The 144,179-nt window shown below is 34.3% G+C and overlaps 5 protein-coding genes across 6 annotated transcripts; 3 read left to right on the top strand and 2 right to left on the bottom strand.

Moving 5' to 3' along the window:
• Positions 1 to 38,857: 38,857 nt before the first annotated feature.
• LOC128676349 (zwei Ig domain protein zig-8-like) lies at positions 38,858 to 92,070 on the bottom strand. The gene is made up of 7 exons (XM_053756413.1): positions 91,811 to 92,070; positions 57,788 to 57,869; positions 54,510 to 54,712; positions 52,716 to 52,926; positions 48,622 to 48,749; positions 42,351 to 42,519; positions 38,858 to 39,362 (listed from the first exon to the last, which is right to left on the bottom strand). Exons 2-7 carry the CDS (start codon positions 57,843 to 57,845, stop codon positions 39,211 to 39,213), a joined length of 921 nt encoding a protein of 306 aa, XP_053612388.1. The 5' UTR covers positions 57,846 to 57,869; positions 91,811 to 92,070; the 3' UTR covers positions 38,858 to 39,210.
• A 9,890-nt stretch (positions 92,071 to 101,960) lies between these two features.
• Positions 101,961 to 102,980, top strand: LOC128676348 (uncharacterized). The gene has a single exon (XM_053756412.2). It carries the CDS (start codon positions 101,961 to 101,963, stop codon positions 102,978 to 102,980), a length of 1,020 nt encoding a protein of 339 aa, XP_053612387.1.
• Positions 102,981 to 103,075: 95 nt separating this feature from the next.
• On the top strand, positions 103,076 to 106,732 carry LOC128676517 (uncharacterized). Its single transcript, XM_053756654.2, has one exon. It carries the CDS (start codon positions 103,076 to 103,078, stop codon positions 106,730 to 106,732), a length of 3,657 nt encoding a protein of 1,218 aa, XP_053612629.2.
• Positions 106,733 to 111,120: 4,388 nt separating this feature from the next.
• LOC128676343 (uncharacterized) lies at positions 111,121 to 114,091 on the top strand. Its single transcript, XM_053756404.2, has one exon. It carries the CDS (start codon positions 112,092 to 112,094, stop codon positions 113,865 to 113,867), a length of 1,776 nt encoding a protein of 591 aa, XP_053612379.1. The 5' UTR covers positions 111,121 to 112,091; the 3' UTR covers positions 113,868 to 114,091.
• An 8,534-nt stretch (positions 114,092 to 122,625) lies between these two features.
• Positions 122,626 to 129,040, bottom strand: Xport-A (exit protein of rhodopsin and TRP A). Of its 2 annotated transcripts, none has more exons than XM_064436490.1 (3): positions 128,970 to 129,040; positions 124,684 to 124,828; positions 122,626 to 123,641 (listed from the first exon to the last, which is right to left on the bottom strand). In XM_064436490.1, the coding sequence occupies exons 2-3, from the start codon at positions 124,824 to 124,826 to the stop codon at positions 123,500 to 123,502; spliced, it is 285 nt and encodes a 94-aa protein (XP_064292560.1). In that variant the 5' UTR covers positions 124,827 to 124,828; positions 128,970 to 129,040; the 3' UTR covers positions 122,626 to 123,499. The 2 variants fall into 2 exon arrangements, with proteins under 2 accessions (XP_064292560.1, XP_053612394.1); XM_053756419.2 differs by lacking the exon at positions 128,970 to 129,040 and adding an exon at positions 128,524 to 128,616.
• Positions 129,041 to 144,179: the final 15,139 nt, after the last annotated feature.

Below are 144,179 nucleotides of genomic sequence, written 5' to 3'. Positions count from 1 at the left end.
GGCATATTGGAACAACCACTGCCGAGAAGAAACATTTACATGTTGTATTTTAACATTGAACATAATATACCATTTATTAATGATATTCTGCTTGTTTGCGCCCAAATTACCAAATTTTTGGTAGCATAAAGCTGTTCATTAATTTTAATTGGAATTTGGACCCATCAAAACCGTATTCGTGTACTTACACTAATATTAAAATGTTCACTCATACTCTATTTTTATAACACTATTTGTATACAACTGTTTCATTTGTTTAATTTAGGAAGTGCACCGTCAACTTAGACGTTGACTGTAACGAGCCCGTCGCCGATGTTTAGACAAAATGGCGTACTTTGCGTTTTTCTGCGCACGTTAAAGTTAACGTCGGAGTTGACGGTGCAAACCTGCGCGCTGTTGAGGCTTTGACAAAATGGCGAACTTTGCGTTTTTCTGCACACGTTAAAGTTAACGTCGAAGTTGAGGGTGCAACCCACCCTAAATGTGTTGTTGTTAACGTCTAATGTCTTTAGACGACTTAATTAAAATCTTGTCAGCGATATTTGTTATTATTTATACTGTGGTGTGGTGTGTGTGGCGAAGTTCGTTATACGTGGCGCAAACCTGCAGCTTTACCATCAACTTTTACAGAACGATTCCAATGCAACACAGTTCAATTTAGGAACCTAAAATGAATCGCATTAATACAAAAAATTAAGTCGATGGTACGAATTTGCGATGCAGGTCAATTTAGGTCGTAAAGTGGATCGCGTTAAGAGACGATGGTAAGCCCACTGTGTCACTCTGGTGTAAAGGTTGTGGTTCGGCGGGCTGACTAAAAAGTGACCTGAAAAATTTTATTATTGAAATAAAATATTTAATATTTTTCGTATGTAAGTACACGTTGTATATTTAATTGTAGCGCCCACGGTTTTATATAATGAATGCATTTTCATAAACCGTGTTTAACTTGATCCCAAATGACCTGACAGTAAAAACAATATTTGTATATTGAATTTGGACCTACGTAATTATTTTTTTGTGCGTTTTACCGTCTTTTTCTCAGACTAAATGTTAGGAGATTTAAATGAAATCAAATTCTCAGATCAGCGAATCTTTGCTTTACCGGAAGCAATAGGCCGTTCCAAATTCAATACACAACACTACAATGCCATTACTAAATACATTTTACTACGATTACGGATATAAAAGGTGTGGCTAATTGACAAATTTTTGTTTTGAAGATTATTCGAAGCCTCTTATATTATTAGAAACACCAGTGAAAAAAATGCTATGATAATGACAATACTTACAAATATGTGACAAAAATAAAATCACACATATTTGGACTCGTCCAAACGTTCCTTACTAAATTACGAACGAACAAGGTGACGTTCCAACGTGCTAACATGTTAGCGAAGAATGCTTGTTCGACAGCTACATTAAATATGACGTTTATAGTGATGACTTCTTAATAAAAGTTGTTACAAAATTTTAGTTTTTTACGACGGTCGAATATGTTTTTATAATTTTATACTTTTAGAAAATGGACTTGCTAACCAACTGTAAATCTTCGCTTTAAACCAGCTGCATTGTTACAGTCTATGAATTGTCACAATGATCTTAAATATTTTACCTAGATTATACATATTTTGTACCATTCTCTGTCCTTGTCAACTACCCCATCATAAACTCAAAACAGACAGGAACATTATTATCACTACTTTGTACACAGAAGAAGAGGCTACTAATTTTCTATTACAGGTTATTTTATTGAAGTAAAAATAAAAGTCCCGTGTCGTGTTTAGTAAGTAGTTCAGTTTAGTCGACGACTGTAGTTCGACGGAGCGTGCCTCTTGTTTCGGGGCTATTTACTCAAGTGCCGAAAAACCCGGTTGCACGGTAGGGTGACCATATTTTATTATAAATTCACTCACTGCCCATGAGTTGCTCGTGGCGTGCAGTGTACCAGAAGTAAATAAATAATTCCGTACATTTTATAAACGCTCTTAAAAAATCGGCTTAAATCCCTACTAATAAAATGTGAAAGTCTTCTGCCTATCTGTCTGTTTCGCTTTCATCATTAAATCTCTGGACCAAAATCAAAATCAAATCATTTCTTCAGAAATTAGGCCTTCACAGGCACTTTTTCACGTCATATTCTAAATTAAATGATGTTTACCAAAGCTACAAACTACTAGCATTTCGGAACGACCACTGCTTAGAAGAAATGCCGAAAGAAACTCATTCAAACAGTGTTGGTCCCTATTATGCCAGAAGGGCTTACCATTTTTTAAATATAAATTTATGTATAATTTTTTATCAGTAATATAACAATGTAAGTACACAATAAAGTACATGGTCAAAAGGTATACTGAAACATATTATGATTGTGATCAAATGCTGATGAAAGGAATATATGTATAATTAACCAAACAAAAACAAACTTTTTAATAAAAGATCAAGCTGACCAGTTCCCCCCCCCCAGCACCCGTTCACGAGTTGACGCGTGAGTCAGCCATCGCGAAGCTCAACCACAATAGAGGGAACCTCCCGACCTAATCCACGACGCCGCTACCGGTTTGACCATTTGAGTGTGCATGACATACTCGATCTCCATAATCTAACATAATAGATACCTATGTTACTTTCAGACACTTGAAAATCACAAATCACGTATATGTTTTACAAATACATGTCAATATATGCAATAAACAGGTAGAACTTTGATCTTTTTTATAATTATTTATATATATTTTTGACATGTTTATTGCATGACCGATTTCAATGAAATTTGGTATGCATTTAGTTAAACACCTTTGTTCTTCTGAACGGTTGTTTTTAATTTTATTCAGTCTAATAATATACATACGAACTTTCACACCCCGTTATAATTATTTGGGGGTTAATTCTTGAAAAATAAAGTACCTAGCCTATGTCTATAAGCTACTTTTTGTAGTGATTTGTCAAATTGATGTTCAAATTGTAATTTTTAAAGGTAAATAAACACTTATAATTATATGAGATAAGTCTCATTATTGCGGGAACAGTATGGAATGGAAAATTCTAATTCATAAAAAAAATTGTAGCAGTCAATGTATTGTTTAAGACTTTTTTTCCAAAAAAATTCTTCACGAATTTTTTTGCACACCCTACCCGGTCCGAAAGTGCTGGTCGACACTTCTGGCTGTACTTTTTTCAAGTTAACTTCGCTACCCGCTCACCCCAGTAACAGTACAGGGATCAAAGCGTTTTTTAATTGTCCAGGGTTAAAAACTGTTAGACACATTAAAAAGACGGCGCAACCTTTTTTATTAATAATTTTATGAGTGAAAAAAGTGTTAATTTAATGAAAATTTTCACAGCGGATTTTGCACTGTTTTATTTATTTTTGTACTTATTACTTAAAATGTAACAAAAATAAATTAAAATATATTATTAAAATTATTCATACTTTATATCAAACGAAATTTCATACTATAGTGTTAACTAATAACTATAGTGTTAAATAATAGTATATTTAATTTTGCCTGAAGCTCAGATTCATTTTTATAATTGTCAATACTAAGGTTTAGTTACACCAATCAACTTTGACGTTAACTTTAACATGCGCAGAAAGCCGCAAATTAACGTCATTTTGTCTAAAAATCAGCGGCGCACTGTTTGAACTTAACGTCAATGTTAAACAACCCACGCATTCTCAATTTTGCATGTCTGGAAACTATTTCGTCTAAACATACAAGTTTATAATCATCACATAACCGTCGATAACCTTCATTGGCTATCAATTCTAACCTTATGAATTATTTAGAGATCATTTCTAAAGTAAATGTTTCAATAGGGTAGATGGTAAGGTCATAAAATTGAGGACCGACAGACAGACGCGACAGAGGACTTTGTTTTATAATATGTAAGGATAATAGATACATATTTCTCAAAAGCTACAAATTACTGGTATTTCAGAAGGATTACTGACGGGACTGAATCAAAAGAAACTTGGATAGTCTGAAATCGAAGTATTGTTACAATCTCAAAAAAATTAACGAATTAGATAATAACCCAAGAATCAATAAAAATAATGACAAATATTCATTGATAGTTCTTACTTTTTCTTTTGAAATGGAACAAAAGTTTATATATCATACTAACTACTTACTTTTTTATACTACTAATGCTGTGAAAAAATGTCGAAAGAAACTCATTCAAACATTGTTATCTATCATGCTATAAGGATTTACCAGAATCACGTGTTTATTCCTCGTGATGTTGACAGAGCCAACAGTTGTGAAACTCGAAGAACATGCTCAACACGTTAGTAGATATATATACGTATGTAGAATAGAGATTCTGAAAAAAGGACAGATTGCTAGTTGCCTCTCTCTCATTTGGGCGTTTTCCGGTTCCTTCCACAGCCGTAAAGTGCCGAAGCCCAGGTTCCATATTCCTACTTTTTCATAAATAAATTTGGTACCTAATAAATACAAGACCAATAAATAGCAGATTGTGTCAAAGTCGTAATAAAAGTTGTATGAATATATATATTATAATCAGCACTCGGATCACAATCATAACCTGTTTTGATATACCTTTTGACTATGTACATTATGTACTTTCATATATTATTAGAAAGAAAAAAAAAACATTGCCGATCTGGCATGATAGGGACCAACACTGTTCAAATGAGTTTCTTTCGGCATTTCCTCTCAGCAGTGGTCGTTCCGAAATGCCAGTAGTTTGTAGCTTGTGAGAAATAACTATAAATATTGACGAGAAAAAGTGCCTGTGAAGGTCTAATTTCTGAATAAATGATTTGAATTTGAATTTGAATTTGTGACTAACACTTATAATTTGTTCGAGAACTAAAATGTATGAAGCGACGTGATAGGAAAGGAACAAACGAGAATAAGAATTTACGGATTAAAGCTAAAATTGTAAAAAAAAATGTGTGAGCGAAATAAAAAAACCTGGCTTTTAAAAACTTGAATAGGTGTCTGACGAACCGAAACGGCCATTCGAACGCGCTCCAGTGGAAATACCAATAAAATATTTTAAAATTCGTGTATTTTCAATAGAATCGATGGTGGTCAAGTGATTTAAAACGTCCGCCTGTGATCGAAAGGTTTCCCAAGTTCGAGTACTCTTGCCACATGAGTTTGTACCAATATGACTCATGTATAGTAGTTTTCATAGATCACCTTGCTTCCGACGAAGGAGACCATATTTTTTCTCTATAATAAATTAATATCATTACAATTTTTCAAATTTTAACAAATGTAAGAATTATTATTACTCTCTAAACTTTAAAATCATTAATCTATATTAAGGTGATGTCAATTTTATGAATGATAGATTTTGGAAATTATTCCTTCCTCAAGAAAATTGACGGATCGTAATGACAGCGCGGCCGCAGCGGTCGAAAAGCTCTGAGAAATACCCTATTTTAATAATCGCTTCAAATACTAAATAACTGAACATTTATTTACCCAAAAAATGCAATTAGGTGCCACTCACCCGAGCAATCCTGCTTGGAATCGCCCTTCCGGGTAATCAACTGCCTCAGAGTGAGACAGCTGTCTACGAGACATGGGTACATACATAATTGAACTCCTACCGATATTCATTAATGGGTTAGTTACATGAGTTTTGTAATAATGATCAATAAGTTCATATTTTTATGGCAGAGATGGAGATGTTCAGATTTTAAGGAGAGAAAAAGTCTTCTAGTAACTTTCCCGTTTTGCGAAAATAAAGTATGTCTTAAGTGATAATTACTTACAAGTATTTTTACAAAATTTGCATTTTTGCCACAAGCTTTTGTTGTCGTCAGAGAGATCTTGTGATATTTAACGCCTGACAAAAAGCCAATGTCCTTGGCGTAAACCATTGAGGAGTTCCCTCGATGTGAGCTGATCCGGGGTGCACCATCGGATCATGTTTATCATAATAATGCATTGTCATGATATCAGAAGCGATTCGGGAAATTTCAATTGCAAAAAATTTTAGGACAACTGTATGGACAGACAAGCCTGTAAAAATATCTGTATATATTGAAACCTAATGAGAAGAAACTTAAGTAAAACTAGTTGTTCGAACTTAGACCTCGCGAACACAATACATTTTTGATGAGTTATTACAAAATTGTAAACATTTCAAAAACGACTTAACCGATTTTGTTGCCGTACGAACTTAAAAATTCTATTGACAGATTATCTAATACGTACCTTTTAAATTTCATCAAAATCTGACCAACGGTTCGAAAGTTATCGCGTTACAAACATACATACATTCTTATATACATATACACACATATTATATACATACATATATACAAAATGTATTTTTGTCCCAAGATGATTTGTATACCTTGATCGCTTCGCTCGCTTGGTCAAAGATTGTTATTTAAGACGCATTCTCAAGAAAATGCAATGTAATTATTACAAGCAAGCATTATTACAATCGTTAAATTAGAATTTATTTTTTGCTATATACTCTTACTTTCGTTGAACTAGAATCATGTGGCAAAAAGTAAGGAGCTTCATTCAATACATATAGTGGGAAAAATATATTTACGGAATCCTCGGTTAACGAGTGCAATTCGCATTTAACTGTTTTTTTAATTACTTTACCGAAACGGGCTCCAGGATACGGCTAACATCTAATAATGGTCGTACGTAATTACTTTTATAAATATAAATGTATAAGGACAAATCACACAGATTGAGCTAGCCCCAAAATAAGTTCGAGACTTGTTATGGGATATTAACTCAACGATACTATATTTTATAACAAATATTTATATAGATAAACATCTAAGACCCGGGCCAATCAGAAAAAGATCATTTTCGATCATGACCCGACCGGGGATATACTTACTTTATTATAGGTTCTTTATTATAGTACCATACATATTTACATACATCATTTAATTAGCCTGGCTTGCGTAAATAATATGGTAATATGGAACACGTGTAAATAACGAATGCGTGACTTACAAACGTAAGTGAAAACTAGAATTTGTAATATATAATACTGATAGAAGTGGCGCTAGTGCTTTCTTGAGGTGGAATTACAATTAAAATTCAAAATCTTTTATTCAACTATTGACGACGTCACTTGACGTAAAAAGTCAAATGTCTATCAGTTCTATCGTTCTGTAAATGATCTGTTTATCAGGTACGTTAATTTCGTCAACAACATAATCATCTGTAATTTACAAAAACATGTCACATAAATATTCTCTACTCAGCACTAACAATTGGTCTTTCGAGCCGGATAACCGTATATACACTTTCAGTATTATTAACGATGACACAAATGAATGTTGTATTCATGCTTCTCAACTCAGCGTATCCTAGGTGAAAGTTGAAACGCCGCACGACGGAACGTGATACTATGTTATGTGTGATTACAGTATGAGAATTGGATAAGACGTGCACCAATTTGATATAGATGAATCGCATTGGCTAAAATTTGAACGTCGCGAATACAGCGTAAGTATTTAAACTGATTTTCCCAGAGGTAACGATAATGATTATTTCACATACAAACTATGCATTGTAGGTTGATTATAGCCCGGCTTTTTCTGAGTTTGCCGATAATGGATTTCTAGTAAAATCTATCTATCTAGATACGAATAAGTGACTGAAATTCCGAGGTCGGCGCCGAAGTTAGTACGCTGCTTGGATTCTTTGACACTTCTATCGTGTTATTGGAAAATTTTGTGGTAGAAACCAACAGAGCGACAACACAAATGAGACAAATGAGAGATAACTAAACCAGAGTGAAATTACGAATGTTTACCCAATTAAGCAAGGATTTGGAATACGTAATTTTTTTATGTAGTTCTGTTGGGGGAGTGAGATGGCGAAACAATCGGATAGATCAGTAGAAATATATGTCCACTTTACTGACTTCCGTTTATTAAATAAATAAATAAATATATTAGGACAAATCACACAGATTGAGCTAGCCCTAAAGTAAGTTCGAGACTTGTGTTATGGGATACTAACTCAACGATACTATATTTTATAACAAATACATATATAGATTAAACATCCAAGACCCGGGACAATCAGAAAAAGATCATTTTCCATCATGACCCGACCGGGGATCGAACCCGAGACCTCTCGGTGCAGTGGCAAGAACTTTACCACTGCGCCACCGAGGTCGTCAAATTCTCTTCTCCGTCAAAATGCCGATATATTTTACTTTTTAAACTGGTATTAGTTTATTGACTGCCAGAATGTGATTGAGATTACCAACTATTTGTTTCTTCGAAAATAGAAATATGTGGCCTTATTTGAATACAGGGTAATTTTTTTATAATGCACAAAATTTGTTAGCAAAAACTGAGTCTGTATTATTAAAAAAATAAAACATAACAAACCAAACAAAATATTTTGGCCTCCCAATACAAATTCGAACTTGGTATTGAAAGTCGAAATTTTTTGTTCTTTTTGCACTCGTCATTTTTTATGGAAGTTATTGTAATGCATGTACTGAGTGTAAAAAAGAATGCATCGAATATATTATAATAGTGATACACTGTATTAATAATTAGCGCATTGATTAATATTTTTTAAAATATTGTTTATGAATTAGGCTCAAATAGGAATCTAGTTCCCTACCCTATCCTGACCACCCACCAGCTTCACCCACCGGTGGGTCCATGGGTAATTTCTGTTTACCCATGCAGCCACTATAGACAATCCGCCACAAATGTGACGGGAAAAATATTCATTATCTAACAGAAAAAGTGAACTGTATAATATGATTGGGACAAGTCTTATAATTATTTCTATCTATCTATCTATCTATCTAATAGTCTACTACTTGTATATCTAATTACGTGACTTTCCAAATGACTGAGAAACGTACTCCAATCCAGTGTTTGAACTTGATCTCAGCATCAAAGCGGGACGCAACAATAGAACAGGCGGATGACTGGACTTTTCCATTGTGACGACTAATGTCACTGTTGACATCCGTCCCTTTGAATTATTGAAACAAGACTTTTTTGCATGGCTGTTTTGTACTGTCCGACCAAGAAAAAAGGTCTTATCATGCTTATGAAGAATTTTCTTTTTTAAAAATGGCTTCGCGTTTTATTTTTCTACAGATATTTTTCTTTGTGGCCAGTGCTGGAAATACGTTAGTTTGTGTGCGACTAAATTAATATTCCATTATTGAAATTTTGCTAGAAGATTAAATGTAAACCTAAATATGTTATTTCAAAAATCATCTGTCATAATAAAAATAAAAACTCCAATCAATGTTTCGTAAAGAAATCCTCTTTCTCAACTTTCGGTTGCACAGTCGCAGAAACTGAGTATCTACTAAATTCTAAGGTCTACCATCAACAAACTGACAGAATGATGACAGCTGTCAGTGGAAATAATCGGTAATGTAATAATGTTTTAAGCAAACTAACAGTAGTATAAAAATAATCTTCGAAATAATAATTATTTTATTTAAATTGTACGAGAATTGCGGAAACAACTCGCGGGCAACCAAATCAAATTTATTTACTTCGTGAAACGGGAATACTATTAATGAAATTCATTCAAACGTGTTTTTAATTAACCCGCCTCGATCTCTGATAATGGCCTGTTATTTGGACCGAGATGAAGCCGATTTTTTAATTTTATTTTTAAATTAAACAATTTCAATATAACCTTTGTTCAATTTGTTTTTTAACCCCCGACAACAGAAAGAGCCGTTAGGGAGTTATAAGTTTAACGTGTCTGTAATGTCTATGTATGTCGGTTCATGGCAGCAGCAAAACTAGTATGTTTTTTTTTTATTTGATAGAGAATTTAATCGATAGGTGTTCTTAGCTATGTTTGAAAAAGTGTGTGCTCAGCCAGTTTGAAAACTGTCAGCAATTTTTTAGCAGATGAGAGGATGCCATCAATTGTGAAATCGGGAGTTTTTTAATTTTTTGTATGGTTTTTGGTGGTATTTTTTGTATGTGTTTATAGACAAAAATATTTAATTAGTACCAATCTATCATGCTTTTTAAATTATTGTAACCAGTATAACTCGCTTAAGTCAAAAACTACATACATGTTCAAGTTTCGTAACTCTTGACTCTGTCAACCCCGTAAGGGATAGACGTAATACTATATCTGTATCAAAAAATATCAAAAATGAAATTTAAAAAATAACTTCAAATGGACTTTAAATGGCCTTTGATATGGAATATCAACAACTGGCAAGGAACTGAAGTGGTTGGAATCAGAGAGGGGAGACTTTTGCCCAGCAGTGGGACCTGAGAGCTACATTAAAAAATATATATATTTAACATGTTTTCACATATTACAAATCACGTTCTATTTCCCTAGCATACACAGTTTGAAAACTGAAAAATAAAACAGTATTCCGTGTTTTAATTTCGTTGGGTCACGTGCATGTACTAGAGTTAGCTAGACCAACACAGCTGTGCAAGTAGCGTTACGTGTTCTAGAACAATCGAGAATTAAAATTAAAGTCACGACTAGTAGATTTTTTGAGTCAACTTTGTAACAAAATTGTCTGTTGACTGTTCTTGTTAGATATGTACTTAAAACATTTGTGCTCTTGCAAAATAGATATTACAAACAAATTTAATACACCCCATAATAGTTCATTCTTCATGATGTTTTACTTCATCTTCTTCTTTCAGTGCCATCTTCATTGAATCATCAATGCGATCTGTGTCTTTGAAACGGCTGCTCGGAATAAAGTTCGTGTACCTTTGTTGTACCATTGGCGTAGGTTCCTCAGCAGGCCTCCCTTCGCCTTGTATTTTGCCTTGTATGATAACTTGTAGCAGCTTGTTTTTTCGCCCTATGTTTTCCTTCACGGGATTCCTTCTATAAAAACTCCAATACATATGAGTCACATTTGTATACGAACTCATGTGGCTCGAGTAGGATTCAAGCTTGAGACTTTTCGATCACAGGCGGACGATCTTAACCACTGGGCCACAACCGCTTCCTCCAACTGACAAAAGGTAATGGAACGAACAAAAATTAATAGTGCTAGTATCAAATCCAATCATCGACCTAAAACATCCCACAGTGTCCGTATCAAAAATCTGTTTAAAATTGAACACGATCGATCTAGATTTTTACGACGTCCTGCAATTTTGATGAAGGGACGTAGCTGATGCAGACACCATTTTAATTTGCCTCGGACGATATGGAATTTAGGTTCCAGGAATTAACGATATGAAACCTGAAATTTCAAATATTAAGGCTGAAATTCTGACTTAATAAAATTTTAAGTTAAATAAATCAAAATATTTGATCTTGATGCAGGCGGGTTTTTTTCTCCATTGATATTAAGAAAGTAGGTACTAATCCACCTACTTTCTTATTCATACTGGCCACACATAAAAACATGGCATGAAAATAAAAAATAAACAAATTTCATATTATTGATTTTTATCCCTTTCGGCCGCCATGGTAACTGAGTTTATTCGTAGTATACCATGGATTTAATAAGTACTTACTAAGTCAGAGAATTTAAAAATTATTGTAAGCAACAACGTCCCTACTTATTACCGTATAGGACGAGTATGTAGTGACTGAGTGAGTGATTAGAGAAAAGTATCTCTTTAGGCATCAAGCCGCACGAAAACCATAGAGTACCGAAAGCCTGATTATATCTTTCGTTTCACTCATACAAGAACTCTTTCTTGTATGAGTGAAACGAAAGTATGTGCGTATAAAAGATTCATGAGCCCTCTCTGTCTATTGCGCAGTATATTATTAATTTTGTCCCTCCTTTGTTACCTTATCGCTTTACATGAGACAAGCTTAAAAGTTGTATTGAAATTTTCAATCTCATTTGGATACGCTAGCTAAGCTTGTTGTCAATAGCCTACTTTATTAATAATGTAATCAAGACGCGGTAGTTTCTTGTTTCATAATTTTAAATTAACCATCGACAGAATAAAATAATGTCGTTTATACTTTAATAACATTCAAATTGACTAGTCAAATATCTTCATTTACTAAGAAAATTCCGCATTAGACGGAGAAATTCTTATATGCCTCCAAAAAATCCCAACAGCAAATATCCATTGTCTGGGCTTTCCCTGAAAACTGTAACATTGTGTATTTCCACAAGTCACTGCTGTATTAGGACGCATTAAACTTGCTTACAATGGGATACAAGATGAATAGACTCGATGATTTATGCCTCTTGTGTCTAATGCATTAAGTCTTTGTATTACAATGAGGTTATTTATTTTTTACCAAAATGAGATTACTGACATGGACGCTAGAGAGAGGTCTTATTGCATTCAACTTGACGTGATAAAAAAATATGTTCGTGCTTGTATAAAGGTACCTAGACTTTAATATTAACTCGATAATTTTTCGTCTTTTTTCTGTTGGCTTGTAGTTGATGAGCTGATAAACAACAAAACAAAAATATAAAAGCATTGCAATCGTCTTATTATAAGTAATTGTTAGTATATTTTTTTTGTTTTTATCTATAGTAATCAGATAGTATATTTTTTGTTTTTTTTATATATGTGGAAATGGGTATGAAAAATATAAAATACAGCAACACAAATTAACAAGTCGTTAATATGTGTGGGTCAATTCTAAAAATAAATAAATAAAAAAAGAAATAAATAAAAATATATTAAGACAAATCACACAGATTGAGCTAGCCTCAAAGTAAGTTCGATACTTGTGTTATGGGATACAACGATACTATATTTTATAACAAATACATATATAGATAAACATCCAAGATCCGGGCCAATCAGAAAAAGATCATTTTCCATCACGACCCGACCGGGGATCGTACCCGGGACCTCTCGGTTCAATGGCAAGAACTTTACCACTGCGCCACCGAGGTCGTCAAAAAAAATCCTTACCATTAAATTTTATTTTCATCTCGACTGTTCGTTTAAGATTCTTACAAAGTAAATTTACCCAGAAATGTTGCCCGGATGAAATAGTTTTATAAAAAGTTATATAGCAACAAGAAGACTTAAATATAAAGTCTCGTAATACAAGAGCCATCTAACGACAAAATAGCTGAAACATCAATATAAGAAACTTTACTTTGTAGCGAGGTCAAGCTGTGTGATTTGTCTCTTAATACCGTTTCGTTAATTCTCTCATTGGTATAATGATACGAATCGATTGATCCTTGGGGAATAATTCTAACAATTACAAATACATAGTATTAGTGATATAGTATAAGTAATTAAGCAGATGCTTTACGCACAGATAAAAATCAAGTAACGAAAGTTCTCAATTTATCAATAACTAGCTTTTGCTCGTGACTTCGCCCGCATTAATTTCTCTGCGAAAGCGCAACAGACATGTTTTTCATCTTACGTTCATACCAAAGTTCAGTGGTTTAGCCGTGAATGTGAAACAGACAACAGACATACTTTCGCATTTATAATATTCGCACGGATCAATTAATTAAGAATGTAATTGATTTTATCTTATTTATTCAATATTACTATTTTATAACTTTATATAAATATGTTTTTTAACCCCAGTATACTGTTATTATTATTATTCATAATTTTATATAAATTCCAAAATTATAATTTGTAATTTTCCATGCTAGATTTAACTCGAGATCGACATTAGAATCCTCGACCTAAATAACCTAAAATTTCTTAAAAAGTCTGCAACGTATCAGCTAGTTATTGGGATGTTGGCAGAGATGAAAATATTCCCAGTTTATTCGTAAAAAGTCGCAGCCGTCTCCGATTTCTAGTGTCTTAGTCTATCATGGTATAAAAAATACCCTTCTCGTGGGCTAAGCGGTCAACGCACCCAAATTTTGAAGTCACGCCTTCTAGTCCAGGCTCTATTGAACGGTCTCAAGGGGAGCGTAACAACTTTAGGGCTCAGTAATGAGGCCTCTATGCAAGGAGTCATTTTAGAAATATATGTAGTCGTGGTATTAAGATGTTAAGCCCTAATGGCCTGTCAACCGGAGGAAAACTAGAAAGTTACTTTATGTTTTGTTCGGCTTATATATAGGGTCTTTATGAAATATGAAGTAGACACGCTTATTTATCGGAGGTCAAGACTCGCCTTGGGTCTCGATATATTACTCTATATAGTACTCGATATATTTTATAGTAAAATATTAAAAATACATAATTATTTAGAGATATCAAAATTGCGTTTCAAATATCTAATATCATTATAGTGAATTGTGAATGTCCTAAAATTGCATTATAGTGAATTCATACATTTTCTTGTAGACAAAATTATAGTTTACCGATTTAAAACTTAAGACTTAAACAAAATAAAAACTCTAACAATCTGATGACAAACAGACGAGAAAAACCGTTTTAATTTACACATTTTAAATGATAGCTAAAAACGAGTAGCATTCTAATTTCAAATCTTATATACGTAGATAGTCAATCCTTTAAACTAAATTAGAATAGAATAATAAAAAACGCTGACACTGGCCAGCAAAACCGCAAAATAGACGAGAAAAAGAGCTTGTTTTTTAAATTGAGACTTTATAAAAAATGTGTCGTCTTTAAAAATATGTTCAGGGTGGCGCGCTCCGCTGAGGCAAGGGAAATACGTGAGGCTTTTGCATAATTTGGGTGAACATTATCTAGCCTTTGCTTCGGAGCCACCGCTGAGTTGGAACCTTGCCATTTTAAGCTCTGGTACTGGCAAGATTTGAAATCCAGATTCGGAAGACTGACCACTGTTGTGGGTTGGCGGGTTGACGTGTGATTTTTGTAGATGCTGATATTTTAAACTTAACAAATTTAAAAATATATTTACCAAATAGATATATAATAATGTTTTTTGAAAGTCTGTTTATAATTTCTGACAAATATTTTAACATTAATATCTGGATAGTATTATAATGAATAATATTATTTTTTTACTTTTTCTCTCTCATCTGAATGAATATCGTGAACATAAAATTAAAATTAGTTATATTATGTATACTTTAATGCAACAGAGCGACGACCTTGACGACCTCGGTGGCGCAGTGGTAAAGTTCTTGCCACTGAACCGAGAGATCCCGGGTTCGATCCCCGGTCGGGTCATGATGGAAAATGATATTTTTCTGAATGGCCCGGGTCTTGGATGTTTATCTATATATGTATTTGTTATAAAATATAGTATCGTTGAGTTAGTATCCCATAACACAAGTCGAGAACTTACTTCGGGGCTAGCTCAATCTGTGTGATTTGTCCTAATATATTTATTTATAACCATAAGGACACGCGCACGTTACACACCTGTACTACTTCTAATACTTGTACTGTAACAATGCAACGAGATAGTTTAAAACTACACGTATTTTATGCCAAACTAAACATATTACATTCATTCCTGAGGAAGGTTTAGGTGCATAATTTATTATGTTTTAGCCCGAGCGAAGCTGGCGCGGGCCGCTAGTAAGATTTATAAAAGATTTAACACTACATTAAACTAATTAAAAAAAAAAACTAAACAACAATAATAACAATTAAAAATAAATAGTTAACATGTTTATTTGTTAGACAAATTAAAAAATCTCCGACTTTCAATATTAATTTCTCTACAACTTTTGAACGGCTGAGCCGATTTTGATGAAACAAACATTAGCTATCAAATAAAAAATACGGATTCAAATCGGTTCATACATTGATGAGCTACAGTGCCACGTATACAGACAGACAGACACACTTAGCGGTCAAACTTATAACACCCCTCTTTTTGCGTCGGGGGTTAAAAAATATATAATAATAGCATAAAATTATGTTTCTATTTAATGAAATCACAAAGTTGCTTTCTTTATACAATCCACATTGCTGTCTAACAAATGATGTGAATGTTAGGTACTTAAGGCGCATATTGCTAAGAAAGCTAACAAATTGGAAAGTGTTTCAGTACATGAGGAGCCTTATAAGTCTTAGTGATAGTCTCAGTCTAAACGTGGGTGTACTGAAGTGGTACAAAGAGAAACAAACTAGCTTTGTACGTGATTGGAGTGTTCAAAGCGATTGTGTGAACCTGAAGTGGTTGTAACGTCTTAGGTTCGATTCCTACTCGTGTCACATGAGTTTGTATGCAAGTATGACTCATGTATAGCAGTTTTAATAGTCAACTTTCTTTCTGTGACGAAATACATCGTGAGGAAAATCTAGTTGATGATTAATCGATTAGTGTGAAATGTAGAAGGTAATGGCAAACCAGTTTATTTATCATATTGCCTAGGAAGTCCAAGTGTGTGTTGTACATTCCACACAATGAACACTAGTCTCAGCGATGTGTATTGCAATTTTTTTGTGATATTTCCATGTGAAAGTGTTTTTTTCTATTTTATTAAAGTGCATATAAAATTAACTAGCTGCGCCACGGGGCTTCGCTCCCGTGAAAATTTCGGGATAAATAGCACCCTCTGTGTTATTCCAGGTTATTTTCTACCCGTGTACCAAATTTCATAACAATCGATCCAGTAGATAATGCGTGAAGAGGTAACAAACAAAAAACTTACTTTCGCATTTATAATATTAGTTGGGATTGGGATATAATTGTTTTATACCACATTATGATCTTTTTCTTCTTGTAATTTAACTCACCCTTCCAACTATCTCTACAAATAAAATGCTCCGTCATGACGTGATTTTGGCACAAACAAACACACTTTTAGATTTTATATATTCCTTTCGATTGATAGCAAGTATTATATGCTTAAACTAAGGAGCACGCAACTTCAAAGAGAATTATTTATGAGATTTTCACCCACGCTAACTCATATACTGATGAGTTGCACCAGTCAACTTTAATGTTAACTTTAACCAAAGCAAAGTACACATTTTATCTACTCGTAATCGACAGTCGGTGCACAGGATAAAATTAACATTAAAATTTACTGGTGCAACTGAGGCTAAAATATATATTTTTTTAATTTCCACCTCCTCGCGTTCCAATTCTTTGTGTTCTCTTGCATTCTTTGTCGAATTTTGTGATGTGATCCGACACCCTATTAGAGCAAGTTAAATAAAAGCTTATAAAAACGTAATAAGTAAAAACAAAATTATAAATCGGAACATCTAAACAGCCTTACGGCAATTTCTTGGGAATCATCTCTAACTAAAGACATTATATGGAAAATGTACTTCAAAACATGAGTTTTCATACTAGAGAACTAAACTGTCCATCTGAGTGTGCAGATTTCCTCACGATGTTCTCCTTCACCGGAAGCGAGTGGTCTATGAAAACTGCTATATAAGAGTCAGATTGGTATACAAACTCGTATGGCACGACTAGGATACGAGAACCTGAGACCTTTCGATCCACAGGCGAGCGTGTTAACCATTACACCACCACCGCTTCAATAAATAAATTTATTATAATAATGCTTGTAGAGCGCCCAGTGGGATATAAAGAAACAACATTTTATGCATGTGTCTGTAAAACTCTGGACAGAAAGGTGGTTTTGGTGTGAAAAATATACAACTTATTTTACGCGTCAAACTTTGTCTGTTTAGAGTGACCGTAAAATGTGATAAAGCAGGCCTTTTTAATAGGTATACCTGCCGAAAAGTCCTCAAGGCATGTGCCTTAATAGTTCAAACATTTGAATAATATCAGCTTAATATTTGAACTAACCAACAGCAAGTCTGTTTTGTTGTGATTTTACCATGTGAAACAGGTTTTATTCAATTTTATTAAAGTGTATGTATATATAATTATATATATAAAAACATAATAAGTAAAAAAATATATACATATGAACACGTAAATAGTCTTACGGCAATTTCTTGGAAACAATCTCAAACAAAAGACATTATACCGATAATATACCTCAAAACTCATGCCTTTAAAAATAGTTGAAACATTTTTGAATAATATCAGAAGAATGTTTGAACCAACCATCAGGGCAAGCCTGTTGGTTAGTGCTGTAGGCTATTGAACGGTTGCCAAAATTATGATTAGTTTTCAAAATTAAAATAGCAAGCCCAAAAGAGTGGAGCTAACCAACTTAGAAGTCAATTTTATGTTATAAAATTTATACTCTTTTAGTTGAAGAGCTCAGCGACTAAATTTTTTCAAAATACGAAATACTCGAAAGAAAAATAAGACTGTACTTTTGCATGTATTAAGTAGTCTTTATACATGCAAATGCATATAAAGAGGTAAGCGTTTGTGAGTTTGTATGTTTGAGGCGGCTAATCTCCAAAACTACCGAACCAATTTCAAAAATTCTTGCAGCATTATAAAGGTACATTATTCAAGATTGCTATAGGCTATATTTTATCTCGAAATTCCTACTGGAGCGAAGCCCCGGGTAACGTCTAGTTTTCAATATCTATGTTTGAGTTGTTGTGTAGTTTTATGGCCATGTAATGTGGATAGATTTTTCCCATATTTCTCTCATTTTTCTCCTGTCAGCTGTCAAGCGTTACAACAAATCAAACCCCGGTAACACATTAAGTTCTGTGCACTTAGGGATACAGGGCGACAAATGTCCTGTCTACGTTTCTGAACACCTATCACCAGAGTGCAAGGAGCTTTTCGCCTTGTCCAGAGTAGCAGCCCGAGGAAAATACAGATACGTATGGGTTAAATATGGAAACATTTATGTTAGGAAAGATGAGAACTCTCCGGCGATCCACATTAAAAACAAGGATTGTCTATCGATAATCAAATAGTTTTATATTTATAGTGATTATTTAATTATATTTATTTCTCATATTATTATATATATTTTTTTTTTTTTTTCTATATAACTTTGTAATTGAATTATTTGATTATGCTTATGTACTATCAAAATGTAAATCGTATGCGTTCTAAAACACATCAGCTATACTTAAACATACTTAACAGTGATTACGATGTAATTTGCTTGACTGAGACAAATTTGGATGTAGGTATTTTTAATGAGGAGATGTTTGATGAGCGTTACAATGTATTCAGGCGAGATAGAAATGAAAGTTCTTATAACGGGAGGAAGGACGAGGGAGGAGGGGTAATCGTGGCTATTAAAAAATGTTATACTGTTATTCGTAGATCGTCCTGGGACAGTAACTTTGAGGATGTCTGGATTTCTATACTGCCCAAGTCCTCAAACCATTCTCCATTAAATATATGCTTATGTTATCTTCCACCTTATCTCCTTTCCGATGATGTCAGTAAATTTATGACGCACTGTCAAAATATCATTCTTAATAACAACTCTTCAGGACATTTTATACTGGTAGGCGACTTTAACTTCCCTGAAATATACTGGAATAAATCTGATTTGGATTCGCGACTTACCCCTGGCTCTGCTGTTTCCTCCAAGGACCGCTTTCTTTTTGACACAATGGCGTTATGTGATCTCAAACAGTACAATAGCTTTAGAAATTGTAACGATCGCCTCTTAGACCTAGTATTATCTACTATAAATGACCTAGAAGTAAATGAAATTGACCCACTATTAAATCTTGACCGCCATCATCCGGCTTTACTGATAAATCTTGACTATTGTAATGGCAAACCTAATCTTATGAAGCCGAATCCTAATGTTTTAAAACCTAACTTTTATAAATGCAACTTCGATAATGTTAGAGATTATTTAGGTAAAATTAACTGGTATGATCTATTTGATGGTTTGGATATCGATAGCGCCGTAGAAGCTTTGTACGAGGAAATTAATTCTGCTATTCTATTGTACACACCGCTGAAAAAATGTAACCCTCATCTATATCCGTACTGGTTTAGTTATCCCCTTATTCAATGTCTTCGTGAAAAGGAAAAATATCATAAATTATTTAAAAAGTTTGCCAACCCAAGGGATTACGACACGTATAAAATGTTGAGAAGTCGCAGCAAACATCTAATGGACGCATGTTACAAATCTATGCAGAGGGAGGTTGAAAATAACTTAGATAAGGACGTTAGACAATTCTTTAAATTTGTTAATAATAAAAAGTCAGGTGCAACTAGGGGTGTTCCTGAATCTATGAGTCATGGTGATAAATTTGCTACAGACCCTCAAGGCATTTGTGAACTGTTTTCTACATACTTTTCTTCGGTCTATGAAATTTCTGACAATAATGATTCTACATTTGCACTACCTGACAGACTTAATCTAACACTAAATAATGTTTTCATAACCAGAGAAGATATAGTCAAAAAAATCCAATCATTGGACTCCCATAAGGGGCCTGGGCCAGATGGTATACCATCATTGTTTGTCAAGGAATGCTGTGATGAGCTAAGCGAACCATTGTTCATTGTTTTCAATAAATCACTCAATAGTGGTATATTTCCTAATGTTTGGAAGAATGCCTACGTTGTGCCGATACATAAATCAGGGGATAGAACTAAATGTGAAAATTATAGACCAATTAGCATCTTATCCTGTATAGCAAAAATCTTTGAGTCTCTTGTTTATGAACACGTCTACAGCCATGTTAAGCAAGCCATCTCTAATTTTCAACATGGTTTTGTTTCTGGGAGGTCAACTGTTAGCAATTTATTAGTATATAAAAATTACATATGTCAGGCATTTGCATCAAACAAGCAAGTTGATTCTATATATACTGATTTCTCTAAAGCCTTTGATAAAGTTGACCACAGAATACTCTCGGCTAAATTGGCTGCATATGGGATACATGGCAATTTGTTAAGATGGTTGATTTCATATCTTTCCAACCGCAGTCAGATCGTTGCAGTTAAAGGATTTTTATCAAAACCGGTCGAATTAACATCTGGAGTTCCACAAGGCTCCCATCTAGGTCCATTGTTATTTATAATATTCATTAATGACTTAGTTGAACATATTTCAAGTGAGGTTTTGTTGTATGCGGACGATCTTAAGTTGTTTCGAGTAGTTAATGGTGTTAATGACTGCCTGATGCTCCAACGTGATCTTGACAATATTCAAAATTGGTGTTTTCGCAATAAAATGTATTTAAACGTGGACAAGTGTTTTTACATAACTTTCACCACAAAAAAAAGTCAGATACAATATGAATATCATATAGGGAATCAATTATTAGCCCAAAAGTCTGTGGCAAAGGATTTGGGTGTCTACTTTGATTCTAAATTGAATTTTAAGGAACATTTCGAGTATATCTCTAATCGTGGTTATCAGTTGGTTGGTTTTATTATAAGGATTATGAAAGATTTTAAGAAGCCGTCTACTTTGATTTATCTGTTTAATGTATTAGTTCGTTCTGTTCTTGAATATGCTTCGGTAGTGTGGTCGCCATTTTATAATGTCCATTCTGCAAAAATTGAGGGCGTTCAAAGGCGCTTTTTACGATCTATATGTTTTAAATACGGTTTAATCCGCACACTCGCAACATACGATGATAGGGCAAAATATTTTAATGTGACTAGATTGGACAGACGAAGACAACTATGTGAGTTGGTGTACCTCCACAAGATTGTCCACTCCTCCATTGATTGTCCTGAACTTGTTAACTTAATTAATTTCAATGGCCGGTCTCGGTTGCGAGATCCGCGCATTTTCCGCCTGATTGCTTATAAAAACAATACATCGTTCTTTAACCCAATAGTTCGAATGTGTCGCGATTTCGACGAACTTAGGCGTCGTAACGCTGATCTAGACATTTTCAATCCTAACCTGTCTCATTATAAACGCATTGTTAAATCTATCTTGGATGAACATTGTTAAATCTACCTTGGATGAACTAAATTCTTTAAACATACTTGTATAACCTTAATTTTAATTCTATGTATAATTGTTTAGCTTTGCACTAGTATTTATTTTGCAAATCTGTGTACACTCCAGTGGATTTCAGATTGGTTTTTAATTACTGTTATTTATATTAAGTGTTTTTTTATCTGTAATCTGTTTGTGTACCTTATCAATAAAAATAAAAATAAAAATAAAATTTTCTCTAAACCTATTATATTTTGACAATAAACCCACAAAACTTATGCATTTAAACAATTTTTATCCTAGAAAGTGTATATTATCCGCCGTATTTCGTATCAGCATATAAATGCGACTGTGTCGCGAGACATCATCATATTCCAGCCTGTCTTGTTTCCATTCAAAGTTATTCATCAAATGCGCTTTACCATTCACACGTATAAACATAATGAATAAATCAGGCGTGCAGTCTTGCGATGTTTTAATATATTGTATTGCATTTTATTATCCTATATTTTGGTATTTTATATTTCCTCGTCTTCTTAGCGTGCCGATGCGGCTTATGAGGACCAATATAAAGACAGCTGATACAGCATTTTGACTTTAAAATGTAATTGTCACAAAAGTATATAAATAGGGTACAGAAGAATACTTTAACCGCCTTATTAATAAACATTTAATTCTCTGATTAGGCTTGGAGTAGTATGTCTTTGTTTTGTCCCTCTCTCTCTTTTCAGCGTTTGACATTGAAAGAACGAGACAATACAAAGAATAACTATTCCGAGGCTAAGAGAATAACGTTTTTATTAATAAGGGGGTTAAAGATATACCTAGTTAACACAAATGTCTGATTTTTCAAATGACCAAAGATATCTCACATTTTCTATGCCAAACTAATATTTATTATATCATTGGTTTATTTATTAGTTAGTTAAAACTAATCATTAGCAAATTTTTTTTGGTCGATAAAATTACTTGAAACTTATCGTCCATACTTTTGAATGCCCAAAAATTACAAGATAACTATCCAACTTTTTAGTATAATTATAAATATTAAAATTATATATTAAAAGTAAGTTTGTTACTTGTTAATAAAATTCTACTAGACAGGTTTTAATAAAATTTGAGACACGGGTATGATATAATCTAGAAGAGCACATTAGGTAATTTGATGACCTAAAATCCTCACGGAAACGAAGTCTCGAAATGCAGCCAGTACTGCTAATAAACACGATTATGAATGACATTTTATTGCGTCGAAAGTCGTATAATCGCAGACTAAAAATCGCAAAGCTGCAGTCGGTCTAATTTGCAAGAGTTGCCTGGGGTCATACGGTCTTCATTTGTTGGTGATGATTGTTCCCATTCTTTGTCCAGTCACCATCAGACTGCATCCGCCCATTGTGTCGCGTGCGTTTTATTTAGTCGAACCATTCGAATGGAGTGAAAATATTCTGTGATTATGCTGCACTGGGGAAATGTTGTGGTTTAAATTTTGTGTACTGAAACATTAAATACAAACCTACCTAGTTACATTAACTCATAAACTTTTCCATTTATGAGTTGGTAAGAAAAGCAATTTATGCATTTTATCGTGTACAGATTACCAAGAGTCAAGTTAACGGCATATTCATAGTCGTATTGCTCATGGCTGAGGGTCGTGGTCATTACGTGAAATGAAATACACACAACAACTTTCTTGGCACTAAATGTAGTGGTTTGCCATTGCCTTCTCCGTTTCACACACAAATTAATAATCAACCAGTGTGCAGGTTTCCTCATGATGTTTTCCTTCACCGTAAGCAAGTGGTGGTCTATGAAAACTACTATACCTGTCAGATTGGTATACAAACTCATGCGGCACAAGTAGGATTCGAACCTGGGCCCTTCCCACGTTCGTTCCACAGGCGAGCATCTTAACACATAAAAACATTAAATTCCAACCTAACCAACCTACCTAATACATATTAACTAATAAACTATTCAATTTATGTTCTGGTAATATAAGCAATTCATACATTTATATATCAAGTACAGTTAACCGAACATCAATATAACTTGGGTAATCGCGTGGAATTTGCAAAGTATTAGAGTATATTCATGTGTTTTCGACAGTACTTCATCGATATATAATCGAACATTGCTTTCGACAATATTATAGTATACATATCTACATTACACACCTAAAAAAATCCAATTAATACAAATTTATCAAAAAAAAAAATATGATTCAAATTGATCGAATATAATTAGTTAGTAGCTGTTATGATTTTAAAATTTCGTCTTCGAATTTCAATGCTTGCCACAATTGTTGAATATAATATGTTTTCAAGTTTTTTATGCATTTTAATATAACCTAATATTGCTTCAAATTATTATTCAACGAGCGCTCGGCCCATTCAGAATTTCATTTCGCGATCGTGAATGCATCGTGTATGCCGTCGCGGCGTCATGTGCATTTCAGTGCATCTTCAGCGCATAACAGATTCTGTTATTGCAAAAACGCTCGTTTAGAACTATCAAAAAGTGATTTTGATGCATAAGTTTGTCGATGTTTGATCGTGATAGTTTAGATTTAATACGTCTTTCTTTCTTAACGAATGTATTGCTATGTAGTACACATTGTGAATTTCGGGATAAAACAACCTAAGTGGGAATTTCGGGATAAAACAACCTATGTGTTATTCCAGGTTATACCAGGTTGTACCTTTCACAACAATCCGTTCAGTAGATTTCGTGATGGCTGAATGATATTGATGGTTCACTAAGGATGGCAACAGGCTGCGCTCGACAAAGATTTGTGGAAAAAGGGCCTTTGCCCAAGACAGGGGCAGGACGATAGGCTAAAAAAAATACTTAATATCTCAGTGAGCAGTTATTTTAATTATGAATTTAAGCAGCACCTAAAAATTGAAATAAAATGATAAAGACCCTAGTCTTTAAAACCATTATGACCTCTAAATGGGCCCCAAAAGGCACGTTATTTACTTTGACGACCATGTAGTAAATTAGCACGTCGTAAGGGTGAAATACGGACGTAAGGGCTGAGGGATGAAGCAGATAGGGCCGCAATAATGTTAATTCAAATTGAGTTTTAGTAGTAGTGGCCCGTCCCGGCTTCGCTCGGGTAACAACACAATAAATTATACCCCTAAACCTTCCTCAGGTATCACTCTATCTATTGATGAAAGCCGCGTGAAAAGCCGTGCAGTAGTTTTTGAGTTTATCGAGAACAGACAGTCAGACGCCGTAGAGGAGTTTGTTTTATAATAATGTAAGGATATTCTGTGAATCTGAATGTTTGGCCCAAGCATGGTGCAGTATCCTCATAACATATATAATTGATTTAAGACATGATTACGTAGGTACGTTTCGTACATTTAGTTTTATATATATATTATATACATTTTTTTGACAATTTTCAACAATTTTATTGAAAATATTATTAATTTTTATTTATTTATTTAAATTTTGTCATTTTTTAATAATTATGTGAATTCTTCTTCTTAATTTTTAATATCTATATGTATAAGACCTATATTTGTTAATTAACGTCTTTGAAAAAAGGCCGCGGTGAAGTTTGTTGCGCCGCTTCTTCTTCACCTGCACTTTGGAAGCCGGCAGTAGACTTTTTTGACGTCAATAAGTGATGGGTTCTTCAGACAATCCTATATTGAATAAAGAATTTTAAATTTGAATTGAAAAAAATTGAATTTGATTCTGCATTAGTACATACCTAATGGATTTAAAAATCTTGATTTGAATAAATGAATTGGATTATTTATTATATATTTTCGTAATATGTTTAAATGGCTATAGATGATGTTAATAAATAATATATTTATATCATAAATATTATTAATAATCCTATAATATTGTGTTTCAAACAATTTTGTCAATCATATTTGTAATTAGCCCCTTAATTTTATTCATATCCAATAATTTGTAATGAATTCCAAACAGCATAATTAATTAAGTTATCGATATTGATGCGGATTTGCTTTGTGAATACAGTAATTAACGTCTCGCTCTATTCATAGTCGTATTTCCTCATGGCTGAGGGTCGTGGTCATTAACATGGAATGAAACACACACAACATCTTTTTTGGCACTATTATTGGAGTGATTTGCCATTGCCTTCTCCATTTCACACACAAGTTAATATTTAATAAGTCAGGAAACCTGTACAGGTTTCCTCATGATATTTTTCTTCACCGGAAGCAGGCGATGGTCTATGAAACTACTTATATACTATACGTGAGTTTGATTGGTATACAAACTCATGTGGCACGAGTAGGATTCGAACCTGGGACCTTAACAAAATAAAGCATATTAAACAAACACTCGGGGTAAAAATCTACAACATTCATATATCTATATATATATAACTACTGGGATGTTAGGTGATATATCAGTGTCAGGTTTTGTATAGTTCGTATTGCGGCCAAAAAACCACTTTCCATTGAATATACTCAAAGGAAAAAGCTGAAAGATTCTATATATTCGTCTCTTGTACTTAGTATCTCATGTTCCTAAGATATATATCGCTGGGTAAGTAAAATATCACCCTATTTCTGAACAGTGGTGTCAATTAAGACAACTATAGAATAAATATTAATTTGAGTTTATTTGAGTGTGATATTAGTAGCCAATAGGTAAAAACGGAACCCTTATAGATTCATCATGTCTGTCTGTCTGTCCGTCCGTATGTCACAGCCATTATTTTCCGTGTAAAATGTGTGTAACTTCTAAAATAAAATAATTATAAAACTCCAAAATATATATGATGCACATTACCATGTAAACTTCCACCGAAAATTGGTTTGAACGATACCTAGCAAGTAGTTTTTTTTTATACGTCATAAATCGTAAACCGCAATACGGAACCCTTCACGCGTGAGTCCGACTCGCACTTGGCCGCTCTTTTTTCATATTCTGAGGGCGTGCCTGCTAGTGAATATGAAAATTTTCTTTTTGATCTTTATTTTTTTATTGATGAGTAAATTGTAAATTGTGATCTAATAGAATGAGGTATTGATAACTAAGTACCGTCAACAGCACATCAACCTACCCAAATTCCTTGCAAACTCGCCGCTATCGCCGCGCCATAGAGGATCATGCGTGGTAACTTGATGTGCTGTTGACTGTTCGAGACCACGCAGAGTTCACATCAAATGTAAAAATTTGAAAAAATTAGGTATATTGTATTCGAATAGGACGTACAGTCACGTCGACTTAAAAAAATCCAGATTCACCATTTGACCACACAACTGGAAAGAGGTTAAAAAATTTAATGAATATTACATTTTTTTATAGGATAATGTACTTTTAATAAATAATGGTTCTTTTTAAACGCTTTTATTTTGATAGCATAATTAGGTTGCTACCATCAGAAACATTATTAACTTATCTGTTGCCCGCGACTCTGTCCATGTGAAAAATAGCCTATGTCACTCTCCAGCTCACCAACTACCTCCATACCAAAAATCAAGGAACAAACAAACTTACTAAAAGTTTTGTTCGGGGAGTGAGGTGTTGTTGGATGTTGATGTTGAGAGTAAAGGCCGGTGTAAAGCACTTCACTTTATTTACACGAAACAATTAATTATAATAATCATGTTAAAGAATACACCCGCTCCGTGGAGTTGCAAATGTGCACTAAAAGTAAGTAAAATTGAGTAATAGAGCGTCGACCGATCGGCCGACGTCATAGGTGTTCGGTTACATCGAACAAGTTTAGATTATTAGAACATTAGGTATGGATTCCTATCCATACTTAATATGTCTATTCCTATGTCTACTTTGGTAGTAATTGTTCTACATTTTGTTACTAAAGTCTGTCTAGACTCAAACGGCATTTATGACGAAGACAAAGTGGCAAGCGACTTTGGCAACCTAAGTAAGTGATTGTTCAGCTCGTTGGAGAGGGTCCCGTGATCGTGCTGTGCCGAGGCCGCCGAGGTAGCGGCCGCCGAGCCGGTGCTGTGGAGCGAGATTAGCACATGGCCCCGGCACAAATGCGGTAGGCGTTGACACCGTGTGGTTTTAATGGGTTAAAGTCCCACACACCTACACGTCCGGCTTCCCTGAAGATATTGTGATCACTATTAATTGGTGTTTATTAACTTGCGGCCCGACTCGGCTTCACTCGGGTAACACCATAATAACTTTCGCATTTGTAATATCAGTAGGATATATAAAACTATATGAATATACCTTACAAAATGAATAAATAATTGTGCTTGTTCTTTGACTTGTACTTGCTCCAGACATACACTTAACTGAATTTCACTGACGACCTCGGTGGCGCTGTGGTAAAGTGCTTGCCTCTGAACCGAGAGGTCCCGGGTTCGATCCCCGGTCGGGTCATGATGGAAGATTATATTTTTCTGATTGGCCCGGGTCTTGGATGTTTATCTATGTATGTATTTGTTAAAATATATTATCGTTGAGTTAGTATTCCATAACACTACTTACTTTGGGGCTAGCTCAATCTGTGTGATTTGTCCTAATATATTTATTTATTTAATATATTTATTTATTTAATATATTTATTTATTTAATATATTTATTTACTTAATATTTTATTTCACATTTTTAGCTGCTAGCTTAATAGCTTGCTATTAAGTAATTAAAAAAATATTATGCATATTGTCCAATAATATCATTATAATAAACAAATTTTCGTTTCGATATTTTTTATCAATATACGTATGGCCATTACAGCTTCAAAATGAGTTCAAAGTTTGGTCCCTAAGATAAAAAGCTCTACTTAATTTGTACGAACTTTTTTTGCTGTTAAAAATCGAATTAAAACTTTTTCGATTCGTTTCTCGGAATCAAATTAACACGCGTTTTTGTACAAATTACTTCTGGTACTATAAGGCTTAGTATATACTACTTTCCAATAGGTTCGGTTTCACCAGTCCATTTTAATGTTGACATTAACCTGCGCACAACAACACAAAGTAGGCCATTTTATCTAATCAGTATCGACGCACAGGTTATATATAGCTAATTTCAAAATTGACCTGTTAATTTCGATTTTTTTTTTCCAAGAAAACAAAAATACTGGCCGGCTTTCTGTTGGATATAATTTCATTTGTATTATAGTCGAGAAAAAACATTACAAGACTTATAGATGTCGGAGAAACGCGGTCGCTAGGCTGAAATGGAACTGGGACGTGATCTAGGTGCGCCGTTTGTCGTGTTTTCCGAAAGATGCTCAAATTCTTACCACCTACCCACCACACCTATACCCACTGACGGCCACCGGAAAACGGGGCAGGCCTAGGACGAGATGGCCCAATGAACTTAGGAATTTCAATAAAAGATGAATGGAAAAGATGTAAAAAAAAGGGATACATGGAAGAGTAGCCCAGCAGTGGGACATTGTGGTAGCTACATAAAAAATATTATATAAAATCATTGTAATAGGCCTTACCGTACCATTGTTGTAAAAATAATGGGATGAAAATATACCTAATATTTCTAGACCTTTTAATTGGTGTACAAATTTTCGTAAAAGTCTGTACGGTAGGTAAAAAGGACAATTTTAAATTCACTCACAAAGAAAGAAACAATAATGGTAAGCCCTTCTGGCATGATAGGGACCAGCGCTGTTGAAATGAGTTTCTCAACAGTGGTCGTTGCGAAAAGCCAGTAGTTTGTAGCTTTTTGAGTAATTACTAATATAAAATTCGATGTGAAAAGGTGCATGTAAAGGTCTGTTTTCTGAATAAGTGCTTTGTTTTTAGAATTTACTTTTATTTTTACTTCTAATTTTAATATTTGTATTCTATCGAATTTTAGTATTTATACAATTGTAGCTCGATCGAATAAAAGTTTTTAATTAAATCAAATATCAAGTTAAAGTTTTCAGAATTAATTCGAACATTTGGTCTCAAGATTTCGTGGGTCGATTTCATAGAACCGTATTAAGTATTCAACAAGAGTCAACTAACATTTAAATCGAATTTTAATTAAAATATTGAAACGACTGTTTTGTTTGAGGAGTCTTTTATTTTCGTACAAAAAAAACATACGTAAATAAATAAAAATAATTTTTTAACCTGCCATAAGCAGGAATCGTGACCAAAACACTGGCAGCATTTTCCACATAAAGGTCAATTTAGGGTTCGACATACAGCAGACTGTACAAAGGGACTCTTATCTCAATACCGTAACTTACATGAATTACTTAAGGGATATCATATATAACAAGTCCAGCGTATGATATAATAAGTCTCTATTTTGATTTAGGTATAATTTTTTTCGTATCAATGTAAATGTTTACATTATTCCAGCTCCATTTCTTTGATTTTAGATCTTCTCTTCTCCTTATAACTACACAACCTTTTGTCTGCGGCTTCGCCCGCATGAGTTATTCTGCAAAAGCGGAAACAAATTTTCACCCCCCATTATAGTCAATTGGGGGGTGATTTTGAATAAAAATCTACCCTATGTTTGAACGGGAGACATTAACTATATGCATACCAGATTTCATTAAAATCGGTCCAGCGGTCTACTATACGTGAGTCAGATTTGTATACAAATTCATATGGCGTGAGAGGGATTCGAACTTGAGACCTTTCGATCATAGGCGGTCTTAACCACTGGGCCACCACAGTTTGATCTTACCTGTAATATTTCGATATTAACTTGGTCAAGATATTACTACAGTTTCCAACTATCGTAATCCTATTACAACTTGCAATTTGATTGTAATATTATTGTGCCTAGTAACGCAATAAAACACACAGTCCCTAAATTCAAATATTCATGTAAATTTACATATAGCTCTATCACATCTGAGTATTTACCCGGTTGCTTCTTCAGCCTAGAAGAATTTCGGGATAAAAGGTACCCTATGTATTATTCCAGGTTATATTCTACCCGTGTATCAAATTTCATAACAATCCGTCCAGTAGATTTTGCGTAAAAGAGTAATTAACGTCACGTACATCCTCACTAATTTGCACATTTATAATATCTGTCTAATTAGCTTTTTGCCCGCGGCTTCGCCCGCGTAAATTTTTCCGGAATGAAAGGTACTCTATGTCCTTCTCCATACTTCAAATTACATGTATGCAAAATTTCAACAAAATTGATTGAGTAAATAAAAAGGTAAGAAACAAACTTACTTTCACATTTATAATATTAATTAGGACTAGGCCCGGGGCTTTGCTCCGATTTCCCATGGGAATTTCGGGATAAAAAGTATTCTATGTGTTATTCTAGGTTATATTCTACCCGTATACCAAATTCCATAATAATCTGTCCAGTAGATTTTGCGTGAAAGAGCAACAAACAATGCACACACATCCTCACAAATTTTCGCATTTACAAAATTAGTAGGATGGTGTGTTCTATAAAATAAAAGTTACATTCCACAACACCCTAGTTGGTGACCTAAATGTTATGTCTGTCATCTGTTAGCAATAAAAGGTCTACTGTGCGGGACGTGAATGGGAGTAATTGCTTGTATTGCGGTCACAGTTTTTATTAGTACGACCACTGTAATACTATTACAGTCAGTTCGCATATTATGCGAAACACAAATGTTAGTAAATGTTTATGCAAAAATGGTTTTCGCACAAAAGGGACATGTTTATAAATAAATAAATAAATATATTAAGACAAATCACACAGATTGAGCTAGCCCCAAAGTAAGTTCGAGACTTGACCCGACCGGGGTTCGAACCCGGGTCCTCTCGGTTCAGTGGCAAGAACTTTACCACTGCGCCACCGAGGTCGTCGGTTTATAAGTATCAGCTGGCGCAGAAAAGTGCAAATTCAAATCATTTATTGAATCTGAATTTGCGCTATTCTACGCGCGACCGAACATAGCTGAGATGTACGCATTTAGAAATCGAATTGTAAAAAGTAAGTTTGTTCGTTTGTTATCTCTTCACGATCTATCTACGCAACCAATCTTCTTGAAATTTTGCATACATGTAGTTCGAAGTGTGGAGAATGACACAGGGGTACTTTCATACTGGAAAATTAACGCGGGCGAAGCCGCGGGCAATAGCTAGTGAAAATATAAATTAAGTAACGACTATATTCCTACTACATGAGGTTTTAAATAAGTTTTTTACAAAAATTACATTTTTGACACAATGTGACGTTGTACCGTCAGCGCCCTGCTCCCTTCACTTTACTGCGGTGCACCTAGGCTTAAACAGGGTTACTGGTATCTAACGCATAACCTTCCAAAGGCGCATAAATTATTAAACGTAATAAATACAAAAAAAAATCTTTTTTTTTAGTGTTAATGTCGTTTCTATAAAACGTTAACTCTATGTTCGATTCTGCTACATAACGCTATTGTATTGCCTCGTGTTGCTTGGATATTACAGAGTTATGATGTGCAGAATCGCAAATAAGATATTTTTTTAATATGATAAAAAAAAATACGAATCACGAATACTCGTAGAATAAAAGTTGCTTGTTTTGATGTACCCAAGTAGTCTTTAGGAGGTTTTGCGTTTGATACCAGTAACCCTGTATATAAGCAGTTATTCCTTCTGGGAGCAACGCTGGAACATTTTAAGTTATGTAACGGCGGTCTACTAGAATTTGTGCCTCAAAAACTTTGTATGTTACTTTTCGGCTTTCGAAAATCGTAAATCGAGCAGGTGAAAAAATATTTTTATTATTATAATCTGATTTAACTATTCTCCTCACAAAAAAAGTCTGAAAACACTATAACAAGCTTCCTTTGTCGTCAGTGACGAGAGACGCTCGTCTGAAGCCGTTTTTGGTTTTACCATCAGGTCATTATAATAATGAATTGTCATCAAAACTAAACGTGTGTACAATGTCTTTATGTTTGAAGTAAACATGTACCTATTTAAAATTTACAAACTGTTTTATTAATTCTTTGTTACGCGGTAAGCAGGGTAAATTTGTAAAAAGCAGAATCAATATTGTTTTTGTTAAATGTTTATGAAATTGTTGAAGTCCATCCAATATTTGTAAGAATAATATAAGGGTCCATTGGAATTGATTCAAGTGAATTAGCATCACTTAGTTTTAAGCCGTGAAAATCCAAGAGCAAATTTTGGCACGTTTCCATTACCCTCGCTCTTTTCTATGTTATTCATAATCAATACCTACTTATCTTTAAAGTAGAATTTTCAAATAAATTGGGACCCTATTACTAAGGTTTTATGTCCGTCCGCCTGTCACCAGGCTATATCTCATGAACAGTAAAACACTAATTGTACTACTGCTAAAAATCACATCCCTGTTGTTGCAAGCGCTGATAGACTGTGGTTATCACTTACAATCAGGTGGCCCGTTTGTGTGTATAATTTTTTATACTACCGAGTGATTAAAAAAATAATTAATTATTAGCAATACAAATGTGAGATGGTGATGAAATATACACAAATAATATGAATTCTATTATTTCGCTCCTGTGGGAATTTCGAGATAAAAAGTACCCTATGTGTTATTCCAGGTTATATTCCAACCGTGTACTAAATTTCATAACAATCTGTAAATAAATAAATAAAATAAATATATTAGAACAAATCACACAGATTGAGCTAGCCCCAAAGTAAGTTCGAGACTTGTGTTATGGGATACTAATTCAACGATACTATATTTTATAACAAATACATATATAGATAAACATCCAAGAGCCGGGCCAATCAGAAAAATATCATTTTCCATCATGACCCGACCGGGGATCGAACCCGGGACCTCTCGGTTCAGAGGCGAGCACCTTACCACTGCGCCACCGAGGTCGTCATCTGTCGTATAGATTTTTAAATTTTCGCATTTATAGTATTAGTAGAATAGTACGATTTTGTTACAATAGATCCAATGAGAGTTTGCCGTTCAATGTTCATTACCTAAACGTTTTATGTTAGAGATTAAATTTAATGATGTGATCCCAATTTAGGCTCCGTCCTTTAGTGAGTCAGTATATAGTGATATTCCGAAATAGCCTGACCCTTTGCACTAAGTAATTTAAATTTTTAGTTTCAATATGAGTATGATAGTTATATTTACTTAGGTATTTACAATTCTCTATCTATCTCTCCTTTAAGCGTTCTCCCTGTTTCATTCCCGGCTGTGATGTCAATTTTACGATAGAACCATATATATTTTTTAATTCGTGCGTGATTTTATGACCATCTGCCAGGATAATGTAATCAATCCTCTTTGGAAATGCCGTACAAACAAAATGCAATAGTGAAAAACATATAAAATTAATTTTAATTTCACCCAATAAAATTTACTAAAATTGTATTGTAAAATAACTTAGTGAACATATTGTAAAGTAACACAAACTTTTTACAAACTTATGTTTCCGCCGTTTAACGATGCCAAATATTTTTCCCTTTTTCACCTTTTCAATTTACACGGCCATTGAAAAGACCGCTTTCACCACATGTCTTTCAGCTATTTGAAGGTTTTAACTGAAATCTTTTCATCTGTATTGCGCTTGACACGTGCGCGGGGATGCTTGAAAGGAGCAAAATCGAAGCACGATTCAATGGCGTAGAAGTCGGAATAACATTCAACAAATATTTCATAAATTGAATTTGACTGAAATAAAACAAAAAATATGCTAAATTAGTAATTAGTAATATCAACAATTAAAATTAAAAACATATATAAGTAAATAAAAGTAATTTAATTAAAAAAAATAAGCCTAAAGCGGTATTACAATTAATACCTATATATGTGCGTAATTTCCGTAAGAATTTCTTGAATATATAATAATATATATATTACCTTATGTGCTATTCCAGGATTCATTCTACCTGTGCACCAAATTTGATTGAAATCCGTCTCTAGTATACCTAGATTTTGCGCGATTAAATACCTACCTAACAAAGGTTCTTACATACCGACATACAAACATCCATACTCTTTTATATACCTAAATATTCGTAGGGAAGCTAAAATTTTGATTGTACGAGTACCTTCAGCCACATTCGCTTAAAGTTTCAATTTCAGACCAACCGTTCAACTCCAATGTAACCGAAATATTAACTAAAAGCCGTTTGAAGCATGTAATTTGAAATATTATTTAAGTTCACTGAAAATATAACCTTTTCGGAGCAGTCGTGTAAGACACAAAAGAGAAACACCGTTGAAAATGAAGTCAAATGTCTTAAATTATCACCAGTTGTATTTCACAAGAAGGCGTTAGCAAAAGTAGAACGATGTTTAACAGTCAAAAGTAGGTTATAAATTATATTTAGCCGGGAATTTATTACTGTATGTACAGAGAAAGAATAATATCACAGAAAAAATAGTTGTATATTACTTTTTCGTATGTTACTTGTCATGAAAATAACAAAATGAAAAGATTTAAGTTTAATTCAAATACATTATCAAAGGTTTTGTCTTAGACGACTTTTCGTCATCATGCCGGACTGTTTGGACTGCTAGGGATGGCACTGGAGGTTCCAGATTCGATTCCAGGTCAGGTCAAGGGGAAAAAATGGCCTTCGGTTGAAAACTAACTCTTTCTCTCTCAAGCAAAAGAAATAGAGAGAGTGACAGAATTAATTGTCATCATCATCGATTAATTTAATAACTTTGTTCTTGTCGGTGGAGCATTTTCCATCTAATTCTGTCCTCAGCTATCGATTTCACCTCCGTATACGACACGATCTCTGCCTTCTCTTTTGTTTCATCTAGTAATACCCATCCTGGCTTTCCTTCCTCTTCTTGCTTCGATTTTTCCTTCAATCTAATATTTCATAAAGTTGTCGTGTCATTAATTATATTCTCCTCATTTATTCCGAATTCTGTGAGCTTATAATATATTGTATATTCTCCTAAAGAGCAACACGCTTGACCAAGCGATGCTGTTGCGTGCAATACAAAAGTTACCTATTCGACCCACAATATCCTTTAGAACTATCCTGAAGTTTCACTTCTGGTCATAACATGTTTAACACATTTTATATTAAATTTTAAAAAAAAGTATCTCGACCTCGGCGGCGCAGTGGTAAAGTGCTTGCCTCTGAACCGAGATGTCCCGGGTTCGATCCCCGGTCATGATGGAAAATTATCTTTTTCTGATCGGCTCGGGTCTTGATGTTTATTTATATTATGTCTTTGTTATAAAATTAAGTATCGTTGAGTTAGTATCCCATAACACAAGTTTCAAATTTACTTTGGAGCTAACTCAATCTGTGTGATTTGTCCGTATGTATTTATTTATAAACTAAAGGCCCGCCTCTGCTTTGCTAGGATAAAACTGAGGATATAAAATTACTCTATGTAACTCCTGAAGGGTTCGTCTATCTCTGTGTCAAATTTGAAGTTATTATATTTTTTAGTTTATTCATTACAAACAAAAATACAAACCTTTTCTCTTTATAATATTAGTCCTTCTTCTTGATCTTATCCCAATCATGTGGGGTCGGCACAGTATGTAAGTTCCTTCCATTTCGTTCTGTCATTTGCCATATCCATTGACACTCCTTTCCTGTTCATACTATCCTTGACACACTCCATCCATTTCTTCTTAGGTCTTCCTCTATTCCTGGAACCCTTTACTTCCATCTGTAATGCCCTTTGAGTGACGTGATTTTCATCTCTTCTTAAAATATGCCCATACCAGCCAGCTCTTTATAATATTAGTATACATAATACATTAAAAAAAATACAAACATTCACTTTATTGTTGTCAGAGTTTTCTATATAGTAGGTAAAAACTCAAATATGATAGGTATTAACTATTGCTCTATGGAACTCTATCACGTCTCTCCTTGTTTATAAAAGGGTCTTTTCACATCTACGTACCGAATAATCAGACCTACCGAGCGTCCATTTAAATGTAAAATTTTTAGATAAAAAAATACCCGAGTCACGTGAAAATCTTGGTCTAGTACCCAATGGATCTCCAGGATTCGATCCAACTTTTTTCTAGGAAATTCTATAGGCATAAGCCCGAATCCATATTAGTAACCCACCCTGCTCTCTGCACTCTGTCTGCTGTATTTGTTGTATGTACGTATATGTATGTTTATATGATCTTCTTATTTATTAAAATACATTCTACATATAATAGCTTCAGGTAGTTGGTACTTCATACTTTGTTTTTTTTTTTTTATCTTGCAATTAAACTATAATATTTTTGACATTATACAACTAAAAGAAAAGAAATTAAAACTAATAAAAACAAATTATTTAAAAAATAATTATTATTTATATATATTTACTGTATTAAATGTCAGTCCCTCCAATTCATTATCTTGAGGTAGCGTGCCCCGAAGGCTGACAGCATTGCCACATTATATGATCTATATTATACATTCATATTTATGTAGTTTGTTTAGTATATATAATTTTTTTCCGTTTGTCTTAATAATGGTAGCTGGGAGATGACGCTTTTAGCATTAAGTTCGCCGTTTGTTTATAAGTATGTTTTTACTTGGAACAATCAAGTATAATATAAAGTGGCTGATAATGATGTAGGTAATGCCAATTTATTTATTTATTAAGAAAACCAACAGCGTTACAATTCTATAGGTACTTATGTTATATATAACTAAAAGTAAGGCCAATAATAGGTTTCCCTGTACATATCAGAGGTACAGTTAGACAAAATACAATTAAGTATACCCAAATAGTCTCAAAGGATAAGAGTGAATGAGTAAATGAGCCAAGATCAAACTTGACTTCCCGAAAACTTGGTGACGAAAGTTTTTTAAGGAACGAATTGATCATAATAATTTCTACATCTGGTTACCATATTAGAATTGGACGAACACAACACATCCTCTCGTCGATGTCACCCAGGAATAACAACTAGATGTTGCCCGGGGCTTCGCTCCCGTGGGAATATTAAAATAAAATATAGCTTATAACAATCTTGGACAATATACCTTTCTAATGGTGAAATAATTTTGAAATCGGTTCGGTAGTTTCGGAGATTACCCACCTCAAACGCAAAAACTCACAAACATTTACCTCTGTAATAATAGTAGAAGTATATATAAGCTTGGTCACTTACTTCTGGGTCGAATCTAGAAGGTTCATTGAGTGTACGATCAAAATCTTGCTGCGTCACGGCGAAAGCAATCTACAAACTAAGTGGGCGCTTCTTGATTTATGTAATCGGTCGGTAATTTTTGTGAAACCTCAAATAATTTATAAGCACTTTTTCAGAGAATGTTTTATATAAAAAATATTTTAGGATGTCCGCCTTCACGCTGAGCCTTCACAACAGTGGGCAAAAAATAACCTAAACATTTTATTACGACTATTTAGTCTTAAGACAATCAGATATTTCTGTTTTCCTTCGATCTTTTCCTGTATTAAAAAGAAACTTCGTGTTAATATTTTTTTCATTTTACAACAACTCGAAATAAAACCTGGACCATGTGAAAACAGACTGGTGTATTTTCCGATAAACTTGGACAAAAATGAAAATTAAACGTCAGTGACATAGAAAACCATCGGCCATTGAGCCCTTAGGGCCGTAGATAAACAGCCAACCCTTTCACAGACCATAAATTACTTATCAAATGGGGTATCCCGACAGGTTTCCAAGTAAATGTGGCCATTAAATTAATAGTTGAAGGATAACAACAATATTATCTAATTACCATAAAGGTTTTAGCCGAAACGAGCCATCTCTCTAATATTACGATGAACCTTATATATTTTTTGATTATATTTTTGTTTGTTGTGTAATTTATATTCGTTCGAGGAGACTAAGGAACAGACGACCTCGGTGGGGCAGTGGTAAAGTGCTTGCCTCTGAACCGAGAGGTCACGGGTTCGAGCCCCGGTCGGGTCATGATGGAAAATGATCTTTTTCAGATTAGCCCGGGTCTTGGATGTTTATCTATATATGTATTTGTTATAAAATATAGTATCGTTGAGTTAACATCCCATAACACAAGTCTCGAACTTACTTTGGGGCTAGGTCAATCTGTGTGATTTGTCCTAATATATTTTAAAAAATATATATATTCAAAATAAATAGTTTCCAGACAATAAAACTATTTCAGATACTATTTGTAACTGTACTATCTACCTTCAAACACATTATTCTCTCTATCTCTCGCTCTCTTTTACTTGAGCGTTTTTTCTGTTGCTTCTCAGCCGTTGAGCGTCGGAGTCCAGGGTCCGCTTTCCTACTTTTTCGTCCATTTAGGATCCGTAGTTTGGACTCATGTTAAGTATACAAGGTAGATTTAATTGAAATTTAAGTAAACATTTAGCAAGTTACTTTCCATCAATAATTCTTATTGGACCGCTGTGATGTCAATCGAAAATAAAAACCATAGGAAAAAAATGATCGTTTTATTTAAATCAATTTCACATTTTAAAAACAATTCGTCTACTATTCAATATTTAGTCGTAATATTACGTTCATTGTCAACTGAATCGATATTTTAATTAATTTTAAAATGTTACACTTCAACAATGTTACCCTGATGATGAGCTGGATATTCACTGCTATTGGCACATTTGTGTCTCTGCACCCATGTCTTCCACAGTTCACTAATACACATATCACTTAAAACTGTTTTCATTACAACATAACGCGTCATATAAAGTTTAACAACGCTTTTGTCGTAGTCCTTCTCAAGAATCGTGGCGTAGTCGGTAGGACTTATTTCTGTTTAAATTTTAAACTTATGCCACAAACGTATGACAATATAAAGTGAAATGTATGTTGTCTAGGCAAGCAATATAGTTATGAACAAAGGAGGCTAAGAATAATAGAGAAGATAAACTGAAACAGCTCGCCCATTGCGCGCTGCCTTGCATTGCCGCCGGAGTCTCACCTGCAAATGAAATTATTAAATTAAACGTATATTTTATACTAGCTGTTGCCCGCGTCTTGATTTCCACGGGAGTAGTTATTACCGAGATGAAAAGTACCCTATGTCGTTCTCCGTACTTCCGACTATATGTATGCAAAATTTCAAAAAGATTGGTTGAGTAGATAGAGCGTGAGGATGTAACAAACTTTACTTTTGCATTTATAATATTAGTTAGGATGTGTGGTTCTACTCTAGAATTGCAGATAGACAACTCAAACTCCTCGTGGAATTCGTACGGGGAGACTAAGGGACACATTGACTTGGTGGCTGATGGGCAACAGCATTCTCGAAGAGGGTTGACGTCAGGCAGGTAAAGTCTTAGGCGAATCTTCAAAATTCTAGATTTAATTACATAGACAAGCTTCGACGAAGTGTTAATTAAACGGAAAAAAAAGAAAATTTGCTGGATAGGTACCGTTGCTAAATATAACACAATAATTACACAGTCACAGAAAAGAGGGGTCGTTATGTAAATGTTGTGCCAACATTCAAAAACACGTTAAGAATAATTAAGAAGGGGCAAAATAAACGGAGCCCGACCGTGAAAATTCATTTAAGAGAACGCACACTAGCGCCGCCGCCACATTTTATCCATTTACTTTATTATGTCACCTAAAACGTTACCTAGAAACTAAAAAAAATATAATCCATATACATTTTTCATTACATTAGACAATTATTAATTATTTTGTCACATATTATTAGATTGCATCAGCGTTCAAGTATATAAAATGTATTCACAAATATTAGACAAGGATTTTGCAGGCTACCGTTTTTTTTTTTTTTTTCAGTAAATTGTGGCCAGTGTCTTCAATAGAAAAATATCAATACTTCCTAATAAAATCAATGATAATATGAAGCATAATGTCCTTTGGTATTTTTTTGTTTTTCATCTAAATAAAAGCTATTAATAAATATGTCGTTGCGCCAGTGTGCGGGGTGGCCCAGTCTTAATTTTACAAGTCTTAGTCACGTCACATCGTTAAAATATAATTTCAAAGAACTGTTGATAAAACACCGGAGAGATTTACGTTAATTTTGATTGGAAATATTGTTGCGATTGAGATCTACCTTTACTGTTGTTTATTTTGGACTAATTATTTTAACTAAATTACAAAGAATTTCCGTAGACGTAACATTGCTGGTGGTTCTCAGAGCGGTTCGACTGTTGCGGCCAAGTTGACAGCGCCAACAATATTTCGAATTTAAACCAAAGAACAGAATTAGTTTTGCTGTCAGACTTTAAAATGATCAATCTTTACTGTTGTCATTACCGCGTAAAGATTAATCATGTTAAGGTTTTAAATTTTAAGCATGATTGATTTTGGAAATTATTTCTTAGTCAAGAAAATTGATGGATCGTAATGGCAGCGCGGCCGTAGCGGTCGAAACGAGAACTCTCTCTGCCCTACTGTTTGATTTCAATAAGGACTATGAAATATTGACGAAATTGAGAAAGGGTGGAGAAATATTGTTTTCGTCTATAACAGAATGATTGCTCATTTGTTTGTGTATATCTGATCTTAATTAGAAACCGTCTAGGCCCGTGGACCGTATATTTGTGCCCATTGGAAATATTTACAAAACAAATACTAATTGTAATGATGTAGCATATATCCAGTTTGGCTGAAAGTAGATCAGACCTGTTCAACCAATGTTAAATCCTCTTTCTTCTTTCAATACAAATAAAATTATTATAGGTAATATAAGTTAAATAAGTCTTTCAATATTCATTTCACTACAACTTTTGAAAGGCTGAACCGATTTTGATCATAGAGATAGACATGGAAAACGTGTATTTGTGTCGCCACAGACACTAAAAACAATAACATATAAAGCATTAAAACAATATTGATATTACACGTACATACAAGCATAATTCTAAAGGAATTAGTGTGCTGCAGCACGGCAAAAAGGCTATAACTCAGTGAACTTTCTGCACATTAGTACATAAACACTGATTTCAGTCATTGCCGTCAATGTAGGTGAGAGCGCTATGTTATAAAAAAAATAAAAATAGTATTGTGTAAACTTAAACGTTTTAAGAAATATCACACGAAGCATTAAAAGAAAAACAAATAAAGGGAAATATTAAGACAGTTTGCAAATCAGAAGACGAGCAAATAAGCAAACACACATGTCTCAAAGGGAAATCCACTACAGGTAACGTTTAGGAATACCAATTTTTTGTTTCTCCGATAGAAGCTTTCTAAAATGTTTTTTGTACGTTTGGATAGAACTGAGTTGTCTTATTGGCGGTGGGATGGTATCCCAGCATTTTGTTGCCTGATCAAATATATGTACTCGTAAGAACCAGCGCATAAAAATTAGCTATCATATACAAAAAACCGCTTCCAAATCGGTTCCCCCGTTGATGAGCTAAGGTGCCACGTACAGACAGACAGACACACTAAACAGACAGAAACCCCTCTTTTTGCGTCGGGGATTAAAAAGTACATGCTTTTTTTGACTTCTAAGAATCCCACAAATATTATAAAGGCGAAAGTTTGTGAGTATGTTTGTAACTTCTTCACGTTTAAACGGCTGAGCCAATTTCTATGAAATTTGACATTGGGGTAGTTGATACCATTACTGATAATACATAGGGATTAATACATAGGGTACTTTTTTATCCCGAAAGTACGAGATTCCCGGAGGATTTGGTGAGGAGTCTGATAATCAATGGCGCTTTATAAAGTGAACAACGCTACTGTGCAATAAAACGTAAGTATTTTTTTTTATAATCACAAGGGTAACGCCACGGGGTGCTGCTAGTAATATAAAAATCAAATAATCTTTATTTTGTACCTCAGTAAAATCAGATCTTATAATGCAGAAAATGAAAGATACAAAATATAAGATGAAGAAATAGCATATTATTGTATATTCTTTTTATATGCCCAACAGTGGGATACATTGTCTTCCAATGTTGGGGGAAAAGTACATTACCAGTAAGAACGTGGACTCTGGCGGTAGCAGATTGCGCGTTGTCAGGCACACACTGGTATGCGCCCGCGTCGGTTGTTCGTGCTGCTTGTACGAGGAGACGGCTGCTGCTATGTGTACCTTTCTCTGTCACTAGAGAAATACCACCTCGTGTCGAGTCGAAGTTTATGGTCTGTTGACAAAATAAACTTATTATATTCAGCCAAATGAACTACTTGACTTACACGTAAAATTATTGGCATACGCGTGTACATTCAAGTTACCTAAAACAGCACATCAAGTTACCTAAATTCGTTGAAAATTCGTCGCTATTACCAACGCATAGAGATTCATGCAAGGTGACTTGTACTTGTAGTGTACCAGATGAAGCGTGAACACGCTCAGATGAGACAGAGAGAGAGAGAGAGAGAGAAAATAACGATACTTTAAAGAACAATATTCAGGTTAAAGATCCAAAAGGGTTTTAACAAAAAACGAATTACTGTTTTTCGTTTTAATCAGTTCAAGTGAGAAGATTAATAGTTAATTTATGTTAAGAATAAACTATTGTTTAATCCATTAAACCGTCTTCCATTTTCACTTAAAATAACATGCATTAAAGTATTAAATAAAGGGTTTAAATGAAACCAAAATCTAGTAATGGACCTAAAATCTCACGTGCATTTATTATCATCCAAAATTATTGTATATATATATATATAATGTAAGTATGAAGCGGTGGTAGGTAATGGTTAAGACGCCCACCTGTGTGATCGAAAGGTCCCAGGTTCGAATCCTACTCGTGCCACATGAATTTGTATACTGACTCATGTAATTTTCATAGACCACCACTTGCTTCCGGTGAAACCTGCACACTAGTTGATTATTATTAAATTGTGTGTGAAATGGAGAAGGCAATGGCAAACCACTCCATTAATAATGCCAAGAAAGTTGTTGTGTGTGTTTCATTCCACGACCCTTAGCCATTCATTCCACGTAATTACCACGACCCTCAGACATGAGGAATACGACTATGAAGAAGATAATATAAGTGGAGTAATATTATACTTGTTTTATGAGAACTCTTAAATCAAGTACAATATTGGATAACTTTTGTTATTGTTTAATAATTCTTTCTTTACCTAAAATTAATAAGTTATATCGACTTTTATATTGCTAGCTGTGTTGCCCGCGTTATGTGTGTAAATATTTGCAAAATTGTTATATTATATTCTTGCATTAATTTTATTCGCAACTATTGGTCCGCCCCGGCTTAGCTCGGGTAAAACCATTTTTTAAAACGTTTAGCCTACGTCACTCCGGATGATTTCATCTATCTCTGTGCCAAATTTTATCAAAATAGCTAAAGTAGTTTTTGAGTTTATTCATTACAAACAAAAATACAAATCTCTTTATAATATTAGTATGGATTATATTTCAATATAATTGGCTATTCTCCAGGTAGTAACATCAAATATTTTTTTCAAATTAAAACACAATTTTATATGGTACTTGTACGATAGTAATGTATTGTGACGTCACGGATTTTGGAGTTAAAAAGAATTTATAATATACTTTAATACGACAGAAAAAATAGTAAATCGTACTTAATTGATTAAAGTGATTAATAAAGTGACAATTAATTATCGTGTTTGATTATTTAAATACCTTCATTCATTTTATTTTTAACCCAGCCGAATAGCCAATGCGGAATGAATATTAATGTGAATGAAATTGTAACTTCGTATCAAAGTTCAATATTAACCGTAAAGATACACACCATTGAATGCATTAATAATTAATAATCAATTTATATTGTGAATGTTTATGTAAATGTTTTAGTGCATGTAAATTAAAAAAATATAAATGTGTTGGAAATCCCAACACTAAATTATATTTTTATTTTTTACTATAGCAACATTTACGCTCACATTTAAAAATGTTTTCTCTTCCTCTTTGTCTTTTGTGCCAATAAATAATAATATAATAATAATATTCTTTATTTCGAGCATCAAGACTCATACAAAATTTTTGTTAGTAAACATATGAATAAATTTAAAAATCTAGGGTTAGTAGATAACATGTTTACAACTGAATAATTATGCACACAATTAATATAAAAAGTGCTCCCAAGTAATCTCCGCATATTTATTTAACCGGCTCCGAAAAAGTAGGTACAATAAATTACAGTCCACTGCACCGCGAGCCGTCATTTATACAAAATGTACAAGTAATGTTTTAGTGAATATTAAATATTAAGATTATTTATTGAGAATTTTGAGTAGCTATTGGAAAATATAGTTGTTGATTAAAATTTAATACAAAAGGGTACATAGATGAAATGTTTTTGTTATTTTGTTAACAATTGGAAGGCTTATATTATTAGAAACACAAGTGAAAATACATAACATTCGATTTTAAATTAAATTAACAATATTTATCGCTCTTCACATTACTTCATAACTAAAATCATATCAACTCAAAGCTTCAATTTGCGACAAGCGGCTAATAGACGCGCTTATTTGCACTGCGTCTTACGTACGAACACGTAGTTGTATTAAACATTTAGCCTCTGTTCCAATTCTCTACTCCTGTGTCGCAACTTTGTTAAGATATTAATGATTAATGTTAAGATATCCTTGTTAACTGTCTGTCATCTGTCGTGAACCACAAACTTTAATTGGCAGTATCAATTTGTTTATTCTCGATTGATCTCTGTTATGTTAAACTTGATAACACGTACCCCAGCTAGAGTGGGTTGCACCACTCGACTTTGACGTTAACTTTAACCTGTGCGCCGCCGATAAGACATATTGGAAAACTATAGATTAGGATATGTCTATACTATTATTATAAAGAGTTTGTATGTTTGAGGCGGGTAATCTCCGAAACTATCGAACCGATTTCAAAAATTCTGCCACCATTGGAATGGTACATTATCCTAAATTGATGTAGGTATATTTTATCTCAAAATTCCCACGACGAAGCCTCGGGCACCATCTAATATTGCATAATAGGAAGTTGAGAGGGATTTCCAATGTCTTACAATATTTAGATGAGTCTATAGTTATACCAATAAATATTCCTTATATAATTATGTTCTTATGTACCTACATATGCGATTATTTACTTAATTACTCAATTGGTCTATTTATTTTCATTTCCTTTGACGGTATTTGTATATTCATCAAATGAGCAATGCAATGGTTTATTGATAAATAAAATTACGCTGTCCCGAATTGTATTGAAATATATTTTCCAATGATAAATTATAAGCTAATAACATGATTTTCATTTCCTCATTCATTGTAAATACATTATACATTTTCATGGAAATTACAACAGTTACAATTACAGAAGATTTTCCGTATGATGCCCATATAAGATATAGGTAAGACTTAAGCCAGTACCTCCAATAAATGTTTGTATATATATATTATAATCAGCACTCGGATCACAATCATAACCTGTTTTGATATACTTTTTGACTATGTACTCGTACATTATGTACTTATATATTATTAGAAAGAAAAAAAAAACATTGTAAGAAACAATGGTAAGCCGATCTGGCATGATAGGGACCAACACTGTTCAAATGAGTTTCTTTCGGCATTTCTTCTCAGCAGTGGTCGTTCCGAAATGCCAGTAATAACTATAAATATAAAGATTGACGAGAAAAAGTGCCTGTGTCTAATTTCTGAATAAATGATTTGAATTTGAATTTGAAGCAAGATACATAAATTGATATATATTTTATCGGTAAGCCGACCTCATTTTCTTATGCATTGGGAAGTATAGAATAGAAATAGGTTTATTCCAAAAACTACAGACACACACATAATATAAAAAGAAAATTAATAAAAAAAATATGGGTGTATGTGCTGCAGTAAACTAAACAGGTCACAAATCAGTGATGTTATTACTCTAGGAGCAATACACTGATTTTCAGTTGGAGCCTTTACAGATATAGTATATAGAAAGACATAACGTAATCTCGCCGTAATTATATTTTCAATTATATCAAAATCCGTTGCGTGGTTTACAAGTTTAGTTTAATATATTAAAAGAATCCCGACTTTTAATATTAATTTCGCTACAACCTTTGAACGGCTGAACCGATTTTGATCAAACATAAAAAAACACATCCAAATCGGTTCATCCATTTACACACCTGCTACGGTGCCACGTACACAGACTGACCGACACACTTAGCGGTCAAACTTATAACACCCCTCTTTTTGCGTCGGGTATTAAAAAAGAAGAAAGCTTAGAAACAGACAGACTTGAAAGGTGACTTTGTGTGATATAGATAGATATTTATATTGAAGATGGATATATTCTGTGGCGCGCATTCGGACCCGCCCAATCCTAGTATTGCCAGTATTGCGACTGACAAACGGTATGCAGGCAAATAAATCCAATGTGATATTGCGCGCTTGTAAATATACATTTTCACTTCTCTTGCTCGAAAAGGCATTGATTTTGCATGCATTTAGACGATAAAACAATCGATTTTATACTATAGAGCGTAAAATAAAATTGTCATCTAACCAACCGCTATAATATAATGGCTTGTCTTGATATGCACTTGCAGCTGATATGTCGTTTTGTAGATCATAACTACCGACGAATTTGTAGGGGCAAATATTTCGTGGACGCTCGACGAGACACAAAAGTAGTTTAATTGTTACGACATTTCACACAGCAGCTAATAAATCATTAACTCTTAAAATTGATTATGTGCAAGTTTCCTCACGCTTATTTCAGAATAACTTTGTGAGAAAACGACGGACACAACGTAACTATAAAGGTTCCTGACGGCGAAGTGCTGGTTTGAATTGTCACTTCTCACCATCGAATCGATTCGAAGTGTGACGCAGCGAACCAATCACATTGCGTGTGGCTGTCGTTGCGTCACAATGGCGCAATGTGATTGGTTCGCTGGGTCTCATTTCGAATCGATTCGATGGTGAGAAGTGAAAGATTACCCGCACTTCGCCCACTGGTCTATAGAACTATAGAACAGTGCGGGTTTGCATTTCATTTCTCACCATCGAATCATTTCGAAGTAAGACTTCGATTCGTCGAGTCGACCACATCGAATCGACTCGATGGTAAATAGCAAGTCTGCAGTGCCAGCTTCAAAATTAAAAAAAAAACCCCATAGCATTCGTTTAAAAAGTCTAAAATAAAATCTATCACTGATTCATAAATCAAATCAAATCAAATCAATCATTTATTTGTCAGAATACAGAATTACAATGAGGTGGTCATGATATATATAGAACATGCATTCTGCCTTATAGGCATACAAATATTTAACTGTCAATTAAAAAAATTGTCAATAATACTAAAAAAATAATAATAATATAATAACAATATCAATAATACCTCAAATAAAATAAAATAAAATCAATTTAAAATTAAAGTGTCAGTAATAACAATGTCAATAAAATAATATCACAAAACAAATAAAGTCTAATTAAAATGTATATTGAGATTTGATTATACCATAAACTTTATCCAGACCTCACTGTTGCCTCCATTGCAGATACTCATCGACAGAATAGAAACATTTTTCTTTGAGCCACAACTGCAGTGTTTTCACTTTTTTATCGGAAGTGTTTTAATATTGTTCGGAAGCGCATTGAATAATTTACCACACATGGTGTAGCAGCTTTTGTGGTAAGAGAAAAGTTTCAGTAGCACCTAGATTTTTTTATATATTTAGGTATAGGAATTGATTGTTGTTAAATTATTTTCATTTCGTTTTTGCTTTAAAATTAGCGGCAGCTCTTTAGCTTGTAGGTTCTTTTTGCATCGGGGATTAAAAATGTCGGGTCGGGAGGTTCACTATATTGTGGTTGAGGTTCGCGATGGCTGACTCACGCGTCAACTCGTGAACTGGTGCTGCCGGGGGGAACTGGTCAGCTCGATCTTTTATTAAAAGTTTTTTTCGTTTGGTTCATTATAAATATAGGTATATATTTTTTTTTGTTTCATCAGCACTCGATCACAATCATAATACGTTTTATTATATTATTGATAAATTTGTTATATTACTGATAAAAAATGATACATATTTTATATTTAAAAAATGGTAAGCCCTTCTGGCATGATAGGGACCAACAGTGTTTGAATGAGCCTTTCAGCGTTTCTTCTCAGCTGCAGTGGTCGTTCCGAAATGCTAGTAGTTTGTAGCTTTGGTAAATATCGTTTAATTTAGAATGTAACGTGAAAAAGTGCCTGTTAAGGCCCAATTTCTGAATGAATGATTTGATTTTGAATATATTACCTTTCCTTTATGAGTCCAATTGATAGTATTGGGCGGTTCAGGCGTGTGTCTCACAATGCAGGTGAGATTTATGGTGGAGCCCGCGTAGATGAAGAGGTCAGCACCTCCCATTATTTCTGTTTCAGGTTCTGTCAACAAAATATGCCTTTTAATTATAATACTGAATAAGGTATAAGTTTGTCAAATTCAAATTCAAACTCAAAATTCTTTATTAAATTTGGGATAATATAAATACATCACTTATTGACGTCAAAAAATTACTTAAACTAAGTCTACTGCCGGCTTCCAATGCGCAGGTGAGAAAGAAGCGGCGCAACAAATTTCACCGCAGCCTTTTCTCCAAGGACGTCAATTAACAAACATAGGTATTATGTAAATTGTATACAATCCTAAATAATATTATAAGTGCGAAAGTAAGTTTGTTTGTTACCTCTTCACGCTTTACCTGCTCAACCAATGTTCTTGAAATTTTGCATACACATAGTTTGAAATATGGAGAAGGACATAGGGTAGGTAGAGTAGGGTTTTATCCTATAATTCCCATGGTAACGAAGCCCCAGGGCGTAGCTAGTTAATATTATATATACGAAAGTTTGTCTATCTGTCCGTCTGTATTTCTGCCTGTTACGTTTTCACTTTAGAAGAAATTTGGTATGCATATATATGGCCTCCGTTCAAACACAAGCTACTTTTTTTTTCAAAAATCACCCCCAATTGACTTTAACGTGTGAAAGTTTGTATGAAAATCGTATCTGTTTCGCTCTCGCAGAGAAATTAAAGAAAAAACCTGCTATTTATTTTAGTTGCTATTTCGTACATGACTGTTTGTTGCCTCAATAAATATAAATAAATAATTGCGACTATGTGTTGTACTCCATAACATAACACGCCACTATATGACGGAAAGCTATGCGATAGACTCGTAAAACAAGACAAGGAATTTAACCGACACAACACATCAACATCACAGCCATCCTTTAAACATAAACTTTGTAGATTCTCCAGCGGTACAGTAAACTTTGGTAGAGCGGGAATTGTTCAGCTATTGTTAACTTCGGCCCGCAGTGACCACGTTGACCGATAACAACTAAACGTGAGATGAGTTTTCGTAAAGTTTTATTTCAGCTACTTTTATGTGTGTGAAGTGAAGTTCTTGCCAGGCACAGATATTTTGGCTACTATTGAAGCAGCTCAATCTTCAACCGATTGAGCCATTAAAATGCATGCATACTAATGGTGCATCCAACATCGGCTCCAGACGAGGGAACTCTGTAACGGTATACTGCACGAATATTATTTTTTGTCACGCGTTAAATAAAATCACTACGGATCAATATGTTTCTGAAGATAATAAAAGCTTGGTGCAAAAAACAAACTTCAGCTGTGATTTTACAGCCGCCGCCTGTCGGATGTCGAACCCTCCACGAGAATGCTGTTGTAGCCTATCAGCTGCCAAGATTATATTTCCCGTAGTGTCTTCCTTCGACATCCACGATATGTAGTGGTCATATAGCGGAAACAGATGCCCTAATAAATAAATAAATAATAAATAAATAAATATATTAGGACAAATCACACAGATTGAGCTAGCCCCAAAGTAAGTTCGAGACTTGTGTTATGGGATACTAACTCAACGATACTATATTTTATAAATACATACATATATAAATAAACATCCAAGACCCGGGCCAATCAGAAAAAGATCATTTTCCATCATGACCCTAATAGTTATTACCAACAAAAAAAAAAAGTTGTAAATTGAATTCAACAAAAAATGCTGCAACTTTTTCCTTTTATTCTAAGACTGTTAAACAATTTGAGCGGAGAAAAAGTCCAGCATCCATCTGACAAATGGCGCAACGATCTTTCATCTCGCGGTACTAACTACAAAGTCCAAGTGAAACTGGGTCACCAATTTATTATACCAGATTCGTTATACGGAACACTTGAACCTCAGTTTTGCGACAAGTTGACTGCCTGCGAATTGTTACTTTGTGGCAATAACTAACAAAGTTATGGTTAGTTATATAAAGCTGGTTAAATAATACGCATTTGATCAATCGTTTTTGAATATAATAATGGTGACCGAACTCTTTGCAATAGCCTAGTTCTCAGTCCATCCAAATTTCATTCTATAGACCAGTACTTCTATCCATTATTCTGCAATAGTTCACACTCCCGCCGAGATCTGCTCATGGGCATATCATTTTATTGGTATATCCGCGAGCGGGTTTTGGCGGGAGACCATCAAAACTCTCCAAAGGGCCTCTACGTGTTGGATCCATATCCCCACGCAAGCCTCTCAAAGGACCGGATTTAGTGCCGTGAATTTTTAAAATGAGATAAAAAAATTCTGGAATCGAGAGGGAATTGAACCCGCGCGCCTGTCTATCCAGGACAGTGCTCTTGACCATTGAGCTATTGAGACCATGCTAGTTCGGCTGAATTAATTCATCTCTTTACGTCCTACGCCGATATACAATATTTTCATTAGAGAGTAGTAGGTATTCTTGACAAATCAACATACCCCACCTGTTAAAAGTAAAAAATTTCAACAATTCAAGCATGAATTTTAAAATCCTTATAAGTTTTTGATCTTGAACGATCGCACAGTTTTAGAAACGGTCATTTAATGAGGTTATTCATTCAAGCGCACCCGTTTTGAAGTGCACCAAATGAAGCTCGAAGCGTCTTCGAGCAATCATATTATGCGTTTTGAGTAATAGTTACGGCGCTTTGTCCCCCACACACTTGCGCCACAATCACAAAATTCTTTGTTAAAACAAATAAAAATGATAAGTGCCACTGCTGTGTAAACTGAGTGAGTTCCATCTCGCCACTTGGCCAGCGCTGGTGGATCTTTCAAAAAACTCAGTTTTTTGACGTATTTTATTACAGAATGCAAATTTGTACATCATCTCGTGCATCAAATTCCGGAGTGAGTTTAGTTCAACTCGCCGACGCACCCGCAAGTGTAGCGCTAGTGTGCTCGAGTGAGTTTTACAGAATGCAAATTAGCCATATCCGTGCGGAATCCGACGTGAGTTTTTTGACGTCTCATACAGAATCGAAACACTGCTGTGCTTGGGGTAGGGATTTTTACAAGATGGGCTAGATTTTTTTAATGGACTTCTCCAACCAATTTTATAATAAATAATAATAAATAAATAAATAAATATATTAGGACAAATCACACAGATTGAGCTAAAGTAAGTTCGAGACTTGTGTTATGGGATACTAACACAACGATACTATATTTTATAATAAATACATATATAGATAAACATCCAAGACCCGGGCCAATCAGAAAAAGATCATTTTCCATCATGACCCGACCGGGGATCGAACCCGAGACTTACCACTGCGCCACCGAGGTCGTCAATGTATATATAATTATATAATTGTAAAATTTTCTACGTAGCTGCAATGTATCATATTAGTAAAAAAAAATATATTAAATACACAAATGTTATCGGAATCACATATGAATTATTTTTGGCACAAAATTATTTATTTTATTATGTAAAACGAATTCAAAGAAAAATCAATTAATAAAACATGAAATTCGTAAAGAACTAACGAAGATATTCTCAAATTTTTATTTGTATAGGTAAATTGTTATATATTATTTGAATAGTTAATACGTGATTTGAAAAAAAAAAGATTGATATTTGAAAGTTATGTAAATAAAAATAGTAAAAATTTATTCAAAACACATCTCATAAAATGTAAAAAGAATGCGATTCCAATTCCCCTTTTATAGGGACTAGAATAAATATAACCTATTACATTATTATAAGCTGGAGGAGGATTAGATGGCGGTACCTACTTAAGTTGTCGTAAAAAGTCATGTCAGATGCCTTTAGGCGACTTCAATGAAATCTGATTCGTGTCCATCATCCTCCCCCTGTACTCGACATCATGATGATGATGAATATAAATCGAGGTCTGTGGTCGTCTCTCATAAAAAATATATATTTTAAAACCCTTGCTAATGAATGACCAATCAATTTTTAGACCCGTCAAGAATCTGTCAACTTCGAGTTAAGAATATGTGTCTTAAAACCAGCAAATAGTCTAAAGTAGGTACTTACCTACAATGTGAAGATAGACAGCGTGGCCAATAGGAGGGGTCGTGGAGATCTGGCACTCGTATTGTCCAGAGTCCCTCCGCTGTGGACTGCGGATCCGGAGCGCCCACTCCTCGGAGCGCGGCCGGTGCTGCGCCTCGAAGCGCTGGTCCGACGTGTACGTGTAGCGACCCACCGTCAGCAGGTGGATGTCGCGGTGCCGGACCCAGGACACCTGCCAACATTCAATAAACTAACCCATTAAATCCCTATACATCAGGCCCATTCCAGGCACGTGGCCAGGGATTTATGCCCGTTTTAGCAAGAATTCAGTTTTTCCATAAATCGATTGAATGAAAAATGGCCGGTTACAAAGTTTTAGTCGACCACGTGGGGTGGACTCGGATTTGGGCATAGGCGGCAGTCTCCATGTTCGCGACAAAGCTGGTAAACTCCAGGAGTGCCTTTCCCTTCGCTGGTATGGCCACTTCTTTTGTAAACCGAGAAATAAAGTAGTTTGGTTAAGCCATTTCCACTTGCTGATGGCAGAAGGAGAAAATCATAATAGCGTTTACTTAGTATCGTCAAGGAGGATTTGTGTTCCAATGGTCTGATATTTACTGATGCCGTGGAGAAGAAAATAGGACCCTGGGTTGCACGCATTATTAATAAGAAAGAAATCAGAAAATGCTTAGATGTGAGAGAGATTGTCTCCGGTTTCTTGTGTAAATAGTACACTACTTTCTATAATCATTTCGGAGCCATTATTGTTCGTTAGAGGAATGTTATTATCATTTCAACGCTTCTGCTATTAATTGAACCTACTAAATTCCACCACCTATATTCTGCCTGGCCATTTATAAGTGAGAATACTGACAACAGCTGCTTCCAATTAAAAGACACGCTCAAAACAAAGGTCAGTAACGGAATAGTGTTCGGATCATATTATAATTGACGATAAGTTTTCACGACATCCATGTCGTGTATAAATTATTCAGAGATTTTAACAAGATCTATTTGGCATAGAAACGACCAAAATCGATCAATTTGCAAGTCAGACATTTCTTGTGGTACCTACACCGAAAACTTTTCAGTCTCAAAAGTTATTGATTTTGTATGCCAAGTAATGGAGAAACACAGAGTTTGGCCCGCTATATACCCCGTCAAGCGACCTTGAGCTTTCTTGCCAGGCTTTAATCAATCTTAATTACCATACGGGAAGTTTCATCTACGCTTGAGTAGAAGCTATTTTGTGTTGGAATTTGTTACTTAGTTGAATAACCATTAAGTGACTGGCACGTGTTATAATGCCGACAGCAATATTCGTTTTGTTAGCTTCAGTTTATGTAGTTCAGTTCATGTGTCAGATATAAGCTTTTGGCTTAGCGAAATAGACATGGCTTCCAAACTCAAAGCCAATTCATTAAATTGGACAGACAGGTAGGGGCACTATTAGTTTGGATACATTGGCGATATACAATACACACACATTGCTTAGTAACATTAGGACGTAATAACCATTTGTAGTAGAGGAAGACTGACAAGACAATATACTAGTACAATCCGTAGATTGATTGGTGATTTAATTTAATTTATTATTACTAATGTATATGGATTTTTGTTGTCTGAAAATAAACGATTTTCATTATCACTTTATAACTTTATGTAGTAGAGGAAGACCAAAGAAGAGATGTGGCATTGCATTTATTTTAGGTTCCTATACTCATATGCGACCTGATTTTAAAGAGTTTCTTATAATTATGGATATTCTCTTCTCGTTTCCATTACCATCTTTAGGTAGATTGTAAATATGCTCACCGTCCTATTTTGCAGATTCTTCACTTTACAGTACAGCGTGACCGGGTGGCCCACCAGGCCCGTCACGTTCACAGGGGTGCTCGGGTCGAAGTACGGGGACCCTGGCGCTTGGGGCCAGTCCTCGAGGAACTCCTCGCGGAACCTTCTGGAAGACTCGGACACTGTGTTTTGGTCCCGCGCGCGCCCGCTGTCTTGACGGCAGACTGTGATCGATATGACAATGTTAGGAATTTGGTTAGTTTGTGATAAACGATGATAATCCTTACATTTTATAGAACAAAGTTCACTGCCGCGTCTGAATGTCTGTTCGCAAGAAACTCACAAACCGATGCATGGATTTTTATGCGGGTTTTAACCAATAGATAGTGTGATTCCTAAGGAAGGTTAAGGTGAATAAATTATTATGTTTTACACGTGCGAAGCCGGAACGGGTCGCTAGTTTAGAATATGGCATGTCAAAATATACTTGTTATGGCAAAGGGGGTTTATTCTTCTCCTAATGAGATCCAGTTCACGATTAAAAATGATCTATATCGCATATTCATTTTTAGTATGAATGCGATTAATTTTAGGTTTCTAAATTGAAATGCGCTTAATTTGAATCGTTCCGTAAAAGTTGATGGTAGGCCTGCTGGACCAAAGAAATTTTCACAATTTAGTACGGCCATGACAAAATACATTACAAAATTTTTAATCAATCATTCATCGATCATCAAATAAAAAAGGGGTTCGTGGTCCTGCTTTATAACGATCCCAGTCGCACAGAGACCTCATAGCAATTTTGGATACAACAACGACGTAACAAAAATTATTCACAATGAAACATAAAAAAGAGTAATTACTTAACTTCAAAGGAATGAAGGAAACACAGCAGAACAATAAACAAAAATTGATTTACGAGAACAACGTGTACAGTTTACAAGTTAATTTCCAACAGTTGTTTCGTGAATGACTCTGTTGTTGCTGCCAGTCGTCCAGAAGTTTTGATACTCATGATGTTATAATTATTAAAACCTGTTAAAATTGAACATTTCTATAGTAAATTTTATTTCGTAAATGCAAGGACGAAAAAAAAAACATATACGTAGGATGATTTATTATACATTCAAAATCAAAATCATTATTTTCTCTGAACATAAACGAACGAGCGAATGAAGAATTTAAGCCAAGCCGAACATTGCTAGTTTTTTTTTAATTCACAAATAATTAATTTTTTGTCCTATTGCTCTTTTGCATACCGGTTTTGACATAAAATATTTTGACATAATAAGAACAGACATATACATAACAAGACAGATAGACAGACAGATTTTTGCATTTCAGTATTAGCATGGAAACATGAATGATTTATCCATACGGATAAATCAAATACCCAGGTCAATCTGATAAAGACAAGCTTCCATCTTGATCTGACCGGGGTTCGAACCTGGGACTTCCAGTCCGGCGTAATGATAAAAGCCAGGTTGTCTTATTCGGTTATTTGTTACTAGCGGCCCGTCCCGGCTTCGCTCGCGTAAAAACATAATAAATTATACACCTAAACCTTTCTCAGGAACCACACTATCTATTGGTGAAAATCCGTGCAGACAAACGCGACCGAGGACTTTGTTTTATAATATGTAAGGATTACGATTATATAACCTTTTGTTGTTCAATCGTTTTTATTATCTCCAGGACCGAAAGGTCAGTCGTACAAATATCACTTTGTCCCTAGGACGGAGAAGCATGATATATTCTTCACAAAATGATGGACACCGTCTCTTTCCTAACCGAATTATAAGGGTCCTGATAGCTTATACTCGAAGAAAAGCTATTTTGCGCCTTGAAAGAAACAAAGAATTACTTTTTAGCAATATGAAGTGGTTTCCTGTTGCTTTCAGGTTTTTACATTGTTGTTTGTACAATGTTTTTACTTTTATAACAACCATTTAAATAATTCGCGAGATTACCAAAATATCAAAGGTCCATAATTAACGTTATAGTAAGACATAAACAGACAAACAGCTGCGAACATCCTGAAAATGTCTAAAACCAGGTTCGCTTTATATCTACAACCCCAATAGGGACTTAAACATCGTAAACCTGTGTCCTAGGTCAGCGACAAATGCGGTAAAGCTGCGTGACAATATGAGTCATTTATAAATATCTCACTTATAGTCACACACTGGTCGTGATCATTATATGGATGAAACACTCTCTTTCTGAATTCTTGGTAACATTAATAGAGTGATTTGCCATTGCTTCTCCATATCACACAGTAGATAATAAATTATCAACTGGAGTGCTGATCACGATGTTTTCCTTTACCCGAAGCATAGGTATAAATTTACTTGTGATCAATTTCGTCGCTGTAAGGGCAATGACTAGAAGAGTGTCGCATTACATCGCATCGTGAAGTATTCCTTCGATTACCCAGGAAATAACGTATACGTATTAGTTGTTATGACTGCTACATACCTATACTACAAAATAGGACACATATTTACTTTACTGATACCAAAAGAGTGAAAACAACGGTGTGTCAATAACGGATGTTGCCAGGAAAAAAATTGTTAGCTAGATCTCATAATAAAAGTATATTGTTTTATCTATTTTTTTCATTATCAAATGTATTATATATTTCCATTTTTCATTTTGACCATGTACTTTATTGTGTATTAACAATACGTCGCGTCGCGTTTGTCGCATTTGTCGCTCTCCTGGGACAAGTAAACCACAGGGTATTAAATGCAGCTGTAAAATATTACACCATTGACAGGACAACGTCGAGATGATAATTTAAAATTTAACGCTTAATCAAGCTTCGGCTGACAATCAAGATTTAAAACTCCTAAAGGACTCTCATTTTCCACTTCATTTGTTTTAGTCTTCAGTGTCGATTAATTTTTAATATTATCAACCAGTATTGTCAGTTCGAAGACTAATGATGGCGGACCTTTTTACGCGACTGAACAAAAATTGAGGGTTATGTTTTCAAGATATTTTTACGAAGCAATATAAATTTCTTAAATAGCACGCGGGAGGTATTTTGCGTTCGATTGCTTGCTGTCATAGTCCGAATAATATAACCGTCATACAATATTTTAAATGAGAAAATAATTCAATATGTATGTTTTATTCATAACATCACTATCAATAGAGACAATATTTTCAAGCAAAACTACCTAAGTTTTCAAAGTAAACAAATGTAATTATAATGATTTTGAGGCAAAATTTCGTACGTAATTTAATATGAGAGGCAGTCCTTTGATTAAAAATGAAATCTGACAAGTACTTACCAATAATACACGAGAGAAAATGTACTGTAAAGAGGTAGACCGCAGGACGGGCAGCCATTTTGAAATGTCTTGCGCGTCGCTCCTGTAACAAAAGATGCTATTAAAACCACTCCGAAGCACCCTTTACAGTCCATTCGCATAGATAGTACCATGAACCCTTGACACCGGAATAAAGTGTCCCAGCCCGTATTTTTTTTAAGGGTACACCGAAATTAAAAGAAAAACAATATGTCTCTTTCAGGCCAGTATTTTGTTTTATTGCGGCATGACGAAATTAAAAAGAAACATTTTGTTTTTTTTTATGGTTTCAGCCAGCTTTTGTCAGGACATTCAGTTAAATAAGCATTTTTTTTATTCAGCTCAAGAATTATATGAAAAAGTGGTTGAAATCAAAACTTTAAATAACACAAATTACTTTTGAAACACTTGCAGTTTTCAAATTGCTTTTTGTTTCACAACTATATTTTGACTAAATCTATGTATTGAAGTCCACATTATAATGTAAATTTTTCATCACAAATAAATGTTTTTTTCAAAAACTGTAAAAACACAGCTTCATTTCATTTCTAAATATTATTACTTAATAATGTGTGTATGTGTGATAAAACAGAATTATATATATTACGTTTTTGTGTCAAGAGTGAGAATTTATTTAACGATACAGAATACAGAATATGAATACTGGTCTAATGACAAATAAAAACTAAACATTTTAATTTAGACTAGTTTGTTTTGCTTATACAGTCAACAGCACATCAAATTATAACACATGACCCTCTATGGCGTGGTAATAGCGGCGAGTTTGCATTGAATTTGGGTAGATTGATGTGTTGTTGACTCCATCCAGTTACGCTACAAGTCGCTAGTCCAGTGCACAATGCACTCATGCCTGTGATTCATTAATGTAAGCGTGAAAACATGAAAAATATTCACCCATCGTTATGCCCTTGGAAAGCCCATGCCATAATATCGTTCCATGATGCGAGGCTCAGACAAAGATCAGTACGAGTTTTCTAGACTCGTCAGGACAAAATCATCAGCAAGCGTGTATCATTATAAAAATAATGCATTCCAAATTCAAATGTAATATTTTGTTTATTTTTAATTGTAACAGTATTTATGGCCAGACTAAGTAAAGTTTAGGTATATAAAACTCTGAGTGACACACAGCCAAAACTACTGGGCGTAGAAAGCTGAATTTTTATGTGTATGTTCCTAGGATAGTGTATGGGTAAGAAGGGATTTGGAATTCCGACGGGAAACGGATTTTTAGTCACATACGAAGTTGTGGGTATGTGTATTTTAAAACCCACTCCATTAAAATATTGCGAAGACATTGTTCATATATCAACATTATATAAGTATTCGACTTTGGAGAATAATTACATCACTGTAAAAAAAACTTAATACTAATTCTACTGCTAACTTACAAAGCGCAGAAGAAGTAAAAGATCGTGTAAGTATATTTCATTGGACAATGGACATAATGATCACGAAAATTGCACCTAAAATTTATAACAAAATTCCACAACAAGTTACAGATCAGAATTTAAATTTATTTAAAAAGCACCTCAGGTCTTTGCTGATTGATAAATGTTATTATAATTTGAACGATGTTTAATGATAGACTAAGGTAAAAACTAAATTAATTTAGTTACTTTTATTTATTCGATTTTGTTTCGTGTGATGATAGCATGCTCTCCGTTTAAATTTGCATACCCGTGGACGGTGAAACATGTAGGATTAAGTTTTTCTTTTAACACCACATTGGAAAAAAATGTAAACTCATGTTTTTGCAAATAAATAATCTTTATCTTTGTCTGCTTTAATACCAATAAAGTTAGAATTGATCAATAATCCCGACAACAGAATCACCCGAGTGCCCATAACCAAGTGTTTAAGCAGGTCATTGCTCCAGGAACAAAAGGCGTTAATAACCACCCGAAGAACCCTCTTTAAAGTAGAAATAATAGGGAATCTGTAGGAAAGGGTGACTATTTCTATAGCATTAATGAGTATAGGTATGTTTTTTATTGTTCTTTTTTTTAAATAAACAGGTCGTTGGCTGTGTTTTATTTGTTTCAAAATAATAGTTGTTGACGTGCTTATATATTTTTGTTACCAAATTGTGGCGCAAAAGTACGATCCTACGCCAAATAAATAGAAGTGTACGAGTAATGTATACATTACAAAAGCTAATAATTTTCGCTCTTTTTGTTGTGCATAAACAGGATAATGTCAACTACATAATATACATACAGTAGGACAAATTGCACAGATTGAGCTAGCCCTAAAGTAAGTTCGAGACTTGTGTTATGCGATACTAACTCAACGACACCATATTTTTTATCAATTACATATATAGATAAACATCCAAGACCCGGGCCAATCAGAAAAATATTATTTTCTATCATGACCCGACCGGATTGAACCCGGGACCTCTCGGTTCAGAGGCAAGCACTTTACCACTGCGCCACCGAAGTCGTCATATAGTTGATATAAATAAACGGTTACTGGTATCTAACGCATAACCTTCCAAAGAGGCATTAGGTACATAGAGAGATCTTTTGTTCTACGACTTTGGTCTAAACGTAATAAATTTAAAAAAAATCCATTTGTTTTTAGTTTTAATGTCGTTTGTATAAAACGTTAACTCTATGTTCGGTTCCGCTACAAAACGTCACTGTACTGTCTCGTGTTGCTTGGCTATTACATAGAGTTAAGATGTGTGTTAGAATTTTATTTCGCAAATTAGATTGAATTTTTTTTATATGAAAAAAAAACTACGAATCACGAAAAGTCGTAGAATAAAAGTTGCTCGTTTTGATGTACCCAAGTAGTGTTTAGGAGGTTTTGCGTTTGATACCAGTAACCCTGTATATATGATGAACATAATTCCCTTGCTCGCCTAGGATGCTGACAATCCCATTCGCGTTCATCCAGTTTTTCTAATAACAACGTCAAAAATAAGCTCCGTGAAATTAACAGAGATATAGACATCTTTTTGTATCAATGTAATATCGCATTATTACAAGCTGACACAAAAATTGGAATATATAAGCGTATAGAAATGGCGCTAAAGATAGCTGAATATGAGTCTTGACTATTTATGTAAACTGTATGATTTTGGATTTCGAACGATTCACATTTTGTTCCAAATTTAAGTAACACTGCGTGACATAACCCTAGCACGGTATACTCTCTCTTTCTCTCTCCCTCTCATCTGACCTACCAGGTTACTTCCTCAGCCTGAGAGTGTCGTAGCCCAGGGTACACTTTTCTACTTTTTCTTTTCTATTTCGCACGGTCTTCGGCATCCTTATTTGACGACATCAAACCGACACTTTTTACGTTTGCCTCATCCGCCAGGCTTGATCAATTTAAATTTGCAATATGGAAATATGACCTTTACTGTAACGAGCCTTAGAATATTATAGATGACACTTCAAATTTCCTTATTATTCAGATGTCTGTGCTAGTGGCAAACAACTTTCGAGATTAGCGAGCTCGTAAAAAAGTAATATATTACAACACTCAGTGAACTTGAGATATATTCAGCTTTAGATAAAACTACACAACATGAGACACTGATGAATGATAAAGTGAATGAATGAACGATATTTATTGCTTTTAATGTGTTTTGTAGAAATGGTGGAAATATTTTAAGTATTTTATGTTAAATACTAGTAGATACTGTAAAGAAAATAGATTTGTATTTTTGTTTGTCATAAACAAACTCAAGAAGTACTTTACCAATTTTGATGAACCAAAATCTTACACTTGAGAAACGTGTAATGAATATCCATAATACTACTTAGCGTGGGCCGGGTCGTGAGGTTCCCTCTATTATGGTTGAGCTACGCGATGGCTGTCCCATGCGTCAACTCGTGAACGGGTGCTGCCAGAGGGAACTGGTCATCTCGTTTCTCATATATTTTATGTAAGTTAATTGTGTTTCACATCGATATATATCACAATCATAACCTGTTTTGATATACCTTTTGACTATGTACATTATGTGCTTTTATATATTATTAGAAAAAAACTTTGTAAGAAATTTGCAATATTTAATGGTAAGCCGATCTGGCATGATAGGGACCAACACTGTTCAAATGCATTTCTTTTCAACAGCTGTCGTTCCGAAATGCCAGTAGTTTGTAGCTTGTGAGAAATAACTATAAATATAAAAATTGACGAGAAAAAGTGCCTGTGAAGAGGTCTATTTTCTGAATAAATGATTTGAATTTGAATTTGCGCTGATCAGCATACAAATTGATATAGTTTCGATTTATTTCAAATCCTCTTTACTATAGAGATAATATAATAAAACAGACATTTCGGAATAAAATTATAGTTTGATGAAATCTCACTCACATTAGTGAGATGCATTTAGGATAGTGTCGTGAAGTTCGGCTTCAGTTTAAAAAAAAAAAACAACTGTAGTTTGATTTTATTTGGGACCCAGCCATTGAGTTAAATGCTTGTCAATATACATAGAAGAACAGTGAGATAGGTATACTAAATATATATATAACATCACTTTTGATTACGTGTTAGAAAGTTCCTATAAAATAATTTTAAATATGTCGCCTCTAGCCATCATAAATTCTTTGTTGGAAACGTATTTCTCAGAAAACTTAAGCGCGCTGAAACTTAAACAAGCTTGGAGTTTTAGAACACTTTGTTCCAAAACAATGATGTCGATCGCGCTTTAAATAAATTGGCGCTTTTGAGCAAAACTTTCAGTGGTACTTACTTGAATTAAGTACGTACTTTTTCATTTCTATAATTAATTTCATTTTTTTTTTAATGTAAAATGTATGGTATGTACAAGGAATAGGTATTCAATGAAATTTTGAATTAAGTTGAATTTGCCATATATTAATGTTACATGGCTGAAAATACAATCTGTTGATTATTACTTGTACTTCAACTAAAACGTGTGTACACAAGTATTTCACTAAATACTTCCAATTTTGATTTTAGATTCCTAAATGATATTATACAAGTCATTTATTTTTTTTAATATTTATGATGTAAAAAACTTTGTCTGTGGATGGACAAGCCATTTCGGTTAAAAAGAAATATTACAAATTGAACCACCTAGTTTATCATATTGCCTCGACATTTTGAATATTGTCGTATGGCTTTTTGGTAATCAGTATTTACTTTTATTATAATAAGAAGTACCTACATTTATTTGGTTTTCAATTAACAGTTTCACTTGTTCATCATACTTTTTATGGTTTGAAACTTTGGGCCCTATTCTCATGCAATCTTGAAGGTCTAACACTGTTTCTGCATTTACCAAAACACCGTCAATAAGTTCAAACGAACGCATAGATCGATGGAAATATTTCGTTTAAAAATTTGCTTTTAACCATCGAAAAATATTGGAGAGAAAATTGATGATGCCTCGTGAGTCATCACGGTGCCAGATTTTCAAAATCAAAATCAAATCATTTATTCAGAAATTAGGCCTTCACAGGCACTTTTTCACGTCATATTCTAAATTAAATGAAGTTTACCAAAGCTACAAACTACTAGCGTTTCGGAACGACCACTGCTGAGAAGAAATGCCGAAAGAAACTCATTCAAACAGTGTTGGTCCCTAGGTGGTTGGTTCATGTAATCGAAGTTCACACCATCAATTTCCTCCCCAATTTTTTCGATGGTTAAAAGCAAATTTTTAAACGAAATAGTACGATCGACCCGTGTCTTAGAAGTTGAGATGGAAAGCCTACCATCTCAAATTTCAAGACACGGGACACGAAATAAGTATATTGTTACTTCTTTAAGCTTTAGTAAATGTTAATCAGTCAACCATTATCTGATGATAGTGGTCATCTGCGTAAGTGTTAATCAGTCAACCATCGTCATCAGCATCTGCAGCCTCCGTAACCCACTGCTGGGCAATAGGCCTCCTTCCGTCACGCCAACCATCTCTGTCCTGGGCCATCGTTATCCAGTTGTTGCCATCAATTTCCTTTACATCGTCGATCCATCTAGCTGCTGAATGTCCTTTTCCCAGTTCAATCAGTCAACCACCTCGCTCTACTTAAAGGTACGGAACCCACAGCAAGCAAATGTCGCTACCTATCGTTAGGGGAACATTACGACAAATTGTTTCATTTACGCTTTGCCCGCCTAATGGAGTTGTGTAGTGTACCTGAGTGACGATTCTGAGTGTACGGTTCATTCATTGGTGGTTATATGGGTGGATTATACGAAATATTATGTACTTGTGACATGTTTTGACCTACGACGCAAAAAGAGGGGTGTTATAAGTTTGACGACCTTGGTAGCGCGGTGGTAAAGTGCTTGCCTCTGAACCGAGAGGTCACGGGTTCTATCCCCGGTCGGGTCAAGATGGAAAATGATCTTTTTCTGATTGGCGGTCTTGGATGTTTATCTATTTATTAGTATTTGTTATAAAATATAGTATCGTTGAGTTAGTATCCCATAACACAAGTTTCGAACTTACTTTGGGGCTAACTCAATCTGTGTGATTTGTCCTAATATATTTAATATATTTATATTTATTTATATTTGATACGTGACACCGTAGCTTATCAACGAGTTAACCGATTTAGATGCATTTTTTTTTTATTTAATAATTTATTTTTATGCGGTAGTTTTTAAATATGTTTGATCAAAACCGATTCAGCCGTTCAAAAGTTGTAGCGAATGTCTAACAAATAAACTTTCTATCATTAAATATTTCTTCATAGTCGTATTCGTGATTGTTACGTGGAATGAAACACATAACTTTGTACATGCCGTATACGTGATCGTTACGTGGAATGAAACACATAACTTTATACATAGGTTATATTCTACCGTGTACCTACCAAATGTCATAACAATCGGTCCAGTATATTTTTTGCCTGAAAGAGTAACAAACATACACATTACACACATACATAAACACATAGATCCTCACCAACCTTGCATTTACAATATTATGTTCACAGAAATCAGTAAATTACCGATATGCCCAATAAAAGGCTATAAAAACAAGCCAACAGCTATCCATTACGTCGGGGGGAATAAAACAATTTGTCGGCACCGCCATCGGTCGCAAACGATGGCTTCCACCGCTATCCATCTTTCGTACACTCAACACCACATCTTTATCCCTTTCTCATTGGAATATTCTATTTGCATTGTGGGTTGTGACGCTCTGAAGCCTGGACTCTGCGAGTAATATGGACTTGCACTTGACAGATAGCCTAAATGTAAAATATCATCACCATCATATTGGCGACCTCGGTGGCTTAGTGCTTGCCTCTGAACTGAGAGGTCCCGGGTTCGATCCCGGTCGGGTCATGATGACTATGCCATGGGACTGATTATTTTTCCGGAATAATAGATACCCTGTCTGCTTACTTCAAATTACATGTATGTAACATTACAGGAAGACTAGATGTTGCCCGGGCTTCACTCCCGTGGGAATTTTAGATTTCTTTCTCATCTTTACGTGCTCCCGTTTAGATTCGGGGAGCTATGATGCGTAAAAAAATAATATTAAAATTTTGAAAAATTCGCTACGGTTTTGGATCGCCATTGTTGCCTATCAACTGTTAAGTCATAATCTCCCTTAGTCGCCTCGTACGACATCCACGGGAAGACATGGAGTAGTCCTATTTTAGGGCGAGATCACACGCCTGACTACTACAAATGAAACGCATAACGATTCAAATCGCGAATAATTACGTGAATGAAATTCTTGATTGTTTAATTAAGCCTTTGAAAAATATAATTTTCCTGGAACACAATCTGCGTAGTGACGGAAATCAAACGGTCATTTTAAAATGAACTGGCACTATATTGTGTTAAACTTGAGAGGAAATCTTAACTTTGTAAGGTTACCTACCTTCTGAAATTAATTAAAGATTACTATACAGAGTTACTGGTATCAAACGCAAAACCTCCGGGTCTTTAGTCGTTTCGCACCACAAGCGATTCGCACCGTGGTGCGAATCGACCAAGAGCCGTTTTTGAATGGGTTCTTCAGTACCGCAGTCGTTGGAGCGGTGCGAATGGCCCAAGGTATATATTGGAATGTGTCGATTCAGACCGTGGGACGAATCGATTCAATACTCCATGGGTCCGATTTAGACTCATATTAAAGATTAAAGTATTCGAATTATTTATTTGTACAGATAAGAAGAAAAATGGGTAGGTAACGAAAAAAAAACGTGCAATATATTATGTTATGATTATATTTCAAAAAAGTATAAAAAAAGTATGAAATTTAACTATGTCATAATCACAGAATGAATCACTAACAGTCTAATAATAACATCACGTACAGCCACCCTTCATCCAACAAGTCTGGAGGTAGATGCGACAATACTGTACATAATTTGACATGGATTTTACCCAATTTTAATTTTACTACTCCTATTTGCTTAGCTTTTCGCCATAAACTCCGACTGTAGTGAAAATAACACCCAACTATTTTCACTTCTGGAAAGAAATCTTTTATGGCCGAAATCGCAGTCACTTCAAAGTCCATTGAAATTTGCGTAGGCTGCCAGTCTTTGACTTGACTTTTAATCATTTCAAATAAAATTTCATATGTTGCCCTTGTTTTGTCAGGGAGCAAAGCATAAAGCACAGGAACCACATTTACATATTCTTTATTACTGCCAATATCTGCATGGATTGTGTACACTTGACAGAAACACTTCGGGCAAATTTTGAATGTACCGTCGACAAGAAATCTTGTCGATTCTTTCAAATACTTCATCATTTCTTTTTTGCAAAAACAAGGATTCGCTTATTTTTGTCGTTATATTCTGCAAACAATAATTTATCATACATTTTTGGTACTTTAAGATCACAGGCTTCATGAAAAATAAGTTTTTTAGCACCTTGCGACTTGTTTCTGATTTTGTAAAGTTTTTTCTTGATATTATCAAATTTAGGTAATGGAGTCAATAAATCTATTCCCTTATTGACAAGATTTTCTTCTGCATGCCGGAAAATTTGCGTAACTGGCTTCTTTAAGTCTTTTTGCAGTGCTTCAGTACATAAATGCAGATGTTGGTCTATTTCTATCTCTGCATCTCCTCTAGGTGGATGGTAATGGGCAGTCTCGTGCAGTATTAAAAATTAAAATTTTTAATACTTAAATTCTTGGAATGTATGTGTGTTTATAGGCGTGTACCTTTTTGCGTCTATTTGAGGCGGCGGCGTTGTTCTAATAGAAAAAAAAATACTTGTTATTTTGTGACTGGCTGTACAACCTACGTAAGATGTTTAATGAAACTACAGTATTTTTGTCCGAATTCACCAATCCAACAAGAAAACTGTTTTGTTTCACTACGGTCCGAATTGACTCATTCAAATAAATATTTGGGCGATTCGCACCGCGGTGCGAAAGATCCTATTCAAAAAGGGCTTTGGGGCAATTCGCACCGCGGTTCGAATCGCTTGTGGTGCGAAACGACTAAAGACCCAAACCTCCTAAAGACTACTTGGGTACATAAAAACAAGCAACTTTTATTCTACGACTTTTCGTAATTCGTAGTTTATTTCTTTCATATAAAAAAAATACAATCTAATTTGCGATTCTACAGATTTGAACTTAGTAGCTGTACAACGTCGTTACTTAATTTATATTTTCACTAGCTATTGCCCGCGGCTTCGCCCGCGTTAATTTTCCAGTATAAAAGTAAACTACATGTATGCAAAATTTCAAGAAGATTGGTTGCATAGATAGAGCGTGAAGAGGTAACAAACGAACAAACTTACATTTTACGATTCGATTTCTAAATGCATATCATCTCAGCTATGTTCGGTGGCACGGAAAAGCGCAAATTCAAATTAAATAAATGATTTGAATATAAATATTAGTTAGGTTTACGGTAAAATTTGAACTAAATCCAGTCTCCAAGCGTCATCGAAATAAAATGTCTTCCACAATCATGGCCGCCGGTCTCCCAAAGGAGATGTTTGTTCGACCCGGACGCAATAACATTATTATGATACGGAAACACTGATGTGCTTTATCATTCCACGGAAAAATGGACTTTTATTTTGAAACAGTGACTCGCAACAGATAGTATCATTCGAATTACGCATTTGTGTACGCATTTACGCATATATATATATATATATATATATATATATATATATATATATACATATATATATACATATATATATATATATATATATATATATATATATATATATATATATATATATATATATATATATATATATATATATATATATATATATATGTATATATATATTACTTTACTTGCGCGTTTCGAATTACGCGTTTATGGTGTCAAGACTGATACCACAAATGCGTAATTCGAATGATACTATCTATATATATATATATATTTTCCGGTCATACTAAAAGTATAAAGGGACCAAAAGTATTTTGTGCGAAGGGAAAAAATAAACGTGCCGAAGATAGCCGATCGACCACTGCAGGTCAGCTATAAATACAAAATTACCGGTCCCTTAACAATATAAAGTTTCACACACAAACATTCGTGTGGTCCCAAAACTACACAGGCCAACTTACACTGCTCTTTTAGTGTCGTGTCAACGTGAATTTGACATAAAAAGTAAGCAATGTACTAGCAACAATCCATCAAGCTAGCTACCAGCTTATTGCACATTCGTCACTATTACCACCGCAAAGGTATCAAATAAATCAAGTAAATTGATTCGGCCCTAAAATTGGACCATTCTGTATACTCCCACGGATGTCGTGCGAAGTGACTATAGGATGAGACACACAAGGTCGGCAGTTGTTAGGCAATAGGATTTCCAAGGAGGGTTAACGTCATGCAGGTGGCTCATAGGCGAATCACAAAAAAAAAAGGTATTTTTTATTACGCTGACTCCACGCTTCGCAACACCGAATGCAATCGGGTAAACGCGAAAATGGGAGAGATAAATCCGTGCAATATAGTGCGTTTAACTGTACATCTATAGCATCCCGCAACTCTAGCCAATGTGTACCTACATGCTAAATAACAAATGCGGTGTTGTTACTAGTCTCAGAGCAATTTTATTTGCAAAGAACTCGGAATAATCGGTACGCATGATGAGAAATTGCATTCTATTTCTTTCAGTTGCCGAGTCTTCTTCATGGTCGAATCAACCAACCTAATAAGTTTGCCACGCGTTCCGTTGAGTAGATCTAAAATGCAGCCTACCAAATTCTTTTTTGCATAAATGTCTCTTTACCGGTGAGTTGCATCGTTCAACTTTGACGGTAACTTTACCCTGCCCAGATCAAAACGTAGTGTACGCAGTTTATTGAAGCGACGCGAGGTTGGCGCGAAACTTAAACGTCAAAGTTAACTAGTGCAGGCCACCCAAATAATAGTTAGGATTTTATGTCAATGACCGTTTACTTTTACGCTCACTAAACAACAAGTGTACCTACACGTATAGGTGATGATTACGACGCGAATGCGCGAACATTTTGTAGTTTGCATGAGTGCTTTCATTTACCGCTAAACCAGCAATGTACCTATGCCGAATCCGTCAAAGTTTGGCGAACTGATTCGCGATTGTGTGTTGCCGGCATAAGAGTTATTATTGTGGAATTGATTGCAATTTAAATTTGAGCGGAATTCCAAACAAAACAAACATCTAAGCTAAATATATTTCTCTTGCTTGCCATTATTTTAAATTACTCCAGTAAACCCTCTGTGCAGCTAAACGTACCTTTCAAGCGACTCTTAGCTTTATTCAAGTAAGCCTATTTAAGGATATAAACGTAATATTGTTTCTGTAGAATCGATTTGTTCGAGTAAAGTAAGGCTTTGCCAACATGACGATATGCGACGCAATACGAAAATATCAAATACTATATGTTGCCCGGGGCTTTGTTTCCGTGGCAATTTTGAGACAAAATATAGCCTATAGCAATCTTGGATAATGTACCATTCTAATGGTGAAAGAATTTTTGAAATCGGTTCGGTACTTTCGGAGATTACCCGCCTCAAACATACTCACAAAGTCACAAACTCACAAACGCTTATCTCTTTATAATAATAGTATAGACATGCATATATTAGTAAGTGTCGCTTTAATAATCTACAATGCGACTATTGTCATATCGTGTCGCATCGCCACGCGTTGTATCGCATCGCATCGCAAACTTTATCTCAATCAATACGCAAGGTTAGAGCCCGGCCCCATTGCTACGTTGCGCTACATCGTGCAGAACATCGTCGCAATGTCCCAACGGAGGCAAGAAACAACGAGACGCGCTTTATGTAGGCGGTAAATAACACTTCTACAGTCTTCTGAATCATTCACATTTCTGTGATTATTTGGGTCGAGGGAACGTTGAAATCACACGTAGTCTCTGGATAGTGCTAAATGAAACGCAAGCCAGTATCCAGGCAATCAGGAAAGGTCATGCAACCAAATCAAAGGGATTCTTATTAGGGAATACAGTGGACTCGTGTTGGGTGCATTCATTTTGTTCAAATAATACCTATAACAACTTTAACATTGATTATTGGAATTTATTTTCTGCTTTTCGGTTAAATTTGAGTTATGTGTGAAGTAGTTAAAAAAAATATACGTTTTTCTGCCAGTTTTGTAAATAAAATATAGATTTTTTTAAAATAATTCTTTAATTATAAATCATAAATAATTTATTTGCTTAAATACAGTACATTTTAGGCATTATTAGTTATTATAAGGATCTTGTATTTCACCTCAAAGCTAAGGCATGCAAATATTAATAGAATACATTAAAATTAAATATCAAAATTACTTTACATTACAATTTAAATATTAATTTAATACACACACACACACTGTAGTTCAATTTATATAACATTCAATTATTATAATTGCATTAAAACTCAAATTTATAATAAAAAAATAATATAGTGTGGCGAGTAGGCAGAGGGTGGCTGTCATGCAAGTAAATTCCATCGCTATAACGAGGTACTCGTATCATATCACGCCACCACTACGTCATCGATCATACGATACCCCCGTCGCCTGCGCCTACGCGTCTACGAGAAGCTCCGCGCACACATCGATGCTACGCAAGCTCCGCCCTCTCTGTGATAGTCGGCCAATGACCCGCGGGCCGTGCTACGAGCTACGATGTGCTGGAGGCATCGTCTATTGTCTACGCGAGGGCCACTGCTGGCAAAAAAAAAGTGTCAAGCGAGAGTCGGCATAGTCGTGTATATAATAAGAAATTTTTGTATTTTTTTGGGAGTCAAAGAAATACACCACTGGTCGCATACAAGTTTTTATTTATACTTCCTTTGTCCAGTGTGTTAGGATACCTAGGACACCCTTAGCACTACAATAGTATATAGTATAAAATGTCAACATTCAAATTATAAAATTATACTAAGTACCTATATCCTTTGTCTTACAGAAGTCAACATATTCATTTATAAAGTAAAAGCAATGTATTAAAAATAATTTTGTCAATTCAGTTTTGATTAATTTACCTTTTAATGATTTAATATCCGCTGGTAAAATATTGAATAACGATATGCATATGTTGAATATATAAGCAAGGCAACAGCAATATACTTTTTTTTTTAAATTTTCCAAAATTTATCCAAGCATTATTATAGCACTTTTCCTGTACGTTGAAAGCACGGTCCATATCAACAGAATTACCCCATATCATGAGACCGTAGCTAAGAAGAGACGACTCATAACCATGATAAGCAGTGATTAAAGCTTCACTGGAGACTGTTTGCCTGAGTCGTCTCAGAGCAAAAACAAGACGATTTAATTTATTACACAATTGCTCGATATGTGCCCTCCAGTTTGAATTTTCGTCTATTAGTATACCCAAAAATATTTACAAACTGATTTCCAAGATCATCAAGGACACATTCGGATTTCAGTAAAATTATAAAACGTCATCTCGTATTTATATAGCTGCGCCCCGGGACTTCACTCACGTGGAATAAAAAGTACCCTATGTGTTATTTCAGGTTATATTCTACCCGTGCACCAAAATCATAACAGCCATCCACTAGATTTTGCGTGAAAGAGTAACAAACACACGCACATACACACACACACACATATATCCTCACAAACTTTTGCATATATAATATTAGTACGATATCAATTGGACCTTTTAGATTCGACCAGATCTCAAGAAGTGATAAAATTTTATAAATATTTCACAAGGAGCTGTGGCGCAACCAAGTTCGGACCTCCTGTCTTAAGCTATTTCGTAAGTCATAATTCATAATCATATCAATATTAAAAAAATTACGTTTTAAATAAATAGATCGATTTGACCGTCGCATGAAAACACTATGTATCTTACAGGTAATACATATTAGTATATTAGATTATTTAGTTTTTGCCGCCTTACGCGATTGACATTCGCGTCTCTAAAACGACGTATCAACCACTTTGGGAATGCTATTGGTGCCTATCTGTTGCCATGGTTGTGAGTCTACGGGAAGGTACAGAGAGGTTCTATTCTAGGAAGGGACCATAAGATGGTGACTTTAATAAATAAATAATTATACTAGGACAAATCACACAGATTGAGCTAGCCCCAAAGTAAGTTCGAGACTTATGTTATGGGATACTAACTCAACGATACTATATTTTTATAACAGATACATATATAGATAAACATCCAAGACCCGGGCCAATCAATCAATGATTTTCCATCATGACCCGACCGGGGATCGAACCCGGGACCTCTCGGTTCAGAGGCAAGCACTATATATATATATTATAAAAGAATGCGGGACACGAAAGAAAAAATCTCTAATAATTTAGAGGAGATGGCAGGACCATGTGTGGTAGATAAGCCGGTAGGTGTCCGGTACCTGGGCTTCCTTTCCCAGGTGTCCATGACGGGTTTCCCCAGGTCCACACGTGGGAATTATAAAAAATCATTGCAGCCAATGGAGGCCTGCAACACCAGCATATCTAGAATCCAGACCATTCACAAACTTACGAGTTAATTTAGGATTATTGTAGGACAAGCTGACGACGCAACTCCCCGCCAACTCGCAAGGTCATACGTCACTTGTTTCGGGTCAAATTGGGTCAAAGTAAGGGAAGAACAATAAATCATAACCACAAGTTATTCTTGATTGTATATGTACAGTCAACAGCACATCAAACTATACAAATTGATTAAATATATTTGTTAATAGGGACAAATCACACAGATTGAGTTAGGCCCAATGTAATTTCGAGACTTGTGTTATGGGATACTAATAACTCAACGATACTATATTTTATAACAAATACATATATAGATAAACATTTAAGACCCGGGCCAATCAGATAAAGATCATTTTCCATCATGACCCGACCGGGGATCGAACCCGGGACCTCATGGTTCATTGGAAATACGACCTGATGAATTACGTCATAAAGATCTATCCGTGTCGATCATACAATCAGTTATTGTATGTCTTATGCTACGTCGCGGTATTAACTGCGATTTTACAATGAATTAGACTTGGTTTATATGCTTTCGACTGTACTTGACGTGACTATAATAACCTTTCAGATATGAATCTCTATTTGATTGATATATATGTATTTTTGATTTCAATTGAATTGCTTTAAATTAAAAATTAGATTATAGAATAAGAATTTCGACAACCGTGCGAAGTGGAGATATGAAAGTAGGAAAGCGGATCCTGGGCTCCGATGCTCAATGGCTAACGGCGAAGGAACAGAGAATACGCTCAGATAAAAGAGAGAGATATGAAATAAGAATTTCATGAAAATACATTTATTTATTTAAATAAAACCACTAACCCCGATATAGTATGCAATATACCAAAAAAAAAAAACTCGAATAAAACTTCATTAAAAACCTATTTTAATCAACACTGGTAGACAAGAAAAAAAAAAAACGAATTGGGAACAAAATATAATATCATGGGGAAAAAAATTGACAATAATCGTATTTCTTCAGTGAAATGATAGTCCAGAATCGAATTTATCTTTGGAGACCTATCCGAGAACCCACAAATGTCCAATAAAACGGTTAGAACGTTTCGTCGCATTAAACTTATCTATTGATAGTGTTGTCTATATTTTTATACACATCGATCGATTTCGATATTTATTTGTTTGTTAAGTATAAAACGCACATCACTAGTTGCCCAACACATGCTGTGAGCCAAGGAACATCCTTACTCACTACATAATATTATTTTTCACAAAAATGAAATTTTTGACACAAGTTTTTATTGTTGTCAGATAGATCATATGGCATTAAACGCAATACAAAATTCGTGCTGTTGAGGAGTTTGTTTGGAGCAGATCCGGGCTGACCTTTAGGTCGTGCTTATCATAATAATACATTGTCATGGAAACTGAAGCGACGTGGGTAATTTCAACTCTGCAGGTCAACTGGAAGTGGGAGTAATCTAACTTGCAAGATTTGATTACAGACAACGAGACAGTGGAAACAAAATAAAAAACTTGTATTTAATTAACAAAACAGTTGATCATTCACTTTCATCGTACTGAACATGACAAAAGCGATTCAATGTGTAGAAGACATAAAACGAACGAGATAAAAGCAGAAATAAAACCTTTTATGTCACTTCTAGTTTATGTGACCGCAATTGAGTTCCAAAACGAAACTTTTTTATTTCTTTCACATGTTCTTCGGTCACGGAGCTTTGTTCTTAATGTTCTTTATTTTAATGTTGAAAAAGTTACTGAATGCCAGCTTTCCCTTTCATTTTTAACCTGGTGAGAATTTGAATATAGAGTATTTTCATTTTTTGGCATATAATTTTTTAATCGAAATTTCAGACGGTCGAAAGTGACTTGTCGTCTAAATTCGCATGTATTTACGACGTAGGTACACGAGTGTACTTATATCTTATATCAATGTCCATATGAAAGTTATTTGTATATTTAGAGATTTTTAAATACGATTGGAATTATTATGGCTAAATCTAGATCTACATATAGCTAGCTGCCTGGGTCTAGCGTAGATAATTAGGGACACATAGGTGCAACCAACTGAGCTAGCTATATCTAGGTCAAGCCGGTTAAACTTAAATCTAGCTGCACTTCGGGGTTTAGCCGTAACATACACATACATACATTTTTATTATCGGCCGTCGAATATATGAAAACACACTCGTACAAATAATCATATTTCAGTCATAGCTGCAGTGTATCAACGAGGTACAGCCATTAAACTGTCCAAATTCATGTTAAGTCGTCGCTATTGCCACCGTATAAGCTTGCACATACAGGCTTTACGTGTGGATGACTGTACAGAACCAGATTAACTGCGGTATGTTGCCGCGATTTTCAGTGAAACCAACCGATGTATTGTATGAAACATTTTCAGAACCTAATTGTCCTCTGTCATCGGCATTGCAGCGAAAAATATAGCAGTGATTCACGTGTGTTAGAGAATTTTAGATGAAACTTTTGGTATGAAATTGATAAGATAAATAAATAAATGTATAGGGACAAATCACACAGATTGAGTTAGCCTTTATCATCGTATCAGGTGTGTTATTGCTAGCACTGGTGTAAGATCTTATTCAAGTAGCCTAAAGGCATCTGACATTACTTTTGAACTAAAGTAAGTCGAGTAAGAGTTAGTCCTAAAGTAAATTCTCTCGAACTTAATTGTTGTGTACACAGTAATTGTATAGCGGATGATATACAGACAGATAGATTTTATTAGAAGACCAACCGCTAATTTTAAAATTGCGGTATAGGTTTTATCGCTCTACGTCGCTTAGAACCCTGACATATTGACAATAATAAGCCATAAATTTACGCGAGCGAAGCAGCGGGTTTAGTTTAGTAATAATAATATTCCATTATACTTAGTGAAGTATGTGAATTATTGTCATATGCATGTTATTTGTTACGTGCAACTATTTTATGTATGCAAGCTTTTCTACGTATTATGGAATTCATTATAGGAATCGCTATTCCAGTTAATGTACTGGCTTCCATTACTTTAGAGGTAATTAGTTCTATTGTAAAAATATGAATAGAGTTTATATTTGAAAATGGTAGAAGCATTAACATCTATAGATATAATAAAACTGTAAGTAAGCCAATGTTCGTACATAGGAGGTAACAAGAAAAATATTTATGGGGAGTTTTATGAGACTAATAGAAGCAATTTTTTTTTGTATTTTTGTCGTACAAAACATTATAAATAACTCGAAATATAGTACTCATGCATCGCGGCCCTCGACTGCGTCTCGCGCCTCAACATGTATGACTTTCATTTCTCGGTGTACAATGTACTATAGTGTTGTAGACACAACTACGAGTATGTAATAAGCCTGGAATATTTCCCGGTACAATAAGAGTCTTTGCCAACATTTTACAAAGCGCGCTCAGATTTCCGACCATCCACTCAGAACTTGGCACGGACAATAGGTACGTTACACTCTTTTGTTACAGAATACATAATATATTTCAAGTCTCAAGTTACATAAAGAAGATGGACTAAATAAATCTTAGTTCCTGAAAGAAAATTGCATAAAAAAATATTTTAATTTTATTCTGCGTATTGGGGCTTTGCTCCTACGAGCGTGTTCCCGCTTAGCTTATTCTAGAATAAGACAACCCTAGAATAAGACCAGATTTTGCGTGACACACACTCTAAATGATCCGCACTTTCGCAACAAACTTTCGCGATGTTATTTTATCCTGAAGGTTGGACTGGAAACCACCTTGTCGATTATATCTACGCCAACAATTTTTTTTTTGGCAGTTTGTCAGTCGCACGATCTCTATACTGAGGTTCCTTCTTCATAGTCGTGTTCCTCATGGCTTAGGGTCGTGGCCATTACATGGAATAAAACACACACAACATATATTCCAGTTCAGTTCCATATACAGTACACCGGTAGCAAGTGAACCGGTAACATACATGAGTCTGATTGGTATACAAACTCATGTGGCAAGTAGGATTCGAACCTGGCACCATTCGATCCACAGGCGGCCATCTTAATCATTACACCACCACCGCTTCTGTGGTAATCTTTGACGACCTCGGTGGCGCAGTGGTAAAGTTCTTGCCACTGAACCGAGAGGTCCCGGGTTCGATCCCCGGTCGGGTCATGATGGAAAATGATCTTTTTTCTGATTGACCCGAGTCTTGGATGTTTATCTATATATGTATTTGTTATAAAATATAATATCGTTGAGTTAGTATCCCATAACAAGTCTCGAACTTACTTTGGGGCTAGCTCAATCTGTGTGATTTGTACTAATATTTATTTATTTAATAGTAGCGAATTAGTTATCAGTACATAGATTTGATGTTATTACAATTCCACCACTGAAGTTACATGTAAGTACAGTAGTACATAGCTATCGTTTCATTCATCATAACCTACGTTATGCGTATAGGCGTTAGGAATACCAGCGAACAAATATTTTGGTAGGATTATTGTTCTGTTGACCGTACAGATACAGGACATATAATAGACCTTTTCATGTATAGGTTAGGCTGGTACGGGCATATTATACGAAGAGATGAAAATCACGTCACTCAAAGGGCATTACAGATGGAAGTAAAGGGTTCCAGTAATAGAGGAAGATCTAAGAAGATATGGATGGAGTGTGTCAAGGATAGTATGAACAGGAAAGGAGTATCAATGGATATGGCAAATGACAGAACGAAATGGAAGGAACTTACATACTGTGCCGACCCCGCATGAGTGGGATAAGGTCGAGAAGAAGAAGAATTGACCTTTTTCATGTAATAAGATGCACCAAAGGGGTCCATGAAGGTATTATAGCCGCGATATTTTTAAGATCTCGCCAAGCCCTATTCGCGTATATGCCGGCCGGGATTTAAATAAATCGGGTTCCTTCTTAAAATAATCTGATTTCTATTCAGGTCGGACCACAGTATTTTTTTTTAGATAAAAGGGATAAATTGATTTTTTGAAACCAAAAATTAAAAACTATTGTTGGGTAGTACAACAAATTGCATTGATTGGACTGTTTTTTGTCGATTATATGATAACGTAGCTAATATTACAACTAATAAATCAATGCCTTGATAGGTTAAACTTAATTTCCACTCTGTTTTGTCATAGCACTAACCCGGTGACATCCATAGGACAATCAAAGAAGAAGAGTGACAACCATAGATAAAAGAAATATTTTTATCTATGGTGACAACATTTTAATATATTTTTAAAATCTGTGCCTAAAACAACAGGGAATCATTATTGTATCGTCATTGTTGTCTAATTTTAAATTGCATTAATAAAAAGCAAAATTTGGTAGCTTTGTTTTGTATATAAAATATTTTATATACGGACCTTGCGCGTAATATTCTGAAGTTAATAATGTTGGTGTAATCTACATTATCGCTAGTGCCTAATATTATAAGGAATAGACATGCGTTTGCATGATCCTTAACTATTCAATTTATTACTAAGTATTTCTAGTAAATTATATTTACACACGCTACATATTAATACGAGTAAAGTATGCATACTACAGTCGATGATTAACTCTTTTAAAAAATAAATACATGTGATTGCTAAAAAAAATTACATTCTTGACACAAGCTTTTATTGTTGTCAGATAAATCTCAATGCATTCAGTGGGTTATCGAAAAAAAACATGTCCGGTTCGTGCAGTTAATAGTTTAGAAATTCCCTCGTCGTGAACCGTTCCTGGGCACACCATCAAATTATGCTTACCGTTATAATGCATTGGTATTCAAACTAAACTTGTGTACAAAATTCTCAGCTCAATAGGTTGAATATAATATTTTTCTTTACCTTGTACCGATAATAGCCTAATTACAGTTCTATTATATGTATAGATACATATAATAGAATTTTGTACACATTATAGTTTACAAAGTATATTATCATATCTATATATGTATATAGATAAGCCCTGACATTTCTTTTAATATTATTCGTATTTCGTGTGTATTGCTTTGACACAATGTCGTGTACCTCTTGTCTCAGGTGTGACTTCAGCTGCACTATCCTTTATGTAAATCACAGTTGCTCGTTCCTTATTCCCGTAGGGTATTTGTAGGAGCGATGTTTTGTATTGGATGGTATTTCTTTCTTTTATATACTACACGCGCACGGCGCTTCGCTTTCGTCTTCTAAATAACAAAATTGTAAATCTTTACATATTATAAAAACAAGTCCCATGTCGCGTCTGTTTCTCTGTCTATTCGTGTTAAACTCAAAAACTACCAGTTTTTGTACGGTTTTTCACCAGTAAATAGTGTGATTTCTGAGGATAGATAAATGTATAAATTCATAATAGTTTTTACCTAAGCGAAGCCGGAACGGGTAGCTAGTTTACTTATAATTCCTCTCAATCTATCCTTTGACTTTATTTTTATAATTTCTAGTAATAATGCTATAGATATATACGCTATTAAAAGCCTATATTTACGGTGTGCTTATTGATGTAATATTTGTATAGTTTAATAAACACACTGTTGTCCACTCTGTTCGTGAAAAGCTTATGCTTTCAAAGTATTAACACTGTGTAAACATTAATCATAATCTATTATGTAAAAGTCCAATCGCGGTAAAAAATGTTGAGTCATCAATTCCAGTATATTATTAATGCATTTGTATTAATCATGAGGGATAACGTACGGACGAACATAATTTGTGATGTCACAATAGTCGTCGCCTCCGTGGATAAAAGACTAGCTTCCATTTATTAGTATAAGGGCTGAACTCTACTAATGCTCTGCTATGCTATGCTGTGCTGAACGAAGTTTTGACAAATAGAGCTAGTCTCTTTAAAATTATGAAACTGTATTGGTTTCGGTCGCCCCGCCTAAACCCATAAAAGAATTTTGTAACTTCAACGAAATTCTGATGCTTGTTCGAAACTTAGCTTGAACCATAGCACAACTTCTGTCTAGTTCAGCCCTGAGGGTCGTATGTATATCGATGATGTGAGCGGACTCACTCTAGTGCGGACACGTAAGGCTCACTTCACACATATACTTTAGCGGTAAAGTGGAGAATGGATAAGACGGTTCGTCCACAGCCGGAGAAATTCTAATTCCATTATCTTGTATGAGTGGCGCTTGACCACATTTTTCAGCAGTTAAAATAAATTATACTAGTTGTTCGCCGCCAACTTAGACTATAACTTAAAAATTCTATTGGCATATTCTACATACCTTTTAAATTTCATCAAAATCGGACCAACGGTTCGAAAGTTATCGCGTTGCAAACATATATACGTACTAAAAATGTGATTTTGCACCAAGTAGAATGGTAGACCTCGCTCGTTCGCTCGCTCGGTAAATGATTAAAACTAACGCGTGAAATAGACAACATTAAAAAAAAATACGAGTCACTCACCTCACCTGGTCGTGGCGCGATCTGAGTCGCACTTTTCTTGCAAAAGGACTAGGTACAACTAGACTGAAACTCGATAATCCACTTTGTCATCGACAATCATACGAGAATGACCCGTAAAAATTAAAAAGTTAAAATAAATTATGGTATAAATAAAAAAAAAAACTTGCAACATCCACGATAAAACCATCAAGCGTTCAATTATTTCGGCTTATTGATGTTAAAATGGCGGGGATTATTCAAATCAGACCCAAAATTATTGACAGGTCCGTGCTGTCAATAAATTGGAGTAGGATTTCGCACATTCAGATATATACTGTACGCACGGCGGTGTGTGAATTCAAATTCAAAATTCTTTAGTAATTATATATTACTTACTGACGTCAAAAAAAAAATACTTAAACTAAGTCTACTGCCGACTTCCAAAGCGCAGGTGAAGAAGAAGCGGCTCAACAAACTTCACCGCGGCCTTTTCTCCAAAGACTTCAATTAACAAATGTAGGTAAATCCACATCATTATTATATATAGGGATTCTAAGGTATTTTTGATTCATAATTAGTTTTTAAATTATCCTACGGGAACCTGACCATTTACCGGGATGAAATGTATCTAAGATGTTATATAAGGTATACTTAATATGGTATTTATTTATTGCCGAAATAAGCAATTATTATTATTATAAGGTACCCGGTATATAAGGTATCTACATACCAAAAATATATTTTCGTCATCTATATCAGTTACTAAGTATATTCCATGAAGGATTTAAAAAAAATATCCAATGTACAAATTTGACCTTTCTTCAATTTTATTATATGTATTGATATTATCAATTTTTATTCATTTATTTAAATTTTGTCATTCATATAAATTTTACTACAAATTCCGACATCGAGAAAATAAATAGTAAACCTTCGACTCCGATGCCTTATTGGGGAAGTTATATATATATAGTAGTTACTATTTTGAATTGTTCAAACAATTTAGGCCATTTTGATGTTGTACATATAAGGTACATTTATTTTAAATATTAATTAAACTGCTATATAGGTAAAGGCATAAACACATTCTCTTTTCAGAAACCGCTTATCGAAACCTTATCGAAACTTCCTAAATAACATTTTTAATACTCATGATACTAAAAAAAAGACTCACTTTTTGTAATTTACCGCTGTCGTATTAATTATATAATATTTTTCCACGAATATACGCCATGTTAAAAAAGATGCATGTCGGTGCATCGGTGGTAATGTGGTCTTCTTGGAACCCTTGCTCCTTAAAATATCAAGTAATTTTTTTATCGCAGATATGAGTATATCAGACTAATTTTAATAAATAATACATTTATGGTTTCAAATATAAAATAAAGATCTTATCTCATGATGGCACATAATTTGTGGGAAACGGTACGGGATATCTACATTACATAGCAGGAAGCTGGATAGGACAAGTTTACGGGACGAGACACGCAGCGGGAAACGGGAAATTGAACTAAAGATGAGAAAAAATGCGAATTTGAATCATATACGTTTACCAGTCTTACAGAGTACGCGATAAAATTACTGAGATCTTGCTATGAAATTCACGCGGGCGAAGCCGCGGGGAAAAGCTAGTATAAAATAAAGATCTTATCTGCTTATAATGAAAAACGTTTTTCAACTATAAATGGTATCATACTTGTGAAAAGTACATAATTATCCTTACATATTATAAAGCAAAGTCCTCCGTCGCGTCTGTCTGTCTGTTCGCGATAAACTCAAAAACAAAAACTGCATGGATTTTCATGCGGTTTTCACCAAAAAATAGTGTGATTTCTAAGGAAGGTTTAGGTGTTTAATTTATTCTGTTTTTCACCGAGGGAAGCCGGGACGGGCTGCTTGTATAATATAATGAATGAATATTACCTAGCATAAATATTATTTGGTTACAAAAAATTCGTGCGCGAAATAAATAATTTTTAGAAAAACCTCTACCAATTTTTTATATATAAAAAAGTGACAAATTGTAATAAATTGTTATTATAAAAATCAACCTAATAGCCATTCAAATTTGATGTTAGAGTCAACATCGTTCTTTACTTCAAAATATTGCCGACATCTGGAACCATCCATCATAAAGCTGTGACTACATTATCCTGCGCCATTGTTATCGCGAGTCAGGGTATAAATCATAATAACCGTTGAAATACTAGTTCACTGATCCACATACTGAATTCATACGACTTGGCTAACTTGACACACTGAATATTTTATGAAAAAGCATATGTTATAATATTATGATTTTTATTTGTCATCATTATATAGTTTGTGTTATTGCTAACACTGGTGTCAGATCTAATTCAAGTCGCCTAAAGGCATCTGACATGACTTTTACGACTACTTACCGCCATCTAGTGGCAGGTAGTCGCATAGAAAAGGGATACTAAACTGTCAACCTAACGATGTTTTCCTTCACCGGAAGCAAGTGGTGGTCTATGAAAACTACTATAGTCAGATTGGTATACAAACAGTAGGATACGAACCTGAGACCTTTAGATCCACAGGCGGGCGTCTCAACCATTACACCACCACCGCTTAATTTTTTTAGTTTACTTATCAATTGAGTGATGCTGCAAGACACTTAACAGACGTTTTAACAGTTAATCATATTTATCTCCTTTAATATCCGTGAAGGGGTTTAAAACAGAATATGGTTCGTGACTTTAATTTACATATTCAAGTTACATACCTACCACTTGTTTACAACGAAAGGCAGGCAAAATTAATCGCATTTCAAAATAATCGGCGAAAATTGTAATAAAAAATATTAATATTCCGTAAATTAAAAATTTAACTCAATCAAACTCAATGTAGGGCGTGTCTTGATTTACACTGTCTCTCCTATACGAGATCGTCAGTGAAGGACAAAACAAACACTGCAAGGGATATTGTCTCACAACACAAGCTGTACCTATCTATCTACCTTATATCACGATATAACCAGCGCACTGCGGCAGAGCGTCACCAAAATTGGGATATAGAGGATCTTAGTCGGAGATAAATTATTTGGTGCATAGACTGTTCGGTCTTGACGTAAATTTACTTGAGAATTCAATTTTGTAATAATAGTTGAATATATTGCTCTCTCTCTCTCTCTCTCTCTTATATAAGCTTTTTCTCGTTTCTACCCCAATAAGGCATCGGAGTCGAAGGTTTACTGTTTATTTTCTCGATGTCGGAATTTATAGTAAAATTTATAAGCATCATTATACAAACGTTTTATTTTATGGACGAAAAAATCTAAATATTAAATTCGTCAAATTTTTGCGTTTCAAAATAAACAAGGAATCCGTCAGAGACTAGAAAACTGTAATTTACACTATAACTATAGATCATACCAATCAAGCGGAGTTCAATGTAGAAAAAGAAACGTACAATTTACAATTCTATAATTAAAAAGGAAACAAACACCGCTTTTTGCTCCGAAAAATGAATGGGAATGATAATTTTTTTGTGATATTATCAGCCATTTCTATGGGTAATGGGAATAGTGAGATCCATCCGTCAGACTATTTAAAATCTATTTACTTTATACTTTTTCTCACTAACAAAAAAGCATATTAAAATATATTTCAATGTTCTAGCAATTATTCTGCCATCTTGGAACACAAAATGAGCGGAAAAAAAAAGCTGGAAGCGACAATTTGAAATATCACGTCGTCGCGAACAACTTTTACTCAGAGTTACGTAATCAAAGTTTAAAGTTACAGATCAAAGTGTTTGCCATTAACTTTAAGAGCACAACTTGCAAACAAACAAGTTATTTGCATTCCAAGACAAATAGACACGTACTAGATTAGTATATATATAGACGCCGCTTCGGGAAATCTGAGATGTACATTGTACATTGTATACTTACTGTGGGAGTTAGAATGGAGTTTTAGATTAGCTTGGAAAGATCTGGTATCATTCTATTTTTAGATGGTGTAAATCAGGATAGAAGAATATTCAAATCAAATTGTATCTCATTTTTAACCCCCGACAAAAAGGATGGGTGTTATAAGTTTGAACGGTAAGTGTGTATCTCTGTGTACGTTTCACCGTAGCTTATTAACGGGTGAAACGATTTACATGCGGTTATGTGATAGCTAATTTTGGTGCGGTGGTTTTTAGATATGTTCGATCAAAATCGGTTTAGCCGATCAAAAATTGTAGCGAAAAGAATATTGAATGTCGAAGTTTTTAAAATTTTTCTAACAAATTAACTTGTTCTGAAAACCATCTCTATTATTGTTCAGATAGACCAATCACTGTCTGTTTGTAATATTATTACTAGATAAATGTGGGATACAACATACAAATTAATGTAGGTGATGATAATTCTAGTATGTCAAGTATGGAATTTAATATCGATTTTGCTGTAGATTTTTCAAGATTTAGATCATTTAACCATTCATTCTAAATGACAAAAATACGTATTCGTAAATGTCAATCAAGGGTAAAGTGTAGCTTTGGTAATACAGTAAAAGAACCTGCTAAATTATGGTATTTTTTTCAATAGACTTAACACGCACAATGCGCTTAATATAGCCTTTGTTAACAATTTCTGTGAACTTCGATACTTATTTAGAAACTTCTAAAAATACAACAAAAATTGATTTTTCCTATGGGAAAAATGATCAAAATCCCTTCCAAAAATTCCTCTCTACGCCTCAGACTTATCATTTTTTCATGGCTTAAAGAATGCGTCCGCGCTAGGGATGGGATAGGATTAATATCAAAAAGTTAATAATTAAAATAGAATGATGGCAAAAGAAAAACTGCCATTTCTTCTCAGTAGTAGTTGTCGTTCCGAAATGCTAGTAGTTTGTAGCTTTGGTAAATATTATTTAATTTGGTATACGACGTGAAAAAGTGCTTGTGAAGGCCTAATTTCTGAATAAATGATTAGATTTTGATTTTTGATCTCGATTTAAATAACCAGGTATCACTTAAATGTAAATAATATTTGACGCATTATAAAACCTTTATATTTATATTTAATGTTTTTAACACCAAATCCACGTTGTTAACAATGCGTTGATACCACAAATTCGTTATAGTTACAGTCATCACAAATTTTAACTTGAAATTTTTGAATCAAAATAATAATTTAACCTTTTTCAGGTTACACATATAGTATACACATAGTGGAAAGAACATTTAAATTTCCTAATTGACGAGGGGCCAGATCAGGATGGTTAAGGAAAATTTTTCAGTAATAACTGAAGTTAAATATAAAGATTTTTAATATAAAAATGAATCAACTAAACATATATACCTACCTACCTACTTTTAAATACAGTGTCATTCCTTATGAAATTCATATTTTTTTAAAAGGGTGGGTATAAAATGGGTAACTGATTACCCATTCAAGGCACGGGTTTATACCGAGTAACTGCCCATCACTAACCTGCCCCACTTTAGAAGTTGCCTAGAGGAATTTCCCTTTTTATCAAAGACAAGCGAACCAGAGACAGTTTCATGCGAAAATGCTCAAAGAATTTTCTCAACATGTTTTTTATTTAGCTAAATATTTGGCTCATTATATCTTGCTACAAAGGCTTGTTTTTATTTTTTGTCATAATACAATTAAATAATTTGATATATTTTCAGTTAAAACTTTATATTTGTTAAAAATGCTTTTGTTATTTTAATTAATTGCTGTGAAGTGTTAAGGCGACACATTAGCAAGCAGACTTATTAAACTTCCTTTTCGAATGTTCAGTGTTATGAATTTTAGCTGGCTGGCTGGGTCTATGTTAAGACTGTGGATTTATACAATATGGTAATATTCTTTTTAAAGGTTTTAAATATATATAATACTAAATATGTTAAAAATAAGCAATTCTTTTAGGTAATTATATTCTTTATTTCATTCTTTTAAAAATTATAATGACGACCTCGGTCCCGGGTCTTGGATGTCTATCTATATATGTATTTGTTATAAAATATAGTAGTAATTACAGTATCGAACTTACTTTGGGGCTAGCTCAATATGTGTGGTTTGTCCTCATTTATTTATTTATTTATTTAATACTATTGTCGTCGTTTAAATTACGGTGATTTTCCCCGGCAAAGAGCATTTTATATCTTGTCTTACATATTAATTTTATTTGTAACAAGGGTTAATTTTCAAAAAAATCTGTAACACGTATTTACTAATTTATTGTAAACAACTAATATCCTATTTTTCAAGTAAATAACTTCAACTGTGTAGAACTTTCATATAAAAGTTTTTCACCCCTTTCACCCCCTTCGGGGTAGAATTTTCATAAATCCTCTCTTAGCTAAATCTTACCTAAACTCCCCAGGGAACTTACATACCAAAATTTCAGCTTCCTACGCCCAGTAGTTTCGGCTGTACGTTGTCTGTCAGTCAGTCAATCAGTAACTCAGTAACGGAAGAGTTGTATTTATATAGATTTAATATATGGTACATATATACAATAAATTCAGATGATGAATTATGAGAAAGAATAAAGATAGTATTAGGCAGAGAGAGTGACCAATTGATGGGCGTGAACAGTTTTAGTTAAAATTCATTTACGTCAAAGTAGAATGAAATAAGTTATTTACAAAAATGTCATATTTGGCACAAGCTTTTGCTGTTGTCGGAGAGATCTTATTGCATTCAATGTGTGACAAAAAAATACATGTCCGTGCATTAAACCTTTGAGGAGTTCCAATGTCGGGAGCCGTTCCTGGGTAGCGGGTGCACCATCAGGTCATGCTAATCAATATAAACTGGAAATAACTTGGAAAATTTCAACTCTGTAGGAGAAGCGGAAGTAGATGAAATTTAGAGCAAGATTTGATTACAGACAGACAAACATCGGGACAGGTGAATCAGAATGAAGCTTGTAAAAAGTAATCTTATTTTTTTTACTGTTTTTCCCCAGTAATTGACGAAGTAATGTCTATATTTAGAAGATTAAAAAGTATTTGCCAAAACATTAGTGAGACATTACGAAGTTATTGCCTCACAATGTAGTCTAATTAAACCTGATAGAGCAGTCAGATAAAACACAACTACTTTGAGGCTATCTGTGGGATAAAGAGGCTATCTGCTGGATAAAGAGGGCTGTAAGCGGAAGCTGCGGATTAAGTGAGCTCATTAGAAGACTTTAATGAAGGGGAAATGGTTGGTTTTATTGAAATATAATGCTATTTGTGTGCAGAGAATATACTTTGTTATCATTCTCTCTCTTCCATTGCCTTTTCTTGGTGTCTTCCTTAGCCATACAGCGTTTGAGCCCAAGTTCCGTATTTCGTATTTGTCGTTATTAGCAGTTGGACCATTATAATTAGCATACATAATAAAATCATTTTTGAGAAGAGTGTTTTTCAGCCATTTCCATCTCAATTTACTTGAGGAAGGAGTCGTTTCCAAAAACATCATTCATAAAACTGACATCACACCATTATAGAATAATTTTATTTTTAGGCGTTTTGTTTAATGAGTTTTTATGTTAAATCTAATGATAGCGCGTGTCGGCATTCGAAATGCAATAAGAATGAGCCGATATCAAGCACTTTTTGGCTTTGTGTCTTTTTTCCAGGACCAGGTGGAAACGGGATGACAAGAATTTGTTTCCTACATAATTTCTAGGTATACTTCATTCTTTTAATCATTATAGAGAAATTATAGTGTCTTATGTTTAACGCCCACGCCGGTACGCACATCCATTAATCCTATTAATTGCATCTATCTAAACTAAATGGTTTGATTTATTATTAGACAATTCCTGTCGATTTGATATAATTTACTAGCTGTATGTGTGTACGAAGTAGCTGGCTACTTCGTAAATTAAAAAAAAGACTAAACAAACTTTAATATTCATTACTATAGCAAATACATTTTCTTATGTCAAAAACAAAATCTTATGTGAGGCTTGTATGACAGTAATGTATTGTGACGTCACGGATGTTAAAGTCAAAACGCATTTCTAATAGACCAAAGCAATAGTAAATCTTGTAGTGAATAAAACTGATCAAGGTATTTATTGTTCAAACACGATAATTAAATGTCACTTACAATTAATTACCAGTGTTTGAACAATAATACCTTCATACATTTCATTTTTAACCCCCGACGCAAAAAGAGGGGTGTTATAAGTTTTGCCGCTCTCAATGTGTCTGTCTGTGTACGTGGCAACGTAGCTTATCAAAAGGTAAACCGATTTGAATGTAGTTTTTTTTTTATTTTTGATAGTAAATTTTTATGCGGTAGTTCTTAGAAATGTATATAAATCGATTCAGCCGAAAGTTGTAGCGAAATGAATATTGAAAGCCGGGGTTTTTTTTTTTATTTTTCTAACAAATAAACTTGTTACCCGGTCGAATCGTCAATTATTAGTTTACGAACTAAGACAAATTTAAATTTCCAAGAAAGTTGACCATCGAGTTTGTGTCACAGGAATTCATTTGTAGTTGCTTGAACATCGGAGTTCAGTTTGTTACTTTGATTTAACTTGCAGATTCTGCATCTTTGAGATTGACTTGGAGAATGAGACTTACTTCTTTAAACTTTCAGAAAGAGTTGCGTCTGAAAAATACTTGAGTACTATTTAAATTGAGGATGTTCCATTGTCTCGAGGCAATTACAATCGGCGGCGGCCATTACATCTAGCTCGCACACGGGCGCCACTTCACATTTTTATTTGTTTCTTTAATTTCTTAGCGAAAATAAAAAAAATATATAGATTATGCTACAGTACATAAAGAATTTTAGGAGATAATGTTACAGTCAACCGAAGGAAGGCCTAAAAGGAATTTATTAGCCACGCTGTGTTCGATTTTCGGCTGTGGAGGCGTTTCGTGTGGATGTCCTAGCTATTATACACAACCAACGCTTCAACGAACCTCTATATAACAACAACTAGATATATCGAAGAAAAGCTTTTGTTTTATCTTATTTCAAAAAGAAAAAGGTTTTTTTTTTATTTAGTTCAGTTGACTTTTGTAACCGACTAATTTTGAGCTTAGATTTCCTACTGATTTTTTTTTTGTTTAAAAATCATTCGAAACGATGTCGACACGCAACATTGTTACAAATGAATCAGCTATACAAATTTTAAACCATTATTAAATAAAATAATTTGAGATGAAATGCAAATAGGTATAATGCCATTGGTTGATTGATTTCAATTAAAACGGCACAACATAAGCTAATATCTATATTCAAACCCAGTTAATTTCCTAATCGGCTATTATGCTGAAAATTAATTACCCCACACAATTATTGGAGAATGGTTAACTTCTGTTGACGCAAACGAGGTTAGTATTTATCAAATAATAAGTTTTTCCTACAAATTTTTTTCCTACAAATCTGGTTGAAATTTCATTAAGTTGGTTTCTGTTTTTTTTTTAGCATACCATAACAAATTGAAGGAAAACATCGTGAGGAAACCTGCACACTGGTTGATTATTAACTTGTGTGTGAAATGGAGAAGGCAATGGTAAACCACTCCATTCATAGTGCCAAGAAAGTTGTTGTGTGTGTTTCATTCCACGACTATGAAGAGAGATATCAAAGTGACATTTTATAACCTTATTCTTGATTTTAATAACTGTAGTTTGTGTATGCAGAAACATGATTATTTAACTGTTATGATGAAAACAATTTTTCTAAATAATACTAAAATGGAGACTCGTGCTTTATTGGGAAATCAGACCGATTTAAACCTAATAATTTTCTTCGTCGATTAACTTAAACATGCACAATAAAGTGTCTGATGGATTTGTAAAAACAAATTGTAGTTTTTTATTAAAATCAGTAAGAATTTCTTGCGTCGTGTGGGAGGGTTGCGTGGGGCGAAGGTCATGTACGATACGTATTCTGTTATATTATTGAAATATATATCAAACTATACAAACATCATCACCAACCCTAAATAAATAAATATATTAGGACAAATCACACAGATTGAGCTAGCCCCAAAGTAAGTTCGAGACTTGGGTTATGGGATACTAACTCAACGATACTATATTTTATAACAAATACATATATAGACAAACATCCAAGACCCGGATCAATCAGAAAAAGATCATTTTCCATCATGACCCGACCGGGGATCGAACCCAGGACCTCTCGGTTCAGTGGCAAGAACCTTACCACTGGGCCACCGAGGTCGTCAATATATAGCACTAGAATCACTAATATTGAATGAGTTTCTTTCGGCATTTCTTCTCAACATTGGTCGTAGTTCAATGCCAGTAGATTGTATCTTTTTGAGAAATTATTATACATACTAAACAATCCAATCATGCGATGGCCAAGTCGATCCTATTTATTTAAAACCTAAAAGATTTTTAATATTGATTTGATAATAACTTCCGTAATAATTTAAGACAGAAGGTCCCTTAAGTAGGGACTAAATAAATTAATCGACTTGGCAACACGGATCTCACAACTTTCAAAAACTGAGCTGCGAGACTTGGCTTTTTTACAGCATGTTTTGATGGCATCTCACTGATTTTTGTAGTCATAGGTCGAATTTGTATGGAAAGTAGTTTTTTTTTTCATATTTCAACATATTTTCTTATGGGAATGTTGTTCAATTTCATGGGCTGATCATACTCTTTCCATTATACAGGTACAATGATCCATTAACTGCAAATGTAACTTTGTAATTTTCTATATTTATATGGAATTACAAAGTTATTAATGCAGTTGGTGTATCTAGAAAACGGGACCGAAATTCCAAAATATTGAATGAAATTTGAAATTTACAGTGTTTATACGATACCTGCTTAATTTTTTGAAAATGCAGGCTTCCTGTTTTATCCACAACGAAGTTATTGGGGTTCGAAATTGGTCTGAATTGTTTCGACAAAAGGATGATACGGCCGTGCCTTTTTTTTAGTCGACTTGCGAGGGCACTGCCACGGCAGTGCCAAATGTTATATCTGAGGGCGTGCCCTCAGATGAAGAAGTACCTGTGGATTTCTGATAAATTCCACTTTGATAATGGAATTTATTTGTACCATAATTAAGTTTGTCGTGTATGAATGCAGCCGTCACATACATCGCGCCCGCCCAGTGTGACAGTTTGCTAACAATCGTGAACAGTACAAAAACAAATAATTTTGCAAGGGGATTTTTGATAATAAATAAATTGAAAATACAAGTTATGTGGTGGCTGTTATAAAAATTGATCAGTTTATGCCAAATAACACCAGAAATTCGAAAATGAGTTTGTTTATTCGAAATATGTACTAAACTATTCTTCTTGAATTTTTTTTTGAAAAAGGACTTCGAGTACTTTTCATAGTGGAGCGCATAAACAAACAAAAATTTACAAGTTCGAAAATTTACAAGATTTCGTTTAACGAAATCTTTTGCCGAGTTCCTAAGAAAAGTGAAAAAAAAGGCACAACAAACTTCAACGTAGCTTTTTCTAAAAAAACCAAAAACTTACGTAGATCAAGCTAAATGACAACAAAATCTACTAATCAATAGTATAGTTGCACGTTATAAATTTGCCTTAATTTTTTTTTTTCTTGTTATAATATAAGGAAAACAAGTTTGGTAAGCATTTATGGTAAGCTTTTAGTACCAAATTGAATAATTTTTTTTTATTTACCATGATGAAAAACGCAATTTTCGCAACTAAATGTATACATTTAGTTAACAGTTAACTTTAATAGAAGTTGCGAAACTCACCTCATGAAAATAATCCTCTTGTCAACATTTTAAAATTCGCAAAAAAAATAAATATTTCCACTCACAATTTACGATTTCAACTATTTAAAAATACTGGCCATTTTATTCCATAAAAAAGAATACAAGCAAAATACAAAACCACTTCTACCAAATCAAGTTCAACAATCGAACGTCGAGCTCGAATCGCGCGCCAAAACGTTCGGAAAAAATACTTTTTGAAACGTGTTCGAAAATTGGTACAGCCTGAAGCGCCCTCGCCGCCCGTGGGTTTCTATGACACTGCGAAACTTGGTTTGCAACGCGCCTGCGTAACACCGCGCCACCGGTTTTGCACTTCTGATACATTTCTGCTTCAATTAATCCAACGTACTCAATTACCGTAGGTGTTCTACCCCTAGCAAGTTTAAACCGGCGCCTGATAAGAATCGAGAAATCGTTAGCACCTATTGTGCTTTCGGCCCTTCGACTACAAAAAGAGCATTGTTAGCTCAAGCACTGGAGGAAATTGTTTTGTTAAAGATACTTTTAAGTGAACAATTTAAATTAACGTATTTATTTTCATCGTTTCTTTTTTTCTTAACGATTATGTTCTTTACGCGTGTTGCTAACATTGGTGTCAGATTTTCTTCTAGTCGCCTAAAGGCATCTGGCATGACCTTTTACGACTACTTGCACGTCATCTAATGGCAAATAGTGGCAAGTAGTCGAATACACTAGTAATAATCATACCGCCACCACTCCATCTTGCTACGACCACGGCAATTGCAATCGATGAAACGTCAACCATATTAAGTTTTAATTTAAAAAAAGTAATTTAAATATATTTATGATTTTTTGGTTCAAAATATTAAATGTTATATATGTTTGTTGTGCAAACCTTTAACAGACGACATAGGTCGATTTTGCCTCTGAACCGAGAGGTCCCGGGTTCGATCCCCGGTCGAGTCATGATGGAAAATGATCTTTTTCTGATTGGCCCGGGTCTTGGATGTTTATCTATAAATGTATTTGTTATAAAATATAGCATCATTGAGTTAGTATTCCATAACACAAGTCTCGAACTTATTTTGGGGCTAGCTCAATCTGTGTGATTTGACCTAATATATTTATTTCTTTATAAGTTTTAATAGAAAAAAGTAATTTAAATGTATTTATGATTGGGTTTAAAATATTAAATGTTATACATAGGTACTTCTCGACATTAGACATATACTGAACCATTTCTTTCTTTGAACGATATTTGAAAGTTAACCGGACAGTCGTATTTCTATGGCTGGAAATCGTGGTTGTCAAAGTGTGACGAAACACATACAATTTCTTAAATGGCATTATTGTTGGAGTGGTTTGGTATTGCCTTCTCAATTTCACACACAAGTTCATAATCAACAAGTGTGCAGGTTTCCTCACGATGTTTTTCCATCAACGGAAGCAAGTGGTGGTCGATGAAAACTATTATACATGAGTCAGATTGGTATACAAACTCATGTGGCACGAGTAGGATTCGAACCTGGGACCTTTCGATCCGCAGGCGGGCGTCTTAACCATTACACCACCACCGTTTCAACAACGTTCTATTTGGTGCTAAATATATTCATGCCAGAAGCGAGCCTCTTCGGTGGCTTCGTCAGTCAGATTGATATAAAAAAATTAAGTGGCACGAGTAGGATTCGAACCTGGGATCTTCGATCCTCAGACGGAGGTCTTAACCATTACACCACCATCGCATTCGCACCGCTTCGCCCAATATCTACAACGATTAATAAGGCTTGAGATTTATAATGACAATGCAAAAGATATTTAACTTCTCTCCCAGATGAATGGACATTCTGGTTCAGTATAAAAATTGTGGATTAATACAACGTTCAGAAATCATGGTCGAGTAGACACGAGCAGTATTCGCGCTCGACTTATTATTTATTTTTAGGGATTCGCACGTCAAAGGTAAAATAAAGTTGAAAACCTTTTCTCATATGGTCTTCAGTTTATCTCCATGTAAATACGATTTTCCCGTAGTTTTCAGTATCAGATAAAAATATATATCTATTACCAACACATTTTAAATGAGATTCTATCGGCATTTCCTCTCTGCTGTGGTCGTTTCATATTGCTAGTTAATAGTAAACTTGTGAGTTTTTAAGAAATACTAGGACATTTTTTTTTTCATTACAAAAAAAAGCAATACTTCTAAAAAAAATATAACCGCAACACGCTTCGTCAATAAATGTACAGACACAAATCCGTCACTTGCTTCATCAATATTGAAATACAGGAAAATATTTGCCATTATACTAAATCATTTAAGAATTGACATTGCATATACCATATCATTTCAAAATTGTCGTGAAAAAGTGCATGTAAATATGTAATTTCTGATTAAGTGACTGTAAATTTTTGGCACATATTATAGATAATTTATGAAATAACAAAACACATATAATTGTTTTCATCACGTCGTTTAGGATATCTAGAAAATAATTTTCGTTGAAATTTTAAACGTGGGTTGATAAATAACTTCGTAGAATATTAAAAGTTACATAACCTGAATAAACACTTTCTGTTTTATTTTCTCAAAATTCAAACGTGCGTGATGCTTTTATGTAGCTATTCTGATATGAATTTTAACTAAATAACTTGAATAAATTAAAAAAAATACTTTAAAATACATGTTGTAAACTATTGTGTATATCAAAATAAATAAATAAATAAATAAATAAATAAATAAATAAATAAATAAATAAATAAATAAAAACTTGTGGGAATAGACATGTGACACACACAAATAATATGAGACCTAGCTTGCTCTGAAGACGACTCTCGAAGCTGAGTCGGGAACGCTAGGGTAGCCGATTTAGATAATATATGAGTATTCAACAAGATCTTCAATGCGATTCTGAGTAAAGCCTCTTTACTTGGCCGGAGAAATCACGTGTCTAAAGAACGTTTAAACGGAACCCAGCCTTCGAGAGTTCGACTCCAACTAGGTCGGGTTTTTCTGTAAGATTTCTCATTTCTATTAAGAGATACTTCATTCTGCCGCCCTCTTTATGGTTACTTGAAGCTGTGCTGTGATGATGAATCGTGGCCAATATTTTTGTAGTTTAAATCGGAATATTTTTTGTAATAATAATAAAGGAAAATTAACACTGAAGATTGGTTAATTACGTGAGCTATGTTTTTGAGCATGTGTGTTAAAAAAATAGGTTTTGGTATTCAAAATATAGTTCGTTAGTTCAGTAGTAACGGAAGGCATATTATGGCTATTAATCTTTCGCTAAGAAAGGATTTTTGGAAAATCCTTAGAGTGTAGTGTAGTAGAAGCATGTACGATTATATATAATATAATTGAGAGTTGAAAGAAGAGTCCACAACGAACAGTCGTCCATTACATGGCGACCCTGCCAGTGGGGGAAGCTGCAAAGTCTAGTTTCTAAATCATTAACAGCTATTTAAACGTCCCCACTGCCGGGGCACTGGCCTTCCTTACGAATGTATAAGGAGTTTAGGCTAAGACCCTCCACGCGGGTCCATTGCGGATTGGCGCGTTTTAACGTCTGCAAATACAACAACGGCTTTACGTGCCTTCCGAAACACGGAGGATCTCAAGATAAGTTTGGTCACCCATCCAATGACCGACCATTACGAGAGTGTCTTAACCGCCGAACGCGCTAACCACTGTGCCATAGAGCTCCACTTAAGTTTCTAAATAATAATGGAAATACAATTGAACGAGAAAACATAAAATGATGATAAATTGTACGACAAAAGACTTTCAATACGTGTGGGGACCGCCGTCGACAAGTTATATCTGAGAAGTTCAATCGATGCTCGTTCGTGTACCTTTCCCACGGGAACTGTATCGTCGACAGAATTTTCCTTATGTATTAGCTAACGTTGGGGAATGGGAAAAAGTTACGGTTTATTTGTAAGCCTTATTACTAATATTGACATAGGTATTAATATATAAGTCTGTGTAGATATTACTGGAAATAATACTGCGAAGCACTATTTTCCGGTGTAGACTAATTCCGCGAAGTGCGGTTTTGCAATTCACTTCTCACTATCGAATCGATTCGAAGTGATACGCAGCGAACCAATCACATTGCGGCGTGGTTATCGTTGCGTCACAATGGCAAATATTAACTGGCGTTTCACAGCGTGTCGACTCGATGTTGAGATGTAAATAACAAAGTCGCTATATGTTTGTGCTGCATATGGATTTTATGCGCACGGGATCGATGTGGTTGATAGATTTATCTATAACTATCATTTCCTGGTGTTGGTGAGTATACTGCAGTAGTATGAAACTCGAACTGTAGTAGAAAATCAGACTATATTTTGACAGATTTGCACGGCTATTTATTACCAAAATTAACATTTTAATCTTATAAGAAATGATGATAACCAATCACAAATTGCGATTTATTTTACGCCGATTGCCGCCAGGGGTCTGTCACTGCATAAATATGTTCGATATGTCTCAGAAATGCAGTGACGTATTTCCTCAAGTATTCCTTATGTCGCTACACTGGATTCGCTCGGTTAAAACCAAAATCAATTATACCTAAACCTTAGTCTTAAATCACTAATTTAAAAATCTGCATCAAAAACCGTCGATAATTTTAAAGATACAAAAAGCCTATAAGTCTCTAACCTATAGACAGCGGAAAGCGATATCGATCTGCAATATAATGGGGTGCAAAATATTAAAAAATACAATTTATAATAATTTTATCACGGACATATACCCAATGCAAAGATTTATCGATACGATACATCGATACATACGATATATGTATTTTCTATGACAAAAAAAAAAAACAAGATTACTTTTTTTGCCAACTATACAAACAACAAAAGTTTGTGCGAAGACATTCCCGTGTGTGAAATAAAATTCAAGACGTTTGCTTATGATGTGAACGCTTGTAAACTATGGAATATATTTTCATAGCGAAAATTTTTGCGATCGTCAGTTAATTTATACATTCCGAAATACCAGTAGTTTGTAGCTTTGTGAAACACATAGCTACAAACTACATAGTTTAAAACTTGACGTGAAAAAGAGAAGGGTCCGATTTCTGAATTCTTTGATTTCTTCAACTTCAGTAACGGTGTGCTTAATATGCATTGCATGAAAACGTTCGCCATTTTGATTTGTTACACAAGCCATACACGATCACATAAACTAATAAAATGATTGTGGTTGTCGCTAAGATCGGAGTCGATCTGACATCATCAATAAATCAATTGCGTTCGTCAGTTTTTAACAGACAGATGGACAAGAAAGCGACGCCATAAATGGTACATTTCTATTTAGATTTCATGTACGGAACCCTATAAGTGTAACTATGAAGCCTCAATTAGAAAATAAGTACCCAATGCAAATACAAACGTGACAATGAATTCAATTTTTCTTATTTTTATGGCAAATAAAGTAGCAAATAAGGATAATATAACAGTGAATGAAATTTGTGAAACACATCAATACGTAATTCAACGATTGTGTAAACAGATTTAATTTCCCATTGAGTCGTATCGACAGTGAGTGCTCAAATATAAATTTAAACATTTTGTTATCGCGGTGATAATTCACCACACGCAATAAAATTTGCAGAATGATACATTAAAATAGCTTTTCGTTTGTTTTACACCGGGTAACATTTTGATTTATACATAAACATAAAAACATAACCTCAAAATATTATAGATACTCCATGGGAATGCCATTATTGTTTACTATTTCATCTGAGCGATTTTACGGTTAAATCCGTCCGTTGAGCGTCGGAGCTCATAATTTTATTGCAATAAATAATTTGATTTGAATTTTATAAACTGTATTTCAAAACAAATTAACCGACCAAAATTAAGCAATACATTTTTTTTTTAAATAACATAAAATTTTAAGCTCAAAACATTTTTCATTTTCAAATCTTTTAATTAAAAGGCAGAAATGTTGAGTGAACATTGTAAATTATAGTGTAAATAAAATGCCACATCGACCATCTAAATTCTTTCACTGATTGTGCAATCCGTAGTGTAAACTTGAGCGCCTGGACTCCACTAGATGATTTTATCTGAAAATATAATATATATTTACATTTTTATACAAAAATTAGCTTTTGTCCGCGCCTTCGCTCACGTTTATTCCGCTTTTAAGTTATAATTCTCAATATCTCGGGTTCTAAGCAACGTATCGCGCTGAAACCTATACCAGATTTTAAGTTGACTATCAGCTGTTATATACTAAAAAACTGCATCAAATTCCATTCAGTAGTTTTTGCGTGATGCGCGAACAAACAAACAGACAAAAAATAAAAGAAAATTGTTTTGATATTATTGTAATGAAAGATTTGGAAATGATGATTTGGCTTCTATTAGTCCCATAAAGACCCCCATAATTATTTATTTTTTTATATCTCCTATACAGACAGACATAGCTCATAAAGTACAGTTTTATATGTATGTAGTTATAGATATTAAGATATATATATATATATATAATCTCAGGTAGGGTTGGAGTAGAAAGGCAGACAGTTGTATAATAATATAATTAATAAGTAAAATACAGACCTGTGAACAATAAAAAAATATATAAACTATAGCACTAAATCACTGTAAAATTTAGAACACTCTTCCGAAACATTAAAACACTTATCCTTCAAGGGTCTATAAATAATTTAAGATATTTTATTATATATATATATATATATATATATATATATATTATTATTTCACCGTACTGTGGTACGTGCCGATATCGTTATGGTAATGAATGAGTCAAAATGTGATTTCAAAATATCAAGTGGAACAATAATGTAAAATTTTGAATTTAGAATGAAAGAAATAAAAATCATGCCAGCGCGCACGCGATATGACTAAAGAGGTCATAATGCGTGGCGTTACAGATTAATATTTAAAAATAGGTAGATATTCGTCCATTAACTGAAAATAGCGGCCCAAAGCCCCAAAGGGTTTCCGTATGCTGACCTCCAAACTTCAATTCGAATATGGCACCTGATGATGATGATTTGTCCATTAATTCAGTAGGTATACGAATGAGCCAGCGTACCGTCGCTGGTATGTAAATTTGTTTAAGCAACGTGCCCCCAAGCCTGTACATATGAGTTATGTCTCCGTAGAAATTTAATTTGGCGGGAAAAAGATCAAGATGGCTCGGATATTTCTCGATCCTAATTCTTTTTGCGTTATATTTACGAGTATAAGATGAATATCTCCAGTAATATTATTATGGATAAGTTTTAAATTTCAAAAATGGCAATACCAAAAATATGCAGTGTTAGTATTTATTGACTATTAAAATATTTAATCCATTAATTGTCCAAAAATTTTTGTTTATATTTTAGCATAGTTTTTTGTACAAATATTATTTTATCAAAATTACTAATTATGGATATATATATATATATATGTATATTCTTCGTCATCAGAAATTAAGAACTAGATATGCTCTTTTCAATGGAGATTCTTCTATTTCTTTCCATTTCATAGGTACTCCTAACATACGTACTCCTAACATACGTACTCCTAACATACGTACCTACGTACCTATAATTATTTATAGTCATTATTATTGTGTAATATATATATATATATATATATATATTAATCGATCAATGTATAGTTTTTACAAAGTATGAATTCGAATAATTATTATTTGCTTATATGTATATTATGTGCGTCTCATTAAGATAGCAGTATGAGTTCGAATCAATTAAAAAGAAAAATCTTTTGAACAAATATATACGGACAAATCACACAGATTGAGCTAGCCCCAAAGTAAGTTCTAGACTTGTGTTATGGGATACTAACTCAAAGATACTATATTTTATAACAAATACATATATAGATAAACATCCAAGACCAGGGCCAATCAGAAAAAGATCATTTTCCATCATGACCCGACCGGGGATCGAACCCGGGACCTCTCGGTTCAGAGGAAAGCACTTTACCAATGCGCCACCAAGGTCGTCAAACAAAGAACATATATTTCCCAATGGCAGAACAGCAATATCCCATAAAGTACTAGGAATCGAAAGCCGAGTGCGTCCGAGCACACACTACGCTGGCAAAATTGCTTTTAACAACTTTAATTGGACTTCTGAAAGAAAAAACTTTGCCAATCTGCCTTTTGTAAGTGGTGGTTTTAAAGCCGAGATTAAAACGGTTATTAGGCTGTTGTTTATGAAAGATACATCGTTTATTCATATCCCTTGTGCATCTTTTGATCCGTATTTTAAGTTCCGTTGTAATCTACGTACTCTGCCCACATTCACTGGAATTGCTCAAAGGTAAATACTTGGTAAGTGCTAGGTTTGTTATTAGTATTTTAACACTCGGTATTCACGTACTCAGTATTCAGCAAGACGTGGTCTCCAGAGTCGCGACATTAAAATAAAATTGGGCTGGGCACCTGGCTAGAAGGAATGATGGAAGGTGGACTAAAGCTGTAACTGAGTGGTACCCCAGAACTGGAAAACGGAGCGTAGGACATCCGGCGGCTGGATGGTCGACGATGTAAAGGAAATTGCTGGCAACAACTGGATGGGGATGGCCCAGGACAGAGATGGTTGGCGGAGACGGAAGGAGGCCTATGCCCAGCAGTGGGTCACGAAGGGCTGCAGATAATTATGACGATGATGACTCAGTATTCAGTTAATTTTAATCGCTAGATATCCGTCGTTTGTTTAGATTCTATTTTTTAGGTAACTGTGACGCCAAGTTCAAATTCATATCAAATATTCGGATTAAAATGAAAACAAAATTTTATGTCAACGTGATCATTTATGTCGTTAGTTTATGTCGTATAGTTTGCGATTACACGATTTGAAATAATGATTGATTATTATTCCAATGAAAACTTATACTGACATTTCCGTTTCCTAAAAATGCAACAAATTAATATAAACATGTATTTAATTTTGCTGATGATAAAAAAATAAAACTACAAGTATAGAAGTTTTCAATGATGATCAAATATTAATACTATAACTAAACCAAACGTAGAGCACTCTCGGACATAATTCATGCGGACCTCTCTCTTTCTAATCTGAGTGTTTCCCCGGTTCTACCGGCGCCATTGAGCGTCGCAGCTCAGGGTCCACATTCCTACAGCTTTTCTTCCACTTCGCACGTCATGCGGTGTCTTCTCTTCATAGGTTTTTCTTGGCACTATTAATGGAGTGATTTACCATTTCACGCATAAATTAATAATCAACCAGTGTGCAGGTTTCCTCACGATGTTTAACTTCACCGGAAGCAAGTGGTGGTCGATGAAATAAATGGGTCAGATTGGTATACAAACATGTGACATGAGTAAGACTCGAACCTGGGACCTTTCGATCTGTTATACTATACATATGCACCCTTTAGTGCTTACATCACTCACAGACTGCTGCATCAGCAGATTCGGTTGCGACGTTAGTCGCTAGTCCATTCCTTTCAGTCAGTCGAAATCGAGCTCCTTTCCATGCTAGACGGTTGCCTCAAATCAATTAATTCTTTTTTTTAAAAACCTATTTCCTCAACGCCGTATAACATTTGGTGGCAACGGTAAAGGGATTTAGAAAAATAAAATCCCCGGTTCGCCTCTTTCACGTAAAATTCAAGTATATAAATTCACGCGTGTGTGTGTTTGTGTTCAACTTCGAGTTCTGCTTCGGCCCTCATAGTCGTCGTCTTCAAGAAAGCAGTCCACCTGGGGCCCATTGTTGGGCATCGCCGATATTCAACGTGCTCCAACCGGCCTCAAACCACCTGCCAGGTTACCCACTGTCACGCGATATTGACGCTGTGACCGGTATACCATTGAAGCGACAACTAGTGATTCATTATCACATACACGGTATCCTCATCACTGTATCCAGATCTAAGCGCACCTCCTATCGACATCGAGATTTCACCGTATCGACGACGTCACGCCGTGTCTGTATTTTGTTGTGTCTACGCGACCAGCGACATGCTCGCCCTTATCACGTTTCCTGCATTCCTGTGAGTGACTTTTTATTCATACTTATTCTATTGGTCATTGCTACTCTGTACTCGTGTTTTTTTTAACAAACGAATTCTTGTCATAATTGTATAATTTTATTATTATTATTTTTCTTTTATATTCACATTTTGTTACTCATTTAAAATGGCCGAAGGTCGTTCAACCAGCCCGAAACCCGAAATCTCTGTCACAGACACAGAGGAAGATACCCAGGGCCAATTACATCCAGGCCCCTCCACTAGATCTAGTAAAAAGAAAGCGGCTGTAATTCCCAAATCCGAAATTGAATTATCCACTTTGCTTAAATTTATAAAGCCATTTGATGGTTGTAGAGAAAAGTTAAATTCATTTTTAGTAAATTGTAATAATGCTTATGAAATAGCCTCGGACACACAAAAAGATATTCTCTTTAAATACATACTCTGTCAGTTACCAGGCAAAGCAGAGACCGCCTGTTCCATTAAAGAATTTACTAATTGGCATCAGCTTAAAGAGTTCCTCAAAACGCAGTTCAGCGAGAGGAAACATTACGCTCATCTCCTCACCGAATTACAGGAATGCAAACAACAAGTCACTGAAACTGTCAGTCAGTATGCTTTAAGAATAGAGACTTGCTTATCTCACTTACTTACCGAAATTTCCATCTCACACGGCCATAAAAGTAGAGAAATGATTGGACGTAGTGCCGCGATGGAGGAATTAGCCCTCCATCATTTCCAAATGGGGCTAACGCCCCGAATATCTAATTTTGTTAGGAGTAAATCCGTTAAAACCTTAAACGAAGCAATTAATATCGCAATTTCTGAAGAAAGAATCCAACAATCTTTATCTAAACACTCAGCCCCGTCTAGCAATCAACAATCTCGTCAGTTTATACGTCGTAACCAAAATCCATCTTCATTCAAAAACAATCCTATTACTCCTCGTCCTAATAATAATAATTCCATCCTTGTCTGCCGATATTGCAAAAATCCAGGTCATACTATAGAACAATGCCGAAAAAGGGAATTTAATAATAATCGCTTCAAAAATCCTGATCAAAACTATACAAGGCAACCCCGTGTTCATTTCATCTCCGATGAAACTTCGGAAACTAACGATGATTTTCTTACCAATCCTGAGGGCGGTTATGACACCGTAGACTCTAATCAAAAAAACGAGTAGACATCTCGTCCCAGTGTCGTGCGGGATTATATAATTTTAAAACCGGCACTATCAATTATAATTCATCTACTAAATCCTCTGTATCCACTGTATCTATGCAGCAACCCAAGGTTGATCTGCCCAAATCTACTAAATCCTCTGTATCCACTGTATCTATGCAGCAGCCCAAGGTTGATCTGCCCAAATCTACTAAATCCTCTGTATCCACTGTATCTATGCAGCAACCCAAGGTTGATCTGCCCAAATCTACTAAATCCTCTGTATCCACTGTATCTATGCAGCAGCCCAAGGTTGATCTGCCCAAATCTACTAAATCCTCTGTATCCACTGTATCTATGCAGCAACCCAAGGTTGATCTGCCCAAATCTACTAAATCCTCTGTATCCACTGTATCTATGCAGCAGCCCAAGGTTGATCTGCCCAAATCTACTAAATCCTCTGTATCCACTGTATCTATGCAGCAACCCAAGGTTGATCTGCTTAAATCTACTAAATCCTCTGTATCCACTGTATCCATGCAACAACTCAAGGTTGATTTGCCCAAGCCTACTAGATCCTCTGTATCCACTGTATCCATGCAACAACCCAAGGTTGATCTGCTTAAATCTACTAAATCCTCTGTATCCACTGTATTCATGCAACAACTCAAGGTTGATTTGACCAAGCCTACTAGATCCTCTGTATCCACTGTATCCATGCAACAACCCAAGGTTGATCTGCCTAAATCTACTAGATCCTCTGTATCCACTGTATCCATGCAACAACTCAAGGTTGATTTGCCCAAGCCTACTAGATCCTCTGTATCCACTGTATCCATGCAACAACCCAAGGTTGATCTGCCTAAATCTACTAGATCCTCTGTATCCACTGTATCCATGCAACAACCCAAGGTTAATTTACCCAAGCCTACTAGATCCTCTGTATCCACCGCATCCATGCAACAATCCAAAGTTGACTTATCCAAATCTACTAAATCCTCTGAATCCGCTGCATCCGTACAACTTAAAACTACTAGTTCTCTAGATCCTTCAAAACCCAAAGTTTATAATATTTCAAATATTCCATCTAAAACCTTATTACCTCATGTTCTAATAAAGTCCTCTGTCTCTGATATCCCATTATCTCTGCTAGTAGACTCAGGATCATCTGTAAGTCTATTGAAACATTCTTGCATTATGAAACATCCCAAACTCACAAAAGACATAATTCAGTTAAAGGGTATAGACCCAACTGATAACCCTATCTGCACTCAAGGTCACTTTTTGCTAAAACTGCAACTTCCTAAATTCGACATATCCCATAAATTCCATGTAACTGATATACCTGACTTACCCTACGATGGAATAATGGGCTCAGATTTCCTTAATGCACACAATTGTAACATAAATTATAATAACAATATCCTTTACATTAGAAACACATCCATTAGACTACACTTTCATGAGCCTGCCTATATAATACCTCCTAGAACGGAAACTATTATCGAATGCTCTGTATCAAATCCTGAGGTAAAAGAAGGATTAGTCCTCGATCAGAAACTTTCTGAAACTTTACTAGTAGCTAATTGTATAGTCCATGTAAAAGAAAATAATAGAATAAATATATCCATTGCTAATACATCCGAAGAACCCGTAACTGTCGAATCCAACCTAAACTTACAACTCGATCCCTTTAATCCCAAAGTCCTGCCAGAACATTCAAATGAATGCATAAATCATATAAATCTTACTACTAATAGTTTCAAAAGAACACAAGAAGTGTTAAAACAAGTCCGCACTTTTCATCTTAATAAAGAAGAAAAGGACAATCTTCTACAATTATGTTCCGACTTTTCTGATATATTTCATCTCCCAGGAGAGATCCTAACTCATACCAACGCTCTCAAGCACGAAATCAAAACAACTACCGACAATCCCATACACACAAAATCCTACAGATTCCCCGAAGTCCATAAAGCCGTAACTTCTTTTCCAATTCCAAATAATCCCAAGGACGTGAAATCGTTTCTTGGCCTAGTTTCCTACTATCGTCGTTTCATCCCCGATTTCTCTAAAAAGGCAAAAGCTCTTACTAATCTTTTAAAGAAGGATGTACCCTTTAAGTGGGAAAATCAGCAACAACGTGCTTTTGACACACTCAAGGAAGAACTTACCTCTGCACCTCTCCTGATATACCCAGATTTTACCAAACCTTTTATTCTTGCCTTACTTACCTGTGACGCATCTAATCATGCCGTCGGCGCTGTACTCTCTCAAGGACCTGTGGGAAAGGACCAACCTATAGCTTTTGCCTCACGCACACTCAATAAGAGTGAATCCAACTACAGCACAACCGAAAAAGAGCTGTTAGCCATAATATATGGATGTAAGACATTCCGCCCTTATATATATGGGTATAAATTTATCATCGTCACAGACCACAGACCCTTGAAATGGCTATTTAATCATAAAGATCCAAGTAGTAAACTCCAAAGATGGAGATTAAAATTAGAGGAATATGACTACGACATAATATATCGCAAAGGTAAACTAAATTCAGCTGCTGATGCCCTCTCTCGATATCCTGTCAATCCTATCTATCCAAAAAATCATACCAACCTGAACCCTAATAATGATGAAATTCCTGACGATGACCTACAAAACCTTCTAATATCTCCTTCCAGCCTAGAAGCCGATCTAGCTGATCCTGAAATAAATAACGAATTACTAGATTATTTGAATGATATATTAGACAATGAATCTCCTGGAAAACAACCAGAACCACAACTTTCATCAAATCAAGAAAACCCCGAAATCTTACCTTCTTCTGTCCAGTCTGCACCTGAAAGTCCTCCTCTAGTACCTGAAAACTTACTTTCTGATCGAACTGCACCTGAAACTCCACCTTTAATACCCGAAGATTCACCTTCTTCTAACCAGACTACACCTGAAACTTCATCTATACAGTTCGGATCAGATGAAACCTATAATACTTTCCTAAAAGCATCCAAAAATGTACACGACACTCTTATTATAGAACATAATGAAAATCTACTTAAAACCACACAAAACCTTATTATTATACCTACCTCCATAGACTTGGATGAGTCTATGCCTTACATTCAGGAAATCATTAATAGTTGTTCAGAACCCGATCGGAGTAATTTCTTAAAACATGAAAGGTCATTATTTACCTCTCTACCTCTCACTATTAGAAATAAGACTTACCTTTTCTCATTCACAAAAGTTCACCATTTTGACGACTTGTCCTACCCGGATATATTTAAATCCATAAAATATGTGCGGGACGAGATTATAATGACATACCCTACTATAAACGAAGTTAGCATAGCAGATTTTAGGAATCCCTTCGATAGACACTCCTTCGTAAAAATCTATAATATTCTCAGCTATCTTTTTGACGGAACCAATATTAAAATCCATATATATCATAATGATATCATATACCCTTCTTTAAATGAAATTCCTAAAATTCTAAAAGAGAACCATGACATCCCTATCGCCGGACACTTAGGATCTTCTAGAATGCTAAACCGTATAAATGATAGATATTATTGGAAAAACATGCGAAGTGACATAGAAAACTACGTAAAAAACTGTACATCCTGTCAAATAAACAAAGCCTTACGCAAAACAAACAGAGCTCCCATGATAATAACTTCCACTTCTACGTCACCATTCGAAAGATTGTCCATTGATAAATTCAAATTCAAATTCAAATTTCAAATTCAAAAACTTTATTGTAAAACATAGGTAGGTGTTACAGATATAAGTCACATGTTTTTAGTATCACTATGTTTTATCCGAGAGCGGATGTACAATAATTAATTAATTATAAAAATATTATTTCCTTGTGTGGCATGCATCAAGATTATATGTTTAATTATATTTCACGAGTCATCATTATTAAATTATTAGAGTCAAAAAACCTTTTAATTGTAAATAAAATTAAACTATAAGTACTGTAAGTTTGTCAATCGCCATGCAAAATAAAAACAAAATAACAAGAAAGTAATTAAAATTAAAATAATTATTTATACTTGTCATATTAGGTAGGTATATATCATAAATTGTCATTTAAAAATTCATTTATTGTATAATAGCATTTATCTAATAAAAAAAGTTTCAATGTTTTCTTAAACTTCAAAAAATTAAGATCTTTAAAACTCTCTGGCAATTTATTATATATAACAGGGGCCATGCCAAATACACTGTTTCTTAATAACGCCGTATTGTGACCACCAACTACCAGTTTGTGTACATATTGTGGCCTAACACGGTCCTTTCTTTTTCTCGTGTCCCTTATTTTCTTAAATAAGTGCGGATTTAATTTTACAAATATACATATTTCAAATATATAAATACAAGGAAATGTTAGTAATTTAAGGGATTTGAAATATGGCACACAGCTATCTTGAGTTTTTAAAGCGCACATTGATCGCACACATCTTTTTTGTGCTTTAAAAATGATGTCTTTATCCCTTGAATTACCCCAAAATATTATCCCATATCGCAATATCGGCATGACTAAGCCGTGATAAGCTACAACACACGCCTCTAATTTTATTTTTTTCTGAAGCTGAAAAAGAGCGTACGCACATTTATTTAATTTGTTGCAAACATTATCGGTATGACCATTCCATGTTAGTTTGTTGTCAATTGTTAGCCCTAGAAATTTGGTTGTCATGACTTCATCAACCTGTTCTCCATTATAATGAATAGTTAAGTTTTGTACTGTCTTTCTTTGAGCGAATTGCATCAATTTAGATTTTTTCATATTAATTTTCAAATTATTTATCTCAAGCCATTCTACTATATCACGTAATACATTAGTTATATCGGTTTCATATTCCTTTGGGTCATTACATTTTATTACAGCTGTACTGTCATCAGCGAACAATACCATGTGTTGTCTAACATGTTTGGGCAGATCGTTAATGTATATTAAAAATAACAGTGGCCCTAACACACTGCCCTGCGGAACTCCAAATTTATTGATACGATGGTCCGATAAATAAGTTTGTTCTTGATTAGTTACAGTGCAGATACGGTTTATCTCAACGTGCTGACCACGGCTATCTAAATAAGATGATATAAGATTCAGTACATTCCCTCTTATTCCATATGCGTGCAGCTTATTTATTAATCGCTTATGGTTAACAAAATCAAACGCCTGAGTCATGTCTGTATACAGTGCACATACCGCGGTTCTATTATCTACATTATGCATTACAATGTCAAGTATAAATATTCAATTTTATTGATGAAGTGTGAGTTAAAAGCATCTGCAATTTTTTTAGGGTCCGTAATAATACTACCATCTTTTTCAACTCTTGTAATATAGTTTCTAGTATATTCTCTTTTATTTATTATTTGCCATGTTGCTTTGGACTTATTTTCGGCTTGATGAATATAATGTGAGTTTTGCGCCTTTTGAGTTAAGTTTACGATTTTCTTTAATTTTTTACTGTAATTTTTAAAGTTAATTTTATTTTCATATGATGCATTTTTTCTATATTTCCAAAGAAGAGCTCTTTTGCTTTTACAGCATTTTTTTATTCCTTTTGAGACCCATTTATTTTTATTAATGTTTCTTACAGTTACTATTTTTACCGGAAAACAAAGATTATACAACATTTGGAAATTTTCTAGAAAATATTTAGTAGCCAAATTTGGATCCTCTGTGTCGTAAACACCCGAAAAGCCAAATTCCTTTACATATTTTTTAAAAATACTTAAATTGTCTGAACCTAAATCACGTTTTTTTACCCGCCAATACTTTACAACATTTACTTTCTTGACCGGGATTTCTATTATTTGAGCCGTGTGGTCAGACAAACCGAATTCTAGCACATAAGTTTTGCTTATACCTTCCATATTGTGAGCAAAATTGTCTATACATGTTTTACTGCTCAATCTAGTCGGTATTCTGATTTGTAATGTCAAATTATAACCCCTAAGGAAGTACTCAAAATCCAAAGCTAAAGTACATCGTTTTAAGATATTAATGTTAAAGTCTCCGCATATTACAACTTTCTTGTTTGAATGTGCACATAATATTTTTAAGATAATATCCAATTTATCATAAAAAGTATCGTAATCCTTAGAAGTGGATGGTCTATAGACGCACAATATTATTAATTTAAATTCTGTCAACTCTACTGCACAACATTCTATAACTCCATTAACACAATGTTTTGATATACGAATTTCTTTATATTTATATATTTTTTTTCACTAAGATACATGCACCTCCACGACTTTCACTAGACCTCGAATAACATGCTGCAAGACAAAAATTTTGGATATACAAATTGTCTTCATTTCCCGATTTAATAAAATGTTCAGATACACAAATAATGTCAATGTCAATTCTATTACATAATAATTCTTCCATGTGTATAACAAGTAAGTCAGACTTATTCACTAAACCTGCAATGTTTTGATGTATTATAACTAATTTCGAATCACAGAAAAAACTGATCGTTTGTGTTTAAATTATTGATTGACAAGAATTTATCACATTCCCTATTATTATACTCGATGTCTTGAATTAGATTTTCCAAGTCTTTAAATATCCTCTTCATCCCGTAGTAATTTATAGTCCCGTACTGTCTTGAGAACATGTCATATTCAAATGATAAATTCAAATTTGTGTCTAGTAGATATACATAATTATGTGTATGGTTATCCAAATATAGTAAATTATTGAAGCATTCCAGTCTCCAATTAAAAATGTCTGTATTGTCAGCACATTTAAATATTGGCAGACATAATATTATATTTGTATGAGTAATTGCTGATAATGTTTCCCTCAGCATTAAAACTAAATCAAAATAGTTGTTTGTTTTTTTAAAGTCTTCTTGACCAATAAAAATAATGCAACAATCACCCTTTGTAAAATCTTTAAGTTTCACATCTATGTTTTTTATGAGCTGGCCTATCCCGCACTTAGGGTACAAGTAATGACATATTTCTGAGTTACTAAAAGAATTTTTTGCTATCTCTAGCATTTTAATATCATTATTACTGCTTATCATGCATAATTTCATCTTCTTTTCTGATTCACTCTGTATTGATATATTTTGAACTATATTTTGGGGCTTCATAGTAACTTTTCCTGCTTTCTTAATATCATTTATTTGAGGACTTGAGACTTTTTTAGTTTTTGGTGCTGATTTTTTTGTTTTAGTCTTTTTATTGTCTTTGTGGGGCTTTAATTCTGAAATAGTTTTTTTCAGAACTTCATTTTCTGCTGTTAATTCTATTATTTTATTCGAAGCACGATCCAATTCATTCGTGAGCTGCGATATTTTATGTTTAAGAGAAGTGATTTGATCATCTTCTTCGCTGTCTGATAACTGAGGTATACTGCTAGTGGTGACACTCAATGCAGCATTACAGGCAGTGGACGTTGACGGCTGCATCAAATTACTGTTTTCAAATATAGATAAATCTAGGTAGACCGGACTACTTTTGTCCGCCCCTCGCTGTACTGTCACGCCGTCAAAAGAAGCGCGTACTGGTGTATTTGTATTATCGATTTTGGGCTGTTTGCTTTTACATACAACGCACTGCCAAGTATTTTTGAGTTCTTTAGTCATTATTTTGTAAAATCGAACTTCCGGAACATTGGCACAAATAAGGTCGTAATATTCCATGCAAATGCTGCATTGTAAATACCGTTCATCAACAATAACGCCTTTACAGCCACTACAATTCTTTGTATCAGACATTTTTTATTACCTTAGTACAGAGGTAGCGATAGTTAACGTCGCTAAAATCTGCGTCTCGTGGTACACGGGCGGTCGTGGCTCAGCTGAGCGATGCGATGCAATGATTCATCAAGCGGCGACTCTGCGGGTTGTCGTAGGTCAGGGATTCCAACAGTTATTTTGTAAAATTTAAACTGTTTTGTTGATTTCTTCTTTAACTGTTCACTTTTCCATTAAAGTTACATTAAAATATTGATGATCTTATTCTTATATTCACGTATTTCACATAAAAAACTAGAAATGTATGCAAATTACACACTTAAACAATTAAATTCTACGCAGCGGTTAGCTTATTATGCTTGCCTCTTGCCTGGCAACGAACGTTGCCATTGCGATATTGTAGGTCCTTTACCTGAATCCGGAACAGCCAAACTTAAATTCATTCTAACTATGCAAGATTCTAACTATGCAAGATCTTACGAAATTCTCGCTAGCATATCCTCTTCGTAGTACTACTGCAGAAGAATCCTGCGAATGCCTGCTCCATTTTATTTCATTATTCGGAATTCCTAAACATATACTCACTGACCAAGGCACCAACTTCACCGCAGACTTATTCAAGAAAACCTGCGAATTTCTAAAAATAAAACAGTTGTGGTCCAGCCCTTATCATCCCCAAACACAAGGCGCCTTGGAAAGGTCACATTCTACTCTCAAAGAGTATTTAAAGTCATATGCCAATGAAAATCAAGACAACTGGCCCCGTTATGTCTACACAGCCATGTTAGCATATAATACCGCCGTACACTCTACCACACACTATTCACCTTACGAACTATTATTCGGGCACAAACCTCGCATTCCAGACTCCGTTTATGGTGACGCCTCTAGTGTTACTTACCCCGAATACGTAAAAATGTTGCAACATCGCCTAAGGCATTCTCGAAATAAAGCCTTAGCGCTCATACAAAAATCTAAAATTAGTTCTAAGACTCATTATGACAATCGTACTCGCCCAATAGAATACAAGGTTGGCGACTATGTATTACTTAAAAATCATCTTAGATTACGTAAAGCCTTATCACCTCTCTGGAAAGGCCCATATAAAATCGTCAAAGTCCATGGTAACCACACTTTATCACTGTTAATAAATAAAAGGCATGTAAAACATCACTTTGATGAGGTGAAACCTGTGGAAACTCACGAAGTTTAAATTAGGTTTAGGTATAAGTTTATATTTTAGTTACTAATATAGATAGGCACTAGGTCATACAGGTAAAACTAAGTAAAGTCTCTTTCCTTACAGCATACTGGCCCAAGGTCATCCGGAATTTATTCATCAAATCAACGTGAGCTCCGGAATTTACTTTGACCCTATCGGTGAACTTAAAATCCGTATGAGTCATTTAGACGTGGTCACCCCACTCGATATCTCGCACATTGAACCCCACTTGCAAAATATAAACTCAGTATTAGGTACAACACGCTACATATGTAACCAAATTAGATTAGAAAAATCATATAATTTACAATGTAATAACCTGTTAGAACCCTTAACAATAAGATATCATGACATTGTCTCTGAATATTCCACTATTTCGCACTTAGTAAATAGAAGATCTAGAAGAGGAGCCTGGATAGGTGCCGTTGGTTCTCTCTCCAAAATCGTGTTTGGGACCCTTGATGAAAATGACGCCATAAAATATGACAATGCCATTCGAAATGTTCAAGATAACGAAAAAAGACTGAGCTCATTAATAAAAGATAATATCCTAATAACATCTGAAGTTTTGACAAATTTTAATAAAACATTACAAAGTATACAACTTAATGAGGTCAGCCTTAATCTAGTTATCGATAATTTCTCTTCAACATTAAAAAATATTACTTTAATTTCAAACGAATTAGTTGTAAAGACGAATATAGATTTTATACTCAATAGTTTAGAAGCATCTATACTCACCTTATCATTCCACCTCGAAGACATAACAAACGCTATTATTTTTAGTAGTCAAAACATCCTGCACCCGGCCGTATTACCGCCCACGCACTTATACCAAGAAATTGTCAATAATTACAGATACTTACCTGTAGACCTTAAGTTACCTGTAAGCTTAACATTAAGTAACATACATATTATTACAAATGTATCCAGTGTAGTGTGTTATAGTATAGGCAACAAGATTATTTTTGTTCTGAAAATACCTCTAGTGTCCCCTAAAGATTATAGTTTGTATCATAACATAGCATTGCCAACTCCTCATATTAAAGATAAACCTAATACTTTTAGTTTCATAAGACCTAGTAGTAAATATATAGCAATGACCATAGACAAATCCGAATATTGTAACCTTGATTCGTTAAAGGAATGCATAACGATAAGCCCGCGCGAGTACATCTGTGACGTTATGACAGTGTTCCCGTCCAGTGTTAACCCCTGTTGTGAAAGTGAGTTATTGTCCAATACAATAAGTGTTCTCCCCGTGCAGTGTAAAACAGACTTCTTTTATGGATACGTAGATTTATGGCAACCACTCGATAATAATAATTGGCTATATGTACAATCTAAAAGCAGTAAACTTTACATTGAATGTCCTAAAGAAAAACTTGTTGATATTAACATTATCGGAACAGGAATTTTAACTATCCCTAATAACTGTATGGCCCACTGTAAAAGTACAAAATTGATACCTAAATTTGATAATGTAAAAATAAATGTTAATATTGTTCACTCTAACTTCAACTTAATTAATGATTCTTGTTGCACTTTAGATAAGTTTAATAAAATAATAAGTAATGAGCCTCCCCTTAAGTTGCATAATATAAATCTAGATTCATTCACATTAGAAACAAAATCTAAACTAAGTTCCATTGCTAAAGAAACAGATAAAATTCTAAATGAACATCAAATTATTAAATACGAGACTCATTACTCAATTATTACTATAGTTATAATTTGTGTAATCTTAATCTTTTGTATAACCAAACTTATTATGTATATTAAATCGCGCAACTGTCTATCCCGTCGCCTTCCCGATACTATTCCTCCAATCCCTGCAGTTTCTCCAACTGATCAGATTCCAATTGCAGAGAATATTACTCCCGCTAAATTCAGTAAACCTTGTTCCGTTAAGGAAAATATACCATCTCCCAGTATAAGAATTAATGTTTAACCCTAAGTGGTTTTCCTCTTTACAATTCTTCCTAAACATAGTTTCAACCCTATGTTTAGTCTACCCCAAGGAGGTGTTATACTATACATATGCACCCTTTAGTGCTTACATCACTCACAGACTGCTGCATCAGCAGATTCGGTTGCGACGTTAGTCGCTAGTCCATTCCTTTCAGTCAGTCGAAATCGAGCTCCTTTCCATGCTAGACGGTTGCCTCAAATCAATTAATTCTTTTTTTTAAAAACCTATTTCCTCAACGCCGTATAACAGATCCACAGGCGAGCATCTTAGCCATTGCGGTATCTAGTACAATTTATATTTGTGGTGAAATTGCCTTGTTCCAGAGTTGAGAATAACGCAGGTTAATGTAATTAAGTTTATTATGTTAGGTCCAACAATCACGAAGCTGTGTTGATTTTAATATTATTATTATTATATCTTGAGAAAATATCGTGAATATGCTATTTAAGTGCTATAATCAATTTTTTAAGGTGTTCCTTAAAATATTTTTATTATTTATTCAAAAAGCACCTGAAATCGTTACTTATACTTATACTGACGACCTCGATGGCGAAGTGGTAAAGTGCTTGCCTCTGATCCGAGAGGTCCCGTTTTCGATCCCCGGTCGGGTCATGATGGAAAATGGTCTTTTCCTGATTGGCCCGAGTCTTGGATGTTTATTTATATATGTATATGTTATAAAATATAGTATCATTGAGTTAGTATCCCATAACACAAGTATAGAACTTACTTTGGGGCTAGCACAATCTGTGTGATTTGTAATATATTTATTTATTTATAAATGTTACATACTAAACGACGAAGATATAAAAATTAAACGACTTTTTAAAATGAAAAACTCAGATAAAATATTACAACAATGTACCTAAGTAGTACCCATATAACACTTTTATTTATTCGTTTTTGTTTTGTGTTATATAATTAACGCAGAAAAAGCCTAATGCAAAAGCTAGTTTTGCCTAAAATATGCGGTTCTGTTTTCCCCAATTTGTCGGGTTCGATATAACACCAAAGCAAACGGCCGTTACGTCAAAACTGAGCACGCAAAACTGCGATTCATAACGTTGAGCGATACCCGAGTTATGAAGACGGATTCACTTTTTGTTACCGAAAAGTTTGAACAACAATTCTGACGTAGTAATTTATATATTCATCAATTGCTTGCTATAATTTTAATTATGATATTTACAATAATAATTCATTTACACCATACAAGATGAAGAATAGGTTCAAAATAAAAACTAAAACGAAGTTATAAATACTAAATTAATTTAAATAAAAAATGCATGGTGCAGTATCCTCATAACATATGTAATTGAATTGTACACAGAATGCATAATTTAAGATTTTAACACCATCAACTAATACATATGATATATAATATAAAAAATCATGAAATTGTAGAAAAAAATATACATTGAATATATAATTGACATAAAAACAAAATTAGGCGACAGAGTCATAGTAATATAGTAAAAAAAACGAAGATCTCACACAATAAAGATTTACTTATATTTATTACGTACGTTTTGTACATTTAGCTTTATATATACATATATATCAATTTTCTAATGGCACAAGAATTGCTATACTTAAAAGTAGACTCCAACAACTAACCATGTAAATTGTACCCACTTAGCGAATAAATATTATTTTATTTTTATTATTTTTTTATCAATAAAAAGCTAAATGTACAAAACGTACGTAATAATGTCATATATCAATTACATATGTTATGAGGATACTGCACCATGCATTTATATTATTTATTCATTCAAATTTTGACATTTTTAATAATGATTTAAATTCGTCCTCCTAATTTTTAATATATGTATTAGACCTATATTTATATTTGTTAATTGACATCCTTGGAGAAAAGGCTGCGGTGAACTTCACCTACGCTTTGAAAGCCGGCAGTAGACTTAGTTTAAGTAATTTTTTTACGTCAATAAGTGTCATATATTATTCTAAATTGAATAAAGAATTTTGAATTTGAATTTAAATTTGAAACTAAATCGCCGTCGTCGTGCGGCGTCCTATTTGTATGGCCAAACTCAAACGTTGGCCAAAATAGTCCACCAGCCCCTGGGTCCCCGCAGACATTATTTACATTGGATGCTTATAAAATAGGTATCAAAATCAAAAATATTTCATAAAGAATCTAGTCCCTAAACACAGAATGCATATTTTAAGATTTTTAACACCATCAACTAATACATATGATATATAATATAATAAATCATGAAATTGTAGAAAAAAATATACATTGAATATATATTGACATAAAAACAAAATTAGGCGACAGAGTCATGGTAATATAGTAAAAAAAACGAAGATCTCACACAATAAAGATTTCCTTATATTTATAATTTATCATAATAACTTGGCGTAAATAAATAAATATATTAGGACAAATCACACAGATTGAGCTAGCCCCAAAGTAAGTTCGAGACTTGTGTTATGGGATACTAACTCAACGATACTATATTTTATAACAAATACATATATAGATAAACATACAAGACTCGGGCCAATCAGAAAAAGATCATTTTCCATCATGACCCGACCGGGGATCGCACCCGGGACCTCTCGGTTCAGAGGCAAGCACTTCACCACTGCGCCACCAAGCTCATCGAATACAGTATAATATAAAGATTTTTTTAATCTCTCTAGTTTTGACTGCTTACCAAAAATTATTCAGCCACGCGAACGAAGTCGCGCGCATCAGCTAGTCTTGAAATAGTACTTAGATTTGGTTTGCTCCATTGAACTTGACGTCCTTTAAACTTATATTGTGAGTGACGTCATATATCACGCACGATATTTCAGTTTATCATCGGATACGAAGTCGAGGAAGTTCATAAAATGTTCATTTTAACTTCGCCATATCTCTGAAAGTTTTCGAGTTACTAGAATGATACTTTCATTGATGTTTCTATTATAATAACCTCTGTGAGTCACTTTGAAAAAAATGTGCCAGATGTCGCCGGTACGTTTAGCTCCAAAGATTTTTGGGATATCATTTACTTTGTTATCAAAATCAAAATCAAAATCAAATCATTTATTTAGAAATGAGGCCTTCACAGGCACTTTTTCACGTCATATTCTAAATTAAATGATGTTTACCACAGCTACAAACTACTAGCATTTCGGAACGACCATTGCTGAGAAGAAATGCCGAAAGAAACTCATTCAAACACTGTTGGTCCCTATTATGCCAGAAGGGCTTACCATTTTTGAAATATAAATTTATGTATAATTTTTCATCAGTAATATAACAATGTAAGTACACAATAAAGTACATGGTCAAAAGGTATACTGAAACATATTATGATTGTAAGTTACAAGCCAGTAGGTCAAACCCTTAGGTTGAAAAATAGAGATTTGGCCATCACATGATTATATTGTTTACGTATCACACCATACAACACTACGGGCCACCGTAGTGTTGCATACAACAACCTTAATAACAACCTTAACAACAACCTTAACAACAACCTTAACAACAACCTTAACAACAACCTTAACAACAACCTTAACAACAACCTTAACAACAACCTTAACAACAACCTTAACAACAACCTTAACAACAACCTTAACAACAACCTTAACAACAACCTTAACAACAACCTTAACAACAACCTTAACAACAACCTTAACAACAACCTTAACAACAACCTTAACAACAACCTTAACAACAACCTTAACAACAACCTTAACAACAACCTTAACAACAACCTTAACAACAACCTTAACAACAACCTTAACAACAACCTTAACAACAACCTTAACAACAACCTTAACAACAACCTTAACAACAACCTTAACAACAACCTTAACAACAACCTTAACAACAACCTTAACAACAACCTTAACAACAACCTTAACAACAACCTTAACAACAACCTTAACAACAACCTTAACAACAACCTTAACAACAACCTTAACAACAACCTTAACAACAACCTTAACAACAACCATAACAACAACCTTAACAACAACCTTAACAACAACCTTAATAACAACCTTAATAACAACCTTAACAACAACCTTAACAACAACCTTAACAACAACCTTAACAACAACCTTAACAACAACCTTAACAACAACCTTAACAACAACCTTAACAACAACCTTAACAACAACCTTAACAACAACCTTAACAACAACCTTAACAACAACCTTAACAACAACCTTAACAACAACCTTAACAACAACCTTAACAACAACCTTAACAACAACCTTAACAACAACCATAACAACAACCTTAACAACAACCTTAATAACAACCTTAATAACAACCTTAATAACAACCTTAACAACAACCTTAATAACAACCTTAATAACAACCTTAACAACAACCTTAACAACAACCTTAACAACAACCTTAACAACAACCTTAACAACAACCATAACAACAACCTTAACAACAACCTTAATAACAACCTTAATAACAACCTTAATAACAACCTTAACAACAACCTTAATAACAACCTTAATAACAACCTTAACAACAACCTTAACAACAACCTTAACAACAACCTTAATAACAACCTTAACAACAACCTTAACAACAACCTTAACAACAACCTTAACAACAACCTTAACAACAACCTTAACAACAACCTTAACAACAACCTTAACAACAACCTTAACAACAACCTTAACAACAACCTTAACAACAACCTTAACAACAACCTTAACAACAACCTTAACAACAACCTTAACAACAACCTTAACAACAACCTTAATAACAACCTTAACAACAACCTTAACAACAACCTTAACAACAACCTTAACAACAACCTTAACAACAACCTTAACAACAACCTTAATAACAACCTTAACAACAACCTTAACAACAACCTTAACAACAACCTTAATAACAACCTTAACAACAACCTTAACAACAACCTTAACAACAACCTTAACAACAACCTTAACAACAACCTTAACAACAACCTTAATAACAACCTTAACAACAACCTTAACAACAACCTTAACAACAACCTTAATAACAACCTTAACAACAACCTTAACAACAACCTTAACAACAACCTTAACAACAACCTTAACAACAACCTTAACAACAACCTTAATAACAACCTTAACAACAACCTTAACAACAACCTTAACAACAACCTTAACAACAACCTTAACAACAACCTTAATAACAACCTTAACAACAACCTTAACAACAACCTTAACAACAACCTTAACAACAACCTTAACAACAACCTTAACAACAACCTTAATAACAACCTTAACAACAACCTTAACAACAACCTTAACAACAACCTTAACAACAACCTTAACAACAACCTTAATAACAACCTTAACAACAACCTTAACAACAACCTTAACAACAACCTTAACAACAACCTTAACAACAACCTTAACAACAACCTTAATAACAACCTTAACAACAACCTTAACAACAACCTTAACAACAACCTTAATAACAACCTTAACAACAACCTTAACAACAACCTTAACAACAACCTTAACAACAACCTTAACAACAACCTTAACAACAACCTTAACAACAACCTTAACAACAACCTTAACAACAACCTTAACAACAACCTTAACAACAACCTTAATAACAACCTTAATAACAACCTTAACAACAACCTTAACAACAACCTTAACAACAACCTTAACAACAACCTTAACAACAACCTTAACAACAACCTTAACAACAACCTTAACAACAACCTTAACAACAACCTTAACAACAACCTTAACAACAACCTTAACAACAACCTTAACAACAACCTTAACAACAACCTTAACAACAACCTTAACAACAACCTTAACAACAACCTTAACAACAACCTTAATAAAAAAATAATTCTTTGATGGCCAAGTCGATCTATTTATTAACATAAAAGATTTTTCATATTGATATGATAATAACTTACGTAATAACTTAAGACAGTACGTCCCTTATGTAGGGACTAAATACAATTGATCGACTTGGCTGCGCTGCGAGAACTGAGCTGCGAGACTTGGGTTTTTTACAGAATGTTTTTGATGGCATTCAATATTTAGTTCTTACGCTTTCGAGCTCCTATACTTTCCTTAAACACCTACCGCTTTAATAATAAACATTTAATTCATTCTTTAGGATTGGAGTAGCTTTTCTATACTTTGTCCCTCTCTCTCCTTTCAGTATTTGACATTGAAAGAACGATACAATACAAAGAATAACTATTCCGACGCTTATTAGAGAATAACGTTTTTATTAATAAGGGGGCTAGAACGAAGGCCCTATTGGTTAAGTTATATTTTTGGAAAGTAATTAAAATTTATAGTAAAAGTATAATATTTTCTAATAATCGTTTGTGTTTTTTATGTTAGATATATTATTTACCCCGAGTCTCATGTTACAAGATTAAAGTTCCGAGCGTAGTTAGGACATTACGAAAAGTGCAACAAAATGGCGTACAGTTAGCAACCAATGTTTAGTCACGTCACACGAATCGATACGCAGGCTTTTTGTCAACGCTGGCTCTGTGCCAAATGCAGTCGACAGTACAGTCGGACTGGAGTGGTGATTGAGTTTTATAGTTGTTATATGGGCTTGGTCGGATAGAGATCCATTATATTACAAGTAAAGAAACGTTGAATGAAAACAAATTAAATAAAAACTTTAAAATAATGTTACTTCATTAAAAAATTAGACGTTTTATAAAAAATATCATTTTTGTCACAAACTTTTATTGTCGTCACAGAGATCTTTTGCATTCTACTTTTATATTATTTAGGGTGGGTTGTAACTATTTTTTTTATCTATGGTTGCAATAGTCATCTTTAACTTTAACCTGCGCAGATTACAGCAAAGTACGCCATTTTGTCTAAGCGACGGCGGACGGCTAAAGTTAAAGTGTAAGTTGAGGATTGCAACTCACCTTTAGACCTTTTAAGTCAAATGTTATTATTATTCAAAGATGAAAACGTTTACAGTATTTTACCGCACCAACTGTATCACCAATTCCATTCACTGCACAGCGATTTATTTGAACTCCCGACAGTTAACTGTTAACTAATTATTTAACTAATTTCACTAAAAGGCTAACTAAACGCCGGCATTTACTTTGTACCGTACATAAGTAGTGATTTACGGTTGTAACAAACAAAAATAATCGTTGTGTCTACTTTTAATTCAATTTCGTGCTCTGATTCAACAGTAGACAATTTCTTGTGTGTGTTTCTTTCCACGTAATGAATACGACTATGAAGAGAGTATAAGAAGAATATAGGAAAAAGTATCTTACAAAAACCGTAATCTTATCCTGAATAGTATTAAATATATAGCGACGAATTATACAGATTGAAGTTAAACTTCTGCGTATTGTGTGAACTTGAAATTTTGTATACATGTGGAGAAGGACATAGGGTACCTTTTATGTCGGGAGAATAAGCTGTAAAATTTACGCTGGCGAAGCCGCGGGCAATAACTAGTAAAATATAATTTAAACCACATAATCATCCGTATTTTTCCTTCCCCTTTTGCCAAGTCATAAATAACATCACCGGTAGCAACAGAATCAATACGCACAGGAACCTCATTCATTGGCAATATTCCAGCACCATTCATTTTGTATCTAAAACACTGACTGTGGAATATGCATTAAACTAGTACAGTATGTTAGACGAGTCCATGTGTCTCGCCCTAGAACGGTACCAGTCATGAAGCTAAAATAAAAGGGAGACGCCTTAGTGCAAAAATTGTATGACCATACGCGAGGCTGAGGCAGACGAGTGGGGTAAGAGGTTCAACCATGAGTTAACTGAATGTAATAGGCTCCGCTTCTTTACGTGACAGCTGTGCGCCTTTCATAGTAGCTGTGTACAAAGTTGCAGGTATTTTTTTATGTAGTTTTGTTTTGTATAGTTTCAGTTTGTTCTTTTTCGTTTTTGCCACATAATTCTTTGAAAGACACAATAAGACGCGGCCATTTTGAAATTATTTCAAAATAAATAAATAATAAATATATTAGGACAAATCACACAGATTGAGCTAGCCCCAAAGTAAGTTCTAGACTTGTGTTATGGGATACTAACTCAACGATACTATATTTTATAACCAATACTAATAAATAGATAAACATCCAAGACCCGGGCCAATCAGAAAAAGATCATTTTCCATCATGACCCGACCGGGGATCGAACTCGGGACCTCTAAGTTCAGTGGCAAGAACTTTACCACTGCGCCACCGCGATCGTCAAAAAACGGTCACGTTATTGACAAAAAATATGTTAAACATTTTTTATTTGTTTATATACTTGTACACATATGACGAGTTTTCGAGTTTTGACCGATTCATTCCCCTTAGTGTGAACAATACAAACTTGTGAATTAATATGATACCGCTAAGAGCAACTAACGGGAAACCTACACTCCGTCACGTCACGCTCTGCGACCGACAGCCCTCGAGGGCTCTGCTTTGGACGTTTGAATAATCACACACTTGATTATACTACGCAGTGTCACAGATTATATAGTTGAGCCGTTTGTTGTTTGGTACTATGCCTTATCTTGACGATGTGAGACCTAAGCTTTATACGAATATTTGTAACAAAACCGTGAGCTTTGCATTCAGTTTTTGCTCACGGCTTTGTACGCTCGTAGAAAATATACGATAAATATATATTCGATCTCAAAATGGTGGAATAATCTGAAAATATCAAACCCCAAAGTCATTATTAAGTCAATAAAAATTGAAACATATTTTTGTTATAAATTATTTAATTACATTTCATCTTCAAAAATATGAGTGTCATTAAATAAAAATCTATGAAACTCCTTATTAAAATAATCGGATATCATATTCCAAACACATACAGAATACCATACTATCACACTTAAAGAAAACAATAAGCGAAATATGAAACCAAACATGTTGTCATACAAGTTTATTTGTTAGACAAATTAAAAAGAAAACTTTCAATATTAATTTCGCTACAACTTTTGAAGGGCCGAACAGATTTTCACGGCGCAAGAACACACGGGATAAAATTATCTATGACACAAAAAAAAACAAAAATAAAATCGGTTCATCCGTATCGAAGCTACGATGCCACAGACAGATACACAAGTACACAGATACACAGATAAACTCCTCTTTTTGCGTGGGGAGTTAAAAATAGAACACTTAATGAGAAATAGCTGCTAATTTTTTATATTTAATTGGAAATGCAGTGATTTATAAAACTAACGGCCGGTCCCGTCTTAGGATAAAACCAGTATAAATTATAAACCAAAATGTTCCTCAAGAATTGTACTATGTATAAAAAAACCGTTGCATATTTTTTCAGATAGTGGAAAGAGACTAAATTTTCACACTATGCAGCGGAGAGGAATTTTACAAAATTTGTTCTAAATAAAAAAATAATCTAAACGTCCTAAAATTGACTACGGTGTTTTAAATGGAGTAACTTCTGATGTAACTAATAATTCCAATTGCAGCTAAATGGAGAAGAAACAGCAGGAAAGCGGATCCTGTACTCAAATGCTTTATGGCTGAGGATTTAACCATAAAATGATTAAAAGAAAGACGTACAAAAAGCTTATTTTTAAATATACAATCGCTCCAAATATAGTTTTAATACAAAGCGTCAGTGCCATAAATCATGTCAGCTAATATTTCGAAAATTGTCTGCACGTGGGGATATGCCAAAGTGGTCACAATAACTATACTGTTAGCTATAACAAACAACTTCATTGTTTCCATGCCATCAGCTGATCTGAAAAATAAATTATGAAATAATTATGAAATGTTAGTATGCCATAAGTTTATCCGTTTTTCTTTTTTTTGCTGTTATTTTGGCAAATTTATTTAATCTATCAAAAATCAGAATGAAATCATCTTTATTGTGGACCACAGGTAAAAATTTAGATCTTACTATTGATCAATGTTGTCAGTAATTTTATATGACACAATAATTACTACACCCTAACTCATATTGTCATTTAAAAGTCATTTGTTGAGTAAGACATTTATCCGTCAAAAATAATTTTAATTTAATTAATTGATTAATTTTTCTATTCCTTCCCAATGCTGGGCAAAAGTCTGCCTCAACTCCTTCCAACTTTGCCCGTAGATCGACAAAACATAAAACAAATTATCCAACTTTGACCGCTTGAAAATATCTAACAATATAACTGATAATCTTATAAAATACTGCAACTATAAAAAAATACAATAACAATTGTTACTTTTGCATGAGATTTTATTTTACGTTCCTCTGCAAAAAAATCATAGACGAAGATTTTTAGTTTCAGCTCTGGAGCGTTAAATTTAATTTACATCTATAAATCTAAACAAGTTTTTTACAAAAATGTCATTTTTGCTGCAGCTTATATTGTTGTCAGAGAGATCTTATGGCATTTAACGCCTGACAAAAAAACCATGTCGAGGTTGAGGAATTCCCTCGTTTGGAGCCGATCCGGGCTGCATTATCAGCTTTGGTTTCGATGACAATGTATTATATCTCATAATAATACATTGTCATGGAAACTAAAAGCGACACGGGAAATTTTCACCCTGTGTAGGTCAACAAACTGGAAGTAGGAGAAATCTGATTTGCAAGATTTGATTACAGACAAGACAACGGGACAGGTGAAACTAAACAAAAGCTTATAATATAGCGACTTACATCCAGTCATAATGTCTATGGCCTGATTCAGTGCGACGCGGATGATTTTACCGTCCATCGCCGACATCCGCGTCGCACTGAATCGGGCCTAACTTTGAACACGAGAAATTAAAATGAAATAATTTTATACCGGAGCCATCCCCCAAATCCGTGATCCTCGTCATCTATAGAGTCGACGTTTGCGATGTTTTTGTCATCATCTGGATTAGCTTCAGGTGTGTCCTGTACCGCCTTTTTCTTTGCCGATCCGTTAGTATGTCTGTTTTTCTTCATTACTGTAATTAAAATATTTTAATGGCTTCAATATGTTTCATCTGACAATTTGGATTATAGTGATTTCCGCAAACTGAAGATTTTCAGATGAAAATCTATTACGATTTATCAGTTAACCTTAAATTTAATTTAATTAAATAAATAAATATATTAGATACTATATTTTATAACAAATACATGTATAGATAAACATCCAAGACCCGGGTCAATCAGAAAAATAGGTGTATCCTGTACCGCCTTTTGCCGACTTTAAATTGGGTTTAATTAAATAAATATGTTAGGACAAATCACACAGATTGAGTTAGCCTCAAAGTAAGTTCGAGACTTGTGTTATGGGATGCTAACTCAACGATACTATATTTTTAACAAATACATATATAGATAAACATCCAAGACCCGGGCCAATCAGAAAAAGATCATTTTCCATCATGACCCAACCGGGGATCGAACCCGGGACCTTTTGGTTCAGAGACAAACACTTTACCACTGCGACACCGAGGTCGTCAAATTAATATCGGCTGTAAAGGAAGTAGAAAAAGTATTTGATTCATAATTATAATTAATAATAGTCTTGCGCTTTGTGAAAAAAATGTCGTAAGTATAGTTAAATTTCCACGCTGCGCTTGCGGCTATGCTTTGGATTGTGCCCCATCAAATTTTAGACCAAAGATCCTAAGATAAGGTCTCTTCATGTTGGACCCATGTCCATGGGGACATGGCAAGCCTCACATGGCCGAGTCATCACCCGTGATTGAATCCCAAAGACATTTAAACTTATACATTAAAATTGTGAGTGGGCTATATCTGTACTATACTGTATAGAAGATATAATTAAAGTACCTACAAATAATTATGGGAGGTCTTTATTAACAGAGGTCACAACAATTTTTTATTTAATTTATGTCTGTACATCTTCCTGTCTGTCTGTATGTTTGTCGGCGCATTACGTAAAATCTACTAAATGTAATTAGGTGTTGTTTTCCCAGATTAATGTTGGACGGTCCAACTTAAACTCTAATATAAGTTTCATCGCGATACGTTGCTTAAGACTTTACCGAGATATTAATTATAAGTTATGAACGGACGCACAATGTAAACGCGGACGAAGCCACGGATAAAAGCTAGTATATATATACACATATATACTTATATACTTATATACTCATATACTCATATACTCATATACTCATATACTCATATACTCATATACTCATATACTCATATACTCATATACTCATATACTCATATACTCATATACTCATATACTCATATACTCATATACTCATATACTCATATACTCATATACTCATATACTCATATACTCATATACTCATATACTCATATACTCATATACTCATATACTCATATACTCATATACTCATATACTCATATACTCATATACTCATATACTCATATACTCATATACTCATATACTCATATACTCATATACTCATATACTCATATACTCATATACTCATATACTCATATACTCATATACTCATATACTCATATACTCATATACTCATATACTCATATACTCATATACTCATATACTCATATACTCATATACTCATATACTCATATACTCATATACTCATATACTCATATACTCATATACTCATATACTCATATACTCATATACTCATATACTCATATACTCATATACTCATATACTCATATACTCATATACTCATATACTCATATACTCATATACTCATATACTCATATACTCATATACTCATATACTCATATACTCATATACTCATATACTCATATACTCATATACTTATATACTTATATACTTATATATACTTATATACTTATATACTTATGTACTTATATACTTATATATTATATACTTATAAATTAAACACTTAATTTATTCAACTTTTTCAGACAGAAAAACATTTAGGCTTCGTAAAGTTAAAGAGATTTGTTTTAATTTTACGTATCACGTTTTGGTGTTTCTCACTTCTTTTATAATTAAATTGTTGAGTCATCCTTCATTGGTGCTATAATGTGATAATGTGATTATTATTAGCCAAAGACATCGTAAGGTTTCTTACTACCAACCTAAATGGAAGGACTTTTTTATTTTTTATATACTGTTTACAAATTCTATGGACAGAAATACAGATATCACGTCTTCATCCCTTACGGGGTAGACAGAACCAAAAGTTGAAAAAGTGTTGAACTTGAAGGCCAAATGGATTTTTTTACATCGCATTGGAATTTATGATTTTTCATTCATTTTATTGAAAGTTTAAAATGTAAATTTATCGAATTAAAGTATTATATGATAATTGGTTATATCTGTGTGTGTGGAATGTGTTAACACATCAGGACCACTCCAAAACATCTCGAAAAATGGATGTCGTACGAGGCAAGACTGAGGGATATAAACTTTATTTAGCTGCGCCCCGGGGCTTCGCTTCTGTGGAAATTTCGAGATAAAACGTACCCTATGTGTTATTCAAGTAGTGTAGCAAATAACATAACAATTCGTTCAGTAGATTTTGCGTTAAATGTTAACAAAGGATATACATCATTAACATTCGCGTTTATAATATTAGGAAGTAGGTTTTTTTTGCCACAATCGCACACGTGTGCAAAACAATTAAAAAAAAAAAACAACAACAAAAAGATGGTAGAAAGACAAAACAAAAACTTTGTATTGTACAGTATATATACAATACACGTGCAGCCTGTGGGCCAACTATACTTATAGAGCTTATAACGCCTTACGTGTGCAATTCAACAATGCACACATGCAGGCAGGGGTTACCTCGCTCTAGTGCATCAGGGATGTTCGCTGAACCACGCATAGACTGTTTCTTTGCGACATTGCGTAAGAGATGCGCGTCCCTGGTGCGCAGGGTGCGCGGGGGCAACAACAGCATCCTGATCATGTTCGGGAGAGGACTGGACAGCGCTTATGTAAATCGTTGCTGTGCCATATCTAGCGGGTTGACGCGGTTATGACACGGCAATCGATTTATTTTATTTATTAATATGTAATTTAATTAAGTAATTTACTGACTAACATAGCTTCTAAGTGTTTTACTAAATTAATTGTATGAATCTGAGTTGTATGATTACTTGAAATAAAAAATATATATATATAGCTTACTAAGTACCATAAAAATTACAACATATACTTACTTATACAACAACGGAACACTACAGAACTAAAACAAAACCCTCCCACATCTCAAACAAGAGATTCTCACATTGTTTGAGTTGAACAAACAGAACTAACTCGTCCACCTGGCGCTGAACCAAATATTATTTCATCTAATATTGACTCGGAGATGTGAACGGAGGGGTTACGTCTACCCCGCAAGGAATAAAGACGTGACATTAACACTATATGTACTTGCTCAGCCGTTAAGCGTCGGAAACCAGGACCCGCTTTCCTACTTTTTGCCTTCACATAATATGTGTACACTGCTGCACTTTTAACTTAGGTATTAGTTATTCTTTTGCCACCGTTAAAAAAACCGCTATATCGAAATATGCTATTTTGCACACCAATTTTAATGACACCGATTCGTAGAGCGCCTAAAAGTTCCTCTTGAGCCTCTGGTCAATTTACAGATGCATTCGTCGAAAAAAATATTGTGAAAGGAAAAGTTACTTATATACTATTTATAATTACCATCAGGTGCTATTCAAATTAGTGCGCAAAACGGTTTACCTGTATTAATTTTCTGTACTGAGTCTTTTTTTATATTTTAAATTGCTGTGTTTTTTCAATTCTGATCAGTACTTCTAGGGTTAGCGCCAACGATCAAAGTATACGCTAATAATAATTTGATGAGGCATAGTTTGCTGCAACCAAGCTGCAGCAGCTCCTAATTATTATAGTAAATTCCAACCAATCTTCTTGAAATTTTGCACTAATATATTTTGAAGTATGGAGAATGACATAGGCTATAATTAATCCCGGAGAAAATAACTGTTCCCGTGGGGAATTTATGCGGGCGAAGCCGTGGGAAAAAGCTAGTTAAAAATAAATGGCACATAAAACGGCAAACAACAAAACGTAGAAACTACCGCTCAACTTTCAACAAGCTAATATAGCTTATATAGCTAATATAAAGAGCAAAACATAAACTTCAAATCAAATCCATCTGATGTTACCTTAGAAGTGTGGAACAAACAACGAGCACGCACGCTCTCTGACTAACGAACCGCATTCAGCGCGAAGCCGAACAAATTCTGGTCGATACTATACGGGTGCGCGCTTAGAGTAGTTGAGTTAGAAGCGGAGCGATTAGCGGATTTTAAAAAATTGTGAATGATATATTAAAAACTATCTCATCGCCGCATTATTTACGTGTGCGAGCGAGCGAAGCGAGCGAGATCTAACATGTTTGTAACGCGATAACTTTCGAACCGTTGCTCTGATTTTGATGAAATTAAAAAGATATGTAGAATATGTCAATAAATTATATTGACATATTCTACATAAGATCGTGCGGCATCAAAATCGGTTCAGTCGTTTTTGAAATATTCACAAGTTTGTAAAAAAAAAATTTGTGTTCGCAAGGTCCTAAGTTCGCGGCGAACAACTAGTTTATTCAAATTTTGACATTTTAAATAATAATGTAGATTCGTCCTCTTAGTTTTGATATATCTACATTTGTTAATTGCATCTTTGGTGAAAAGGCTGCAGTGAAGTTTGTGACGCCTTTTCTTCTTCAACTGCGTTTTGGAAGTCGGCGTTAAGCAATTTTTTGATATCAACAAGCGATGTATGTTAATCCTAAATTAAATAAAGAGTTTTGAATCTTTGAATCATTGAAATAAAATGAGACTTTTTATAAGTATGTATATTTAAGGAATAAAAAATCGTATTTCTGGTTCATATTCCTGGTTGCGTTCGGCGCTGTGACGCCGCGCCCAGGGCCAGCTTAAAAACACTGAGTAATTTTTATGATGATGTCTGTGATTTTACAACCGGTACGCTTAACGTCAATCCTCCATGGGAATACATGTACACTCTCTCACCGGAGAATCGCATTCAGCGGGAAGCCGAACTAATGCTAGTCGATATTATACTATACTGGTGCGGGCTTAGAGTAGCGGAGATGGAAGCGGAGCGATCAGCGGGTTACCATAACTACTTGTGAATTAAATATTGAAAATTCTCTCTTTCATCGTCGCATGTTCCTGTATGCGAGCAGGGCTGTGACGCCATGAAGCCCGAGGTCAATGTAGAAAATACTGAATTTTGATGATGGTGTCTATGATTCTACAACTTCGAAAATCTCCGAAATTTCTACGTCAAAATATTTCCGAGAAAAGGAAATGGATCAATTCTTGCAAAAATCATAAAACTATAAAACATAATATACGTAGGTGGTATCGACAAAGACGTGTACGTGTGGATCCGCCCTAGAATAAGACCAATATCTTCCCGTGGATATCGTAGGTGACTAAAGCACACACAGCCTAGGCAACAATAACATTTCCGAAGAGTGTTGACTCCAAGCCTGTAAGGTCAGGCTTGTAAAATCACAGCCGAATCTTCAGAATTAGATTATTTTTACGTCGAACGGGGCTTTGCGGCGTCACAACCCCGAACGGAACGGAAAGACACATATATACACATATCGACGACGTTTCGACAAATAGAATAATCAATACAGAAAATCTATGCATAATTGCATAATTATATTGTTGGAGCTCGTGGAAGCTATAACAAAGACCTTGGACATGATTGTCACAGGCTTTGATACGAACCCAATCACTCGGTGTGAACATCTCATTACTTTAGACCGTAAGGGAATTGCTGATTGGGTAATACTATTAGCTGCTTCTGAGCAAGATAATAGGGATATTGACAGGGCGTAGTGTTGTCAAAATATCGATAATTTAACTATCGATTGTCGATTTTTAAAATCTTTTTCAATTGTCGATGTTGCGAATGAATGCTTTTATCTAGGCTGTCGTTGTTGAATGTGTTGTGTGGCTGGTGGCTGGACAAAGGCCTCCGCACGTTTTTCTCTCCCCAATCGTCTCTGTCTATAATAATAATAAACAACAAATATTATCGACAGTTAGAAAGCAATTAATAGTCTAGAACTATCGTTACTGTCGACTTTAATGCCCTGTATCGATAGTATCAAAACCATCGATATTCTTATTAATAGTTTATCGTCAAAATTATCGATAGAACTATCGATGCTTCATAACAGTGGCATATTTATCGCCAACACTAAAAGAGTGCGAATTATTAATACTACCCGTAACCAGTTCAGACCTGGCAACAACAGCATTTTCAATGAGAATTGAATTCGGGTCATAAAAATATATCCATCTCATGATTACAGGCTTTTGCGAAAATTGCACGCGTCGAGAACGCGCAACGCGCAAAAACTGAACTAAATTAGTTAGTTTAAAACTTATCTTTTAAGCGTAGATATTTTATAAATCACTTTTTTGCATTCAAAGCGATTTGAGAGCATTCCATAAAAATCGAAAAGGTATTAAACTGTCCCTTAGCAGATTAATTCAAAGAAAGATTTATATTTTTACTTTGAAGTAGCATGATATCTGGGAGTTCGAGTACGATGATTTTAATAAAATGTATCTTATTACTTAAATTAGGATATTGATATTTGAACCTACGCTTTGTTGCAGGCGTTGTAATAATACTTAATAATGAAAATAAAAATAAATTTAGTTCGCGTTACTACTCTAGAGTCTTATGTCAGGAAAAATTGCGTATTTTTTTCACTACATATAGTATAAAACAAATTCGCTTCCCGCTGTCTGTCCCTATGTATGCTTACATCGATAAAACTACGCAATGGATCTAAATCCATTGCGTAGTTTTATGGATGTACTTTTATAGATAGAGTGATTTTTGCTTCATAATTGAGTTACAAGTTTCCACTCGAATATAATAATACATACTTAAATATATCGCAAGTTAAAAAAAAAGGCTTGCAAAAATAAAAATATTATATACTTAATTATAAGTATAATACCTCTGTTTTTTTTATTTACATCGATTGAAAACGCTTTATTTGAATCCTTCTTAAGTTGTGTCAGTAACTGAATGTTCAAAATATATAATTATTTCAAACGGATTTTGGACATCGAAGCTTAACAGCCGCTGTAACCAGGGAAATGCTCAATGATTGTGTAAGATCATGTATTTAACATAACTGACTGAATAATTTACAGCGTGTAAAATTTTGTATATTATGTCATAAATGTTCAGTTGAAAGCGACACCCCTATCTGTGAAAACCCGTATGACATTTGTATATTAATGCGATTTATATATATATATATCGCATTAATATACAAATTATATTATATATGTGTATGTCAGTCGTTTCTGTCGCTCTTATCTTCTCTAATGTTATGCTATCATTTATATGAAGACCTACGTGGCGTAGTGGTCACCACGCCCGTGCTCTACCTGGAGGTCCTGGGTTCGATTGACCGAGCGAGCGATGCGAGCAACTGATGAAATTTAAAAGGTATGTAAGGATCTGTCGATAGAATATTTAAATTCGTGGGGCAACAAAATCTGTTAAGCAAAATAATCTCCTACAGATTTAACCCACTTGAAGTTTTATTATATATATGGAGTAGTGATAAGTTTTTACTTAGTCATTATTTCGTTTAACTAATGTACTTAATAAACTTATGTTGTAACGTATGTGTGTGTAATAATTGTTCGTTCGTTTGTAACGAACGAACAAACGAACGAATGTTTGATATAAGGATAACCTATATTAATTCCAAAATTCATCGAATGCAAGACTTTCGAATTTATAATATTAGTTTATGTAGAATTGATTTGAATTTTATCCGAAGCAAAGCCATCTTCCACATATGCATGTTACATCAGAACGATATCTGCCAGATAGGGCTTTTGACAGTCTCAGATAGCGACGATCCGTGTCCTAAGATAGGATAGTGATCGAGGATTTATTGTAAAGATGTAGCGTACCACTTTTTCAAGATACTCGTTGTAAACCTGAGGCTTAACCTGACCTGTTTCTCTAGCATCCATAGACTGTCTTCATAGTCGTATTTCCTCATGGCTGAGGGTCGTGGTCATTACGTGGAATGAAATAAAACACACACACAACAACTTTCTTGGCACTATTAATGAAGTGGTTCGCCATTGCCTTCCCCATTTCACACACGTTATTAACAATAATCAACCAGTGTGCAGGTTTCCTCACAATGTTTTCCTTCACGGGAGGCAAGTGATGGTCGATGAAAATTTGGTATACATGAGTCAGATTGGTATACATAGGGTTCGAACCTAGGGACCTTTGTTTCCACAGGCGGGCGTCTTAACCATTACACCACCGCTTCTTGCCTGTAGTGGACTTGGACTGTAGTAATTAATATTTCTCTCCCGCTCATACGATAATGTTTTCCCGGTTGTCTTCTTTTGTTAGAGCGACAGAGCCCAGGGGACTGCTTTTATAACTTTTCTTTTTGATTTCGCAATATTTTATACCAAAGAACAATAGGACAAAAAAATATGTGAAAATAGGGGCACCCCGCACAATTTATTATGGTTTTACCCGAGCGAAGCTGGCAGTAAGCAGCAATCAGTCAGTAATCATACAAATTTAAAGACGCGGAAACTAGCTTTTATTACTCTGTGAGCTACACTGTCAGCGAAATTCCAATATACCTACTGCCACTTCGATATATCGGACGCGACCTTTCCTGGATGAAGTAAACGTATCTTTAATAACTCCACTTTTAAGAAAGCGAAGGCCTTTTCGATATAATTCGATAAGATTAGACGAGTTTTTTGAAATGTTTATTTCTTGCGGAAGATTGATGTACTTCATCGTTTCTACCTCATCACTATTGACACTCAGAGATATCAGAATGTTATTAGTGGTTCTTATCATGGAATTACAGCGTTTCGACCGCTGCGGCCGCACTGTCATTACGATCCGTCAATTATCTTGAGAAAGGAACCATTACCAAAATCAATTATTCATAAAATGGATATTACCATATTACAGGGTAATTATTTTAAAGTTAGATAGCAAAACAAATCCTAGAATTAGTTATAATTTGCGGCCATAGCTGTCGCAACGCTCTGAGAACCGTCTTTAGTGGGTTAAGCGGAGAATTTGTTCAAAAACTGGCGTTTGCCCGCGGCTTCGCTTGCGTTTATTTCGTTGCGTTCGCATTTAATTATTATTGTAAATATCTCAGGTTCTACGCAACGTATCGCTATGAAACCTATTTACATTGACGACCTCGGTGGCGCAGTGGTAAAGTGCTTGCCTCTGAACCGAGAGGTCCGAGGGTTTGATCCCCGGTCGGGTCATGATGGAAAATGATATTTTTCTGATTGCCTCGGGTCTTGTTTGTTTATCTATATATGTATTTGTTATAAAATATAGTATCGTTGAATTAGTATCCCATAACACAAGTCTCGAACTTACTTTGGGGCTAGCTCAACCTGTGTGATTTGTCCTAATATGTATTTTTTGCGAATTAACATACATAGATAAAGACCGACAAAAATTGTAAAAAATAACGTATTGGCTTCTGTTAGTTCCATAAAGACCCGCCATAAATATCTCCTATATACAGAAATAGCCTACTTACATTATTATTATATGTATACATAATATTGTTATGAACGTGGTAGAGTAGAAATCAACACAAGGCTCTTTATTTGGCCACAGCTTGACTTTCAATGAATACTATGAATTTATTTATATGCCCTCATCTCGGTTTTATAAATCATTCATTTCTCACGCCAACACTTGTTACGTTTTTATTGAATCGGGTTAGTTTTTTATTATTTATTCATGTTATGTATTTTATGGGATACAACCGAAAATGTAATTTCAATATTCGATGTATTATATTTATTGTTTTCCCTTTGTGACGTTGCAAAAACACTGACTTGTGAATTGACATTCGTCAGAAAGAAGGGTAGGTGAAGGTGTGGTCCTGCCATGGATTTCATAAATAAATAAATACATAAATATATTAGGACAAATCACACAGATTGAGCTAGCCCCAAAGTAAGTTCGAGACTTGTGTCATGGGATACTAACTCACGGTACTATATTAGATATATATAGATAAATTCAAATTCAAATCATTTATTCAGAAATTAGACCTTCACAGGCACTTTTTCTCGTCAATTTTTATATTTATAGTTATTTCTCGCAAACTACTGATAAATATCCAAGACCCCGGGACAATCAGAAAAAGATAATTTTCCATTATGATCCGACCGGGGATCGATTCCCGGTGGCGCAGTAGTAAACTTTTACCACTGAGCCACCGAGGTCGTCGTACTACAAAATTCCTATGTTCCATAGGGCCAGTAGTAGGGTGGTCCAAAAAAATTTTTATTTAATTTTCACGTTCGCCACCCCGTAAACTTGTTACATATATCCGTAGTAATAACGTTGCAAAATTTAAACTAAGTAGCTTTAGTGGAAGTGGGTGCTCAAACCAGATATACTTTTGAAATTTTTGCGAAAAGTGCTAATTTTTCTTTCGTTGTTAAAGGTCAATTTCGTGGATTAAATTAAGCGATTTAATTAAAAATACAACTGTGTAAGTGTTAAGGACTAAAAAATAGATTATAAAGTAATATTTTGTTACATAACTTAGTGAGAAAATGTGTTCAACAACTCGACAAAAGGCGATTTTTTTTTCTTGGTTGTCGAGATCTGGAGCCTTTATCACGGCCCAATCAACTCCTTACTCTTCGGCAAGTTTTACTTCGTTATTACCAATTATTAAATGAACATAAAAATGTGGAAAATTCTTATGTTCATTCAAACACTTATTAAAGAAGTCGTAGAAGTATGGAATAAATCTGGAATTCCGACAAGACAATCAAATCATTGCGTAGATACACTTGTAAAAATTCATAAAAACTGGCTGCTTTTAAAAAAATAGAACAAGGAAGCACAGAAAAATAGAGAAAGTTTGTTTACTGAAGAATTAGACAAGTTATTTGATATTGCTCATGAAAACGTAATGAATTTAATAAAAAGATCTTTTAACAAAAAAAAATCACATTTTCACAAAAAAATATGATTTGTATAGAGATGGTTTGTTTATTTGTAAACTATTTGCGATTGCACGAAGAAAACACATACAGAAAAAGCAGTGAAATGAAGAAAGAGACACGTACAGAGGTGGACTTATCCCAGAAAGGGATTTCGTCCAGTCAACTTAGATGGTATTGATTGTGTGCGAAAAAAGTAGAAATGCAATCCCTGAGCTCCTGTAGATAAGAAGACGGAAGTGTGTATCAAATCGCCGCGTGCGCACTATATTTGATTTAACTAGATTGGCATAAATAACAAACAATGTACACGATCTGGATAATAATTTATTACGTCGTGGACGTAAAAATTGGTACTATTTGAGTCCTAGTTTTTCAGGATATAGCTGGTACAAAACGTTACGTGAAGTAAATTGGCTTCGCAGCGTGCTTGGAGACCATTTGTCACGCGCCGTGTGCACTGGGCGGCTTGACCAATATTGCAGTTGAAAAGCTCAGTTAACGTGAGGTAGCTTTGGCAGAGCTTTGGGGGATTAATTAAAAATAACAAAAATATGTTTTGTCATGCGATGGTGATAAGAATACGGCATACTTAGGGAAAAGGAAAACAATTTACACTGTAATGGCAAAAAATATACAGCTCATAAAGTACGGGACATATTGCGGGAAATACGACGGGACACATAGTAGAAGAAAACGGAGCGGGAAACGGGAAATTGAACTAAAGACGAGAGCGTCTTCAGTTCAAGTTACCGATTTTTAGTTTGAATCAAATTTTACCAGTCCTGCAGTAATGCGTTAAATTTAATTAATATTCAATTACTGAGACAAAACTTTGTTTAGAAGAAGACATACAAGCCGTGGGCTACAGCTATCATACAATCATATAGTCTATGATTGTAGCCATTAACATATGTAACACCTTTTATGTACTGACTGATATGTCTACCAACGTAGACATATCAGTATCCCTGTAAACAATTGTTTAAGGCTGCAGTGAAGTGAATACTAAACTAATACCGTGGTTATACCGAACTCGATTTGTAATAGATATTTAGCACTCTAAGAGTTGGCCTTACGTGTACACGATCTCTTGATTGGAAATATTTTAAAATTCATGTGTATTCGCAAATATGCGTAGAGGTACCTACCCCATATATTTTTCCTGAGTTATCTTCGCTTGGTAAACAGTTCCGATGAAAATTCTACTATTTAAAAACAAAATTAATCACTGGCTATTAAAGTAAAATTGGTAGTTCCAAGCGTTGACTAACGTGTTTATGGCTAACTGGAGGTAATATTTTAAACTGTGTTATTTTAGTTACCCAGTTATTAGCTTTGTGCAATTCGAGCACAGATTAATTGAATAATAGACTTAAATAGTATATACATTTTAACGGTTTCTGTTAGTTTATTTGGATCGTTCATTTTGCAAATGATTTTGAACTCAATTTATTTACTAATTTACTTTCAAAATCGTAGTTTACATGTATTTTTATTTGCTTTTTTATGCTAAAAGTAACGTATATACGTTTGAATTTCCTGTATTGAATATCTTGATACTGTATTTTACTATCGTCAATAAAAAAATGTTTCAGACAAAATTTATAATGAGAATTCAGGTCTTATTTTAAATGAATAATTTTGTGCACATATTTCTATTCTTAATATTTCGTAAAAGAGAGGTTGGACGAGATGGAGGTGAATGAACTGATTGATAACATTCCCTGACATTTTTAAAAATACTGTCATTATTTATATTAAATTCAGTACCTTTTTATTTGATTTAAATTTTAGTAACTGATTGCGTGTTGACTATTTGATAATAAATAATTGTGTCCTAAATTGTCAACCACACAAATATTTTTGCATGCTAATTATACAGCTAAATGGTCTTATTCTGATCACTATGATCACTGTATATGCTGTTAGGGTTCCGTACTTAATGCAAATAAATTATTTTTGATTTGGTTTGATTTTGATTGAGTGGTGACCCCAAGACATGTGAAACAAGTATTGAACGACCTGCAATGACATAGACGGGCGACATAATAATAGTCGCATGTCGTATGAATGAGATAGACACAGAACGAGGAGGCTGGCTCACGGTAAGAGAGACTTATTGGCCAGCAATGGGAGGGAAATTGAAAAGAAGAAGAGAAAAATTGAATGTTTTTCAGCCAGTTAGTGAACCAAATCCATAAAAAATAAAAATTAAGTTTGAAACTTTAGGACTGTTTTGTCTTTGTCTCACAAATTGTTGACATCATCTAAGTTTTTATTTTCCATTTCATTTAATTTTTTAACATTGTCATTCTAATTTGGAACGATTTTAAAATCAGTTGTCTATGAAAGTTTAGTGTCATTGGCTTAGGTATAGCTGCGCGGCTAAGTAAGGTTTTATCTAAATTAGATTTTTTTTATAATTCCCGCCACCTAAGTGCAAAGTAAGATAAGCTTTACTTAGCATAAAATGGAGCTTCAACTTAACAGAAGTATGTTTAAGAATACAATTTTATTTCATTTGGTAGCGGAAAAATATTTGAAAAAAAAACTTATTTTTTAAAACGTATTTTTTTTTGTGATTTTGAGCTTTGTAAAAAATTAGGAATAAGAAATAGCGAAGATATAACGAATAGGTAAAATGCAATTTATTAATTAAAAAAATATAAGTAATCAGCTTAAATCACACAGATTGTGTTAGCCCCAAAGTAAGTTCGAGACTTGTGTTATGGGATACTAACTCAACCGATACTAATATTCTATAACATAAACATATGTACATAAAAATCCAAGCCCCAGCTCAATCTGAAAAATTATGTATTTTATAATAAACTACGTAACATATTTTTTTTTTGTTTTCATTAAACATATAAAAAAAAAAAAAAAAAACAAGAAAAATCAAACCAATTGAAAAACATCGCCATATCTGAACATAAAAGTGTTTTCAAGTTTCCACGGTAAAGTATATCAAACAAACATAAAGTCGGAAGTTATGCCGGTGAGAAACATAAGTGATGAGACGGACGTGATCTGAATCGTACTTAGTGGGGATCCGAGCGTGTACCTACCAGAAATTGGAATAATCAAACAACGTGAATGTCCTACTGTGTTATGGAACGAGTTGCCTGCTGTAGTTAGGTGGCGATTTTCTTCTTCTTTGCGTGTTGATGGCAAATCTATAACGCTCTTCTAGTCGTAATCCTCATGGCTGAGGGTCGTGTTCATTACGTGGAATTAAACACACATGACAACTGTCTTGGCATTAGTAATGGAGTGGTTTGCCATTTGCCATCATCTCCATTCCACACACAAGTTAATAATAATCAACCAGTGTGCAGGTTTCCTCACGATGTTTTTCTTCACCGGAAGCAAGTGGTGGTCGATGAAAACTATTATACATGAGTCACATTGGTATACAAACTCATGTGGCACGAGTAGGATTCCAACCTGGGACCTTTCGATCCGCAGGCGGGCGTCTTAACCATTACACCAGTGGTGGTGTAATGGTTAAGACGGTCGTAACGGTGGCGTTACGACAACGCTCTATTTGGTGCTAAATATATTCATGCCAGAAGCGAGCCTCTTCGATGGCTTCATCAGGTGTTTGGACATTTGGGACAGGCGAGGAGATGAGCCATCAATTGCGAAGCCACCATCGCACATGTTATGAGACTGGTCAAGAATACCCCTAGACAGATTGTCTTTGCACCGTCCCACTTGAGTGTAGATGGCGATAACATCTCGACTTATATTCAATTCTTCAAAAAGGCCCTGAAAAGCCGGCCGTTTCAGGCTGGCAATAAGCGTGTGGCGTCCATATGCTGCTGTGAGATATATTCCGCATGCCTGTTTACTTGCAGAGTAGTATAAGAAAAGACTTGCGTTGCGTTGCTCAACGTTCATGTGTTTTCTATCAAAATCAAAATCAAAATCAAATCATTTATTCAGAAATTAGGCCTTCACAGGCACTTTTTCACGTCATAATCTAAATTAAATGATGTTTACCAAAGCTACAAACTAGTAGCATTTCGGAACGACCACTGCTGAGAAGAAATGCCGAAAGAAACTCATTCAAACAGTGTTGGTCCCTAATATGCCAGAAGGGCTTACTCTTCTCAATATTAAGGGTTGTCCTTTCTTGTTCTCATGCGCTAGGTCAGTTGACCTTGTGTTGTTATTTCGTTAATAGGGTTGACAAGTTAAGAAAATTGTAAAATATGTATTCTCTAGATTAAATAGATATATTTTTGACATTTTTAATAATGATGTAAATTCGTCCTCCTAATTTTTTATATATGTATAAGACCTATATTTGTTAATTGACGTCCTTGGAGAAAAGACTGCGGTGTGAAGTTTGTTGCGCCGCTACTTCTTCACCTGCGCTTTGGAAGCCGGCAGTAGACTTAGTTTAAATAATTTTTTGATGTCAATAAGTGATGTGATATTATCCCAAATTGTATAAAGAATTTTGAATTTGAATTTGAATTTAAGACCATTGCGATAAATCATGTAGACTGTAATAATCTGCTGCATTGTATGAAAGTTTAAAGTCGTTTGCATTAAAAAAATATATATAAAAATAAATTCAAACATCTTAAAAAAACAATTGTCACTATCACAGTTTTTTTTTAAACTTCGAATAGTCTTTTGTCGAAGTGCTTTCAAATAGTTTTACCACCTTGTAGCATACGGGCAACCTCTGTCTCTTTGCTACTAGCATTAAAGTAAAAGTTAAAATCAAATAACATTTGTTATAGTTTAAATTAACATAATTGCTGTACCATGCACTTTTTATATAAAGTCGTAATGATCGTCGTAGCAAAGCGTAGCACTTGTCGTGTAATATTTTATGTCAGACTGAACTGAACATTCTCGTATTAAATACAGAATGAAGATGGCATTTCATATTGTTTCTAATTCCGATTTCTTGGCAGCGACGTCCACACTATCAGTAGAGTAAATATCACTATTAGTATTATCTGTTTTTTTACGTAACAAAATGTGTTACCTACGCAAAAATCTGTATATATCCACGAATTTAGGTAATCACAGAAATTCGAATATTACGATTCTCTATTATCTGTATCTCTTTTGTTAACCTCAGTCTTCAACCATTATTTTTCTCTCAATTTGCAAAATCAAAATCAAAATCAAATCATTTATTCAGAATTGAGACTTTCACAGGCACTTTTTCACGTCATATTCTAAATTAAATGATGTTTACCAAAGCTACGAACTACTGGCGTTTCGGAACGACCACTGCTGAGAAGAAATGCCGAAAGAAACTCATCCAAACAGTGTTGGTCCCTATTATGCCAGAAGCGCTTACCATTTTTTAAATATAAATTTATGTATAATTTTTTATCAGTAATATAACAATGTAAGTACACAATAAAGTACATGGTCAAAAGGTATACTGAAACATATTATGATTGTGATCAAGTGCTGATGAAAGGAAAATATATATACATATATATAATTAACCATATTGCCTAAATCTTAGCACTTCTTATGTTTTTCTATATATTAACTAATAAACAAATTTAGTAACAAATAAGTACACCAATTAAGTACAAAATAAGTAAAAAAAAAGTAATAGAACAGGTCAAGTGGGGGTTTGAATCGCACAACGAGGGTTCCGTAAAATGATTTTCAAGAGCCCTTTTCTCTTCTTACAAGAGGCTCAACGAACAAAAAGTTTTCTTACGTGGATTTCGTTTTTAGAAGTTTTTATGTAGTTTCTGTCCTGACCTGAACCTGACCTGTCTCAATGTGTGTTCATTTGTCTATCTGTCCGCCTATAGAGTTGAAATTTTTGAAAATGAAGTTGATTTTTTTAAAATCTTGCTTCAGTTTCCACGACAATGCATTATTATGATAAGCCTGACCTGATGATGGCTCCAGAACCGGATTCCGATGAGAAAAACTATTCAACGGTATATTGCATGGACGTGATTTGCCTCAAGATCTCTGACAATACTGAGAGTAGGTTTACACCCAGCTTAAACGGCATTACTGAGTAAAAGTAAGGTATGTAGGGCACATAAAATTTATAACTGATTTAAATTTATTTAAAAAGCACCTTAGGTATTTACTGACTAATAAATGTAATTATAATTTGAATTTATTTTTTTTGCATATGGACTGTGGACTGTGGAACTGTAGAATTAAGTTTTTCTTTTAACAATAATGTAAAATGTTTCAACTCATGTTTTTGCAAACAAATAACCTTTGTCTTTTCTCTGTGTTTTTGACGGCAATGAAAACATGTGACAAAAATGACATATTAGTAAATAACTTGTCGAAATAGTTGCGGAACCCTGAAAATTAAATGAGAAACTTGTGTTTCTATTAGTTTTAGTAACTTGGTATTTTGTTATTGCTGGTATTATTGCTGGCTCAACATTATGAGGGCTCGTAAAATGTACTGAGAGGAATTTCAAGATTCTCATAACGAGTGTCCTAAAGTGGGTAATAAAGCGTTCTCCGCAGGTGATACGAACATGTTTACTCACCACGAAAATATTTATTAATCTCTCTTGAGGTAACGAATAGTCATGTACAAAATAGTAACGAAATAAATAAAATAAATAAATATATTAGGACAAATCACACAGATTGATCTAGACCCAATGTAAGTTCGAGACTTGTGTTATTGGATACTAACTCAACGATACTATATTTTATAACAAATACATATATAGATAAACATCCAAGACCCGGGCCAATCAGAAAAAGATCATTTTCCATCATGACCCGACCGGGGATCGAACCTGGGACCTGTCGGTTCAGAGGCAAGCACTTTACCACTGCGCCACCGAGGTCGTCAAAACTTAGGTATAACTATATTATAATACAATATATTAACCTAAATTCGTAAATATATTATATAATAAAAGTAGATGTTAACTGTGAGAATTTTGAGATAAAATATAGCATATAGCAATCTTTCTAATGATTAAAGGATTTTTTAAATCGGTTCAGTAATTTCGGTGATTATCCGCCTCAAACATACAAAGTCACAAACGCTTTCCTTTTTATAATAATAGTATAGATAAAAAAATGATTGCATTACATGGCCGGAACTAAACTAAAATATTACACAAGAACTGAGCAAACACATAAAGAATAATGCGATAAATGCTTAATTTTATTTTACTTACGAGACAAATTATGTATAAGAAGTTATTATGGCTGATAACATATGCGATGTTTTAAGTTAATGCTTTTATATAAGAATTAGTTAAAATGAATAATTATTAGCTGCGCCCGAAGGCTCCGTTTACGTGGGAATTTCATGCATGTACCAAATTTCAAAACAATCCGTCCGTCAATATCATTTTGCGTGAAAGATAACCTGACAAACATACACAGACTCACAAACTTCCGTATTTATTACTAAAAACTTCAAAACCGAAAATTTACCACAAGACTCTGAATTAAATTAGGAATATGCAAACGTCAGAATCTATATTCTTAACATTACCATAAGCACATATTTATTTTTAGTCCCGTCTTCAAACACGTGACGCGAGTCCTTGGAAGTAGGCAAATATTAGACTGTGACAAAGCCTTAACCATATACAGAAAATGACTCGGTCTGTTAAAATGTGCCTGGTTATATAACTTGTGCACAGTCACCACAAGTCAAAGCGGAACCGCTTCCCCGGTTGTCTGCCTCGGCCCCGCGTATCGAAACACAATATTTGTTAAAGAACTGGCAATAGGGCGTCTCTTTAAAATTAAACAAAATTGTTGTTTGTAATGAATAATCTGAAAAACTACTGGACTGAAAAACTACTGAAAATATAGTATCGTTGAGTTAGTATCCCATAACACAAGTCTCGAACTTACTTTGGGGCTAGCTCAATCTGTGTGATTTGTCCTAATATATTATTTATATTATTATTATTGTCGCTGTCATGGAGACTTTTATTTACGTATGTAAATGGCTTGAAAATGCCGAAACCAAAAATAGGAAAACAGACCCGGAGCTCCAACGAATAACGGCTGAGGAAATAACCAATAAGATCCTTAGACGACAAAAGGACCTTTAGATTTTTGTAGCATAAAAATCACTCAGTAAAACCAAACCAGCCGATTACGTCTCACACCCTAAATAAGTAAAATTTATAACCAACACTTACATATTTTATGCCCTTATTTACAACCCTAGAAGCGCAATAAATCATTTCGTACGATTTTTATATCATAAAGCTAATTTCAAACCCTTGTGTCGGTGGCAGCGTCCCGCTGTGCAGTTAATATCACAATATTTCACGTCCAATATTTCACTTAACTTCTATT

Source organism: Plodia interpunctella, chromosome 16, assembly GCF_027563975.2.
Source record: "Plodia interpunctella isolate USDA-ARS_2022_Savannah chromosome 16, ilPloInte3.2, whole genome shotgun sequence".
In the NCBI taxonomy this organism is placed as follows: Eukaryota; Metazoa; Arthropoda; class Insecta; order Lepidoptera; family Pyralidae; genus Plodia; species Plodia interpunctella.
Note: the sequence above shows the minus strand (reverse complement) of the source record. Positions and strands in the feature narration are given on the sequence as shown.

Excerpts from the sequence above, each read along its gene's own strand:
- Xport-A (XM_064436490.1), bottom strand. The coding sequence starts at position 124,826 with ATGAAGAAAAACAGACATACTAACGGATCGGCAAAGAAAAAGGCGGTA. Across the intron at positions 123,642-124,683 it reads GGATTTGGGGGATGGCTCCG|ATCAGCTGATGGCATGGAAA; the intron begins GTATAAAATTAT and ends TTTATTTTTCAG.
- LOC128676348 (XM_053756412.2), top strand. The coding sequence starts at position 101,961 with ATGGCCGAAGGTCGTTCAACCAGCCCGAAACCCGAAATCTCTGTCACA.
- LOC128676517 (XM_053756654.2), top strand. The coding sequence starts at position 103,076 with ATGCAGCAACCCAAGGTTGATCTGCCCAAATCTACTAAATCCTCTGTA.
- LOC128676343 (XM_053756404.2), top strand. The coding sequence starts at position 112,092 with ATGAGTCATTTAGACGTGGTCACCCCACTCGATATCTCGCACATTGAA.
- LOC128676349 (XM_053756413.1), bottom strand. The coding sequence starts at position 57,845 with ATGGCTGCCCGTCCTGCGGTCTACCTCTTTACAGTACATTTTCTCTCG. Across the intron at positions 42,520-48,621 it reads ATTGGACTCATAAAGGAAAG|ACCATAAACTTCGACTCGAC; the intron begins GTAATATATTCA and ends TTTTGTCAACAG. Across the intron at positions 39,363-42,350 it reads CAGAGTCCACGTTCTTACTG|GTGAGACTCCGGCGGCAATG; the intron begins GTAATGTACTTT and ends TTTCATTTGCAG.